At 42.4% G+C, this 144,179-nt stretch overlaps 2 protein-coding genes across 6 annotated transcripts; both read left to right on the top strand.

The window, feature by feature from the left end:
- Positions 1–32,514: 32,514 nt before the first annotated feature.
- On the top strand, positions 32,515–112,218 carry LOC108935568 (E3 ubiquitin-protein ligase HECW1-like). 5 transcript variants are annotated; one of them, XM_018754305.2, is made up of 31 exons: positions 32,515–32,727; positions 33,995–34,084; positions 46,269–46,330; positions 46,721–46,778; positions 51,461–51,761; positions 52,768–52,875; positions 55,745–55,839; positions 63,894–63,969; positions 68,066–68,235; positions 79,358–79,500; positions 81,266–81,366; positions 82,481–83,959; positions 88,658–88,759; positions 91,446–91,596; positions 94,368–94,477; positions 94,978–95,099; positions 95,820–96,005; positions 97,116–97,250; positions 97,571–97,676; positions 98,616–98,712; positions 99,329–99,412; positions 99,985–100,091; positions 101,294–101,408; positions 102,062–102,175; positions 102,546–102,698; positions 106,076–106,174; positions 106,619–106,748; positions 107,038–107,184; positions 107,303–107,417; positions 108,394–108,592; positions 112,000–112,218. In XM_018754305.2, the coding sequence occupies exons 4-31, from the start codon at positions 46,752–46,754 to the stop codon at positions 112,109–112,111; spliced, it is 4,884 nt and encodes a 1,627-aa protein (XP_018609821.2). In that variant the 5' UTR covers positions 32,515–32,727; positions 33,995–34,084; positions 46,269–46,330; positions 46,721–46,751; the 3' UTR covers positions 112,112–112,218. The 5 variants fall into 5 exon arrangements, with proteins under 5 accessions (XP_018609821.2, XP_018609822.2, XP_018609820.2 ...); XM_018754306.2 differs by lacking the exon at positions 33,995–34,084 and having other exon boundaries at positions 94,368–94,474; XM_018754304.2 differs by lacking the exon at positions 33,995–34,084.
- Positions 112,219–116,733: 4,515 nt separating this feature from the next.
- On the top strand, positions 116,734–142,260 carry stk17a (serine/threonine kinase 17a). The gene is made up of 7 exons (XM_018753880.2): positions 116,734–117,247; positions 132,024–132,236; positions 137,681–137,825; positions 138,343–138,469; positions 138,662–138,710; positions 139,918–140,097; positions 141,656–142,260. The coding sequence occupies exons 1-7, from the start codon at positions 117,057–117,059 to the stop codon at positions 141,987–141,989; spliced, it is 1,239 nt and encodes a 412-aa protein (XP_018609396.1). The 5' UTR covers positions 116,734–117,056; the 3' UTR covers positions 141,990–142,260.
- Positions 142,261–144,179: the final 1,919 nt, after the last annotated feature.

Raw genomic sequence — 144,179 nt, 5'->3', positions numbered from 1 at the left:
TTTTTTTGCACAAAGCTGTGATTTCAAATTTGCTTGGATGTGCCCTCTAACATTTTACTTTTCTCAACAAATGTCCCAAGTAAAAGATTCTCCATGCAGCGTAAATACACAAGAGAACAATTACAATCAAACCAGCTGAGTGCTCACAGCATTTCCTGTTTCTAGCTGGAGAGGAAGACAATGGGGATCTCTGCATTTACAGGAGACGAAAGCAATGTAAATTAAAAGAAAGCTGTGGATTAGCAGATCGGTTGACTTTAGTGAGAGGTGGTTTGTGCCATTCATTTGACAGGGGTCTGAGTGATCAATATGTATATTGATCTACGGCAGAAGTCTTAAAGAGACTTCATGTGTCATTTTCAGAGTAATCTCTGGCTTTGGCAAAACTGTCGAGAGTAGATAATTGTTAATGTCATTCACTTACAATGATAACAGCAGCTTGGAAGCATTGTGAATTCCATAAATAAGCACACACAATTATAGCAAAGTTTGCAGACTACTTCTCTCATTAATGCAGAAAAACTAATCGCCTTTATTCAGTTACTTGATGTTTTAAATAATCAACAGCAAACATTAGAGACTTAGGGTTTCCAGTATGTACATTAGTAGTTTAGAACCAATATTTAGCTTGGAATTTTCAGTAATCCTAAAAATAAATTGCACACCCAGTCATGGTGCAGTTTTATGAAACCATCTGAAAAATGAAAATACTAGGAGGCTTAAAGTCCCAAATTGTAATTACTTGGCAGCTTTCTGAAAACTACGCTTACAAAAGTTTGTTAAATTTGAATCCTCAGATGTTTCCTAATTTCTTAAAGTAGTCGGCGGACACTGGACAGTGTTTGCAGCTTAAATTGGAGCGTGCTTAACTGTTATTCTTCCTACTGTCCATGAAAAAGCTCAGTATACTTGCATGGCAGCAGAATTTAGAGTGACACTGTTAAGTCGTTCTGTTTGTCTGTCAGAGAAACATCACCTCCTGGAGAAGATGTTAGGTATGAAAGAGGCATCACTATTTGCTCATACTCATAAATATAGCTGAGTATGCTTGTTGTACTTGTATTATTAGTATTATTATTAAAAACCTTTATACTAGAGCAATTCAGGTGCTCAAGGATGCTATAGCAGGGATTCAAACCGAGGAAACAGCTTTAACCACTGTGCTACCTGCGGTACTGTGTCTGGAGGTTCAAGTGCACAGATGAACTGTAATATAATATGAGCACCAAAGTGAGTAGGTGTGAATATATATTTATAAATGAATACATGCTTCAACAGGTTTTCAACAAGATGAGTACAGATTTACTGACAAGGTAAGCAGATGTTCACTCATACACTGCAGTGACAGTATGTAGAAAAGGAAACTGCATCCACACTCACACCCACTCAGTAATACAGATGAGTCACTGCTAATACATGTGTTGGTTTGCTGCAGAACTCATTTTTGCAAAGAAATATTAGTGCTTTCCTTAAATCAGTTCAGTCCACTCGAAATGGTATGTCAGCCTGTTACATATTTACATTTATTCCTTTAGCAGATGCTAAATGAGAACTAAAGTGACTTAAAATGAACACTAAATAATAATTAGTTAACACTTTTTTTAATCTGAGGTGACTTACAATGCAAGATACACTACAGTACATTACCTACAGTTACTGATTGATCTATACACCAGAGCAGCACACACAACATGGGTAGTTTATGCACACACACAGTCTGAAACCGCTTGTCCCAAGCAGAGGGGTCACGTCAAGCTGAGGGGGGAGGGGACACACCCAGGATGGGATGCCAGTCCATCACAAGGCACCCCAAGCAGGACTCAAACCCCAGACCCACTGGAGAGCAGGCCCTGGCCAAACCCACTATGCCACAACACCCTCCTGTATGGCCAGTTTAGATTCACTCAAATTCACATGTCTTTGGGATGATGGAAAGAAACCCATATAAACACAGGGAAAACATCCAAAGTCCACTCAGACAAAGTGGGGATCAAACCCATATCCTCTTGTCCTGCCCAGCACTGTGCCACCATATACTTTATGTGTTTCAGCCAGTTGAACATAGTTTGCTGGGGTAGTACTCTAGAGAAAAGCACTGTAGGCACTGTGGTGGGAATCGCTGAATAAGCAACGCAGTCTGATCCCGACAGAAAACCAATGGAAAAGTGGAGAAACGTATGCTAATCGACACCTGCTTCGCCCTGATCTACTTGACTTTTCAATAAACAAGCAGTGCTGCTGAATGTAATCAAGTGTTTAGGGAGATGCCGTCTGCAAGACAATTTAAGATTTTTTGATCAATTCCCTACTCACTAATGTCACTCTTTGTTAACATAAATTACAGCCTCAAAATACTACCTTGGCTTACATTGCTGCAGGAAGTTTTGCTTTACAACTATTCTTTACAAAAATGCTACAGGCTACCATAATCCATTTACCACAATCTGGGTGATGTTTTTCCAACAAACTGAGTGATTAAAAATGCCATGGGAGTCAAGTGTTTCTTGTCTGATGTCCAGCTTTACTGTCTTTCTGTGTTTAAAGAATATGGTGTGTTTTTGTTGTTGACATCACGAAGTGAACAATATGAGTGGTACAAACAGGGTGGGAGGCTGTGTAGTGGTTGGCGCTGTTCCCTTACAGTCAGAAGAGCTGGGCCTGAATCCCACTCCTACTATAGTACCCGCTGTAGTATCAAGGTATTTACCTTTAAGTGGTCCAGTATTAACTACCCAGCTGAATAAGTAAGTAAATCATTGTAGGTAGTCCAGTATATAAACCTAATGTTCTAAGTCACTTTGGAGGCAAGTGTTAAATTAATAAACTAATAAACAGTAATCTTTGCTTTTCACAATCCCTCTTTCCCCCTCATTGCTCATCCAATGTGACTCAATTTGCAGCACTTTCCAGAGGTCTATTTTTTTTTTTGTGCAGCAGCTGGGAATGGAATCCGATGGAAGTCCACAGAACAAATTGCTTTCTACAATTGGGAATAAGAGCTTGCAGCATGGTCTAGTTAAGGAATGGACACAGGCATCTGTTAAGCCCAACCCCTAATTTTAACTCTGCGAAAACCCAGGCTGTGTGAGACTATGCGAAATGCACAAGTCTGGCATCCTCCTCCCCAATGACAGAAGCTGAAAGATAACTCATCTGCACCCATAGAGATCCAGGCCTGTTGGCCCCGTTGCCTGTCTCACTCTCTCTTAGGGCTTTGCTGAAATAATACTGTGGGCAAAGTGAGATCTTGCTTGATCTTGCCGAATGTTGTTTGCTGTCGCACAGCACAGCGTTCAAATACCTCTTTCTCTTTGAGTCGCTCATACTGTTGATCAGAGGAAGGGAAAGTAAATCTCACGGTCGAAGGAATGGTGCCATGTTGCTAACTATGTCCATAAACTGCATCCTCATCTCCGGGGTCTCTCTGATGGCTTTAATCTTTTCGGGTCAGCCTCAAAGTCTGCAACGTTGATGAGACAACCCATAGATTGGTTCTGCTTCGCACTGAACCAGCTCTTTTTGTTAAGAGTGACAGTCCTGCTTGCTGCCATCTTCCAGAACTTTCATCACCATAGATTCCTGTAGCAACTTCAATGTCGTCTGCGCTACCAAGGTTGTTAAAAGATGTGATTTTACTTTGGAACCTGTTCCGAGGTTGACGAAAACAGCGAAAAGTAATCTTTGAGAAAAAAAAAATATATATTTACCTGAAGGCATGATTATGGGATAGGTAAGAGAGAATATCTCCGGAGGGCAATCTGCCGGAATCCCACTGTGCCATGCTCGCTAGTTCTGAGCTGGTATTTGATCCACTGAAGGGACCTGGGTCTCTCCTGGCAGACAGTTGCATTAAGATGTGTGAGACTGACATAAACTCTTATTTCATACTTTTTCCATGTTGGAAATAGGACTGTCCCAGTACACCACAGGCTCTGCAACTTGTAACCAGTCCGTCCAATCATCTTCTGTCAAGCCAATAATTATCCTCACTCACCTTTAGTATAAATAACCACACTGGACCTCACAGACTTTGTGAATTACGACTGAATCAGGTTAAGTTTAACTCAGTTTTTTTTTTTTCTCAAAATCTCTGGAACAACCTTTAATGCCTGTGAATCATGATGTGGGTTCAGTAAAACTGGGAAGTGTTTTTTCTGGAGACACCACAGAAGCAGCATCAGTAGGCTGGCTATCACAGAACATATTCAGCTTAACTATTTTGACTTCCTCCTCTGAGGCCTGTGCCTTGGGCTCCACAGGCTTGAAATGTAAGACATTTGTGAACCTCTGGCAGAAATACCAGTCCCTCTTCTACCAGTGTTTTTTCCCCTCTGGATCACTTGTATTTAGGGAATTGCTGGAGTTCGTCACAACAAGAAAACTGTTCCGATTGTCCATCATTACAGGTGCTCCCCGATTTACGATGGGGTTATGTTATGCAATACACACCTCTGCGTGACAGACTGGGAGATGCGGATTGCTGCCGCTGCATAGCATCGCGAGAGAGTGTAGTTCCGGGTATCGCTTGCACGGGAAAAAAATCTAAATTCAAAATCCGAAGTACAGTTTCTACTGAATGTCTATCGCCAGCTCACCATCGTAAATCAGGGACCAGCTGTATATCCTTTTAGGATCGTTGCTCTTGATAGTGCTCAGCAGAGCTGGTGACCAGTTGTGACACCCCCTTCTGTGAGTTGCACTTTGCATACGGCTCATTAATTATATAAATTGTCCCAATATTTGGTGTGCTGTAAAAGTGATAACTTGTATTACCTGTGTAGAAGTTGCCACTTCTTATTCTATTTTGATTTGGAGTTGGTTATAAAAATGCAGCTGGTTTAACATCACTGAAAAAAGCCACAAGCCAAAACTTTTATCTTTTCATCCAATGGTTTAAAAATCCAGTCCCTCTCCCTTTTTATCATATCTTTTTTAGTTAAAATCCTTGATTCACTTTTGGTTTCTCTTATGTGCCTTGACCCAATCATCCCTGCAAAGTGAATTTAAAAGCCATTTAAATAAACTGTGTTACAGGAAATGTCAAATCCATCTGCAAATATTACATCTATTCTGCTTATTAAGAGGAACATGAACTTCTCTGATGCAGCTTTTAAATCTGCACTATATGAGATGTATAAACCGCATAAGTCTACTCTTGTAAATCTCATCTGAAAAAAATCAGATTGTGGCTGATAGCAAAAATAAAGTTCTTTTAGTTTTTTCTTCTAGTGCAGTAGCTTTTAAAGAAAAAAAAAAAGCTGTTGTGTAGTCCAGCATGACAAACTATACAAGTAATATCCAAATCCTCCAAAAATGTGCTTATTTTATTTGTGCAAATATTTTAAGAGTTACAGCTTGAAAGCATTCCTCAGAATTTCTTTTCTCTTTCTTTGTTATTATTTCCTGAAAGTTCATCTAAAATTGTGTTTACTGTAACATAAAATGCATTTGCTCCCGTTCACTAATGTCTCATAGTTACTTGGCAATAATCTCACTAATGAAGGTTTCTAGCATTTAATTTCAAGTAAATTTGCTCTCCCATGCAATGAATTCATCCACCTTTGTGCAGAGGAGTTAATCTCAGTAAAATATAGCTTTTAATTGTAATAATTCAATTTTCACTTTAAAGGGAAACAATCTGTGCTAACAAGCACGTGCCATACATGACAGAAACTACTACTTTGTAGTGTGTAATGCGCAAAGTCCACAATAAATTAAAAACGAAGAAGGAAAATGATAAACACATTTATCGTTTAATGACAACTTTGTGAAGTTTTTCTTCAGCTACAGAGCCAAGTTTTAGTTTAACTGAAAAACCCTCACACAGCTCTGAGAAATAAAATATTCACCTTCCAATTACTTTCTATTTTTAACAGTTCTGTAATAACAGACCTTATTATCAGATCAAACAAACTATATACGTACTGTTTTATTTTTCTGTGCGCTTTATTTCAAAAAACATTATCCATTCTATTTCCTAGCTTTTGTGTAGATGTTTTGCCATATATCTATGGACACAGTGCATGAAATCTGAACGAACGAACGAATGAATGAATGAAACTTCCCTGAGGAAATTCTACATGGCAACAGCAGATAGTGTACCATATACATACAAACAAATGTATGTATATGCAGTGGAAAAAAAACTGACAAAAAGTAGATAAAAAGTTCAATTAAAATGAAAAAGTAAATGAAAAGGTAGGATTAACGAATAAGCAAGTATAAAGAGGGGGTAGGGTGAAGTGATGTGGTGTCAGGTTCACAGAGACAGCACAGAGCAGCTCAGTACCACTCAGTCGTGAAGAGGTCAGTATCCTGGCAGCAAGTATGGCCTTCACCTTCTTTAAAAATGGGAGATTTTGAAACTAGAACCTATTGGCAGTGATGTTTCATTTAGCATCTATCATACTGGAACCTCTCATAAGCAATATATGAATAACGGTACGTTTTAGCTCCCTGAACTGTCTGTAATTGGCCTTAACATTTTACTTAAACTGTTGTAAATTTATACAAAGGCCAGCTTTCAGTGGATGAATGTGCAGTGCTCAGGATGTTAGAGCGTCAAATTTGAAAGTAACGTGCCAGTTTCCTTTAATGGAACATTTTCTGTCTGTCTTAGAATGAATTGTGCTGATGTGAAAGGAGATTTCTAAGGAGACTGGAGTGAAAGCACAGTTAAGTTGCACATGGAAGATGAAGGAATAAGCTCTTTGGAGCTATGCGTCATCTAAATATTTGTACAATTACTTACTGTTGAGGCAGCTGTGATTAGTTCTTCTGCTTTCTTCAAGTAACCTCTGAAACCCTAACCATATGGCAGGCTAAGCAAAATATATTAATTGCACCAACACCCTTTTAAAAAAAAGTCCATGATCTGCATGATGCTAAGACTGACTATGTTTGGCTGTTGTTTAATAAGTTTACGGAACAGAGTTATAAATAAATGAATAAATAAATAAATAAGAAAGAAGTTCCCAGAAGGATTATGGCTCTGATATATCTCTTCTCCAAACTGGAGAGATCCCAATACCAGCCATCTGTGGTTAGAAGGAACAAACCAAAACATACCAGCTGTGTTCACTTGGGTGGTTCAAAGAGCTGGGGTTCTTGCTGCACTCAGGAATACCCAAGATCTGTAGAACTGCCCAAATAGCACTCTCCTCAGAGCGTGTTACGTGACCCGATGAAGCCCGCGGCGTGAAAAGATCGACTGGAGGGGTATACGTATCTCGCGAGGCTGCCGGGCTTCCAGACGAAGACACCAATTTGATGTCAGCGCGCGTCCTTAAGCAGCCAATAGGCTTCACCCTGGGTGGTCCAGGTTCTGGCTCATGGCCCTCTAATAAAGTGGAATGCGTACGTGTCTCGCCCTTAGCAAGCTGCTCTCAGCATATAGTGCTCCGCATTTGCCCCAGACTGGCGCAAAACAGAGCAAAGTATTACATCATTTTGCTCTTTACCTGAGCAACGGGTTCAGCTCTCCTCTGGGCATTTTTCCACTTGCCAAGGAATGCCCTGGGAGCCACGCGGTTATTCATCTTCTCCTACGCCGCAGGCCATGGTTTGGCCTAAGTGGCTCTGGACGAACGGTGAGGCTGGCAATGCTCCCTACTGGGGCTCTGAGTTGCCTGCGGGTGGCTCCCCTCAGGGGCCCTCTTGTGTAACTGCATGTCATTTCTCTCTTCCTCTACATCATGGTCTATCCACCAAGCGCAAAACCCTTCTGGCCATCCTTGCCAGGCCGCTATCCTTTATTGAGATTTCACTCGCTGCTTGTTTTCGCGCGCATCAGCATGGATGCAGTGGGACAGGGGCACCTTTTCTTTTGGATGCTTTTGCCATCACATTGTCTTACTGAATTCTTGCTCTCATTACTCTTACATCATCGCCACAAGGTTGGGCCCTGCTGTCAGTTACATTACTTGAGAAGGACACTTGGAGGCATTCTTAGGCCTTCTTTTCTTTTCCACTGAAAGGTATTGGCAATATCCTTTTTTGAAAACCGATACCATGGTTGCTTTGGCTCCTTTTTGTTCAGAGTCCTGTAATTTCCAGATGCGATCTTCCAAAGTGGAGACAAATTTGTCGTGTCTTGTTTGGAAATCACTTTTGGCAGAGACACTGCACGTAAGCCCTGTCTGTTTGAGCTAAAGCGGTCAAATGACCGTTCTGCATAACTCCCGGCAATAATCTCCCATCAGAGCACCAAGGTGAGGAAAAACTAGAAAGAAGCATTAAGACAATATCATGCGTGTCTAGGTTCTGCAATAAAATATTTCTTTGCCCTAGAGAGCAGTCTTCAGAACTTTTTCATGTTCATTTAATGAAGTCTATTTTTCTGTTTTGATGATATGACTAAGTAGGACACAATTCATGTTTAATTTTCCTTTGAAGATAACTTAAGGAGGTCTGGCTACTGTAGGTAATGCATGAAGTGGACTTTTATCCAGGTAAAAATTTTAAAAGGTGCCTTACTATTATATAATTGTTATATTTCTGAGCAGCACTGTGGCTCAGCAGGTAGCGTTGGTGCTCCACAACTCCTGGGCTCCGGGTTTGAATGTGGGTTTGAGCCGCACTAAGCCTGCATGAGGTTTTTAAATGATTTTCCCACGTTTGCCACATTTGTATGCTGCTGCAAGTCTTTACCCTACTGACCAAAACATTTTTCCTCTTTCAGACCAATAGCTCTTGGCACCTGACATAACTATCAGTATGTGGACTTTGCTTACGGGAGAAAATGGATAATTAATTTATAAGTTTTGTCGACTCCCTCATTCTTATCCCATGGTCACAGGATAATATTATGTCACTGGGGCTAATTCTTTTTATCAAAGTCAGTGCCAATCAGTCCAATCTATGACAAATATGCCAAAAACCTACTATTTATTTTCCAGAACGGAGACATACAGAGCTTCCTGTCTACCAAAAACAGTGATTCATGATTGCACACTGCTGTTGACTGGTATGGATACAGTTTTACTATACACTTAAATACTAACTATAGTGATTTCATGTATTTGTTTAAATAAATTTTAAAGATTTTACTTCGTAGAGTAATGAAAAGAATTTGAAGTGGTCTCCATAGCTTCTCAGAGAAACGAGTACAAATCCTTATCTTCTACATTCGCACAAAGTCAAAATACTAGTTAAACACATAAATAATAAACAGCAAGAAATTCCACAAAATAACAAATCAAACAAAATTTACCAGCACTGTACAACAAAAAAAATCTAAAGGAAAAAAACAACTATTTTCATAACCTGCTTCGATGTGCAGTTTTAACACCATGTACAGTACTTCTCACAAAAATATTATTACAGATGTGCATTTTTACTTAATGGTAATCTTATGCTCTGTAATTCTGAAGATGTATTATCTACAAATTAACAAAATTAGGTAAGACAGGCATCAACACACTTGATAATCTAATTGCAGAATCCCGGGTGTGTATGCCTCAGGCATCCGAACCGAACAATTCCTTGTGATTAGAGTGCAGTTGAGTCTGTCGTTTAAATATATGGGGTCATGAATATTAAAATATGACAAATTCAATAACTGTGAATTACTGCACAGAAACCACAAAACCAATTATTCAGTAGAACACAGATATTGGAGACAAAATTTAAAACAATACATATATATCTTTGATTTATATTTTAATATGTTCCCTTATATGCCAAATTGAAATTATTTTTTTTTATTTTTAAAGCATTTTGCATATCTAAATTACCTTAAAAGTGCAAGAATAACATTTGAATTTATTACAAATCTATAAGATCTAAGACTTCCTATCCTAAATTTTATTTACTAATTTAAAAGGTGCTCGATTTAAGTGAAATTCACTAAAGACAAATTATTTTCAAGATAAATCAAGTAAGTGTGGTGGTGTTCGTGGGAACAATAGATTAACGAAATAAACAGATGGCGATTCCTTTAGAAGGAGATTGGCAAGGTTAATGATGTTGAAGAATGAGTTTGATGGATGTATAATTACAATGATCAATTGAATAAAAGAGTAATAGTGTCTTAATTGCACTGCGTTAATCATGTCTTCTTGATATCAAGCTATTAGGAAACCGAGGCAGCAGGTGAGATGAAAATGTCAGGTAATGTCAGGTAAAGGATGAGAATATCCATCAGAAGGCACATCAGAAATAAGTTTTTTCCTGAGGTTTTTTTCTCTTTGGATGTTTCCATTTCTGTTATGCCCTGTATGCATCTTTGGACTCTTCAGAGAAAATCTCTCTGTTTGTTCATTTTTAAAGTGGTCATTAAAACAGGAAAGTATGCAGCTACTCTTTTACAGCATGAAAAATGCATAGGAGCTCACTGTCTTCATGCTCCTGAACAGTATCTAGATTCTGGAAAACACTCCTGAGATACATCCACTCACTTGTTTGGCTAGTTTTCCTTTCAAAAATAGACACTACATTCTTCATTAATCCAAATTATTCATATGCTGCTTCCATGTCAGTCTCAAGACTGAAAGACTGAACTTGCAGTTACATTCTTCAAAAAGCACAGCACTTGTGAAGGATGCTGTAAATTGAACATTCTGCAGTGAAAGCTGTTTTTACCAAACTTATATCTATCGCAAGTACGTTCCGCCCTTTTTTCCCTCTTTTCTCTTGTGATTTTTTGTGCCTAGGCCTTTGAACAGGCTTCATTCAACTTTCCCATAGGTTGTAGTCAAAAGATAGCATACGTAGAGGACTTTGAGCGCTTCTACCCCTTGTGAATAATTTCCGAGCATGACCGAGGAAGGGAAGGGTAAAGCTCTGACAAATCACCGGCATTTCACTCCTCACTGAAGCATTTAAAAATGTCCTTAGGGCATTTGTCCCTCACCTGAAATCTGAAAGTAACTCGTCAGGGAACATGTCAAAATACACTCAGCTGATGAGAGTAAAAGCAGCCGTCTTGTCAAAATGTGCTGGGCTGGACTCTGCTCATCTACGCCGGTGAGGTCAAAGAACCCGGAGACACAGTTCTGCTCCCTTCACAGGGAAGCTGAAGTGGGCCGATGCCTGGAGAACAATGTTTGCACAGTGCAGGAAACGAGTTGCTGTTACGAAAGGAGCCTCTGCTATGTGGCTGTTTCATTTGGGGGAAAAAAATACAAGCCACTTCTGCTTTCTTAGGTTCCTTAATTCAACCCCAGCATTTCATCACTTTCCTTTGGATTTCCTCCCGCTGCCCTAAGGAATTGTTGCAGGTGCATCGGAGACTCTGAAATTAACCCGAGTGTGTGTCATTACCCTGCGATGGAATAGCCTCCTGCTCAGAGTGTACCGTGCCCCCCACCCTATGCTGCTGGGATAGGCTCAAGACTACCACCTCCCTGCTCTGGAGAAAAAGTTGCTTACAGTATAATACTACTTATAATGCAAAATGTTACTTATAATGCATCTTCAGATTAATATGCAAAATTCATATTCAAATGTATGTGTTCATGTATGTGTACATATATCAGTATTCAAATACGTATTCATATTCAGATATGTAGAGACCTCTCGCTACAGACCGAAAGTATATATGATTTCAAATTCGCAACCGCCATTCAGCTTTCCGACTGCCAACGTAAAAAGACTGTAACGGATAGTCGACGGCATCTTCGAAATTAAAATATCAGAGAACGAACGTAAAACACTTTGATGTCAACCGAACTCTTTTTCCTCAGTGCGAATGTGACAGTGCACTGGTGTGAAAACTGCCAACATCACACGTCTCTTGAAGAAGCTTCTCTTTGCGTCTATTCTGTCTTGATCATCTGTGCACTAATTCCTCCCAACTTCTCAGCCCCTGGTAATGGGGCTCTCCTCCTTCCGTTCTATTGCCTATGACCTAAAACTCTCTCTCTCTCATGCTGCTGAGTTAACGCTCAACCTTTTCTCTACCGGAGTCTCTCAAGGGTCTTTTCTTGAATCCCCCCGTTTGCCTCTGATCTTTTCAGTGCAGGAGTTCTATGTATCCCTGCCCTCTGATGTGCAGGTTCAATCCTGCATCTGCAGCAACAGATTGCTGAGTGGAAGCACAAAAAAAATGACTGCAGTAAACCCACCCAATTGCAGACATTTGTGCAATTGCAGTTATTTAGGGCATGTGCACAAGGCTGAAACTCGCTCTGTGCAATTTTTCCATGCTGTGCAAGACAGGAGAATTTTTGCTACTCGGGTGCCGTGTGCCCAATCTAAGAAAGAGAGCAAGAATTTGTGTGAGTTGCCAGCAGTGTGCTTAAGCACATCATTGTCAATGTAGGGGGCTTCTTAAAGCAGCGTCTTAATGATCGACGATAATCATAAAGATGAATTCGAATGATGCGCTGAATGGCGCAAAAACTGATGTATACAACCAGCGCCTAAATGTGTAAAATAACCTGTAACACCATTATCTCCGAGAAAGCCCTTTTTATAGTACCAGATGCTGCAGCGAACGCACCATCTGCATATGTGGCAAAGAGCAGAGATAATTCAGTGCATTAAGTTGAAAGCAATGGGCCATGCACTCTTCCGTGTGGTGCCTCATGGCATACAAGCTGTTACTAACCCGTATTCCCACTCTGACGGGTCACCCTGCGTTCCGCTCAGGTCCGACGCTTAATTTCTCCCCATCATTTAAAAAGCCGTGTTGACCTCGGCGCTAATCAGGGTAGACCCACACGCCATAATACTTTGATATGGTTTTATCCTAAAAGTTTTATGGGAAATGTCAATTAGTGCTTTCCCATGTGTAAACATTGACTCCAGGCCAAAGCAGGCATGATCCATGCAGGGTCTCTTTACCAGATCAGTGGTCTTTAAAAGGTCATCTGGTGCAGCGCATGCTTCATATGTCCACCTCTTCTCACCCAAACATTAATTATATCATCTGTTTTCAAGCCGCTGCTCAGTATTACCGTAAAACTAAATCGTGCTGTCTTTTTGATGACAGACATGTTTTTTTTTATTATTAACAGAACGGACGTCCTAAGCGGAAACAGTTTTGACAGTCAAGCGTATTTTACATATACAAATGTCCTGGAAGAAACGTAATTTCTCTGCTGCATATTGACCCTGACTGTGAATCGTTTCAATGAGCACTATTTGCTGTTGGGCAAAAGGCATTACCCTATGTAAATGTAAGCAGGTAAATGCAGATGGGGTTGAAAAATAGGCAGCGTTCTCTGAGGGGGAGATTAATCATGTTTGACGGCCCTTACAAACAAGCACCAAGCACAATGCGATGCCTGAAAATGTTTAGAAATGTTCATTACGATGCTCACGCTCATTAAATGCCTAGCACAATGGAGGTTAGCGCTGATGCGCGCGCTATAGGGAGCTGCAAGATAAATGAGTGGATCGTTTAAACTAATGCAAAAGAGCGTTCCAATAACATTTCTCAGAAAGAGTCAGAAGTTTGGGATATACTGCATCAGAGCATAATTAAAATTATCTGAAAAGGAGAAGGGATTTTTATATGCTATCATATATTTATGTAGCTTAAAGCTTTGTCCCAGGCAACCACGCTACATGCTGCTGCTTAAAAATTGCTTGCCTCATTAGTATTTCCCGTATTATTATTTTTTCCTCAATTTTCATTATTTGTTGATGACTCACTTAAAGCACAAAGAATCTGAAAATAACTTTTTCTATTTCAAGCATTGCAAATGTACTGACTCTATCAGAAGCCCCAGCCGAAGATCTGGGGGCTGGTTAGGCCCGACACCTAATAAAGGCAGACTAAACACGGTCATCTATGGTCCACAACTGCCACGGTCCCCCTCACCACACCATCTTTTATCTTTTTGTTTCTGGGGGGTTGGCTGAAAGAAAAAAAAACTTGTCACCTTCCCTACCTTCGTTTACAGGCAATTGTCCTTGAACATAACTGTCCTCAAAATTTAAATTTAATCTCATCACATAAAATCGTGTACCATGAAACAACTATGTTGCTTTTGTGACTATTTTAGGCTGCCTCGTGTACTGCACCCCCAGTTCAAACTTGGCTTTATATAAATGTGCTACGACATTAATGAAAATCCCTCTGTCACTAGCAGAGTAGATTATTTGCAGATGTACTCATTACTCTCAGCTGGAAAGGATGTCATATCTCCCCTGTTAAAGGATGATGTAAAATGTTCCCCTAATGTCTCAGGTACTTTCAAATGTGACTTCAGAATGAATTGTGACACCACGTGAAAGGTGAATTTCCGCAAAATGGTTAAAGTACATTTTCATTCGGATGAGAATGAGAAAACGTCTGTACCAACTCTATTGCAGTCATTAAATGAAGTTTTATTTTTAATTTGTGCTTTTGGGATGCACGGGCTACGACAGACACCGCGTGCGCTCCACTGGCATGTTACCGTGAAGAAGAACAAAGAAGGGAGACATAGCCGAATGTTACCGAAGCCGTCATAAATACGAGTGGTGCCGCTTCGATTTTTTAATGCCTTTGACACTTAAGAACACGCAGACAGATTATCTCAGGAGAGGAAATCTAAATTCCTAAATGGATACATGTGTGGATTGAGCTCCAATTCTCCTGCCAGTGATTTTGCCCCTGAGCTGTACGGCTGTGTGCTGGGTACAACAGCAAGGTGACTGCTGAAGGGGCTCCTTCCTACAATCCCCTACTTAATCACCAGCTGGCACCGCAACGTTCCCCATGATTTCCAAATATGTTCTACTCCATTTGCGGCGATAATTAATCTTAAACCATTCTGTCAGGTTCCTGTGCCCTTCTGCCTGGTTAGGGCCCTGCTCCACTTATTCATTAAAATGTCCACATGGCCCCTAAGGAAAATTAAATCACTGTGCAGTGCAATCAATATTCTGCCAGCCCAGTTTGCAGTTTTCCTATTGTTCGTATAGATTTTCCTTACCTACATTATGGGAATTTGTATCTGCAGATGTGCACGTATACAATGGAATTGTACCTGATGCTGCACGTTTGAGCGGTTTAGAGACTTCTCATCTTTATGATTATTAAAAGACCGTTCCTCCCACTGTATGTTTCGTACAGATTTTGAAGATAACATGCCCAGTCTGCAAATTATTAGAAAAGTCAAGATTATGTGTACTTTATGTACACATGATGTATATCATAAGATTCTATATAGGGTCTTCGGTTATATTTTGACTACTGTTCAAAAATAAAGAAAACAGTCCTTGTGTTTCTCTATGTCTTCTGATAGACTGCTGTCCTTTTTGTGGTGGCATCCTCTAGAACACTCTTTACCACGGTTAGCCCCCAGACCTCTGCAAAGGGAGATGGATAATTGTTTGTTTTTCCACTGTAAGTGATTGGTTCAGTGGCTTTGGCCAGAGGGAATGGCAACCTCATCTGTTCTAAAGACCTTTTCAGCTCATGAATATTCCAATAAAATAGTGTATGGGCAACTTTGCAGCTTTTCTTGTGCCATCACTCTCGTAACCAGTAGTTCAGCAGTCTGGTGTTGTTCTCATCTTGTTCCTGAGAGGACATATATCTGACATCTAATACACACACACGCATTTTCAGAACCGCTCATCCCATACGGGGTCACGGGGGAACCGGAGCCTACCCGGTAACACAGGGCGTAAGGCCGGAGGGGCAGGGGACACACCCAGGACGGGACGCCAGTCCGTCGCAAGGCACCCCAAGCGGGACTCGAACCCCAGACCCACCGGAGAGCAGGACTGCGGTCCAACCCACTGCGCCACCGCACCCCCTTTGACATCTAATAGTTTGAACAAATTCTAAAGTGATAAATTTACACAGCATCCGAATCTCAGACTTAAGGTGAATGTGTGGCTTTACAGACATCTTGACATGACCAGATGAAGAAAACGGATTCTTATGTTCACATACATAGCATATGTACGTATAGGTACAAGGTACAACATATAGGTACTGCCTGCAAACTGAAGTGAATGGTTTTTTCAGCTGAAGCTCGACATTTTGATATGCATGTAAAATTTTAAAACATTAAAAACCTAAAAACAAAACAATTTTAAACTTTGTATTTATTGGTGAACTGGTTCAATGTGAGAAGTACCTTAAGGGTTTAAAACGGCAGGCATACAGCATAAGCTGGGAAATCTTTCAGATGACAAAAAGAATTGCATTCTTGACCGAGTCTCATCTCTTTGCAGCACCTTAAACAGATAACATAATGCAGCATTTGAAAAATCGAATCTGTGCCTAACAAACAAATTTCATTCTTCGACTGCTGAAGGACACCACGTAAATTGGATGGCAGCTAAAAGCCACGAGGAGCTACACTTACATCAGCATCATGTTATTTCTAAGGAAAAGCGTAACTATTGCCAATGATGCTAGCAACAATGGTATACTGAACTAACATAAAAGATAGCTGTGCAGGTCGCAGGTTCAACGTCTAGGGATAACTCTGTTGCAGGCTTCAGAAAAGAGTTTAATAAATACGTTAAAAGGCTATCGACAGTGGGGGGGGGGGGTTCAGTGGCGCAACGGGTTTGGCCTGCGCTTGCTCTCTGGTGAGTCTGGGGTTTGAGTCCCGCTTGGGGTGCCTTGTGGCAGACTGGCGTCCCATCCTGGGTGTGTCCCCTCCCCCTCCAGCCTTGTGCCCTGTGTTGCCAGGTTAGGCTCCGGCTTGCCGCGACCCCATTTAGGACAAGTGGTTTTAGAGCGTGTATTGAAAGTGAACAGCAAGTCATGTTTTCAGTATGACTTGTGATCACTTACAAATTAGTAAATGAGATGCAAAACCAAACCTCGGACAACGGTTTAGCATTTCCTTTGCTTCAGTTTCAGCTTTACCACCGAGCACTTATTTCGACATTCTTGTTACATTTACCTTGCACTAAAATTTTCAGCGATTGGCAACACCAGCCAATGGCAGTGAGGAACAGCGAGGTGAGGTAAAAAACAAATACATGCTCCTGTGGTGAACACACACAACCAACAACGTGTCTGGTGATATTTACATTTATTTTATTTTTATTAATTTAGCAGATGCTTTTCTTCAAAGCAACTTCCAACAGATACTATATAGCATTACCAGCCCACACACCCTATTCACCAAGGTGACTTACACTGCTAGATATATATGCTGTGCTGTAAATATTTAGGCCTACAGAAAATTAAATATTAAAGCACTGCAGAACAGGGGACCAAGTGTTTTCTCAGATAGGTATTACTATAGTAATACAGTTTTTAAGTACTCTGACTCCACGCACGCATTCAGAAGGCAACAACTCGCAAGTTGAAATATAAAATGAAAGGCAGAGATAAAGATAATCCCTTCCCTGAACAGCCCTAATGTACACAATGCAACTGGTTCAGGCGGAGAAAATCCGATTTGTTTACAGAGCCGCTGCGTTTGATGGAGACAGCAAGGATGAAGAACTGCGTTCATGCTCACTGGAGTGTCGTCGCTCGCACGTGCAAACGTAACTCTAAATACGTTTTTTACTAACAGATTGCAACATACAAAGAATATGTATAAGATGCAAATGTTTACAGTTTAAAATGCCATTCTTCTCCCACTGAGAATCTAAGGTGGAGCTCTTTCAGCTCAGGGAGCGGAGTCCCTGCTGCAGGGATGGCTGGTAGCGCAGCGTTAGTGCTGCTGCCTTTAAACCCGAAGGTTATTTGCTCAAATCTCACCTCCTGTTGTAGCCCTCTTAAGCAAGGTGCTTACCCTGAAATTGCTCTGGCAAAGTTACCTGGGTGTCTAAATGGGTAACTTACTGTAGGTGGCTTAAAACTGTAAGTTTCTTTGGAGGAAAGCCTAAGGTCACCTCTGTGTGGAGTGGAATTTACACAGCTTACTTTACAGGAACGGGTGACCATTGGGCCATTTGGACAAATTTCAAGTGATGTTCCATTCCGAGTTTACTTGATCTGAAATGTTGTTAATTATACAGCTCACTAATTTGTCCAGAGCAACTTACAATGTTAGGTTTGTATAGTAGCCCATTTATGATTATTTTTATATTTTTACATAGGGGTCTTTTTTTTTTTTTGGAACCCCTCAAGGTACGAGCCTCATTTACAGTGTAACTGTTCACGCAACATGATTCCATAAGCATCCCAAAATACAACCTTTATTCAGCCACTACTCTGGCATTGTGCTTGCTTATTTGGGTATCTTATAATATTTAAAAAAAAAAAATTGGTGGGAGGGTATCGGGATTTGTCAATCCTGTGTCTTATGCACCTACTTGAATGATGAACCTCAGTGCAGCAAGTGGTAGGGAACAAACTAGGTTTGCTTGAGACTTTCATGTCTGTAGCTATGTCTCCTCTCAATGTAATGCATAACTTGTACTTTTGCCGAGATGTACGTCACTTTGGACAAAAGTGTTTGCTACATGAATAAATGTAAATGATGAATGGCATGACAGGAGGGGGATTTGAACTCATGTCACTCCATTGCAAGAGCACAGTGCACTACCCGTACATGTGGAACAGCGCTGGATGTGGAACTCAGCCGATCTAGTGCCATGCAGTGACTTCAGGTGACTCCAAATTCACAGCTGACCACACATGGCTTCACTTTTCAAAGTTCCCTCAAGTGACACCGCCTTGCAAGGTGATTTCAAGCGGCTTTGTGTTGGAGGGTCACTTCACCTAAGAGACCGGTTGCGTCGCGACCTCAGCGGCGACTCCCGTGATGACCCTCACAGGCCGAGAACGGCCGACACGCCCCGCACGCTCCATTTTCATAGCGAACAAAATTATTCTCGCGGACGAGCGTAAAATGACTCCTCCAGGTGGCCGTGCCCGTGAGCCCGGACAGCAGGATCCGCCGGAGCAGAGAGGACACATTCCGTGACTTTTTAATACGACACTCACGCTGAGGAGGAAATAACCTCTGATCTGTGGGGTGAGCAATATGGCTTGTGCTCGCATGAGGCTTCCCTCCGGTAAAGAGTGCAAGAAGAATCCAGGAGTCATCACCAGCGCGCATTGTGTCCCCCTCAGCAGTCGCACAAAACTGACTATTACCACACTGTTACCGTATTTGTTTGCCATGACCTAGTTATCTGGTTCTGGATTGTCGCAAGGCTTACAGATGCTCTTTTTGAAAAGATCAGGATGAAAAGCCTGTCAAGCTGCATTCGAATCAAGCGACGCGCTCACTGTTTGTGTGTTCTGAAGCACGGTACCGTTTGCCAAACTGCTACATCAAGCGACAAAGGAGCTGCGTTCGGCACGTTACACTAAGCTAGGGGAAAACCTATTAACCGATTAAGAGAAAATGTTGTCTTACTTATTTTAAGAAAACTGTTAGAACCGGTGGCTCTCCCAAATCCGCGCTCTGTGATATTTCAGACATCACGAGATGTAATATTCAATATTCAGTGAGACGTATCCGCTCAGCTATCACGGGATAATTGCGGTATCGTAAAAGTCGGTTGCCTTCACGTGTCTGCGTTTGATGGTAAGTTCCATGTCATAGAATATTTTGGGATCGCTGGAGACGTAAGCGCTGCAGGAAAGAGGGCCGAGTGCTGTCTCATACGCTACATGACTGGTCTGTATTTATGTTTCCTTGGCCCCTGTTATCCCGTCCAAATTGCACTTATTATTCCAAGACCCGGCTCGCTCAGGATGTCTGAGCGAGAAAGCAGGCTGCGCTTGACTTTTCGTAATTAAGTTGCGTGCTCAAAATAAATAAATAAGTCCTCCTGTCTCCGGAGGGCTTGGGCAGTAATTAAAATGTAACTGTCTAGTTTGTGGAATAACATGTCGCTGCGGGGGTGGAAATAGCAGGCTCGGATTGTGAAATACGAGACAGCCGACTCCGAGCGGCTGAGGGAGCCGTCTTCGCCGAGACACAAACGGAGTCGGCGTTCGGAGACCTCTTTGGCCTGACGGAACCGAAGCGAACCGCGCGCTAGACAGCACCACTGTAACCCCTTCGCTTTGGATGAATTCCTGCCTGGAAAGGTGCGTTTAGAGCAGGCCTGCAGTACCTTCTGTAACCGTACCTGTCAAAGCACGAGTGTTTTATCTTCAAAATATCAGACAATGTGTCTTTTAGCAAATCCTGTCTAAAATCAACAGCCCTGTAAATAGGTTAAACAAAAAAAAAAAAAAAAATCTTCTTATAACCTTTCGTTTTGTTCGTAAATATCGAGTGTACCATATTGTTACACAATATATGAGGAGAAAGGTGAAAAAGGTGCTCTGCTTACTGAGAGAAGAGTAAAAGCACTGCCATAGTGCCCCCTAGTGAACACCAGTTCGACTCCTCCAGCGTGCGGTCAGAGGATGGCTGTGAGTCGGCGTGTCAGTCACAGCACATCCGTCAGGACAGGGCGCTTTGCGTACCGTTGCCATGGAAACGGGTCAGCGGCCGGCCCCTCGCAGCTCTATTAGTTATAATTTCTGTAATAGTCCTCTCACCATCATGTCACCCTGGCGCTCTTCATCATTGCTTTGATGAGGTTCTCATTTGAGAAACAAATTACATGGACAAGGGCTCCTTTTCTGACCTCAATTTCACGTGTAACCAATAAAGCACTACCAAGAACAATGGCAAAAAAAAAAGACAATAAAACACTAACATCTGCACGAGGATATTAGCGGGTGCAGCGGGTTTGGCCTGTGCCTGCTCTCTGGTGGGTCTGGGGTTCGAGTCCTGCTCGGGGTGCCTTGTGACGGCCTGGCATCCCGTCCTGGGTGTGTCCCTTCCCCCTCCAGCCCTGCGCCCTGTGTTGTCGGGTTAGGCTCCAGTCCGCCACGACCCCGCTCGGGATGAGCGGTTTCAGTCAATGTGTGTGTGTAATATCTGCACTTGAGTATATTGCTGCAGTTATCAGCATCACTACAGTGAACCATTTCACCCTGAGAATCTGACGTTCTGCCAATACCTACCGTGTGTGGTATCTCCAAGAGGTTTTCAGGTACATGGCTATTGGAATTTAAAACAGCTCTAACTTGGCTCATCCATATTTATATTTCACAGTGGTCTATTTTGTAATATTGCCCTCCGAAGTGTTTAATGCAGAGACAAAGTTTTGTTTCCTTAATTTTTGGCTGCCTTTCCTTACTGTTTAATCCGTATTGGTTTTATTGGCTATTTTAAGATCTCCTCCAACAAATTAAATATACGAACATTTAAACTGATTCAGAATTAGAATCAATTTATTAACAAGAACAGTAAATGCTCCCGAAATTTGCTTTGGTGATTCTACATGCCTTCGCTATACACAAGCACACGTGATGCGACAATTGGCAGTGCATCTACCAGAAGTCGTGCGTTCAGTATATAATTATCATGGGGTACATAATATATAGATTATGCGCAAAATACAGTACTGTGCAAAAGTTTTAGGCACTTGGGTAAGAAAAGCTGTAAAGTCATAATGCTTCCATAAATAATGCTCTTAATTAATACTCTTCCTGCAAAGCTTAGTAACCATCTATTGTCAACAGCTGCTTGTCCCAAGCAGGGTTGCAATGAGCTGGAGCCTAACCTGGCAACACAGGGCATAAAGCTGGAGGGGGAGGGTACACACCCAAGACGGGATATTAGTCTGTCACAAGGCATCCCAAGCAGGACTCGAACCCCAGACCCACCAGAGAGCAGGATTCAGCCAAACCTGCTGCACCCCCACGCCCCTGCGCCCCTGGCACTCACGCAGGAGGCATTAAATAACCATCTAAAACTAATATTTTTGTGAAATATCTAAGTGCCTAAGACTTTCGCACAGTACCATATATGTTTAGGGGAGCAGTGGTGCAGCAGGTTGGGCCGGGTCCTGCTTTCTGGTGGGTCTGGGGTTCAAGTCCTGCTTAGGGTGCCTTGTGATGGACTGGTGTCCTGTCCCGGGTGTGTCCCCTCCCTCTCCAGCCTTGCGCCCCGTTTCGCTGGGTTCGGCTCTGGCTCGCCGCAACCCCGCCTGGGACAAGTGGCTTCGGCCAGTGTGTGCGTGCATGTGTGTGTGTAAACATGTTTAACAGTACAAACACATCGCATAAAATGTTCACCTCATCTGCGTAAGGACATACTGCACACATTAAGTGGTACAGCACAAGGAAGCTGTTTGATAAGAGCTATTGCAAGCAGGAGGACACTTTACAGTCCTGGGGTATTTTCTTCAGGGAACCTTTTAGAATATATGGTGGCCTGGGTGCGAGGAGTCTGCTGCGACCTTCTCTGCTCCCTTAGCGGCTCTAGAGACGTACGGGTCCCGAATGTTAGGCAGGCTACAGCCGGTGATCTTTTCTGCTGATCACATGAGTTTACGACAGTTTTAGGGAAAGCAATATTTACATTTACATTTCTCCATTTAGATATTCCAAGGAGCTTCAGGGAGGACCGTTTAGGGCAAAAAGTTGGTGTAATAATGAGATGTGTTACTAAAAAGTCCTACAGTCGAGTCCTCAGAAAAGAGCAGCTGTTGAATCTGCATTTAGCAGTTTCAGACAATTTAATAGTTGCTGAGGGAAAATAAAACTGCTGTCACATACAGCGCAAAGGAATGTGCGCAATGAAAAACATTTGTGTGTGTTACGAGTACAGATTACAAATGTCCGTTCTGATCGTTCTGTTGCAGTGAGTGAGCATCTAGTTCAGGACACCGGTTCATCACAGGGCAGTCACACACACCATGGGCCATTTAGAGTGAGCAGTCCACCTGAAACACGCCTTTACACTGTGGGAATAAGATGGAGCTTCTGGAGGAAAATAACACAGGGGAGAACGCAAAAACTCCAGCTGACGGAGTTGGATTCAAACCCATGTCCGAACCTACAGCCCAGTAGAGGGAGACTCCAGCACTACCCGGTGCCCCATTTAAAAAAACATCCCATCACAATCTGCACATTACATTTTTCTCCTCTCTCCCAGATCCACATTAATCCTCAGTGAGCCTTATAATCTGCATGGCTCATAACAGTTTTTGTTCCATAAATTCACAAGAGGCTTGATCAAAAGCGAGAAAACAAGAGCTACAACTGAGTTACACCAACCCAGGACAAGAATGAGGTCCACAAACACATATCCTAGAAGTAAGAAAGTATTTTAATCTTTTTATTTATCATGCTCTTTAATATAATACAAAGTCTAAGTGAGACACTGGGTGATGTCAGATTTGCCTTAAATTCAAAAATCGAAGAGCTGTTACATCAACGTACACTTTCGGAAGCACAATGTAAGCACACACACACACACACACATTTTCAGAACTGCTTGTCCCATACAGGGTCACAGGGAACCGGAGCCCAACCCGGTAACACAGGGCGTAAGGCCGGAGGGGGAGGGGACACACCCAGGACGGGACGCCAGTCCGTCGCAAGGCACCCCAAGCGGGACTCGAACCCCAGACCCACTGGAGAGGAGGACTGTGGTCCAACCCACTGCGCCACCGCACCCCCTACAATGTAAGCACATAATTTTAATTAAATAATGTTAAAATGCAACTGTATGTATTATCATGTATGTTTGCTTAACCGGAGGAAAACTGTTTTACTTATTTGATGACTGCAAATATAGTTCACTTACTTTCTTAATACATTTTCTTGCACAAACCTATTTTTGTTAAATCTGCATGTCATGGCACGTTATAAACACAAGATAGAGCTGTTCTACCATCCTGCTGAACCTCTCCACTAATTCTGAGTCCTAGAGCACTGCAGCTATAGCACTGACTTGGCATGACTGATGGTTGCAGTTCTTATTTCTTATGAGTCTGTGATACTGAGTTTGTGGGTTTCGGACTTCTTTTCTGTGTTTTTCAATTACAATTGCTGTTCATTTATATTTTTAAAAAATCCATGCTTCAGTTGTTACCATACCACACATGATTTGAGACATTAACATAACAAAATTGGTTTTGTAATGTGATGCAAATACAAGGAAAAGATGTGAATGGCAAGCAGTACCAAAGTATACCCTCAAATGCACTAGGTTGCCATGGTAACGGGTTTTGATGACACCACCACCACAGTGATGATGATTTGGAGTACAGTAATTTCCTTTTTACATTTATTTAGCAGACGCTTTTCTCCAAAGCAACTTACAATGGATACTATGTAGTGTTACTAGCCCACACACCTTATTCACCATGGTGACTTACACTGCTAGATATACTACTTACACTGGGTCAGTCATCCATACATCAGTGGAACACACACACTCTTTGTCACTCACACACTATGGGGGAACCTGAACAGCATGTCTTTGGACTGTGGGAGGAAACCAGAGCACCCAGAGAAAACCCACACAGACACGGGGAGAACATGCAAATTCCACACAGACTAAGCAGGGATCGAACCCATGTCCTCTCACACCTCCTAGTTGCTGTAAGACAGCAGCACCACTCACTGTGCCACCACGCCACCTACATGCCTCATTTTTGTTCCAAGTTTTTGTCCCTAAATCTCAACCCTAACCCTAACCGCTAGTTGCTTTCTCACCTTTCTCTATAAATATGAAAACTGTTCCTTTAAAATGGATATGTTGTAATGAAATTGTTTATCACTGCATTTATTGTGCCCTGGGTCACACTGGCGCCCCATCCATAATATATCCCAACACGCCCAGCACTCTGTCCCTCTGGGATGGGCTCCAGACCACCCTGACTTGGACAAGCAGTTACTGGCTGTGTGTGCGTGTGTGTTTTTATTGTGGTATAACAATTAGTGGTGTTTAGTAATACTTCAACAGCGAAATATCGAGGCAGTCTGTGTTACAAGATGCTGACAGAGGTCACATCAAGCAGTGCTGTTATACCCTGTTCTCATGGACAGAACTAAAGCAAGAAGCATGAAAATATTTGTACTTTTCTGCATTTTTAATAGTGGTAAGTATCATGTACCATTTAACATCATTTTATCAGTAACACCTTCCCTCATGACCATTTGTGAGAAACAACGTGACTGTAATTCATCACCACGTGCAACGGTGAGAAAGAAACTGCTTTGACCAAAAGACAAACAGTTCTGTTTCCCAGAGACCCCCCATATTGCCACCTTGGGATTGCTTTTGTGACAATCCAGCTGAAAAATGGGGGGAAAATGTATCATTTTAAGCTATTTAGCTGCTGTGTACAAGGCCATTTATCAAAGTATGAACACGTGAGTTTATAAACTATATAAACAGCACACACTGTAATGACTTATGTGTTTTATTATTAATGATACTAATTTCAATGAAATCACCCCGTGTGTAAAATTCCCGTTGTGTGGGCACCAAGTAACCATTATTCCTTATGGGGTGAAAAACAATGTAAAATATTTAATCTAAAATTCATTCCATTCATTAAATTTACAAAATTAAAGGTATTGTCATGCTTTACAATGATAACACTAGAATATAATATTTCTTACAAAAATTAGTTTTGACAGATTTCATTCGATGACGAAGATTGGGAATTTCATAGAGATGAACTAGAGAATATAAAGGTGGTTGAAGGAATATGTGTCTCCATCCAGTGCTTACAATAAAATAGAGGAGTCCAATCTACCCCATTTGAGCTGCAGTAGTGTGTGTGGTTTTTTTTTTTTTTGTACAGGACCCTATTACATAAGGGATGAGCATTTGTAGTGGGCTCGAAATTGGATGCATGAGAGGAAAGAGAGGGCACCCAGAAGCATTTTTGTTTGTCTGTTACAGAAAAGTTCCTAATGGACCGATGCGTGAATGCTGTTCAATACCTACATCCTATAGATGACACTGGCGGCGATAAGGAACCCCTGGTTCTGTCAAAAGGGTCAAGAGTTAAAGAAATAAGTCACCGCCAGAACCGTTTACACACTCATTTGTCTCTGGTCTCCTTATCACTTTTCAAGTTGGTAAAACAGTTTAAAACCTCATAAATGTTGTAAAGTGAGTATGAGGTGACTTATTGAATGTTGTGGCTTACATCTGATGTTTTGGGAAACAATAATTGTTGCTTCAATATACACACACTGCCCTAACCGCTTGTCCCATGTGGGGTCGTGGGGAGCCGGAGCCCATCCCGGCAATACAGGGCGTAAGGCTGGAGGGGAGGGGACACACCCAAGACAGGATGCCAGTCCATCGCAAGGCACCCCAAGGAGGACTCGAACCCCAGACCCACCGGAGAGCAGGACCCAGTCCAACCCACTGCGCTACCACGCCCCCTTGCTTCAATATATTTGTTTTCTAAATTTGTTTAAGCTAATGTTGCTCGTTTAGTAGGCTGATTATAGGCCGGTAGTACATGGGTTGTGATTATCACCCTACAAGTGTGCTGTTATGTTCGAGTTGTACTGAAAACTAGAAATTATCTTGCCTTAGTGGGTAAAAATGGGCTGATTAGAGTAAATTCTCAAAGTATTAATTCAGCTGCACAACTGCACATTGAAGACAGGAGAAAAATGCATTATAAGGAACATGGAGCCTAGATTAAGTAAATGTGGACACGGAGGAAATCGATGACAGTGTGAATATAACACACACGCATCATCTGAAACCGCTTGTCCCGGGCGGGGGGAGCCGGAGCCAAACCCGGCAACACAGGGCATAAGGCTAGAGGAGGGGACACACCCGGAACGGGACGTCAGTCCACCACAACGCACCCCAAACAGGATCTGAACCCCAGACCCACTGGAGAGCAGGACGCAGGCAAACCCACTGCACCACTGTGTGAATATAAGGGAATGCCAATTACATGTGACATATCTAAAGGTGTAGCATAATAATAACGCATGAAAATGTGGTACATGAGTGTTAAGGTGGTCAAGGTTGGTTGTGTTAAATGAAAATGTGGGGTTGATTATTGAACTGATTACTATTTTGTTAGATTTACCTTGTTTATATGGAAATTATAAAAAAGTTGAAAAAAAATAAAAGTCACCGCCAGAACCGTTTACACACTAATTCACGTCCGGTCTCGTTATTACTTTTCAGTTCACTCAAACTCAGGTGTCCTTGTCTGAGAGTGGGGTAACACATATTTAATAATTTATTGCCAGTTTGCAACAACACAGTTATCTCTCATCATAATAATTGTATATCAGCTAAGTAATGAGCAAATTAAGCACATTATGTGTCACAAAGTTTAAATTTAAATTTAACAACCTGTATTACATTTACATTTATTCATTTAGCAGACGCTTTTGTCCAAAGCAACGTCTCAGCAAAAGTACAATTTATGCATTACATAAAGAGGAGACATTGCTGCAGATATGAAAATCTCAAGCAAACCTAGTTTGTTCCCTACCACTTGCTGCACCGAGGTTCATCGTTCGAGTAGGTGCATAAAACACAGGAGAGACAAATCCTGATACCCTCGCACATTTTTTTTTTTTTTTTTTATAAATGTATTGAAAATGAAATAACATGATGAGGTCATTTTTTTTCCTTAAGAGGTTTCTAAGGATATTATTTTGTGGCCAGTCATCAACTCAACAGATTATAAGAGCAATCACTTGTTTTATTAAATTTTCTTCCTCATTGGTTCATTGTTAAACAGTGATTTGTCTTTTCAAGGGAAAAAGGACTTAACATGAAATGGAATAGGTTAAGTACCAATAAAACAAGACGTTTGTTAAATATCACTCCAGAGCTGCTTTTCATCCACTAAATAGCAGTTTTTAAGCTGTCTTACGCACTGTTTTTATATCATGCTAAGTACATTTTACCATGTTTTCAGTTACAGAACTCTTCCAGGACCAGACCTGGGAGCCCATTCAGTATTCTGTTCAGGCCCCATAGAGAACATCTGCCCTTCGTTGCTGTGCAACAACCAAATGTTAAGATGGTTTATGGTCACCCTGGGGCCAGGACTGCAGAGCTCACCGTGAACACATTCACGCACATCAGCTCTTCTGGAGCAGTCAGCCTTTCATGGCATATCATCCGATCTCATTCTATCATTCCATCTGTAAGCCCTAGTTGTGTGGGACAGGTAAATGGCCATCTGCGAAGCAGAACCAAAGCCATCCATTACCCCAGCTCCGACAAACACGTTTACATTTATTCATGTAGCTGACCCTTCTCTCCAAAGAGACTTACGGCAGTTTTGCTCATTTATGCATCTATATGATCTTTAAGTGGATCATTAATGGTAACTTGCTTAAGGGTTGTACGGCAAGAGCTTGAACTCAAACCCGCAACCTTCAAACCCAGAGGCAGCACCTCTAGCCCCTAAACCACATGCTGCGCCAATTTATGCCGAATCTCAGAGAAATTTCCGTAGGTGCCAATGCTTATTTATAGCTACTTAAAGGAAGCAAACGGTAGCACAGTGGTTAGAGTTGTCACCTTGCAATCGGTAGAACCTGCGTTGAAATCCTCACAGCTCCGTTAAGAAACGCACATCTGTGTAAATCAGTGCAAATAGCATATACAAAGCTCACATTGTAAGTCACCATGGACAAAGGTGTCAGCTAAGTGAACAAATGTGATGTAAATGCAGTCAGTATCAAGACTGTAAATACACACGATTGCACAGAAGAGCACCCACGGTCAGTACTGAGACTCTGAATACATGGGCTTGTATAGAAGTGGACCATTCAGCATCCCAACAGTGAAGGCCTGGAGAATCCACACTGCAGCGGTCCTAACATTCAATATCTAGATGGTGGAGACACAAGCTTCCAAAAGCAGGGCTCTTTCTGCAAAAGGAAAAGGAAAAACACTAAGCAGTGATTGTCCTGCCATCACACCATGTATTATAAATGAGCAACACACACACACACAGAGGCACACTGTTAAATACATCATCTGGGTTCTGCCTGGCATTTTTAATTCAGGATCTGATGCTTCTGTGCATTGACTTGCAAGGACAGTTTCTTAAAATTTTGCTGAAAAGTTCAGCTAAGCTTATTCTCAATAGCAAAACAGAGCAAGCGTGTGAAGTTTCCATATACTGTAATTCCAAATATATTACTATGTGTGTGTTCTCACAAAAATATGTTTACATTGGTTTCTCCAGAGATATCCGGTACAGTTTAACTGCGGTCTCAAGATTACATCGTTTGTGTCATGTGTGACTATTGCCCCATCCAAAATGTTGCTCCCGTTTTGTTTCTTGCGTCCTATACTTAGGGGATTGGCTCCAGCTCTTTTTGACCCAAGTCAGGATAAGCAATTCTGAAAATGGATGCAAGGGTATACATCATTTAGTAAGTCCAAAGGCAGATTTCTGTGTAATCAGTGGTAAGCCTTTGTAATTGAAAGATCCTCGATGAACGCTGATACCCTTGTATGACTAATGCTATAAAATACACATTTAAAGAGTATGTCATATTAAAGCCAAATGTCCTATGCTCGGAGACAGCTATGCATTTATTCATGTAGCAGATGCTTTTCTCTAAGATAGTTACACTACACTAGACTACTTACAAGAATCTGCCTGAAACACATCTTTGGGGCTGTGAGAGGAAACCAGAGCATCTAGAGGAAACCCACATGACCAGATGCTTTTCTCTAAGCTAGATACACTACACTAGACTACTTACAAGAATCTGCCTGAAACACATCTTTGGGGCTGTGAGAGGAAACCAGAGCATCTAGAGGAAGCCCACATGAGCACATGCAGATTCAGTACAGCCTGAGTTGGATTCACACCCACTTTCTGGGAACTGTGAAGCACCAGCCCTACCTGATAATTATAGTTAAACTTGTCTTTGAAAAATGATTAAATCATCATAATTTTTACATTATTGTTCTGATTACCCAAAATATAACAAACAAATTCCGTATGATGTTATAATTCCTTTTGTTCAACTCTTTAACACATTCGAGTCTTCAGTCTTTTCACAGAGGGGGCTTAATATAATGTTTTTAATGTGCAAGACGCAAGCATGTTTTCTTTTTGTCTTGTACGCGGACATCCGACATATTCCTCCCATGTTATGTTTTCTTATTAAAGAAACAAATCCATGTGAGACCAGAGAGCTATAAATTAAACATTAGTGGGCTGAGCAGCCCGTTCACCTCTTGCACAACCCTTTTGAAGATGACACAAATTATTCAGAGCCACAGTCGTCCTGCTCGCTTGGTGCTCATTGTACGTCATCACAACATGGAAATCTCATTAATCAACCACACGAGTCTTTGTGCAGAGTAAGTGTCTGACCGGATAAACAGTGGCATTAGAGAGCCGACAGCTGTCGTAGCCCAGCGCTCATGTCTATTGTGTGAGTGTTTAATCCTGAATACCACATTCCCAAATAATGGCAACAAGCTGTGCAAAGACAAAACAAAAAATATTTGCTTCTGATTTCTTTAATCTCTCTTCAAATTAAATACTTTAGAAATGGGAAAAACATTGCAGAAAAAGTGCATTTTCAACAAATGCAATTTTAATAGTGTCATTACTGTCTTGCCAGCTTTTAGTGCCATCATATATCATACTGTTGTGTAGGAAACTGTCACGTCTGATAAGAAATGTTGACTTCAGAATGTAAGTATGCTGAGAAACAGACACAGACTTCACACAGAACTAGGACCAAATTCAAACTCAGTTCCCTGGAAATGTGGAGCACCAACTGTAGTCATACCTACTGAGTCATCAGGCCACCAGTGTCAGAAGCACAACGCAAATATTTAAACAAATGTTATTCTGAGCTATAAAAAAAAACAATCTCACACACACACACACACACACACACACACACACACACACACACATTTTCTGAACCACTTGTCCCATACGGGGTCACGGAGCCTACCCAGCAACACAGGGCGTAAAGGCCAGAGGGGGAGGGGACACACCCAGGACAGGACACCAGTCCATCACAAGGCACTCCAAGCAGGGCTCAAACCTCAGACACGGGAGAGCAGGACCTGGTCCAACCCACTGCGCCACCACACCCCCTATAACAATAGCAAGCAAATGAAAAACAGTTTATTATTTAGAAGAAAACCTTGAGTTTTACTTAATTATGTAACCAAAGCTAGTTCACAAAGACCTTGTGAAACACACACATATAGTCAAGGTCACAGGGTATTTATTTTATTTTATCTATTACTTTTTTATTTTATATATGGATGCTTGAAACAATCTTGGTAGACATGTAAGATTTAATAAGGGTAAAATGTAATACATCTGCATAGGTATGAAAAAACTCTGTGTAGACAAAATAAAGCAATTTTAGATTAAAAGTACATAAACATTGTTTACTTTGCTCTCCAACAAATATGTCAAGATTTCCTATAAGGCCTGTTAATTAAACCTTAACGTTAAGGACAAAGGCCAAAACCCCATCTGTTCTTCTAGCAGGTGTTTTCAGTTTTTCCACCTGCCCCTAGGAGAAAACCCAAGCCTCTACAGTGCTTTTGAAAAGGTTTTTTTTGACAGCTATTCTGCATTTTTCCCCTTTTCTGGCAATATACAGCATAACCCGACAGATGCTGTGAGCCTTCGCTTCCTTCACTTTACTGAAGCCTTTCCAGAATATGAAAAGAAACTTCTTTTGAAGCCATTGTCTAGTTTAATACAAACATACAGCAAATAAACAAAAGATTCCCCTTCTTCAAACAACTATGTTGTGCAGAATACCACTTTCAGATATTCAGCATGTAGTTTTCACAGCAGAAAAAAGAAGATGATGTTTTTTGTGGGGTCAGTTGTAACACTTTGAAAGGATCGTGACGGTAGCACCCATTACATAGTATTTTATACTGGCTTTATACGCACTTTGACAGCAGCTGAGAAAGTTCACAGCTAGGTGCATGAAATATTGCACAGTCTATCAAAAAAAATAGAGGGCAGACAGCGAAAAATATCTGTAACAAATGCTGTATATACAGGCCTTTATTTAACCGAAGCCTTTTTCCAACATGACTTACAGTGTAAGTTCCAAGCCACTTAAAATTATTTACTGTTAATTACAGCAGGGTAATTTTTTTTAGGAGCATTTCAGGCTAAGAGGGGGTGCAGTGGTGCAGCGGGTTTGACAAGGTCCTGCTCTCCAGGGGGTCTGGGGTTCGAGTCCTGCTTGGGGTGCCTTGTGACAGCCTGACGTCCCGTTCTGGGTGTGTCCCCTTCCCCTCCGGCCTTGTGCCCTGTGTTGCCAGGATGGGCTGTGGTTCACTGCAACCCCACTTGGGACAAGCAGTTTAAGACAGTGTGTGTGCGCGCGCATGATTTCCGGCTAAGTACCTTGTTCAGAAGTACCGCAGCAGAGGGCATTCAGAGCAGGACACATTTACACGGCAAGGGCTTACACTGCTATGCTTCCCACTGAGTGTAGATGTGTGTGTGTGTACTGACATCAAAACCCTTTTTTTTTTTGGACAAAAAAATTACTCCCTGCTCTGTCGCTACCACCATGACTTTCCCTTACCAAGTGCACATCTTTCCTGTGAAAGCGAGTTCCACGGATGAATAAAGTCCTGGTTTCCATTTACAGCGCTATTCAGATGGAGAAAAAAAATTGCTGGAGCAAAAATTCACGCACGATGTCATAGTAGCGACTTCGCCGGCTGTGGGAGATCCCTGTGGGACGTCTAAAACGGTCCACTGTGATTTTCTTTTTTTTTTTTTACCTGCAGGTAACGGAGGCGTGATAGGGGGCAGCAGAGAGCCGCTGTGCCAGCGCTGCACGCGCAAAGACAAAGGCTGCTATTGGCTGCGGTTGCGTGTGGTACCCAGCGAGAACCCGGAGGACGGAACGGGCTGTGAGGATGGGGGGCTCTTCCATTTAACGGTGCTTAACAGTGCGCCAAGGATGCGCGCGTCTCCGTACGGCTACTAACACGGGCTCAATGCGAACCGACAGCCACGAGCCGGATGTTTAACGGATAACGGACGAGGAGTATGATGCGCAGACAGGAATCGTCATCCCAGGTAGGTCGACAGAGTCGCCCTGTCTGTCGGTGGTCGCGCGCGCTCAGCCGCACACGCAGCGATGCGCGTGGAACGGGCGCGTGCCGTGCGTGAGGCAGAGCGCGTCCTCTCCATCGCAGTTAGCAGAGCCAGAGGGGGGGACTGCGGCGCAGCGGAGCCGAGCGGGGCGCAGCCGGCTGCAAAACATCCGTCAGCGGGCAGCGTAAAAAAAAAGGAACACATTTACGCGACAGTTCATCATATATGTCACGATGTACGTCACTGTGCGCGCGCGGCTGCTGCTACCGTCCTGCGGGAGGTTCCTTTGTGTGGAAGTCAGTGAGGCGGCCCCGTGTGTGTGTGTGTGTGTGTGAGCGAAAAGGAGGACACCAGGTTAGCAGGCGACAGCAGAGAATCCCTCTAATTACCTTTGGCTGTTGAAATGTTGTTTTTTCTCTCTCTCTCCTCCGTTTGCGGCCGCACTAGTGCAGTTGGGCTGCCGGAATAGATCTGCACTTCATCATCGTCAAGAGGCGGTTTTATAATATCTTCGTCAAAGTGACGACCGCGTCGGATTAACCGCATTAAACGCACTGCGTTTTTTCCTTAAATCGTGTAAAGTGCAGCTTTTCGGGTTTAAAAAGACTTCCTGATTTGAGAGGAAAGCCCTCTGGACTGTTCAAAGTTTTTATCTTAACTATGTTAATTTTAACGTGCCGGATATGCTTTTTTGGCGGTTAGATGGGCACTTGTTGGGTTTAGTTTAGGTTTCTGGTTAAAAAATGACATGAAAGATTTAATTTAATTAAGGAGGTTTTATGTACAAACAGACTTGCTGTCTAGGTCAGGTTATTTTGGTGTAATAATAACACTTGTAGGAATAATACCGGCGTCACCAGTTGCTTTGGAAAACCACGTCAGTATGTGTGACTTCACAGAAACGTCCAGAAACCCGACCTTCCTTCCCATTAAGGAAGTTGTACAGATACTGCGCTCTGTGTTACACTTTTCTTGCTTTAAAACACGGACTCCAGTCATTGTGGATTGACTGAAATAAAGGTGTAAAAACCCAACACTTTTTTATTGTGAGGTTCCATTGAGAGCCCTTTCCTGGAGCCGTTGCCTCCTGGACTCCAGCCACAACTTTTTTACATTTTGTATGCTCAACATTACTTCACTTTGGACTTTGAGGGAATCTAGAATAACTTACATGCATGATAGTTAGCTTGCATATAAACAGTTTGGCAGCACGTCTCCTCCTTAGGGGCTGTTGTCTTACTGTCGGAAGGTTCCAGATTTGGATCCATTCCTGCTGCTGTACCATTGCCCAGTGACCCAGAGTTTCTCCAGTGAGAATGCACAGCAGGTGTATAAATCGGTAAGTGATTGTAAAGTTGATTATCTTATGCTTCGGGTCAGCTGGTAGTATAGTAGCTAGAGCTGCTGCCTTTGGTCCAAAGGTTGTAGGTTTAAATCCCACATGCTGCATCACCTGCCTTTACCCTAAATTCATTAGTAAAAATTGCCTAGCTGTATAAGATAATTGGAGAAAAGCATTGGCTAAGTGAGTGAATGTTTTAGGTTGGTATAGAATAGAATAGAATAGAATAGAATATACTTTATTGTCCCTTTCCAGGGAAATTTGTCTTGGACACCATGACACGGCCAGTGGATAACATTGGACTTACACAAAACAATACACGCCCTAACAGACAATTAAAAAATAAAATTTATTTAACGCATTAGCTAAAAGTTCCAAGTAAAGTTAAAAAAAAAAAAAAGTTTGTTATAGCAAAGCTTATTATAAAAGTGTTTTTTTAAAGTATACTGAAGGATCCCTGTGAGAAACACCTTCAGGCCACAATTCTGCCTGAATTGTGCCAAGATTTTAGCAATGATGCAGTGTAGCATTTTTTTTTTTGCAGAGGGAATTAGTCTCCCATAAAAAACACCATTTGTAACGAGTCAGTAATTTTCAAAGGTTAAGAATGGTTGTTGGTCATTAATCTTGCCTTACTTTGCATTAATTTTTAAGAGGTTATTTCAGTTAATACATTCATATTAATGTCAAATCACCTAGCAAGATTATTTTCAAGATATCATTTTGCTCCTGAATCAGTAAAACATGACATTGTGATGCAGAATGGTGATGCCAGAAACATACATGCTTGCTTGATTTGTAATTTGCAGACTTGCAGTTTATCTCAGTAAGAAATAATGTGTTACTAAATATTTAGCAAATTTCAGTTTTATGTAACTGGTGTAAAAACATAAAAATATTAGATAATTAAATATTAGTACCCTGCACAGCTTAGTAAGTTATCCAGATTTTAAGGGTCCAGTTTACCATATTGCTAACTGAAGAAAATGAGGCAGAAATAACAAGTTGTGAATGGAAAAGGCTTATTTTAAATTTTGTGATTTACGTAATGCTGCGCTGTATCCTATAGTTTTAGCCCTCAGTATAAGTTTCAGTACTAACCAGATTCTGTGTATTTATATCAAATAGAGACTAACTGCAAGGTTATTGACAGCTTTACGTTAAAGGATTGAAGCTGCTGTTCTTTACATTCTCAGCCCTTTTCTGATCCATTGTGGCTTTAAGCTCTTTCTCTGTTATGAAATTAAGTGAGAATGAGTTTGTGATTATCAACATGGAAACTGAGAGGGTTTTTAACAAACGGATGTTCTTGACTTTTTATATTTATATTTTGGGCATTTCAAATATGATCACTTAGTCCTTAAAAATGCTAGTATTTAATTTCATAACAAAGTTAAGGCTTAATTATAACACAAGATTTTTCCATGTTGTAATAGGTAATTTTTTGATTGGAACAAGTAAGTTATATCATATCAGCCTGGTGCTTAAGTTGAAAAAATGATTCTGAATTGCTGAACTGCTACATATAGGGCTAAATAGTAGTATCCTTGGCATTCCAGTAGCCTTGGTACCAGCAGATCTGGTGTAGGTTTCAACCTCAGGGATTTCATTTGACAGAAATAATCATGAAGCAGTGGCCTAGAGCTCTGACAGTAGTCTCACCTGAGACTGCATCTGTGTTTGATATGAATTCACCTATTGGCTCAGTGACTAATGACTCAACTAACCTTCCTCATAGTTAAGCACAATTCACAGAAACAGAATGCACTATTTTTTCTCCAGCGTTTGGAGACCTGTTGGTATTTTAGGACAGATTTGATAAATGCTTTGTGAAATTAGTGGAGGATTATCTTGGTAAAAATGACTAGCTAGATAAAACCATGACCTCTTCTTTTTCATTTGTGTATTTTATATTTATTAATTTAGCCGACACTTTTCTCCAGAGTGACTCAGAATGCATTAATCTACCTACAATTACTTACCCATTTATACAGCTGGGTGATTTTTTATTTTTTTTTTTTTTTACTGGAGCAACTTTAGGGTAAGTACCTTGCTCAAGGGCACTACAGCCAGAGGTATCGTTGAAACCTGCCACCTTTTGGTTCAGAGGTAGCAGCTCTAACCACTACACTACCAGCTGTCCCATTCTGCCACCTCATTATGTACTTATACTGTGTACTACAGTATACTGTCTACTTTACATACCAACTGAATGCTAATCTTCAGTGGATACTGCAGATATTAACATTTAACCTTTATTTTTCAAAAGCTATAATCCATTAAATGCCCTATAATAATGGATATACTGTACTCACTCAGCAGTTTTTCTTGTTAATTATCCTGGATAAGTCATGGCAGTATATGATTTTAAAAATTTCTGAAAAGTTTAAACTGTTAAACTGTGCCCTTATATCCTTTCTCTAAAGAGAAATTGATTATTGCACCGAGTCGCCATTCTTGTTCCATCACCATCATATTACATTGGTGCCATAAATATGAATCACAATGAGGGAGGATGCTTCACTGTCCAGTTTATAGGACTGGGGGTACCAGTGGATTTACTTCAGCTATTGAGACTTGTCTGTGAGCTTGGTTAAGTGAAGGTGTGTAAGCTCCTGGTAAAGAAACTGCCTCAGTGTGAATTTTATTGAGTAAAGCTACCAAAATGTGTGAACTGCATGGAAAGGGGCTATGAAAGTGTGTGGGTTCAAAGTGAGAATACAGTAGTATTTGAACTCCTGGGAATGTAGATAAAGTTTATGAGCTCTTCGGGCATAAGGGTTCCATAAAATGTTTAAAGAAGTTAGTGTTCCACAGGGTTTCGCTCCACAGAGTGACAGTAACATCTTGTGTGAGAACCAGGAAAAGAAGACACTGTAGTGTGAGAGGGCAAGGGAGTGAACATAAACAAATGTTTCTGAGCTCAGGAGACTGAAGATAATACAGGCTGTGACCTCCAGGGTCCATAGTGTACAACTGCTGTGGGAAGACAGTAGTGTACATTCTGTTGTCTCCAGGCAATGACTGTCACGGGCTGTGAGTCTGAAGGAGTTTTGTGTTACAGGGCTTTAATTCAAAGGTGAGAAACTACCATGTGCAAAGATAACATAATGTTTGAGCTCCAGGGAATGCTAGTACTATTATTACTTTCATGAAGTAAAGTGCCCCTAGTGTGCACCAGTTTAAACATGAAAGAGATGGGAGATTTCACTGAGAAGAAGCCTTTGGGCTTGATGGAACACAAGATCAGTGTCTGATTGTTGTGGCAAACTATAAGTCCATCTGAAAAGGAATATGAAAGGCCACTTTCTCCAAGGTGCTTCAGCCTCCATGAAAGTCAGATTTTATGTGTAGGAGGGACTGGCTGATGTCTGGACTGGATGGCAGAGAAAGAACTTGCACAGATTAAATTTCTCTGAGATGTACGTCGCTTTGGAGAGAAGCGTCTGCTAAATGAATAAATGTAAATGTAAAAACTGCTTTCATTTGTAACAGGTCTGAGAGGACAATTTTGGGCAAGCTTTAGAGTAATCACCTTGTCAATAGCAATGGCAGACTGCTGAGTCTCAGTACACCCCACTCCAACATATAACAGTCCCACATAAAAGCGGCAACCAGTTTGTCTGAAAAAACTGAGGAAATTATTAATTTCAGGGTTTCATCTGCCTGCAAGGTTTTGAATAGCACTCCAGAAAATGAAAAGCTACATTCAGCAGCATGTCAACAATGAACATGTACAGCAAATACAAAATTCCTAGGAGCCAATTAATGTGCTTTTCTTTGCTGCAACTTGTTTGAGTAATTAGTTTATCCATATCCATTTAATTTTAATTTTATATTGCTTAAAATACAAGAAATACTTGCAATTTGTAATCTCAGAGCAAGGTGATCAGCGTGTTAACCTAAAGCTCTATAATAATACTAGTTCACAAGGCACATGAATTCCTGTCTTGGGGCCATGATTTTATTGTCTTATTGGAAGTCCGTTTTCTCATGTGTCATTTTGTCCTTTTCTGCACTTGATACAAAATTCTTGACTTCCCGAGGAATGAAAAAGTTATATACTATTTTGAAACCAATATCTAACTCTGGTCAAATGGACATCTTTAATACCCATACATGTTTGGTCTAAATTTATTATTTATAGTTGAATTCACTTTAGTAATTAACTAGTTTTTTGTGTATTTCTTGTATTGAACATATTTAGTAAGAATGTACAACAAAGACCTGAAATCATTTTTACAAAAAATCATGTCAAAATGATTTACTTAGAGAAAAAAACTCAAGTATAATCATATGTTTAATAAATGACATGAAACCTGAAATTAATGCACAGGTAAAATAGATATATTGTTCATGTTTTAAATGGAACTTGTGTTTATTTTTATGTTTAATGCCAGTACAAAACCCAATTTGTCATGAAGCACTGTTTAATAATGTATTTTTAAATGTTTTTTCTACATGTAGCAAAGAAATTTTCTACAATTAATTAGAACAATGTTCTTGTATGTCTCCATAGTTTTCGTTTATATCACTGGTTCTGTTGTGACCAGAGAAAAGAGCAGGCCTCATTGTGGGTGAACATGAGACCTACTGTTCATTGACTGCCCCAGAAACAGAATTTTGAGTTTCAAAGACAGCTTGACAGCTCTTAAATGAGGAGTATACATTTGTGGCCAAGGGAGAGAAATGGGTGTTGATACATTTTGTGCTTGTGGTAGCAAGTTATAGCATTAAATGGCTTAGCCAAACCATGAGCTGTTATTCACTCATACTAAATTAAAATGTGCTGCAGAAGAAATGGTGGCTATTCACAGTTAGTTTTCAAGCTCACGAACAAGGATGCTGAGTGAATTGCTGTTTGAACATTGATATCAGTGGGGCTTAGCACTGAGATGAGCTGTCATGAGTCAACAGTATAGGTGGGGTTGTGAATGGCACAGGTTGGGGACAGTAATTGTGGGGTTAAAGGACAGGGTGATCTCATCACCCCAGTAGAATTGGTTGCTGTCTGTTTAGAATGGGGGGTGAGCACCAACTAATTAGATGTGCAAGTGAGGCTGTGAAGCAAAGAAGGACATAAAACCAGGTGGATTCCAATAGTGGAAGGTGTGGTTGTGCAGAAAAGGTGTAAGAAGTGCTGATTCTTGGTGACCCTGCTGATACACTGAAGTTTAAAATTCCTGGTTGAAAGCATCAAAGCAGATTTACTTTTAGCACTTGGTTTTTTCCAAGGCCTCATTTCATTTAAATCCTGTCATTTGTACGATACACAAAAACACGCTTGAGAAAACTGAAGGATCATCAGTATGGATAACAATAATGATGCCTCTCTGTAAACCAATTTCATGTTCTGGCCATATATCAAATATTTATCCTGAGGCGAAAGAGAATAATGTGAAAACATCTCTCTATGAGGCCATTGACCAATATATTTAGAATTACATCAAGCTGAGAAATTAATTCATTTTATTATAGAGTTTCTACAGGATCAAAGAACATAGCTTGAAAATGGGGTTGCGTCTCAACTTGAAGAAGACGAAGCTGTTCACAGCTAGCTAACTGGAAACCTTCACATTTAATGTAGAAGAAATAGGGATAGTAGATAACTTCGGTCTACAAAGACGACGACGAATTGCTCTAGGCAAAACTGCCATGAAACGGCAGAAGCATGAAGCTTGGGTAAAATTCTCAAGCGCAGGGATGTGACTCTGTGCACAAAAGTCCAACTAGTTCAAGCCATGGTCTTCTCAGTCATATGGATCCGAGAGTTGGGCAGTGAAGAAGATGGACAGGAAGAAAATTGATGCCTTTGAACTATGGTGCTGGAGAAGAGTCCTGCTTTTACCCTGGACGGGCCGGAAAACAAATGCGTGGGTATTGCAGCAGATCAGACCAAAGATGTCACTGGAAGCTCAGACAACACGGCTTTGACTCTCTTACTTCTGATACATCATGTGGAGAGAGCAGTCAATGGAAAAGGACATCATGCTGGGCAAAGTGGAAGGTCAACGTAGAAGAGAAAGACCTGATATGCAGTGGATCGACACAATCACCATAGCCGTGGATGCCCCTCTTTCAAGTCTTAGGCGGTTGACGGAAGACCGTACATTTTCAGGACAGCTATCCATAGTTCAGGATATCAACTCGACGGCACCTAACAACAACACAGAGTTACTTGTTATAAAGCGGAGGACCTTTTCTTTTGATCCATACATTGCCTAGTTCTTGGCCAAAAATCCAAACAAGATATAGAAAACAAGTGCATTTCCTAAACATCCACACAAGATTTTTATATGAATTTAGATGCCAGTTGAATTTTTTGTCTCATTGAGAATGTGAAACTGTACAACATTAGTCTTTTACCGTGTTCAGTGAGTACCTGAAGATGGAAAAGTGGATGGGTCAGTATTGCCTTCCTGAGTTTACATGTCTGTAGCTTTTCTAAGTGTCTATTAGCGTATATGGTGTTCATCTAAATGTCTACAGGATACTGTTTACTATTATTTATTATTTTAGCTAATGCTTTTTTCAAAGCAACTTAAAACGTGAGATTTATACGCTAAAAAGCATCATTTACTCATTTATACAGCCAGATATTTCTAAATACGTATTCACTTTGTCAGTTCAAGTTAAGTGCCTTACTTTAAGGATCTCACAGCAGTTTGGATTTAAACCCAAGTCCATTGATTGCACAGTGGCAGTTCTAACCACTTCACTACCTGCTGGCCCTAATATTACTCTGTGATGTTTATGGGGCTGTTCCTGACAATCATATTTTTTCTTGTCAGATTATTTTTTTATGGAGAACCAATGACAGTCATCTTAAGAGCTGCTGAATTAATTTCTATCTATTCATTTCTGTTCTTTTTATATTATGTCACACCCACATCTATCTGTCACTCATGGCTTTGCCAGATTTTGAGTCATAGCATCACTGACATGAATCAACCATTGTTAATGGCTGGAGTAGCACTCTAAAGGATGGAAATGTATAAAATGGAGGGTTTGGACCTTCAGTCTTTTGGAAGAACCATACAATATGACCTTCCATCCTATAGCTGCATCTCCGCTTTGGTGTTATTAAATTGATGCAAACATACTTTAGAGTGACCATGAAGGTATCTGATTACCTACCAAGAGGAGGTCATGATTCACTCTGAAATCTAATTAGCTCCAGAACCATGCTCCCACTGGAGCAAGCTGCTTTATGTCAGAGGCTTCACTCTGTGCCACTAGCACTCTCTGCCACTCTGTAAGTCTTGGATTATATTTAGTTGAATGACTTGTGATGGGGATTCCAAATCGTGATGTGTCACAGTCTTTCTTTTGTTAAATCTCTATAAATTCATCAGCGTTTAGCTGTGCTGCAGCTACCCTTCATCTCTTGAATCATAAAGGCATGGAACATTCAGCCAAGCAGCAAGCAAACCCTTATTTGCTGTGTGAGTGACAGAAATGGATAGAAACTTCACTTGTTATGACACAGTGTGTTATTAGATTTCAAGATTCGCTGGAGTAACTAAATATTACAGTGAAATGTTGCAGTAAAGTTACAGCGATAAGCACTGGCAATGGTTGCAAATTAACTTTTAACAGAATTTGGCTGTCTTGAAGACTGCATCTGATGTGTTTAAAGGCCATTTAGTCACCCCTGCTAAAAGTGGAAAATTTGCAGCTATAGCTGATTCCCTTACATCCCATCTGCTAACTGTGCTGTACTGTGTGTTTTACATAGGATCACATACGATCACAATATGAAAGAAGTACTCAGATCACTTCACTTTGGATTTCCTCTCAAGGTGAAGCAGAACACAATTCATTTTCAGTTTTACCAGTGAAACGAAAGATATAAAGCATCACAGAATAGTGAACAACTCCTTTGTGATGAATTCCTTATAATTAATCAAGAAGCAGGTGAGGCATCACTGAAGAGTAGGAGGGTAATTTGCTGCATTGCCTCTTCAAACTCTGTGGTATGGCAGAACACGCTGGTTTGGTTATCTTTGAACCCCTGGTGCAGTTGTTTGGTTAATTATACCAATTACTGGCGTAGCGACATGTACCCATTGTGTTTTCTCTGGGAAGTCATATAGGAAACGACATTAGAATTATGCATAAAAGTTGTGGGACCTGAGTAATGAGATGCACAGAGCATTCAATGCATTCCGCATATGTTTACATTTATTCATTTAGCTGACACTTTTCTCAAAAACAGTTTACATTTATACAGTTGGTTAATTTTCCTGAAGCAGTTTCGAGTAAGTACCTTGCTCAGTGGTACTACAGCTGGGAATCAAACCTGTCACCTTTGAGGCCAAAGGCAGCAGTTCTACCCACTCCACTATTATGCCCTCCAAGAACCTACAGTCATGTAGACCAGCACATAAGCACCATTCTTAAGGATCCACCTCAGTTACATTACTTGGGCTGACTAAACCAGCCAACTTCAAGAACCACTTGTGCCAAGCAGGGTCGCAGCGAGCCGGAGCCTATCCCAGAAACATTGGGCACAAGGCTGAAGGGGGGCACGCCCTGGATGGGATGCCAGTCCATCACAGGGCCACAACTAGTTACCCAGTCACATGGCCGGGCAAAGGTACTAGAGCAATTATAGGGCAAGCACCTTGCTCAAGGGCACTGCAGCCAGAGGAGGGGATCAAACCAGCTGCCCTTGGAGCCAAAGGCAGCTGCTCCAATCACAATACCAAGAGCCACCCCTGTGCTGCCTGAAATTTCACTTACAAAGTCCAGAAACATCACTATAGGAAAACAGTCAACTTTGTCCTGAGCCAAGGACAAACATCTTTGTCTGTGATATATGCTGAATCAAATACCTAAAAATATATTTCCAGAAAAATGATGTTCCCTACTGCAAATTTTTTTGCATTCCAACAAATAAATGACCAGGTCAAAGGCATACTGTCTGTCATTGGTATACTGCAGGAGAACATACCACTTCATACAATCAGACCTTGTTTGTACTTAGCGCACGTGATGGTTTGTACTTAGTGCACGGTCTATGTCCCAGAAGCTTACTCTTGGGTAGATAAGGACAGTCATGTTTGGCCTGATTTTGGATACAGAAAAAGTAAAATTGAGAAAACTGCTTTTCCTGACTGCAATATCTGCCTACAATTAATGATGTTACCCTAGTAGGAAACATACTGCTTTGCCATTGGTAATGAGATACTATACATTCTTTAAATGATGTCCTTGTAATCGGAAAAGTTTCATGAAGCCATGTGTTTAGCATTCATATTTGTGTGACTTTTTTTTTTTTTTTTTTTGGTGCTTTTTTTCTGTGCTCAGAATATGCATTTTTGTAAACGCCACTTATTGGTAAGGAAATTAGCTTCATACCTGGCTAACATTCATTCATATTCATGAATATCCATGTTTATTTTGCCTGCTCTTCCCACACAAGACCTGTTAAGTATTTATTTCCTCTGGGTTCATTCCCCTGGCAGGGACAGGTAGAACCTAGAGTTTGGGTTTTTACAAGAAACTGACATGCTCTGAAGCTATGTGAGAGGTTAATGTGATACTTATAAGATATAATTAAGATACAAATGAAATAATTTGATGTCTTGTTATTATGTTTTTTCTTCAAAATGTTTGTCAGTGGAGTATAAGAGAGAGTGAAAGCTTAGCATGAATTTTACTCTAAATATTAAGACTATTTATATTAGTAATAGGGGGGTGCGGTAGTGCAGCAAGTTTGGCTAGGTCCTGCTCTCTGGTGGGTCTGGTGTACGAGTCCTGCTTGGGGTGCCTTGCGACGGACTGGCGTCCCGTCCTGGGTATGTCCCCTCCCCACTCGGCCCTTCACCGAGTGCCGAGTAAGGCTCTGGCTTGCTGCAACCCCGCTTGGGACAAGAGGTTTCAGACAATATGTGTGTGTGTGTGTGTGTGTGTGTGTGTGTGTGTGTGTGTGTGTGTGTGTGTATTAGTAATGGTTCTATTGTCTGAGAGAAAATAATGAGGTTCTTATGTTCAGCATAAAAGAAGACAAAATCTCTAAAGAATATTCAATTGCTTTGGAGAAAAGCATCTGCCAAATGAATTACTGTAAATGTAGAGAGACATTTATAGTTCTGAAGTCTGATTTTTTTTTTTTAACCTGGATTTCCTTTACATGTAATCCATAGAAGGAATTTTTTTTAAATTGTTGCTGTATCTGACATTTCATGAGCCTGAAAATTCTACTGGACAATGGTGCTGAAACACCAGCAAATCCATCTCCAAAGAACATGTCCAAGGCTCCCTGTCTTAACCTGTTAAGTCTGCACTGGGATACTCTGTCCCTCAGATTGTTTTGGAAAGATCAGCTGGTTGTATATACTCTAAAAACTTAAGAATTATAGTATTCTTTCTTATTTAATTTTACTGAAACTAAGTACAATGTAAAAGGATTATGTCTCATTTGTATACCACCCCCAGATGCATTGATTAATTGAATATTGCAAGTACTCATGCCATTAGTTGCAGTTCCTCTATACAGTCCTCAAATGGATTTCTAACATACCTTCATGTTTAATGCCTTTTCTTCCAGTGGTATTAGGACAGCTAAATTGATCCTTAGGAATATGTATTCAATTAACTTATAGACTTCTTCAATTAGACCTTATTAGACTCCATTTGAGTATTCAATGGAAAAAACATTTAGGTAAAGAGCTCTTTCTCAGATATTTCATCTTCAATTATGTGTGCAAATAGTATGTTTAATCAAGTGCATGTTGATGATGAATGTGGACAACAGCAGAACACAAGATTTGTTCTTTGAAGTCCAGAAAGCAAAAGCATAATTAGATGCTCTTGTCCACCAGTCTGTACAGAAGTGTAAGTGCAGCACCATTAGTTTAGGAAAAAGGTGCTCTGCTCTATAATTGGGTAAAGCATCTCCTAAACAAAGAGCAATCACATTTATGCCAGAGGAGTATTGAAAACATTTGCAGAATAGCCTTAGGTGTTTCACATTGCTCGCTGTAACTTCCATTTTTCCGCAGTAATGAGAGGCGAGAGACCTGAGCCTGTGCTCCGTACTTTTCCAATTAGTAGCTTACCAGCTAAATAATAATTAGAACATCAGACAGCTGCTTTGCTGTTCAACGTGCCACTTACAGGGCACCATGCTGGTAATTTAGTGGTGCCAGTGACAGTTTTGCAATAAAATTAAAAATAGAGAGGTGCCATAGTGTAAATATCACTGCAGTTAAGCAACTTATAGAGGCTCACAGATTGGCATTGCCAGTTTTTAATATGTGAACCATGAAGGTTCAAGTGTTAAGGAGCATTCTGCTTCTCCTAACTGGTTTGAGTTCCCATGAGCAGCAAAAGAGCTGTCAAACCCAGAGTCGGTTGGCACCGGTGATGTGCACTAGGAGCCCGTAACTGCACGTGGCACACCGAGTTGTGTCATTTAGTTCTAAAAAAGTTTGCACCAGTTTTACTTTAGTTTTATCGGCTTTTGCAGAAATCAGCTTCTTGAGTTTATGTTCAAAATGCCACCATCAGGTGCATTAGAGAGGGGTCTTTCAGAAGAACAACAGCCGAGCTAGGAGTGCTCATTATGGTCATTATGATCTTTTGTAAGGGCAGTATTTCAGATGCAGACGGCTGTACCTCCTTGTCTGGCTCCATTAGTCTCGATTGTTAGGGAGAGACAGATGCAGACGGGACTGAGCTCCGGTTTACATAAGAGGGCAAAAATGTCCTTAGTCGTTACATAGCGTGAATTACATTGGTAAGCCAGTGAGCCGTGGCACTCATGTGTTTGTCCAGTTAAACAAAGTTCGGAATGACAGGGAGCAGAACGAATGGAGTTGTGAGGTGAAAACATTCACTTGATTGTGAAAATACTTGCTCAGCTCAAAGAAGCTGCCAGAAACACTTGTTTCAGCCATTTATCCTTGATTTGGCTCCTGCTCTTAAACATGATAGGTGATGACTTACATATACCTCTGTGTTAGACACATGAAAAGTCACACCAGGTACAGGCAAATCAAAGACTGTACTACTGACAGGAAGGCAGGGGATGTCATATTGCTAATGAGAGATTGGATGATTTGAGACTGCTTTGCGCTCGTTGGCCCGATGCTTTTTTTTTGATACCTCTGTAAACTATGCTTTACTCTGAACAATGTATTCTTCTCTTGTGCTGTCTCCACTTCTTCTGCAGGGTTTTTGCTTTGGCCACCATGAGACCATCAGCCGATGCACGTGCCCCCTGCCTGTCTCCATGTATGTCTCCTTCTTTTGATATCTTCACGCCTCTGTGTCTCCGATGAAGATACAAATGAAAAATGGCAGCCATACATAGACACATGGGTCCCATAATATTTGTTTATGTAAGGTCACAGTTACAGAAATAATTGCTCAGATGTGTTTTATAGAGGCAATAATTGAAAACAGTGATTTATTATTAGTCAAAATTTTACGTGACAAAAAAAATGCATCGTTTGTTTTTAATACTGAAAATGTATCATTAATGATTCTTTCATAGAATTGATGTAACTGGTCAGTTAGACAAGCTCAGAGGAATGAAAAAAAGGTTGTAAAGAGCAAAATTTCGACAAACTGTTACACGCCGGTCCTAACACTGCTGGAGTAATTCCATTGACTCTTCCTCAGGAATTGATGTGCTTTCACTTGACGGCTCATTATGCTGCTGCACCTGTGTAGTGTTAAGGTCAGTGTCCTTCTTCTGTATCACACCCATCACCCGTCACATTTGCATCAGAGTCATCAGGTTCCGTTCCATTCCATTCACAAGAGTGGTCTGCGAGTAGATGCACTGATGATTTGCTGGCCATCTCTTGATGGTAGGCCCAGACATTTGTTTTCACAGTCCGTGTGTGTGTTTTGTATGCCCCACAGGACATTTTCCATTATGTACAGCTTACAGCAGAGGTCTTCAGCCCTGGCAGAGGTCTTCATTCACAGTGCCAGCAGGTTTTCTTTCTTCTTCAACATTTAAGCTCTTGATTGAACTACTTAGTCCTGTAATTGAAATAATTTAGCGTCCTTGGTACTGCGAGATGAGGAAAACCTGCTAAGACTGTGGCTAGGAATGAAAGATGTTAAGCCCAGGATACTTGAAACCTTGGAGCCTCTTCTGTGTACCTTCATTTTGTTCATTCATTATGTAAGGGGCTTTCAGCTTCAGAGGTAACACATGGGTGTTAAGTGAACCTACATCACTTAATGAAAACAATTATTCCTGCAGTTTGCCAACATAGTTTTAAATCAAATCTAAATTCAAGAAATAAATCATTGAGGCTACGAAACAAAGAGGTTTGAACCCCCTCAGCCCCAGTGACAAAGACAGTTCCCTGTGTGATTAAACTGAAAAGAGAGGCTGGTCAGTAGTATGAAACACAGATGAAAATTGACAGAATGCACAATTCACAACATATCTGGAAGTATCTATATTTTTTTCTTATTGGTAAAAGATCTTTATAACTTAATAGTTTTGTTTTTCTGAAGTCGGGCATTACAATGTGTTTTAGCCATGCGGTCTACTGTATACAGCCCTCTAGTCTACCCTGTTTACTGTTGCTGGGGGTTAGTGTAACCTCTGCAGCTCTAATTGACATGTTTAGTGAGAGATGTGTGTTAAAATGTGTGCGGCTGGTACATTTATTTTAACACAGGAGTCTGCTGTGAAATGTCACTATCTCTGTGGCATTGCAGAGACCCCTTCACTGTTTCTTTTGCCACTGCAACTGTTGCCATTCTTCTCAAATCCCAGCTATTCAGTGTGAGAAGTGGACGTTGATTTGGCGTAGACACATTGCAAACTGGCTGCTGGAGCAAAAAACATGAATATCAACATCAGATAGCTGCACATAGTGTTATCCTTCTCAGAGCAACATTTCCATTTGGACTCATTAAATTTTAAAATGTCATTTTGCCAAAAGTTTTAGAATATGTTGTCTAAATGAGATGAATTGCCTGAAGCAAGCTGTTGCATTTTAATGAATCAACAACTCGTGGCTAGTTTGGCTCAATAAATCAATGTGAATTAGAGGATAAAGTTTTACTGCTGAAGCTGTGGGGACATGTAAACCAGAGGAGGAAAGGATTAGGAGATTCCGATCACTGTCCGGTGATGGTTAAACTCTTGTTTCGTGAAAATAATCTGGGGAGGTGATGTACAAGACACCGAGGCCCATAGCGCTCAGGGATTTCATGATATTGCAGATATTTCCATTGATCTACAGCTGTTTAATGGAGGAGTAGAGGGGCTCATAACAGGCCATTAATGGCACAGAAACAACCGGAAAAGTAATTAAGTGCTAAGCTCAGTAGACTTCGATCCCATGAGAGGGGAACGTTTTCTGTTATCCTCCATTGTGTGTAATTATTTAGATATGTTTTTTATTCTTCATTCAGAATCTCACAAGAACCTGCAAATGCATAGTAAGTACATAGCTGTGGCTTAAAATAAGTTAAATCAGTGAAAGTACAATTATTCTTATTTTTTATCAGTACCTTGCCAATAATCATGTAGAAAAAAATTCAAGATTTCTGCACTCTTCAACGTGCTGACATTGGAAGTGATTGAGAAATATAAAAATCTCTGTTACTACCTAAATGTGCTTCCAGTGAATTAAAAAATAATAACTCAGATTATGTGGAATGCTGTGTGGAATGCTGCCTTCCCCATGAAGTCAATTTTAGTACAGAATAGGATGACATTAATTTGATGAAGAAAAGTAGACAAAGCTGGTGGGCTTTTCAGTCGGTTGTCAGCAGAGAGAGGAGAATGTGAGGTTACTATGGAGACAGTTATATAAACATCCAACCAGCAGGGTTTGTAGCTCTCTGGGGGTCCATTATTACCAAAACGTGCGGCTGGGTGACCCACTTTCACGAATAAGAGTTAGAAATGTGAGCACTCTTCCACATCCACAAAATGCTGCATTGATGAAAAACAATAACATCCTTGATCTATATCGCTTGTGAAAATATTAGACAAAATATCATGAAAATAACGCTTTCCAGTTCCACTGAAATATACTACAGCACACACAAAAGAGGATAAATAAGCCATTTAAGAATGATAATATGGCTTACAGTAATCGACAGTGTTTTGCACGTATTGCTGAAAAAGAATTGCACAACATGCTGGGGTTATGTAGGATTATATTTTCAATACAAAACCTCAGTGAGGTAGAGATGCGGTAGTGCACTTGCACATTGCATACCAAATGTATTGCGGATTGACGGGGTCTGCATTTTTCACTTTATTAGGTATGAGGGCACCTGCAACGCTGCACTCTTCTGTAACCTGTGGGATGGTCTCTTATGAGAACAAACTAATCATATTTATATGCATATCAAGGTGGCGCTGTGTACCTGACGAACAAAGCATGGAGAGCTACAGAGAGCAAAGTGCCGTATAGAGAGGGCAGGGTGAGAGGAAAGAGCAATGAGTTGTGCGTAGCTGTGACCAGCCTCTCGCACAAATGTGTATTGACCAGTGTGCCAGAAATTGTGTGAAATTCCTAATGCTTTTAGTGTTTGAGAACAATAGAGTTGAGCGTCAGTATATTTACTCTCTTCTACTCGCCTGGCCTGGCATGTACAGCTGGCTTTTGTTAACAGGTTTATTTATCTATCTTATTTACATAGAAAATGATTCTTTGGATGGATATGAATGTCTCTGCCTTTAGACGTTATAAGTGATGCGGCAGGGTCTGTGAATAAGAGGTCACTAAACCAGGTACACTCACATGCTCATGGGATTTCTTGACGCTCATTAATAGGAACTATGACAACCTCCTTGACTGGAAACTGTAATTCTCATATCACAAGCAGAAGGAGCACAATGTGTAAGGCTGGGGACAAAGAACAGATCTCGGCAGAGAGAGACCATAGATTTCTGTGCCCATCTGTAGGCAGTCTGGAGCGACTTGGTCAAAGTTAAAGCGTTTCAAAGCCTTGAAAGCAGTCGTTGCTTATTAAATGCTTTCCTGAAGCTTGGTCTAATGCCATATATGAATTGCACACAGACCTCAGACTTGTGCTGGCTGTTTTTACACTAAGTCATCTCAGATGTGGGATGCTGGACAGCTCCAGCTCATCTCAGACCTTGCTTAGGCATGTGCAGCCAGGGGATACCAGGTTTCGGTGTAAATCTTCCACGGTGAAGCAGGTCACAGAAGGGATGGCTCTTTTCGAGTGTACATCCCTGCGGCCTGGAGGGTGGGCCAGTGTAGAACAGAGGAACCTTGGGCAATTTGTTTCTCTGCCTTATGACATGACAGTGCTCAAGTATATTTTGTGAGAATCAAATATGTATCCAGTGTTGAAGTGTAGAATCTGTGCATTGCTTTAAATTTTGCATAAAATGCAAGAAAGAGATGTTGGGAAAACTCAGCATATGGAAAAATTCTACTAATCTGATTTACATTTATTTATTTAGCAGACATTTTTCTCCAAAGCAACTTCTAATGAACTCTATGTAGTGTTATCAACCCACACACCTTATTCACCAAGGTGACTTACACTGCTGGATACACTACTTACAATGGGTCACTCATCCATCAGTGAAACACACACACACACACACACACACACACACACACACACACTCTCTCTCTATCACTCACACACTATGTGGGAACCTGAATAGCATGTTTTTGGACTGTGAGAGGAAACCAGAGTACCTGGAGGAAACCCACGCAGACACAGGTACAACTTGCAAACTCCACACAGACTGAGTGGGGATTAAACCCACATCCTCTTGCACCACCCAGGTGCTGTGAGACAGCAGCGCTACTTGCTGTGCCACTGTGCTGATTTCTCATATATTTCTTTTTGTCGACGTAACCTGCAGAAATTATGCTGATTACCTTTATTAAAAAAAATAATTACATGAAACACTATAATGTAGCATTAAACTTAAGTAAGCAACACAGGATGAATATTTATGAAGGATATGATGGCGATAATCCGAGTTTCTAAGTGAGATTTCAGTTTGTTGCTGTATCATCTGTTACCCCTCTGTCATCTGTTTCGATACGTATTCTACTGGACTGTTATCGCTATGGAAATTATATAATTTCTAAGTCAGGGACCAACTGTATTTTACTGACTGTAACCTAATATTCTGTATTGGAGAATTGTGTGCTTGTCATATGCCCTACATTTTTGTGTCCTGCAAAATCTTTCATCTTCACCATGTTGTATTTTGGTTTATGTTGCTGGATGTGTTTTTAGTCATGATCTGAAGACTGAATCCTCATATAACTGATAGCCATGTTTAGCCTTCAGTTTCACGTCATCAAAAAAGCCCAGATTTTTTTCCCCACCATGACCCCACTTATATGTATTCTTAATTCTGAGTTCTCCTGCTGTTCGCAGAACTTGTACCAAAACAGGTTCCTGGGCCTTGCAGCCATGGCCTCACCGTCGCGGAACTCACAGAACCGGAGGCGCTGCAAGGACTCGGTGCGCTACAGCTACGGGCCTGACCAGTGCCACAATGGGGCCATTGCTGTCGCACGCTCCAACAGTGACACGGACCTGGTAACCTGTGACAGCCGCTCTACACTGACAGTCAGCACCTCCAGCTACTCCATTGGCCAGTCACAGGATATTGTCATCTGCTGGGACATCAAGGAGGAGGTGGATGCTGGTGACTGGATCGGAATGTATCTCATTGGTGAGTCTCAACCTTGAGGCTATGCCTGATGTACCACTAGATCCATCAGCTTGCATTAGATTTGGGTGAGATTACATATTTAATGTGTCACTTTCATGGCTCTATGTTCCTATGACCAGCAGCACTTTCTCAAACCCTAGATATCTTATTTTAAGTTAGAGACAGAATTTTTTCATTTCTTTTCATGGTTCAGAGCAGAAAGACTGATCTTATGTTTTGTAGGAGACCTCATCTCTGGCAGAACTTTGATGTTTACATCAGTATTCAGCTGTATTTCTGTAACTGTGGAACTGAAGTGAGATTTATGTGTAATGAGCATCTTTCTTGGCCCTGTTGCACCACACTGCACTCAAAATGCAGCACAGTATCCCAGTTTTCCATGGGTTTTATAGATTTTTTTAGCATCAAAAACATTTTTTTTTTTCAGCTCAAATGAATTTGATGTCAACTGCAAGTAGTCTTTCTTGTGAAATCTAGGAAGAGGTTGTGGTAGGAAGAGCATAGACAAAACTTGAAGATGTTCTACTAGTCTGTTGTAGTTTTCTGTGCACTTTTATGGTGGGGCAGTGGCATTTCTGCAGGTGATGGCAACTCTTTGAATGAGCTGGTCAAGAAAGTTGACTGGGTCCTGGAAATTAGGTTGGATGTTCGCAAGCTACAGAGAAGGAACCTAAACAAACTCCTAGCTAACATAGACCGTGTGTACACCACCCTGGCTGGAGAGAGAAGAGCCTTGAGCAGCCAACTGCTCCAGTTGTGCTGTTCCAAGGAGCAACACCTGAAGTCACGTCTACGGTCAACTCTACAATGTGTTCCTTTCGTTGTCAGGGTGGTACTGACCTGTCAGCACTATTTTTTATTGATTTGCATAATTTTGAGCTTTTTTCATTGTCAAGTTTATACAGTATGTATGTATGAGATAAAGGTCATAAAAACAGACAGTGTTGTACTTAAATGATGCATTGACAGGAGTTCTGATGTGACATATACTTCTTATGCACTTCAGATGAGGTTTTGTCAGAGAACTTTCTGGACTACAAGAACCGCGGTGTGAATGGATCTCACAAAGGCCAGATCGTATGGAAGATTGACGCCAGTTCCTACTTCGTGGAGCGTAAGTGCTCTCCTTCTGTCAGAGCCATCCTCCTTAAATCTCCCACATTAAGGGAAAACCCTGATACAGGATTCTGAACATTATTGAAAAATACATTCTTGACTGTTTCACTGCTTCATAGCAGAAAACAAAAATGAAAGAGTTGAAAACCCATGGCAGAACACATTAACATGTTTTTTGGGAAGAACTAAATCATAAGCTTCCCTCACATGTTCACATAAAAAGTAATAAAGTTCTTTAGTTATAGTTATGTTGCAATATTCCTTACATGTTGTGTCAGAACCTCAGGTCAGGAGACAAGAGGTAGGACCCAGTTGTTTGAGTGTTTATTGATTTGTTGCAGGACTACACAATACTCACCTTTAAGAACAGGTGAATTTTCAGGAACCGAGGGACGAACATCGTTCTGTGGGCAAATTCAAAGTTGTAATCGAGGTGGGATGCGATGATTGTAACCTAAGGAGTCCGTTCGTGGGGCGAAGAATCAGAGGAGAGGCGAAGAGGCAAGAAACACAGGGCAAAGGTCTAAAAGTGTGCTGGCGAGTGCAGCGTGGACGGGTGTCTCTATGAGATTCCGCAACCTGAGAGCGATGGTCTCGCTGCTTTTATACCCTACTTTGTTGATTCCTGCCAGGTGTGTGTAGTTGGGGTGCAGTCGGACGCGTGACATTTTGCAGACTTTCAAGTACAATCATACTGTGACCTGCTTATAATAACTGTGATGTCTGGTTATTGTTCCAATTATATTGGCATACCAAAGTGTGATATATTGGTTACCTAGATTCTATGAAATAAGGAAACATTTAATCATAACTGGAGTGGATCACAGACATTCTGCTATTATTTGATTATACTCTTAACTGTTCACAAAGAGGTTATTTATTTATTTGGAGTCTATTTTGTTTCACACAGCAGTTTTTCATATTGATAGCTTTTACCACTTCTGTAATAAATTATTTTAGGTACACCTTAAAGCATATTATAGCAAAATCAGTTTTGGAACAAAATTGGCAGGATTTGGTTTTTCAGATAGAGCTGAGACAACAGATTGGATTCCTGTTGTATCGTGCAGTGAGAAGTGGCCAAAATTTCAGGCCAGCAGGTTACCAGTATGGGTAGCCGTCAGGGACTGCTTGAGCCTCTCCATGAGGCTTAAATTTTTTATTTGTATTGTCTTTAAAGCCTGACATAGTTTCTGCAAGTCTGATGCAAGGTTTTGCAGATATGATGCAAGAAAGATAAATTGAGGCTTGAATTCCATTTTCTCTGGGAGTCATTTTACTTCATATCATGCCTGATGTCGGGTAGTGTAGTGAGGAAAGAATGGCTGCTGTGCCTCAGTCTTACGTTCCACAGGAGACACTCTTGGATTGTTTTCATATTTTTTGACTATTAGACATTTTAATGCAACTTGGAGATAAGAATGGAAAGTGCTATGCTAAATAAAGCCAACCTTCCAATGTTTGTCTTTTCAGTGATGATGATGATGAGGATTACAGTTTGTTAAAACAAAACTTTTAGAGGGAATCACAGTTGATGATGTAAATAACAGCTGAATATTTCCAAGTTATAATAATAATAATGCTCTGATACTTTTATTTAAAGCCACATCTGTCTATAATGGTAACCATTTGTTTATGAAACTATTAAGCACTGCTTTCATTGAGAAGTAAATGGTGAACTTAATTTCACCTCGGATCCCAAAGCCCTCTGGGATGATCGCTGTGATTGGCTGTGATTGGCTGTGTTTGGCTGTGTTGTGTTCCTGGAAACACACTGGATCTGTTCAAGGGTACAATAGTTGCCTCATTTGTTTTCTGAAACTACGCCAGATGTGAGTTAATCAGAGATGTGAGTTAATAAGAGGTGGGAAACTGGAGCAGTCAAAACTGCACCATTTCCTTACTCTCCCAGAAGGTTTCCAACTCTATTTTTGTAATTTATGAGTTGTATTTAGCACATGGAATTCACACTGGAATTCACCACCAAAAACACCCTCTTGGTGCTTTAATTTAAGGCACACATTGATTTGTTTTTCTGCAGTTCCTGTGTTGCAGGACTGAACGCTATATTTTAGCACATAGCAAGGCAAATATAACCACCATGCTGCTGTGGTTTATAGTTATTTGGACCAATAGTTATATAGGACTGTATATAACTATTGGTCCATACAGTTCTATAACTAGGACTGTAGCTTATAGTTACTGTATATAGGACCAATATGAGGAATTTATCATTAAGATAAATGAAATAAAAAACATGTCTTGTTAGCATTTCGTAGAACATTTTCACTTAGGTAGAATATTTTTCTCCAGCTCCGGTTTTCCAAGTTGTTATTTCACTATTTTAATTTTCCCAATCCTTAGAAATTGGTTAGAATTAGGGTTAGGTCGTTTTCCAAGCTCCCCACATAATAACAACTAACAGTCTTTGATATAAGGAGAGCAGAAATAATGTACAGCACATCATGACCTCCATTTGATTCTTTCCATGGCTTAATGGGTCCTGCTCTGGAGAGCAGCTCAGGTTGACTATCTCTGCCAAGCATAGCATTTGAGTGAAAAAAAAGTTTTGTGCTATTTGTACATACCAAAGGCTCAAATCATACATAATGATCATTACTGTTCCTTCCATGGGCCTTCTGAAGTGGAATAACTTGTCTTCTGTGCCATAATATATGTAGAAGAACATGCAAGGTGATGTGTCTCCTCCTAACATGGATGTGGTTCCAGTGGAATGGAGTGTCATCAACCCCCAATCAGCATACTACCAGTTTTAGTCCAACCAGAACCACATGTGTCCTTAGCAGGTGCAAAAAAAATACTATTTGTTGATCTTTTCCTTCCTCTTCCTGTTCATTCTCTTGTAGCGGAAACAAAAATCTGCTTTAAGTATTACCACGGTGTGAGCGGAGCCCTCCGAGCAACCACCCCCAGTGTGACGGTGAAGAATTCCAGTGTAGCAGTAAGTACCAGCTCACAGTCTACAGCCAACAGTGGTTCAAATCATAAGACCAGGATGCAGGAATGCACATTTTTCACCCTTCTGAAAGCCATGGATCAGTTCTTCATGACTGGTTGTTCATTACAGTTTTCAAGATTTGCATTTGTACAACTGAAAATGTTACTTTTCAAGTCACTTTCATTTATAATGTACAATTAATTCAGTTGATTGAAATGTTATGTGTGTTTCTAGGAGGGATAGCCATGAAGTCAGTGGCTGGTTATCTCTTAGTGTCTGAGAAATACTTTCAACTTGTCCTCAGTTTAGTAATGAAAGGGATGAAAATGTGCTTGCATTAATGATGGTCATACATTATTTGTGAATTATAGGTTTTACCATGGTTTAACATGTTTGATTCTTGAAGTGTGTTGAAACAAGACACATAGATAAAAGTGAGTTTTTAATTTGTTGCTTTGGATTTAGGAGTTGGTAGAGTTCCCACTTTAGCCCTTCTCCACTTCACTGCAGAATGTGTATTTGGTACTCTTGTAGATGACTCCCTCATTCCTTCCACCAAAATGATTTTCTGACTTTCTTCTGATTTTCTAACATGACGAAGATATATGCTTAACTCAGGAGTCACAGGATCTATAGTACCTGTGTTGATGGCCATTTCTGAGCATTGGTTACTGCTGTCTGGTTGGACTAAATGTTTAACTTAGCAAAAGGGCTATTTGCTGTCAGCTTCTCCTCACTACAATCAAAAGTCATCTTTCTTCCCTAGTCAGAAATCTGCCTTTAATTGGTTTACTCTGGATTCCAGGTGAAGGATGTGACTGTAAAGTAAGGTTGCTGAGAGTACCTGAAAGAGAATAAGTGCGCTTGAGAAATGTGTGGCTTTCGAAACATATTGCTGGTGAGAAGCATCAGGCCATCCTGGAAACTGCGGGCTGCTTATTGACAGCGCTGTCCCACTTCTTCTTTTTTCCTGGCTCTGTGACAGCATGGCTTACAGGGTGACAAGCAGAGCCAGATTACTTTAGACCTATTAATACCACACTTAAGCGGTTGGCTGAGGTTCAGCTCTCTAATTGCTCAAGACCTCTTACTCCAGGTCGCTGACCAGTGCACAGTCCCAAAGCAGAGCTCTGACTGGCTGCTGCTTTCTTCTTCTTAGCCCATGCCAGTGGGACACAATGTATTGGCTATATTAGTCTAATTTATTGACTATGTTAGTCTGAGTTACTGTGCAGGTGTGGACACTACATAGATCATCAATATAATTATTAGGTTCAACAAAAAAATGAAGCATGGCGGTTTAAGAAGACAATCGCCTTGATCAGCATGTGTTGCCTCATTTTCCAAGGGATTCTTCATTTTTGTAGTGGATATGACTTGATTTTAATTAAATTATTTGACACTCCTGTGCTAGTTTCCTGGATCTTTCAGACAATTCAACACAGTGGCTAAGCTTTGGATGCCAGCAAGTCCTTGTATTAATGTGAAATGAACTGCACATGGGAACAGGACTGTCTTGGGATTTCGGTAATGTGGTGGATCAGACAAGATTTGAAAAGGAGAGGGAGAAATTTGTCTTGGGCTGGAATCAGGCTCTCGTCTCTGGGTATCCAACTATCTAGCACGCTTCCACTGTGGGAAGAAGTTTAAATACTGTACTTAGTGCAGATGGTTATTGATCACAAGTATGCAAAGAACTCATGCACATTCCCCACCTGCACTGCCATGAGCTGCACGTGTCACAACCCTACACAGCAGAATTTGTTCAAGAATAACTATGTTTTTTAAATAAGTGTGGTTTGCCTGTGGTAAACGTATGCGTCTTATATTAGGGGAGAAACTCAGGAGTATCCCTTTCGTCAGCATGGCCTGCTTCCAAGAATGAGCGCATTATTTGTGCTTCTCCTTAATTAAAGTGGACAGACGCTGGAGAAACGCAACTGCAGTGCCATGTATCTGTTTAGCAGCTGAGGTCCTGATCCTTTACAAGGTAATGGGACAGCTCCAGTGGCAAGTCACTGCTGGTAAAGACATATGTCATCAGCCTTAAAGCAAACTTGTTGAGGTTACACTGTAAATCCCAGTCTCTAACTGCATACTCACAGTAACACTCTTCTGTAAGGAAACATGTATAGATATTTTAAATTAGATTTATAAACATTTCATAACAGGTTACACTATAACCCTTTGGAGTTTTGTGGTGGTAGTTACTGAACCCTACAAAATGTAGATGCAAATACTTATAGAAGTCACTGGGTATTTTAACATGTACAATAGTTACATGTTATATTTTTACCATGGACCATGTAACTGAATCTTTTGTGGTTACAAGTTGGTCTGCAGGTTGGTTTTGCTTGGCAGAGAATGATGATTTAACATTGCTTAGAAGACCCCTTCCCCAGAAAAGCAGGGGCTTTGGATTTGTTGGTAGATTTGCCGTGGTAGTCCTGAGCGCCTGCTTGGAAATAACAGAGAGCATGTCATTGTTTATAGGTGACATTACATGAAAATGAAACTGGTTTAGTTGACTAGATATTATGTGGACTTTCTGCATTTTCAGCCAGTGTCGTCCTGTCCTATCCATGCGAAAGGGAATATTTAAAGGATTCGCATAAGGTGTTTCGCACAGCGGTTGAGGCCCACAAGTTTGTCCTGGCAGAAGAGCACTTGTGACATTTAACTGGCTCTGAATTCTTTGTGTGTGTTTGCTCTCACACAGATGGCATAATATTTAACTAAACAGTTATGGTGGAGACCCCCTGCTGCTTTTATGAAGAGGCAAAATGTTTTGAGTTGCAGTATGGATCCAGCTTCAGTGGACTCAATATTTTTAACTACAGTGAACACTTTTTTGTTGTTACAGCTGCTTGAGGCCTGTTTGTGAATAAAGGTATTGTACCAATGAGTTTGGCCTGTGACACCAGTCTCAGAGCTTTAAGTACTGTGATCTCTGACTTGTTTTTCATCTTTCTGTGGTTTTACTGATTTTTCACAATGGTTTCCTGAAACTTTTCTCCTTTTACTCATGTGAACGCAAAACACCTCCATGGTACTGGCTAAATCTCAAGAGAGTGAATTGTTTTGAAATCTTTTTAATTTTCAAGTAAATTTTTAAAGAGTTGGGAATCATATGCTTTGTCCAGTATTACCTCTGTAGAAATCTGTGCAAATTATGTTTTTGTCACCTCAGGTGTAAAGACAGTACCTTACTGTTGAGTGTATAGACTGATGGAGCCTCTTCTCCAACCAGGTACATACACAACTACATTGAAATCAGTAATGTTTTTCTTCTTTTTCTCCTCTTCATCAGGCTAAAACTTCCCTCTTTGACAAAGCTCAAGTCATATGGGATATAGCGCCATCAAGGTCAAAATTTTTCTCTAAAAAACATAATTATACGATATTTAAAACTTTACAGTCGATACACTTATTAAGTACAGCAACACAGAGCATACAGTACAGAGTGGTGGGTGTCAATACTGGAAACTTTTATAAGAAAATGTACTTGCATAGACCCGAAGTGCAGTTTTTTTCAGTCTTCCAAAATGGGGCACAGATCACTTGTCTTTATTCACACTAAAGAGATGTACGTCACTTTGGAGAAAAGCATCTGCTAAATGAATAAATGTAAATGTAAAGAGTGTGATCAATAGTCTATATGCTTACATGTCAGTACCTTGACAAAGGTCCTTATCTTCAGTTAGTCTGTTTTTTTCTCTCACAACTGAATGTCATTGTTTATGGAAACAGTGTTTAAATCAGCAGTTTATTAGTGTTCTCAGAAAATGCGTGATTTGCCAACTTATTGTTTCTCCATTCTGCAAAACGAGAACAATTAGGCTCTGGATACAAATTAGTACAAAATATGAATTCAACTCCAAGTCGAAGCAAAAATGCAATTCTCAGTCCGGTTTACGCTAATTCACACAGTTTCACAATACAGTACAGTAAAAAAGTTGTGAGAGAGCATTTGTTCATTTATTTGTTCATTTATTCATTGTTTGTACATTTGTTCATTGCGGACTGTTGTCATGAAAACACTGACCTTTGTGGTGGTTATGAAGGAAGGGAAACTGTAGATCGTGTCTCCCAGTGTTGGCCCACTGAGAGGCGGAAGTGACCTCTCCTAAAATACCATTGACAGTGCAGGCTAAAGGTTGTATTTTCAGTGGGGGCTGTAAAAATGCACGAGGTGGTGGGTTGCAAGGCAGCGATTCTGCAGGAAGCAGCAGGTTTTATACAGAAGATGGACATTGAATTTGGCTGCGGGAAGATTGTCTGTACTGAGACAGATGTCCCGAATTCTCCATCAGCTCATCCGACTTTTCAGTTAAATGAAACCTTCGTGCTACCAGAATAAAATATTGTAAATGATACAGTGATAAAGCTGCGTTTGCTAAATTGAAATTGGTACGCTGAAGTGGATAATGTATAGTATGTACAGGAACTGTAGCCCTAACCCAATTCATGGTGTATTTCCAGAAACTTCCCTTTTCAAATGAATTGGATATTGATGCATGATGTATTTATAGTGGATTTGGGAGTGGAAATTGATTAACAAGAAGGCCATCTCCTGTGTTGTTGCCAATATCTGTATGCTCGCCAAGAGCTTACCAAGTGGTACCAGCATGTCAATGCTGGAAACTGGCAGTAATAAATTATTTCTTGATTCAGATTCAATAATTAAATGTTGAATTGTGTCTTAACATATCAGTGCTGCAGCAGCCAGCTGTAATAAAGTAAACGTAGGTATATTTGTGTATGGCTGTGTTTGTGTATATATATATATATATATATATATATATATATATATGTATGTATATGCCTGTATAGATATATATTATATATATATCTTGCATTTTTGTGTGTCTGCGTATACACTTGCATGTTTGTGTGTGTTTGAATGTGTGTTTGTGTGCTTGCTTGCGCGTGTACCGCTCTAGGCAAAGCTCTGACTCATTTGATGTGGAAGGGTTTCACAGGGGCTCTCAATCCCAGCAGTCAGCAACCGCACTGCAGAGACACATCCAGACTCTTTCTTGTGTTGTGCCTCTTAAGTGCAGCGTGCGGCATTCAGTACTGTTTACAGACCTGTTTTTTTCCAGATTTTTGTCTGTAGCATCAAATCACAAAATGATGGCAACAATTCTGAAAGAGACTCATTTCTCCACTGAATCTAGACTAGGTTTGCCTTTGGTAAGTGATGCTTAAACTGTGCAGGCAATGACCATGGAGCTTTCCTTAAATACTTTGCTTCAATGTGTCTTTTTATTTTAGCATTTGCATAGAAAATATATTCATGAAATGACTCAGTCTTCAAACTCCGGACAAACCGATTATTCTTGCTGATTGGCATTCGAAAGCACGTTGCAGAGAGATCTTTTTGTGTACATGCGAGTGGTGTGGATTCTGATGGAAAGACCTGGAAATGTTGCCGTGACCATAAATGCTGCTGAATCAGCTTCCGTTAAAGACAGCCATAGAGCTTCTGGAACCTACTTCCCCTACAGTAAACCATGGGCATAATTTTGTGCAAAGTGGCTTAGCCTTTAATGGAAATGTAACTGAGTTTCCCATATGCATTACAGATGGCCTCCGACGCACTCATTGTTTTTGCAAAGCAGGCATGAGTTTTCCCTTTACCTATTAATCAGATTTAAGTCTGGTACCACTGTGTGGGTTCTTTATATTCTTACATCCCAAAGGCCTCTTATGCAACAAGCAGCCTGTCATGTAGATCTTACCATGTATACTGGCATGGCTCCGTCTTCTCCTCTTGCTCTTTCAGCTGGTGTTCTGCAGTGCTCAGTGCTTTGCCCCCCACTCTTCTCCATCTACACCTCTTCCATTGCTTCTGTCATTGCCTCTCTCACATTCTCCTATCAATGCTATGCTGACAATACCTGCACCTTCTTCTTTTTTCCCCCTGTAGTTAAAAGCATGTCCTCTCGAATCATCACCTGCCTTTCGAACGTTTCATTGATTGACTGATCACCATCTACAGCTCAACCTCTCCAAAGGCAAAGTCTTTCAGTTCTCAGCTGGTCCATCCACCTATCAAGAACTCACTGTTAAATTGTACATCTTGATTGTTTTACCTGCTTCATCGCTTAAGAGTTTCGGAGTAGCAGTGCACTCACGTCTCTGCCTCTCTCAGCTCATTGATGTCAAAACACAATCCAGCAGATATGTCCTGCATAACGTCCGCAGGATCCACCGTTATCTGACAACAAACTCTACACAGCCTCTGGTCCAAGCCATGGTGATATCCTTCCTGGACTACTGCAGCTCTCTCCTGTCTCATCTATCAAAATTCGCCAGCTAACTGAGAATACTGCTGCACAAGCTTTGTTTGACCTGCTAAAGCATTCCCATGTGTCTCCCCTCCTTGCTTCTTTCCATTGGCTCCCTTTGGCTGCCCATATCAACTTTAAGACTCTGGTTACAGCCTACAAGACCATCAACAGATCTGCTCCCCGATACCTACAAGACCTGATCACCTGTTGGGCCTAATATACTTCTTCATCTCTGGCCATGTCATGACCCACAGGGACAATACCCCTCGTGGCCAGAGGAGAAGCCACTAGCCCAGACCTGTACACCTGTTCACAATCTGGCCATTAGTGAAGCATAAAAGGAAGAAACAGCTGAGGCTGGATCTCGGATTTTTAATCAGCGTTCCATTTGTGTTTTCCTGACAAACTTCCGTTACCTATTTCTCAAGCCTTGTTCCATATGTGTTTCTGTTCCGGTCCCATGTACCTGTCCTGTCTTCTCCTGCCTTTGGTGCTCCTGTCCAGGTCCGGTGTTCCAGTTCGATATTTCATCACATCTCTTTGTTTGAGTCCCACTCACAAATTTGTGGTTCACTTTTCATCTTTGTGAAAACACACTGTGTGTCTCTTTGTCTCTTGTTCATCATTTCACCTCCACACTGTACTTTCCATTTCCAACCCATAATTTACATTGGGTTATTGGTCACAATTACCGCTCTATTGCGTATTGAATTCTGTATGCTACTACTGATGTAATGATGCTATTAATTTTTCTTGTTTTACAATGTTGTAGTCTCTACCAAGTCTATATGCAGCAACTCATGTAATCTATACTGAGTTTATACATTAGTCATGTAATATATACTGAGTTTAAACATCAACATCAGAAAAGCTGATGTCATGTTCTAGTTTATTTCATTATGCCAGTGGGGTTTTGACGATATGGCTGGAAAGCTGTATGATGCCCAAAATTTCTCCCAGTGTCCAGGTTTGGAGAAGCAGGTTGGTAAAGTGATACTTGAAGCTGAATCATCTATAAGTATATGCTGGTCATGTTGGGTCTTGTGAAAACGCAAGCCCAGATTTAAGCAATCAGATTTGTATATTTTCCACTTTGTGTTGGATGTTCAGAAAGTTTGGAAATGACACGATGTCCTTGGTGTGTCACAGAAAAAAGCAGATGTCTTACCGACAACACATTAACATATTACTGTCATTGAAGTGCATCTCTTTAACCGACTGACACGGGCACGTGGAACTACCATATCTGTAGCTCGATAACAGCTAATTAATGAAGAGCTCAATAAAGTGCATGCAAAGTGGTTCACCATAACCGTTATACATATTCAGCAGTGTACGGTGCCGTATTTTGACTTGATTTGCATGTGGTCATTTCAGATGACCTTGATTCATTTGGCCCTGTAAACACTATGGAAGTAGCAGCACATAAACAACACATGGTCACAAAGTTGTTGTCCTTGTCAGAACGGAAGCAGTACGTTTTTGCTTTTCTGAGAAGGCTCCGCCTCCTTATCCTCTTGATCCCCAACTTCCTGGAGAGCAGATCAATGGAGACATAATGACCATGCTCCATTGATCTGGGCATTAGATGGGGCCCTGAATTTAGTGCTTAATGGGTCTAATGGACCTTAAGTGATGGGTCTTGGTATAGAATCCAGAAGAGGACAATGAAGAGGAAGAGGAGTAGGAGGAAGGGAGTCCATCTGATCTCTCTCTCCCCCTCTTTCCCTCTCTCTCACCCTGCACCTTTCTCCCACATAGTTACTGAAGCCTGTGAACAGAGGGGAGGTCACGCCGAGCCAGGGAAACCGAAGACTCATAAGCTTCGCCCTGTCAGGTGAGAATTTCCTGCTAGTACCACTGCCACCACCCAGATCTCCCTGTTAACCTCTGTGTGAGATCTAGCCTATAGGCCTCCTCCAGGGGTATGAGGAGCAAGAGAGGGTAGCTGAAAAGTTCATGCTTTTCTCAACTTGCATGCTTTCCCATGTCCCCATGTTTTTTTTGGTATGCATTGCTGTGGTTTTTCCCTAAAGGGGCTTCTGTGGTTATCTCTGCATCCCAAACAAATATATCTACGCAATAGCGTCATCAATAGCAAGTCAGTCCCTTCTAATAGAGTGGTGCACTCAGCCAGGATGGAATGTGTTACTCATTTTTGTTTGGTAATTACATTAGCTAGTGCACTTTTTTGAGTGTGTATTTTATGTATCTGTGGAACAGAACGAACAACAGGGAGAAGTTTTCATAAAAAATGTTTGTGTTTAACAAGCCGTCTTATATAACCGAATGCCTAAACCCACACATTGTCCGTATTGTGGGAAGTATATGACTGTGCATAGATGGACATTTGAACAGTGTTGGATAATGTTGAGGTCAAACCTTGTACGAAGGCTTTTTCTTTACCTTGAGTAACATTTTCTTTTACTTCCCTGCCTATGTGTCATTGCTTTGTTTTGTGAGTTTCTTCCGTACAGCTCCTGGCCTTCTTCAGTCTGGCTGCACGCTACTTCTTTCCGCCCCCCCGTTCCCACATCAGACAGTATGCTTCCATAAAGTGAACTGTGTGTTTTTTGTCCAAGAGCAGTCTGTTCTCATTTTTTCAAATATTCCACTAAGGGACTAAGAGTTTTCCACATCAAGGTGCTCCTTTGACAGGCCATTGTGACCCATAAAATCTGCTTAGCATCCACTTAGCCTCTCCACTGTGTATTATCCTATTTATGATCACCATCAGTAGTTTAAAAAAAAATTTAAAACGTCATTGTGTTGATCTGTGGGCCCTATCCCACTTCTACAAGGGCAATTAGATCTCCCAATCCACTGTTCATTTTTAGCGCCGCTGTCACAGTGTGCGCTAGCAAATTTGTTTCCTCGCTTTGCTTGGCTTCCTCTGTTTACCCTTTAATAACTGAATCAGTGACGAGGCAACAAGGAGGATCTGTCTCACTGCAGGAAATATGTCTCCCTTCCTTTCCTCATAATTAAATTGAGGCTGCGTGTCGCAGCGTGGTGCATGCCACCTTTCCATCGTGTACACCACCTTTCCATCCATGTGTAGGGGTGCGGCACCAGAGTGCAGCACCTACCTGTGTTTCTGTCCATGCCTCACTTCATCTGTTACGCACTACCACCACTGCTTTGCAGTCCTGCTAGAATGAATTGTTCCCTTTTTTTTACTATGGTCCTGGAGAGGCTGAACACAGCTGGCTTTTCAGCACTCCTTGCATAGAAGAAAGCTCAGAAATGGAAGTAAATGTGTTTAATCAATCCATAGATTTGATTAAGGTGATTCAGTCCCTGGTGGGAACACCCCCCCGGACCAGTCTCTTCAGGACTGAAGCTGAATAGCCTTCATATATGAGGCAGTTCCACCCACATTCCTTTTCCAGGCTGTCTTACCCCCCCCCATACTGATCAGCCTCCCTAGTTCACTCTAATTCATCATCAAATCTGCACAGCTGATTAGTTGAAAGTTGTTCTTGATTCATGCCATCCCTCTAAGGGCTTTGATTTGGCTCAGTTGTCTGGACTTTCCTGTCACGTAGCTCTGACACCACATAATATAATTAATCATATTTTTAAGCATGCTTTTTATGTACAGTTCTTGACAAAGTGGGGTTTAATTACAACAATTATGCCTAGAACAGCAAATGTTACCCTGAATGTTATAACCGCCAAGATTTTCTTCAAGTGATTAATATTGCATAATCCATACTCCCCCATCATTCATAACTGAAAGCTTTAAATCCCTGAATTATTATGAAATACAGCCTGATGGATAAAGCTCTTGTTTTCTGTGTCTGCTGATACATACACACACACTGAAACCGCTTGTCCTAAGCGACGTTACAGCGAACCAGAGCCGAACCCACTAACAGAGGGCGCAAGGCTGGTGAGGGAGGGGATACACCCAGCATGGGATGCCCGTCCATCACAAGGCACCCCAAACAGGGCTCGAACCCCAGACCCTCCAGAGAACAGGACCCACTCAAACCTGCTGTGCCACTGCACCACTGTGCCCCTTTCTTTCTTGATATATTCTAAAGTAAAATATCAAATGAAAAAAACCACACATGATGTGAACCTGTGGATGCATCTTGAAAGCAAGGGCAGTGGGCAACAGGTGGTGAGTGGCACAGTGCCACAGCAAGTAGTGCTGCTGTCTCACAGTACCTGGCTAGTGTGAGAGGACATGGGTTTGATCCCTGCTCAGTCTGTGTGGAGTTTGCATGTTCTCCCCATGTCTGGGTGCTCTGGTTTCCTTCCACACTCCAAAAAAATGCCATTCAGGTTTATCCATAGCATGTGAGTGACAGAGAGAGTGTGTTCCACTGATGTATGGATGAGTGACCCACTGTAAGTAGTGTATCTAGCAGTGTGAGTCACCTTGGTGAATAAGGTGTGTGGGCTCATAACACTCTGTAGAGTTCATTGGAAGTGGCTTTGGAGAAAAGTGTCTGATAAATGAATAATTGTAAGGGCTACTTTGAGCCTTTTTTTGTTAACAGTACTCTGTTTGGCTGTATTTTTCCACACTTGCCTGATTCATTTAAAGACATTCTTTCTTAGCAATAAATATTTTATGTGTGATATGATTCGGTGTAACAGCTCTGGAACCCGTGTGGCGGAGCAAAGTGCTTTTCCTCAAACTTGTACTTGTTAAAGGCAGTAATGTATTTGTAGTCACTGCAGTTTCTGTCAGCTTATACTTGTGCATTTGCACCGTCGATTCCTCTTTGCACTACATTTTTTCATGATTATTTAAAAAACACTGGAAACCAAAATGCATGGCGACACCAAGTGTTCAGGAGCCTGTTTCTTTTCCGGGGTGATAAGATGGAACTGATGTTAGCAGGAGATGTGCAAGAATGCAGTGTTAGACCCTTTTGGCACAGAGGATACAGTTCAGATAATCATATGAAGGAGTAAAGAGCACCTGTACAGAATAGCAGAAGTGTCCTACCCAGTGTTGTTCTCATTGTGAACAACCGCTTGTCCCAAGCGCGGTCACAGCAAGCCAGAGCCTAACCCGGTAACACAGGGTGAAAGGCCAAAGGGGGAGGGGACACACCCAGGACAGTACATCAGTCCGTCACAAGGTACCCCAAGCGAGACCCGCACCCCAGATCCACCAGAGAGCAGGCACTGGTCAAACCCGCTGCACCACCGCACCCCCCCTCATGTATACCCATAATTGCATATTTCTGAGGCTTATTTAGCGACATTGGTTTCTCTCACCCAAGCAGGACTCGAACCACAGACCCACCACACAGCAGGCACTGGCTGACCAGTGCTGTTTCTGTTGTGAAATGTTCAAGGGATAGAACAGAACTTGAGGCTTCGCTGGTTTCTCATACTGCATGCCTTTTAATAACGTGAGAGCCATAGAGCAGCACAGTGATGTCCAGCTTTGGATATGAATCCACTCTCATGTGGCCAGTAGTTACTGATGTTTGTTTTTTTTTTTTCCACACAGCAAAATATTTGTTTTATTATTTTTCCTTTCACATATAGATATTCTTTGTCAGCTTTTCGTTTATGATAATGCTAATAGTTACTGTACCACACATTCCACTTGACATGGTGGTGTTTCTCAGACTGGATTCCACATGGGACAACTTGCACTCCCTCCGGTGTCATCTTTCCAGTTATGATTAAGATGCAGTTTTCATTGTGATGGAGGTGATTTGTGTCCTATGAGATGAGCAGCAGCAGCTTTTTATATTTTGAAAGTAGTAAAGGTCAGTGCTGACTGCTGATGCCGTTGTGGTTTTGTCACTGTGCCAGCGCATCTCACGAAGTCCCTTTGCGCATGCAACAATGCAGCATCGCTCTTTAATTTGGCATACATCAGCAATGTGACATTCCTGCTTACCCTCATGGAGTTTGCTCATACAGACCGGCTTCTCTCTGCTCAAATACCTTTCCAGATTTCCAGGCTGTTGGGCTGAAGAAGGGCATGTTCTTCAACCCTGACCCGTATCTGAAAATCTCCATACAGCCCGGCAAGCACAGCATCTTCCCTGCCCTGCCCCACCATGGCCAAGAGAAGCGCTCGAGCATTGTTTGCAACACAATAAACCCCGTGTGGCAGAGGGAGGTGAGTGTTGCTGTCTGGGGCCATCTTGCTGGAGCTCTTCAGTTCGCAGGCGCTGCTGCACAATAAAATATAGTAGTAGTTAATGCTGGATTCAAATTAGGCTCAGTCTCTGTGTAGTTTGCATATTCTTTCCAGTGTTTGTTGGATTCCCGTCACAATTTGAAGAAACCCAAGGAGGAAAGCAATGATAAACCACTTTTGTGTCCTCTCTAACCAGGAAAGCCTGAATCACTTGAAATTGCTGCCATGTGCACAAGCCAAAGTCATATAAACACCTTTGATGATATGATTACCCTAACATAAAGTCTTAATCTTCTGATCAAATGTAGGTATCTAGCATTCCTCAGTAACCCATAGTGTCCACTTGCTTTTCAGCATGACATAGACAGTGATCTTGGATTTTTCTTGATATCATAAACACACACACACACACACACACATTTTCTGAACCACTTGTCCCAGATGGGGTCGCGGGGAACTGGAGCCTACCCGGCAACACAGGGTGTAAGGCCGGAGGGGGAGAGGACCCACCCAGGACGGGACACCAGTCTGCCACAGGGCACCCCAAGCGGGACTCAAACCCCAGACCCACTAGAGAGCAGGACCCGGTCCAACCCACTGCGCCACCGCACCCCCCTGTATCATAAGCATTCTTCACATAAATTATTGAAATACCCCTGTCTTGCACCCTAGGCAACAGGTAGACAATGGACCGCCACAGTACTGCATTGGACAGGGAGTTATTGATAAAACACAAGTGACTGAAAAGGTAACATTAAAAAGCACAAGCTAAAAACCATATTTTTGTTACATATTCTTTCAAAATACATTGTCATTGTCATGCATAAAGTACACTTTGTTTTGGTAAGAAATAATCGTACAGGCAGTCCCTGGATTATGAACAAGTTCCGTGTCCTCAGTCTGTCTTTAAGTCGGATTTTGATGTAAGTCAGAACAGTTAGGTATGGTGGGTATCAAATGTCAGTTTGTCAAATGTTTGTCTTAGTATAATGTGTACCTTTCTATGCATAAAAAAACATTAAAGTAACACTTCCTGATACACTAAAACATCTTTAATATAAAAATACAATAATAATAATACAGTATAATGATGTAATAACAATAATAATGATACTAATAAACGTAGCTACATTACTTATAACAGAGAGGCATAGAAAGAGATGATAATAAATATTACTACTGTCACGATGAAGAGCACACGGAGGAGACGGGACCCAAGTGCAGGATCATTTATTCAGAATCAAAGGACTAGATGTGTTCTTGCGGTCGGGGACGGATAAGCGGTCGGTCGATTGGCGAACCGAACGGAGGCGAGAATCCGAAATTGCGGTCGAGGGACGAGGCGGGCGGTCGTCATCAAATAGATGCGGAACGGTACTGGGGAACGATGAGGGACAGGACTTGGAAGGAGAGAGGGAGAAAAGAGTGTGTGCGCACGTGTGCAAAATGTTAAAAGAAACCTTAATGTTCACTTTTCCAATGTTCGTTGGCGTTTCACTTTTCGCTGTATTATTTCCACTTTAGTTTCAGTCGTGATCATTTTCCTTTTTTTGGATGAGTCACCATCACATGCGTCACATTTACGCTTTGATGCCATGGTTACAAGGGTAAAAACAAAAAAATTGAAGCCAGATACAGTAACACATGAGACACTGTAAACAGCAACGTGATCCGACTGAAAAGAAGGAAGTGTTTGTCCTACCTCGGGCTCACGCTCGCTGCCCACGAGCCGAAGAACCACTGTAGACGCGCAATGTTTTGATGTGTATTGCAAAGTAGTCCCCGTTTATTATTACAAATCATTGTATGTAACTCAAATTTTTAATATAATAGGCTTCGTTATGAAGTTTTTATTTGATTGTTACTTTAAGGTGATGACAAAATTAACTTCCAGTAAGTAAGGGGGGTGGTTCGTAACTACGGGTTGCACATAATTCGGATGTTCGTAACCCAGAGACTGCCTGTAATTCCATCCTTTCCAAATGGGAACTCCAAAAGGATAATTCCATGGAATGAATTAACCCAATTAAATGAGGAATGAGTGTAGTGTACTACAGTACAGTGTTCATAATTTGCTGTGTCACATACACTGTCTGAAGCCGCTTGTCCCGAGCAGGGTCATGGCGAACTGGAGCCTTACTCGGCAACACAGGGCACAAGCCTGGGGTGGGGGGGGGGGATGCTAGTCCGCCGCAAGGCATCCCAGGCGGGACTCGAACCCCAGCCCCGCCAAAGAGCAGGCCCCAGCCAAACCCGCTGCACCACCTTGCCCCCCTTTCATCACATACACCATTCTATAATTTGTAATAGCAGAACCTGTTGTTTGCTACTTAATCCCTGCTTCTGCTGTCTGCTCACCAATACAGTTATAAATGTGTAGGTGTAGGTGCACCACCTCTTCAGTGCTAAAGTGAAATATATTGTTTTTTTTTTTTTCCCCCCACTGAACAGAAATGCAATTGGATCAGCTCACACACCCACGGAATTCCAGAAAAAAAAAGAGAAACACTTAATAAAATTCTCCTTTCCAGGAGTCAAAGATTGATGTGTTGCATTACTGCACCATCTGTGCCTCTCTGAGAGCGCCACTATCTGTGGAGGAGTCCTATCTGCGTGAGGGAACAAATGTGGCTCAGCATAATTCTTTAATCTGCACTTTAACCAAATTGTGGCATATTCTGAAACACAAAAATCCTTGCTGTCAGCAGAGACCAGGTTTTAGCTGGATGCAGTGTGAGATGTTATAAATGGGAGGAAAGTGTTTATCTGGTCATGGGTGGTCGGGTTGTAATAGGCTCATTGATCCAGGCACCTCCTCCAGTCTTTTCACCAGAACTGGGTTATTGCATACTGTAGGATTCACTGGAAACAGGCATCTCGAGACTTTGATGAATAGACTGATATTCAATGAGTCGTTTCAGTGTGATTTATGTGGGGGGATTTAGTTACCTCCCAGTCAATTTTAATATCGATTGCATGGAATAGAACCAAGAGTTGAATGTTAATAAGCAGAAATTAGAAGAAACTATTGACACTGTTAGTAGTAGTTGTCTTTGATTTTGTGCTGATGCAGCATATTACATTCTTAAATTTTTTTATTTAAAAGCATAGGGTGGTTTGGGGAACAGATAAACATTGGGTTATGGGGTACACATTCACGAAGACCCATGAAAGAAGGTATGCTAAGTATGCAAAATTTTTTATGATAAAACCTGTCCAGATGGAGGGCTAAGTATGTACTTCTAGAATAATTTGTTGTGGAGTGCAATATAGAAATTACTATGCAGTTTGATATATTTTATAAGTTTTAAGTACTAAATACCCTGCTTTTGCACCCTGTGCTTCCAGGACAGGGTTTTTATCATCGTAGTCCTGCACTGGACAAGCGCTGGTAGTGAATGTATGACTGAATGTACTATATACAAAAAACCCTGCTTTAATTCCTGTTTCTTTTTCATTTTTTTTTTTTTTTTGAAATGGGTGCATTTGGCTACCATGTATTATTTATTTTTACATTCGCAGTGTCAGCTGATAGAAAATGGTGTCCGGGCAATGTGCTGAATTCCAACAGAAAACAGAATATCATTTCTCTCAGTTTATGATTTTTCTCATTTTTTGTTCTCACACCTTAAGTTCCTGCTGAGGTCAGTTACGGTTCTCCGTGATGTGTGTCCTTCGAAGACAGCGGCCATCAGGTCTTCCAACTGGCTCTGCTGATACTGCACAGTGTTAATGCATGATAGAGATAGCAGGCTTCAGGATGGCAGGTGCTGTCACCTCCACCTCCCATTTCGCTCACAATCAGACTTCTCTGGGGAAACGGTAATGGGAAGGTGAGGTTTGTGACAGCAGCAACATGGCCATGTGGGTCTCTTGGACCATCACCTTGTTCTCTACAGTCCCACGTGGCAAGCATGTTATTGCACAAAAGAATTTTGTCAGCTGTGGACAGGAACAAGTACAAACAAGACATCGACTTACAGGGTGTGACTGTCAGTCTGTCAGTAGCTGTCAGCAGTGTTCTTTTGAAAACAGGAAAAATGGACCAGCCATTGGTCCCGTAGGTGCATTAGGTGTTTACCTGGAATTCCGATAATATTTAGCTTCTTCCTATCTCTGAATTTTTACCGCTTGAGAACAGCAAAAAAATGTAGTACATACGTAGGCAAATAAACATATTAATTGAAAACTGAAAGACCCCTTCAATAAAATGGTTTAATATGAAAAAATAGAGCAAAAAGCATCAGTTGAAAAGTATAAATTCATAATTTATAAAGTCGTCGTCATAAGCTTTTGCATCACAAGATAATGAAGCTCCTGTATCCTAGAACGCAGGAACAATTGTATATGTGCCAGCAGGTGACATAGTAGTTAGAACTACCACCTTGCACTTAACAGACCTAGGTTCAAATCGCATATCCTGCTCTGGTACCTCTGAACAAAGTACTTACCCTGAACTGCTCTTCTAAAAATTACTCAGTCAGGTAGCTGAGTAATAGCTTACTGTTGTGACTTTCTTTGGGAAACAGTTTAAGGAATACATAATAGCTTGCCTGAACTGTGATTATTTTAATTTTGACTTGTTACCACCACCAAATGCAATAAGAAACCCCTCATTGTGTTTGTGCAGCTCACCAGTTTGATATGTTTCTCAGGCAAGGCATCCCTGGTGACTACTGGAAAGCACATCACTTCACTAGGAGACAAAGAGATAAGGAGGGAAGAACAGGGTTAATTGTACTTTCATCTTTCTCTCCTGTGAGGGGAGGGATTCTTGTGCAGAACTTGCTTGCTTATCCTGCACAAGACTTCAATGAAAAATATTAATGCTTCCCTGCTTGTTAAATCAAAGTAAATCACTTGCCTACCCATATTTACCATATGGACCTCCCTCTATTTGAATGCACCTATTGTGACATTGGCTCCATCAGTAAGGAGCACACAGGTCACTTTAAAAGACCTCAAGTGATATCTGACGGACATCTGTTTCAGTCTGCAGTACACTGTACTTTATTTACTTTATTGTATTTACTTCATAGGGGGGTGCAGTGGCACAGTGGGTTGGACTGGGTCCTGCTTTCCAGTGGGTCTGGGGTTCGAGTCCCGCTTGGGGTGCCTTGCGACGGACTGGCGTCCCGTCCTGGGTGTGTCCCCTCCCCCTCCGGCCTTACGCCCTGTGTTCCCGGGTAGGCTCCGGTTCCCCGTGACCCTGTATGGGAAAAGCGGTTCAGAGTGTGTGTGTGTGTGTGTGTGTGTGTGTGTGTGTGTGTATATCTACTTTGTAGATGCTTTACCTGTGATGTGGTGTTTGTTAGTATGTGGAGCAGCAGTTCACAATGGAGCAACAAACCAATATCCACCATGGTCATTTCTCTGGGTGCAAATCTTTGCAGTAGATTGTGGGTTCTCTGCTTCTTCTTCACCAGAAGTGTATGTCCTTTACAGGCAGTGACAAAAAATCTAGACAGGTGACTGAAGAGTTGTAGGTTGTAACTCCCACTATAAAAGTCCTGTTATGTTTTGTTGAAATATGAATCTGTAAGTATGACAAGCAAATGGAAGTCACTTTGCTTGAAAGGAAGTAAGTAAACCGTATTTTAATGAAACCTACCAGTCACGCAAAGGGACTGGAGCAATAACTGAGGGTAGTTTTGTCTTCTTGGCAATAATAACCAGCCCAGGCTTAATGGCTCAGTAATGCAGAGTAGTGGAAAGTTCAGCTCCCACTCCGCCTCCAGTGTTTCTCCCACGGGGCAATTCAGTGTTACTGTAAGTGCCACTCGGACTACATGCCAACGATCTCAGTGTACAAGACATCAAATGGGGCTCTCTGGACGACACCGTAGTGCTGCTTCATATGCAGAATTGACGCATCCTTCTTGGCCTCCATGCAGTCGTCATAGCAAAGGCGCTAGACTTTGGATGCGTGTGATGGTTATACCCTTAATAAAGACTGTCTAGCAAGAGAAAAACAACTGCCCTTTTCTTCATCAGATGTCCCATGCTCTATAAATACAAATGTTTCTCATTTCATTTATCCATCAAAATATTTCTCATTTTCTTCTCACATTTGAATTTATAATTGAATACTATGGAATGAAAGTTTGATTCTAAAGCTTTGCTATGCCTATATGCTTATGTATTACGCTGTCTAACTAGTGAAGCGGCCTATGCAAGAAAGCACCTAACAGCAGTAATATATAATGATATTTATATGGCAAGAAGGTAGTGGGTAGTGTAGCAATTAATGTTGTTTCATTTCAGTTTCAGTATTCTCGGTTCAAGTCCCCCTTTTTGGTCAATGCACTTACAAACACTATTTCTGTATTAATACCCAGCTGTATAAATGCGTAAATAATTGTATATATGTGTATAATTGTAAATATCTCTTAGGATACACTCCAGATGTTGCTAACTGCAATGGACAAGTGTCATATAAAAAAAAGAACATTACTATGCTGCCTCCCTGAAGATTTTGCTTCTGTAAATCCAAAACCTATATTTTGTACTGTGGTAAACAAACCAGTCGGTGCAGGTGCAGTCCCGTCTATCTCTGAAGGCTGCAGCGGCAGTGGTGGTGACATGAAATGAAGACTGAAAAGGCAATAAATTGTGGAAACTCATGGGTCAGTGGAGAGGAGAGTAATTCTCACTCATGCTTCAACCTATTTATAAGATGTCTCTTCCTTCCCAATGTCCCAGGTGCCACTGTGTCACAGTGTATGGTGGCCTTCTCAGTGTCGACTGGCATTGGTATTACTCTGACCGTCCACCCCGAGGGTCTGGGCTCAGGAACAACCGCTCAGGGTGCACATTTTCCAGCTCTCAGTTCTTTTACAGCTGGGCAGCAGCCAATGCAGGGTGCTGGAGGACAGAAGATGCGGGTGATGATTTCTCCTCATCCACTCATTTCACATAAGTGTCACTGGCAGGATGTCTGCCCTGCGGCCACTTTGTTGCTCGGGCAAGTGTGGTGTTTGTTCCCACCTGCCTTGGTGATGCTATTATGGGTGGCAGTGGCACATTTTAAGGTGAGAGCACAGCAGCTTGAACAAATGACTCAGCTCCTGCCAAAAGGCCCACAAATTTAGCTCATTATTTAATGGTGACCTGCTACCCTGTACACCATGAGCGGAGCAGTGTGCCGTGGGTGGTGGCCCCACTTAAACCAGACTCATCCTACAGGGATGTCAGTGTTGTACTTGACTAACTACACTGCAGACCTCCATATTCTGCCACGGCACTCCAAGGGCTTTCGGCTGTTAAACACATCCGGATCACTGCAGTCCCATGGCACAGGTGGTTTAGCCTGTGCTGCGAAAACTTGGAAAACTGTGGTTCTCTCAGAATCTTCCTTTGTGTGTGCGTGTGTGTGTGTGTGTGTGCGAGCGAGCGAGCGAGCATAGCGCAACTTATGCAACGCTCTGAATATTTAAAACCGGCTTCCCCAAGGTTGTTGGCAATTCCCCTCGCAGAATCCATTTTCTCTCACTCGCCGCCTACTCTCGCTCTTCCACGGCTTCACTTTGAACGTGGCAGCACTGCACAACTTGTAAAACAATTCTGATAAAATGTGCACCGCGAGGGGCGACCTTCCCGCTGCCTAGCGAGGGGAGAAGCATGAGAAGGGGGACAGCGTGTGGTAAATGAACACTTTGACTGTAGCCCTTTTATGCGTAGGTGAGTGTGAGTCGGGACCCTCCCGCTGGTGACTCGATGAAATTCATTACCCCACGATCCTTCAGAAATGTACCCCATGGCTGATTCTCCGCCGGTCGCTGGTCGACTCCTACAGCTTCGCACTAAGCAGCTGCATTCCTTTTAACGTTCCTTCATCTGAAGTTGGATTTATGGTTTTTCATTAAATTTCAGTGCGATATTTGCTCACACAGATTTACAGATGGAAGCTTATTCTGTGACTGAAGTAGATGATTGAAGAGACTGGACACCCCACTGGAAAAGAACGGACTGTTATAGTCCGTTGGTGCAGTAGCAGGGAGTTGCACTGCAGTAACTACCCAAGTAAATGTTGTCCTCTATGCGTAACGCAGTGCTTGGCAATGCTGCCTCACAGCACCTGGGCTGTTTGGATGTAGGTTCGACTCCGGTTCAGTCCGTGTGGAGTTTGTGTGTTCTCCCCGTGTCTGTGTGAGTTTCCTCTGGGTGCTCTGATTGCCTCCCACAGTCCAAAGACACGCTTCAGGTGAACTGGAGAATCTAAATTGCCGACTGTGTTCGTGAGTGAATGCGAATGTGGTTACCCTGTGATGATCTAGTGTTCACTACCTAGCCTAGTGCACTGTGCCTTGGGAAGAGGGTCTTGGACCACCATGACCCTGACTTGGACAAGTGATTGGCAAAGGTGAGTAAGTGTATTGTCCTCTATCAACAGTTTATAATATGATGAGCAATAGGTCTAGATTTTGAGACTAAGTCTTCAAACTGCTTATAGTTTCTCTGGAGAAATGTGTTGCATTTTGAATGAAACCACTACTTCTTTCCTGGTTAAGGAAGGTAGCAGAAATATTGAAATATTGGATACTCTTTAAGATATTTTTTAATCAAGATTCTGTCTGTAGGCTGTTTGTTCTGCTCAGTCTGAACATATTTTCACGGTTTGGATGTTTCACAGTTTACTGCAACCAGTGTGAGAGTGTGTGTGTGTGTGTTCTTTAGTCTGTTTGGCTAAACTGAAGTCAGACCATTTAAATAGAACCTTAGGCTTGTCTTACTTGTGATGGTAATATTAATGTCATAATGGCTCTGATCCTGCATGTGAGCCTTAGACTGTCAGTTCATTACAGTCTGATATCCTGTCGCATTTGCATCCAGAACTTCTAGTTCCCTACAAAGGTCCAGTTTACTGTAGGCCAACAGAATACTTTGTGTACAGGGGTGTCATATGAAGAAACATAAATGGTCAAATATTTCTGCATAATTCAATAAGAACAGATGCTGGGCAGCACTGTTGCAACTATATACTACACATATTATAGTTCCATTCTTGTATGTCTTTTTTTCTTTCTTTTTTTTACAAAAGATAAGTAGGATTATTTAAGTACAGAACAGATCTGTAAATGAAAACTGTCTGGATTGAACGTAAGAAAAGAACGTTAAATTGGCTAAGGAGCTGTGAGCTACTGATGTGGCCCTGTTTTGAATGGCTCTGGGCACTGCATGTGGTGTTATCCGGAAATCTCTAACCGTGCTGAGGGAGAAACGGAAACCAGTGGGAATCAGAGAAACAATAGATCACCAAGTGCCTCTTGGTGTCTTTCAGATAGCATATAATTTCCAGTGGGAATAGCGGACTCCCTAATCGAGTCTAACGGGGAGATTAAATCTGCTGCCCTCACTGCAGTCTGGCCAGTGCATCGTGGTTAATACTGCAATTTACATATGATGCATAACATGTCTCAATTTAGGAAAGAGTAATATGAATGCCATTAGAGCAATTCTGGAATCTGTGAACTTTGATCTGTTTATGTCATGCATCGTGTGTTTGGAGTAATGTTCTAGTGAGGTGGTTTAAGGGTAGGCTATGTACTGTACCTTTGAGTCAAAGTCTCATGGTTTCCAAGGTAAGGGAGGCTAAAGAAGTGCTTTACCCTTTCCATCTTCATGCATGTCATGGGACGTGAGGAGAGCATGCACGCTCCATGCAGGCTGCGTGACGGTCAAACCCCAAATCCAAAAGTACAGTCCAGCAGCTGCTGGACTGGCACCAGCATTGTGTACCACACCATTAAGGTTATATTAGCAGATACTGCTTTTATCGCACAAATGACATTGTGCTAACTGAGGACGTTAGTGATTTTCATCATTCTGCTTATGTTTAATTTAAAATTGTTCTTATATTTTGGGCTTCTTTTTCAGTTATGCATCTTTTTGATTTGTTGGACATTTTAGTTAAGCGAGTCATAAGGCTGAGATACACCAGCACTGTCAGTATGATGAGCTGATGCTGCCACTTTTGAACCCGTGCTGAGATTTTGTGACATTGCTGTGCAGTATCCCTAGTGATCAGTTTTTAGAACCACTATGTATTACATATTCCATATGTTTATGTATTACTTTATCAACAAAATGTTGTTGCGTTGTTGGATTTTGAGTCAAACGATTGTTACTGTCAGAAATTGTACCGTCAGCAGAGCATTGCAAATAGTTCCCATGCAGGCAGTAATTTGTTAAGCTAAGCACACGTATTTTTGCATGAAAGTGGGGACCGCACTGTAATTCTCCTTTAAATCTGACTGCCAAGGACGGCAGAGCTTCGGGCCACAACAAGGGGAATGGCTTGCGAATGGCTGAGATCACATTCTGCTCACGCGCACGGGCGTTTAACAGGGAGTGGAGGAGACGGAGACGGAGGCAGGGATGGGGACAGAAAATGGAGGAGGGCTTTTCGGAGCTACCTCGCATGTAGCGTTTCCCCATCATTTGTGCACGACACATATCATCTTCGTATGACGCAGGCGGAGGTAGCTGTATAGCCCACAATGGCACAAATTAAGGTGAAAGCATTCTCTGCTGTTCTGATCCACTCAGTAAATTGAATTTAATCCCCTTTTCTTACTGCTGACTGTGAAAGCGACTTTGTGAAAAATATTTTTTACAACTGTGTCAATGTAGAGGAGTTCATATTTGACAAACTGTCACGAGCATGGCAAGGTTCAGATTTCGAAGAAAAGCTTCAGAAAGTAGGAAAGCTTCTGAAAGTGGAAGGTTTACTGCCACAGTCCTGGTTACTTCTCCTCTGTGGAAAGACTGTGTCAGCGAGTGGCGCGTTTTCTCTGAGGCTGGTCCTGCTGCGGTCCTGCTCCTCTCGAGGGAGTTTGTCTCTTTTACCTGCCGCTGAAGGCAGGGGATCTTTAAGCACCTTGGACAGCTCTTCACTGCAGCCTGCCAACCAGATGCTTGCAGAACCGCGGACAGCGACCTTCGGCGTCTTTAGAGGGAAGTGCAGCGTCATAGCCGGAAAACGGGATCCTGGAAGGAGTCCTTAACCGCTTCATGTCCTTTCCAGTCCCCGCTTCTTGGCAGAGGAAGTAATTTCCTAAGTTGCTCTTGCTGGGAAATGATCTCTGCCTTCTTATTGCAGCGCTTCAACTTTGTGTCGCTGCCCACGGATGTGCTGGAGATTGAGGTGAAGGACAAGTTCTCCAAGAGTCGGCCCATCATCAAGCGCTTCCTTGGCAAGCTGTCCATGCCGGTACAGAGGCTGCTGGAGAAGCACGCAATTGGGTAGGTGTGTTTGCATGGTTGGAAGGCACACGCATGGCTGCAGTGATCACAGCATTTTTTTTTTTTTTTTTTTTTTTTTTTTGAACGTGGAACTTCATTTGCTGGAAATACGGTTCTGTTCACAAGACATTCAGCTGACAAGTTTGATCAGGGAATGAGCCAGCATGTCTCCACAGCTCTTCTGCATCAGTTCCCAGACATGTTGGGATGCCTGAGGGCTGCTTTGCTTTCACTCTGCTCTGCAGGCTGTCCCATGCAAGTCTAGCCCAGGTGTCATTCAGATTTTTAACCGTTACAGTATACAGACATGCATCGCTTAACAACGGGGATACGTTCTGAGAAATGTGTCGTTAGGCGATTTCATTGCGCGAACTTCATAGTGTGTACTTACAGTATACAAACCTAGATGGTATAGTCTCGATGCAAGAGACGCGGTAAACGCAAGGTTTATGACGTTGCTGCTGGTGTAACGCAGCATACTGTTTTACAGTAAACTTTTTTTATAAGTACAAAGTACACTCTAAAATAACAATTAAAAAGTAAAACATAAAACAGTAACATAGGTGTTTTTTATTATTATTATCAAGTATTATGTACTGTACATAATTGTATGTGCAATACTGCATATATACGACTGGCAGCACAGTAGGTTTGTTGAGAACAGCACCACCACGAACACGTAACACGTTGTGCTACGACGTCGCTAGTCGATAAGTTTTCATTCCATTATCATCTTATGGGACCACGGTTGTATATGCGGTCGGTCGTTAAGTGGCGCATGACAGTAAATAATTAAAAAAATACATATGCAACTAATACAAAATACATTGCAGAAAACGATGGCACTGTAACTCATAGTTCCCAGACCACCACAACACGGCATTGGGCACTGCTTTAGAGAAAATTAAAAACCTCTTTTGTAAACTCTGTTAAATCAGCTGTATTTGGGGGTTTTTCTAACCAAATGGCCCGTGTTTACAAACACCATTTCGGCGTGAGCCGTGACAGTTTTTTTCTGCATTATGGAGGTGAAGAAATGCTGCTTTCACTGCATATCTGAGGGTGTTAATATGAGCCCCCGTCAACTGTGGCTCCCTGCAGATGCACAGTACCCAGCCACACCAGTCAAAACAGTGTAATATGGTAATTAATCAGAGTTCCTGTAGAATTTCCAGCATTGTTTCTTATTCTTATTACAGCAGCAAGCACAAGAAATTTCTGGCTCTTTTTCATGCCTGTATATTCAAATGAAACTGTGTGTTTGATTGTGAAAGGTAGCAGCTCCACGCTCACATAAATGCGCACGTTCTCTTCCGTTGCGGCTCTGCAAACTTGTTTATCGTTGCATGCAGGTGTAACAGTCTTTCTTCATGAAGTACACTAGGTTCCTATTCCGTTCTTACGGTAATTTCATACTGTTAATTACCAGCTACTAGCCGACTGTTTCATCACATTTTATTTATGTTGCGGAACGCAGTGTAATTCTTCTTATCGCTACTTTGCATATTTGCGCGGATCACACATCCAGTCACAACCATGTTATCTCGTAACACTTTCCTGTTATTGTTTACACGGCGTTAACATCCATTACTGTCTTGTCAAATACATGCTGCTCTCAAACTGTACGAATGAAGATTTAGCGTTTTCAATAGTTCTACATGAATGTTGAAGCTGATTATCTCTCTCTCTGTCTCTCTCTCTCTCTCTCTCTCTCTCTCTCTCTCTCTCTCTCTCTCTCTCTCTCGGTCTCCGTCCCTCTCGGCAGGGATCGCGTTGTTAGCTATACGCTGGGCCGGCGACTCCCGACGGACCATGTCAGCGGGCAGCTGCAGTTCCGCTTTGAGATAACCTCCTCCATTCATCCAGGTCTTTCATCATGTCCCTGTCACTCCTCTGTTGTTCACCCTCTTCCATTGAAAAAGACATCCGAAGCGGTTAGTTCTCACCCCCCCCGGCCCAGCTGCTCTGAAGCTCGGGTTCGTGGGAGCCGTGTGAATCCTTATCAGGAAGTATGTGACACGCATTTTTTGGAGCAAGAGTTTATTGAGCCTGTGAAGGATGCGACGTCACCATTAGCAGGAGATATGTCGCTCCTCACGCTGAGACCACTGGCAGTTCAGTCTCAGACATTACCTTAGGCTGTATCCTTCTCTTATTATTCACCGTGAGCAGGGTCAAAAGAAACCTTTCCGACATTGAGCACCATCTCATTGGTCTCATGTCTGCTTTATGCAGTAAAATCCTTTCCCAGGCCCAGATCACAAGATTTGCTGCTAGTCAGATTTGCAGGCAGTTTGCATTCAGGCAACTGGAAAAACAAGAAGGCCATATTGCAATTAATTGATCCAATTTTTCCTCTCGTAATCTTATTTTATATAATTGTTTAAAGGTCAGATTCAGATGGAGACCCAAACATTTATGCCCCTACTACAATAAATGGCTAATCCAAATCCAATAAAACCAAAAATATCATTAGTGTAATTAGACTTTCAGCCCAGTCACAGATGGTACCGTACTGTACTGTTTTGGGACTGAAAGTACATTATATACCGGACCAGTCAAAAGTTTGAGTATGCTTGCAGGAAACGCCTTTTTGTTCACAAGACATTTAGCTACAGCTTTTGATCAGGAAACTCCGCTCTTCTGCAGCAGTTGTCAAAAATGTAGGACTCTTGTAGGTTTCTTTGAATATCCAGTTCACCCGCTACAGGTGTTGCCCACATTTACTCAGTTCTTTTTATTGGTGCTTCTCCTTAAAAATTATGCATAAAATGTATAAATGACAATCCATTAATGGTTTTGTCACACAGCTCAAAATATTTCAATCATTCGTTTATCACGCAGTTGCAGTGAATTATTGCGTCTGTGTGATGAAGAGTGATGTGTAGAGTGATATGCATTAAATGTGTGCTGTTGTGTTCACGTCCAGTCGGTTGCTGAGAAGACTGTGAAAAAGTAAAAGTCTCTCTTCTTCCGATAGATGATGAGGAGGCCTCTCTCTGCACGGAGCCAGATTGTGAGCAGGTGGAGAACCCGGAGGCGAACCATCCCTGCGAGCCGTACCCCGATGACGCTGACACTCTGAGCTTGGGCCCGGAGATGCCAGAACTGCCAGCGGATGGAGTCACGGTGGACACTGAAGCAGACAGTGTGCCCCCTGCCCCCTCGCCAACTGAGCTGAGCCCAGCTGAGCCTGGAGGTTCGGAATCTTTCTGGGCAGAGACTGGAGGGGTGGAGCCTGTCGGGACAGAGCCTGGGGGGGTGGAGTCTGTCGGGACAGAGCCTGGGGGGGTGGAGTCTGTCGGGACAGAGCCTGAAGGGGCGGAGTTTGCTGGGGCAGAGTCTGGAGAGGTGGGGCCTCTAGAGGCGAAGTGTCAAAATGTAGAACCTGAAGGGGAGGAGTCTGTAGACATGGAGTCTGGTGACGCTCAGTCTCTCGATTGTCCACTGGAGAATTTACCTGAGCAATTGCTTCCAGAGGAAGTCAACGTGGAGACAAATGTAGTCGCCTCCTTCGATCCTTCACCCGAGATAGAAGATCAGGGACCCAGTGAACGTGCTGACCCTGACGACGGTGTCGCTGAGGACGAGGAGACAGAGACAGTTGCAGACCCCACCTCTGAGATGGACACAGTAGGAACCCTGACCCTCAGGGAGGATGACGGGGATGAGGAATGCAGCTCCCCCTGTTTGAGGAATTTCCCCAAGCGCAGAAGCCGACCTTGCTCCCTGCCTGTGTCCGAGCTGGAGACAGTCATCGCTTCGGTTTGCGGAGAGCCCGAGACGCCGCGGACCCACTACATCCGCATTCACCATCTCCTGCACAGCCTGCCCTCCGCACAGCACAGTCAGGACACTGACCCAGACCCCGACTCAGAGGAAATGACACTCAGGCCCAGTGAAGACAAGGAGAATGGTGAGCAGGAGGAGGAAGATGAGGGGGCCTCCGAAGGCCAGGATGGTCCAGGTCCCTGCTGTCGGAGAACACTGCCTCGCAGCCTGTCCATCGAACGCCTGTCTGACCTTAACCAGCTCCTGGAAAGTGAGCCTCCCTGTCTGGACAGCGAGAGCGAGACAGGTGGCCAAAGGCAGCCGAGGGACAGCGAGTGTGACCTGTGTGACACTTCCTGCTACAGCACCTCCTGCTACAGCACCTCTTGCTACAGCACCTCCTGCTACAGCACCTCAGGCCATGAGGGGCGCAACCGTTTCTGCAGCCACACACGCTTCTCCTCCGTGGACAGTGCCCGTCTGTCGGAGAGCAACGTTTTCTCCTCGCAGGAGGAGGAGGAGGAGAGCAGCGCCTTTGAATCGGTGGCGGACTCCATGCAGGGCCTTGAAGTCAGGGACCCCGGCAGTGCACCCTGGCAGGAAGAGCAAGCTTTGGGGGAGGGAAGTCCTGGAAGCACCGAGGGAAGCAGGGGTTCCCCCATGGCTGGACCCAGTGAGAGGACTGAAGGTGAGCGATAGTGTTACAGTGCGTGCAGCATTGGGTTGTTTTTTTTTTTTTTGCCTGCTTTATTACCTGAAGCGTCGGGGGCGCGGTGACGCAGTGGGTTGGACCGGGTCCTGCTCTCCGGTGGGTCTGGGGTTCGAGTCCCACTTGGGGTGCCTTGCGACGGACTGGCGTCCCGTCCTGGGTGTGTCCCCTCCCCCTCCGGCCCTCCACCCTGAGTTGCCGGGTTAGGCTCCGGTTCCCCACGACCCCGTATGGGACAAGCGGTTCAGAAAGTGTGTGTGTGTGTGTGTGTGTGTGTGTGTGTGTGTGTGTGTGTGTGTGTGTGTGTATTACCTGCAGCACATGGGTTATAATTTGACAGTCAGCTTCCCTGACTTTCTGTGCACTAAATGTTTTCTCATTTCTCGTTTTCCGTGCATAACCATTTTTTTTAACCTGAATATAGTTATCGTTTCAGTCATTGAATTATGTCTAAAGACACTTATCAGAGTGAGCAGTAACGTACGTTATCATTGCTGGTACCCAGACCCTGTGTTCTGCTGGTCCAGATAAAAACCAATTAGTTTGTGTTCTCGCGGGTTGGCATTCCATAGGTTCGAAGCTTGCAATCTTTCCCTGGCACTGATTAAATCCTTGAACTCCTTGACCCATTTTGACAGAACTGAACAAAAAAAAAAGCACAAAGCAGTGTAATTAATATTTTCTCTTTGAAAGGGCCATCTGCTATATCGGCAGAGCGAGGAACCGCGCCGCCTCACCACCATCTCCTTTCTCTGCATCCCATAGTCTGCCAGCCGCCAGCCGCTGTTGGTGTACACATCCAGCCTGCTGATTTAGGATGGCTTTGGTACTGTGGAGGAGAACCAGCTGGGGTTTTACTGTACCTGCTCCTACCAACCAGCTTGTTACGGCTCAGTTTTTTCGGCGCTGGTGCCAATACCGAATGGTTTGCTGCATGCAAGGGCGAAAGCTGTCGTATCAGTTTCACTCGAGATTGAGTTATGTTATGTTATTGCTCTTTATTTCTTCAGTCAAACACACCGTAGACCCAACGTAATGGGGGATTGTTTTAAACGCTTCAGTGGTTGGACCCAATCAGTCAACACTGCAGGCAGCTATAAACAGATAAATGGGACATGATGCGGACTCAACATGGTCAAATATCCTGGAGCCCAACATTCACTTAGATCAGGTCTGCAGAATATAAACAATGTCAAGTTGCATTACTAAATTAACCTAAGTTAAAATCACATCCGTAAACCGTGAGGCTTGAAAGGGTGGTATCTCGTCTCTGGGGTATTTCTTTCTCCCCTCATTTGCATATTGACAGCAGTGGAGATGGTTGTGAGAGCGGAGTGGCATCCCCTACCTTGACACAATGTGTGACTAAGAAAAGAAACATTATATATAACAAATAGTCATAAAACTAGAAACTCACAGGTGAATCGGCTGGGTTTGGGTCCAGCTGAGTTTGTGTTTTGTTACCCTCAACTAAGCTGCTGGTTAAATGAGTTGCTGCAAACTGAGCTCTATAATTCATTTGTCATTTTAAACAAAACTTTTGTTAGTGTATTTATGTCTAAATATTATGTCTGTGTGTCTATTTTCATCAAAATATCTGTTCATCCTTCAAATTATAGAAAACTTATAGAAATAATAGAAAACTGGAGCAAGAGTGTTTTTGTGCTAATACAACACATTGTCATTTGTAAATGATGGTACTTTTGAACTTAGATTACATTCTGAGTATAATACTGAATTGTTCAGTAATAGTAAAAGTGAATAAATTATATTATAAAACTATAATAATAATATCATTTAACTGTAACTATAATAAGCTCAGGGGGCGTGGTGGCGCAGTGGGTTGGACCGGGTCCTGCTTTCCAGTAGGTCGGGGGTTCTAGTCCCGCTTGGGGTGCCTTGCGACGGGCCGGCGTCCCGTCCTGGGTGTGTCCCCTCCCCCTCCGGCCTTACGCCCTGTGTTGCCGGGTAGGCTCTGGTTCCCCGCGACCCTGTGTAGGACAAGCGGTTCAGAAAATGTGTGTGCTTATGATAAGCTGAACTGTAGCAGTAAGGTGAAATTTAAATTAGCAGTTCAATGATCAATTCTTAATTAGGGCTGATCAATTAGAGACTTTGGTCAAAAACCAGCTGACACTGGGGTTATGAGGTAAATATCAGGAAGATCAGCATTTTTCAAAATGTTCATAATTTTAGCTAAAATGATTCCTTTTGCCCAAGAATGCTCTTCCACCAGCATCATCTGTACAAGAGGCTGTCACTGAGTTTTTGTGTGATGCTCCTATTGGTAAAAGTTGTTTGCAGTCAAAAACGAATCTTTCCGGCTCAATGTTTATGCCACGATCTTTGATAGTTCACTGAATTTAACGTTATCTGACTTAAAGGACCTGACTTTGTTGCATTTTTAAGCCTTAACATTTAATTTTAGAAAAGCAGCTCCACACTTTGTAGTGTCTCACTATCAACTTCTGTCGGATGGCAGCATCTCACTTCGTTTTGTGGAAAACATAGTGGGGAAAAAACTATATAAAAAGCCAGGTCTGCCAATCTGGAAGCATCAGTTACTGAGGTTCACCAGCTCAAAGACATCAGTGAGTTTAGTGCACTACAATAAAGAGACATATACCAAGAGCTGGCCCTGAAATCGTCATTATAACAAAAAACCTGAAAGTGTCAGATCTGGTTCTCACCCCTAATCCTGAATGCACAATAGTTTGTTATGCTTTTTCACTCCTTTGTTACTTTGTTCACACCTTGTCCTTTTAATTGTTTATTTATTCATGAATTTGCCAGAGGATTAAAAGATTGGGGAAGGAAACACAAAGGAAGTTTTTGCACTAAGGTTATATATGACCATATAGTGTCAGAGTATAGCTGCTGTATTTCATAAATACATTCTATATCGACCTACATTAGGTTACGCTACCGCTCATTTCCACGAACAGTTATTGAACAAAAAAACATACTTTTTGCACTATCCTCTGTAAAATCTGTTTACATTTCTATTTATTGAACTGAACATATTACTTCACTTCATCCCGGAGTGTTTTTGGTTTTGTAGCTTGTATTATTGTAACATTTTGTAGTAGTAATAGTATATGTTGTCCTCTGTGTTCACACCGTGGTCCAGGAGAAATGCTATTTCACTCCTAGGTATGTCCTAAACATATTGTGGGAGTGACAGTAAAGTTGACATTGACTTTGACCAGCCTGTTCAGCAGTTCAGTTTGTGGCTGGGGAAGATCCAGTGGTAGCTCGCAGGGATCCAAGGTACTGTAGTGTTAATGAACTTTATATGGATGATTTTGAATGTTTGAGGTGCTGCTCAACAAGGACAAATGGCTTCGCCTTCATCGATGTAATAGATTAAACTGAATCTAAACTGAAAAGCAATCGGATTTTGTTTGTTCTCAAAGTGACGCATAAATTGTACGTAGTCAGTGCATTTTGGGTAATGTGATTCATGTTGACATTTTAGTACCTCACCAATAATATAATCATATAGCTTTAAAGTCTATTAAAAGACATGCACTCAAGGTAAACAACTACTAATGCAGTCATGAGTCGCTTAACATCTGGGATACGTTCTGTCCAATAGGATGTTAGGCAATTTGGACGTTGTGCCAACATCATATACACTATACAAGTGCCACAGGTGCCTATATCTTATATCGAGCAATTGTTAATGACGTGGACTCAAGACCAGACCCAGAAGTGTACCCCCTCAGCACCATGATGTTCACGTGTTTTGACCAACATAGATGTTTAATATCGCTATCGAGAATTATGTATAGATGTGTACTGTACCATTATACACCCGGCAGCACAATCGCTTTCTTTACATAGGATACACACGTTGCAGGAAGATGCACTACAGCCGCTTACGTCTGCTAGGTCCCGTCATTAGCCGATCGAGTTTTCTCAACTCTCTTATAACCTTATGGGACGTCGGACGTCGTGCGGAAGGACTTCAAGTGACGCATACCTGTATTGCCAATTTTTCACCACGTTGGACAAGTTATTGCACCACACAGACCTGTGCGACCCAGGCACCACTGTGAAATCCAGCGAAAGACCAAGCTGCTGAAGCTAAGGTCTGGGCAGTGGTCCCAGCACTGAGCCAAATCCTGATCCAAGTACTGGTACATAATCCACTAAAGCAGGTGCTGTTTTCCTGATATTTAACAAGGAAGCCCACCTTTTAGTGACCTCCGCACCTCCCCACTGTCCGCTAAACTCCCCAATCCTGTCAGTCACAGCCATAGCTCGTTTAGAGCTCGCCTGCAGAAGGAGACAGGCTTCTGGGGTTACCGATGGTAATTCCATAATGAACGCTGATTAATTCTTGCGTAGTCAAGAGACTTTTCAGAGTCAAAGCGTTGCTATTAAAATTGTTGCACAGCCATCATTCTGCAAAGGAAACTGTTGTTCTGGCTGTTTATTAATCTGGAAGTGTGAGATTGTACTGCAGAGGTAACGCTATGACCAAACTGACCGAAAAATGGCAGGGCATGAGTCATAGACTAGCCTTTTTTTAGTTTGTTTACAATTCCCAAGCATCATGATTATTATTTACCCTATTTTTTGGGTCGCTTTGATTTTCTCAGTTCCCATTTTCCTTTTATCCGTTTCTTCTTTTTGGCTGACCAGACCGTTGTGTTCTTCTCGTCTTTGTAGGTAGTTGCCCCTTGCCTTGCAGTCATCCTGCAGTCAGCCAGCCTCCTGCTTTGCGACCTGACCCTCACCATTACCCCACGGTTGATGAACCGTTGCCACCAAGTAAGCGCTCTCGTGTCACGTCCACCTCCGTTCAGCATTCTTCCCCACTGCAGCTGGTGCTCATCTGGGGGTGCCATGTCATCCAACCATGTAATACTTATGTTTTCCATCTTGTACCTTCATCTCTGCCACATGGGATCCATCAAAGATGAAAAGCAGTTTTGCATGGCATTCCACAGGGTGGCTAGTGATGATGGAATCCAAATCATGGATTGCATGGATTTCGCACCTGTGAATCTGGAATTTTTTTTTTTAGTCCTGTGACTCGGTGTGACAAAGATTGGTCATGGTCAGGTAGTGCCCCATAAAGGTAAACGACTTGGCGGTCTCTAGCGATCCAGCCTGTACTTTTCTTTTTTTTTACTATACTCTTGTCACAGTTACAGAACAATCACTTTTGAACTGGAGTCCTTAGAGTGGAGTCTGGCTGTCCCTATTACATTAGGCAAAATGACCTCTCTGTAGTCCTCCTGCCAACCACTCCCATCATTGGGGCCCACGCTCTGGAGTCGCTTCACTCTGGATGAGTTGGACTTGGCCTATCTCTCACATCTGGGACCTGGGCTCTCAGTTTCCATGGTGACAGGCGGTTGGGAGGCAGAACAGGGACTGCAGTCTAAATATATACCAAGTGGGCTCAGGAACGGTCCCGGTGCTGAGTGCGAGCAGGAAGTGCACACCCCCGCCCTACTCCGGCATCCAATACCGAGCCTCTACATCAGCCACTGGATATGGGACCTCTCGTGTTTTCGGAGGTTAAGCTCCCCCTTTCAGAAATAAAGTGGCTTAAAAATGAGGAGTCTTAAGAGTCGATGCTAGAGTGATAAAAAGCAAAATATCCTTCCATGGGGGTCCTTCATGCAGATTTTCAATTAACATAACAGAACCCTACTGAAGCCTTACATTTGTTGTCCATCTTCCTGTTATTCCTGCATAGAGAATCTCCGCATCTCCTTCATGTTCTGAATGCTTCTGCATGTGATGCAGTTCCCATAGTGTCATTGGTGCGATGTCACATGAGCAGCAGACCTGCTGATCTTGGGCTTCACTATAGAGCCGCAATTCAGTCAAAAGCGCTAAAAATAGACCGAAACAATCAGCTCAGCGAGGGGATCCTGGAGGGCGCTGACAGCTGCAGAAACCCCACCGCTGGCACGACACATGCTCCCAGGCATCTGGGATCAGCTGTCAGAAAGACATTCACGATGGGGCTCTCGAGAGGGCAGGTTTTTGTATCTGCACAGTAACCCTTTCAAAAAGAGAAAGGGATTCCTTCCGGATGTTAATTTATCTTGTCGTCTATTGCTGGTTAGATTTAGATTATGGCTCGATGAGCTGTGCATTGTCACCTGGGTCTGAATCAGTCATTGTGGTGTTTGCGTGCCCTCCCCCTTTTTACTTGGGTCTCCTCGGACAGGACAAAGACATGTATTTAAGGTGAAGCGGTCACTCTGAATTGCCAGTACTGCGTGTATGTCCATAATGTGTGTATGCCGCATTGCTCTGGTGTAGAGATGTGTGAATGTTTACAGGGAGTTTACTGCGGTGTGTCTAGCATTGTAAGTTACCTTTAATAAAGGTATCAGCTGAATGGTAATTAACAAGCATCGCACATAACTTTGGAGAAAAGCACCTGCTAAATGAATAAATGTAAGTGTATTTTGTAGACATAGTTAGGTACTATCCATTTGTACCTCCAAGTAATCCGTCTTGAAATTGTCTTTGTATTTCTTGTCTGATTCTGAGCTTCTCAATAATGAGGCCTTTTTGACCTTATGCTTCACACTCTTTATTCTGTATTGAGTTGGAAAAATACTGCAACGCACAAATTCTTACGAAAGTTTTCCGAATCACTCATGAATCATACTGTGATTTTGAGCCTCTGTGTCGAGAGTCCCAGCCTAAGTACATCAAATTGCAGACTCCCCACCAAACAAATAACCAGTATAGTGAGAAGGGACTTTTTTCACTTGCATTTTGATGCTACTGACATAATGTCTGTTTTCCCAAATATTAACTTGCGGCAACTGCGTTTCTAAGGTTGCATCACCTGTCGCATCAAGTAACAACTTCTAAAGTGATATTCAGCTCAGACACATAGTTGATAGGAACCCTTTATTGGAAGAGCAGCAAGAAAGGCAGTAAATGGGATTTTCTTTCCTTCTTCGTGTATTAATCAAATCAACTTTCCAGTTGTAACGATGTCAACTCGTTGTGGTCTTAATAGGACCTAACCTACTTAATCCAGCAAAAAAAACAGTTAAGAAACTCAGGATCCCCCTACTTTGTGTTTAACAGGCTTGATCATACTTTGGTGCTTCTCTATAAATTATTTAGGGCTGGAACCTTTGTACGTATTTACAGGCTTCGGTCAGTAGGTGTTGCGGTAGTTAAGGAGCTGGATTTGCAACCTCGGTGTTCTTAGTTTCACACTGGAGGAAAGTGTATTGCTATATTGTAAAAGCTGTACTTAAAAGTTGAAAAAATAACATCTATTTGGGGAAAAGGAGGAGAAAATTAAAACTGCAAGTTGTGTAAACCGGATAAAACAATCTGGTAATCGTTTAAATAGTCTTGCACTACTGTCTCTCCATCTCTGGTCTATTGTTCTGGGAGGTTCGACGCATTTTTTGAGATGCTTTGGGGCACTTACTTTTCCTTCTTTCCCCCACCTCTTGCCCTGCAGACTGGGAGGCCCGTATCGATAGCCATGGACGTGTGTTCTACGTGGACCACGTTAACCGCACGACTACGTGGCAGCATCCCTGCACTGCCGGTCTGGCAAACGGCATCCACAGGTCCGGCTCCATACAGCAGATGGAGCAGCTCAATAGGAGGTGAGAAGGGGGCGGAGACAAAGGGGGGCTTGACGTAGGGCTTTTTATTGATGCGTCCATGGGGATGGTAACCAGGATGTTGCCAGGGGAATCGGTATACACGACATTAGACAATTCTTTCATTACTCTGAAAAAATCTGCTTCATTGTATGACTGTAATGTGATTATCGTGTTTATGTTCAATGTAAGTCTTTAACGTAAACACAAGTATGGATATTCACATGATATTACGTCGATGGCCGAAAAACAAGCAAAAACCTGCAAAGCTCTCAATGTCCATCTAATGTAGAAGCTCTGTGAACAGTCTGCTGACAGTGGAATACAAATGTTTGGTATTATACTGCCACCTAGAGTTTGACATGATGAGAATCACTGAAAATTCTCTGAACCATTTTTTAATTTTTCTGCTGATCCTTGTCAATGTGACTCACAGTGTCAGGTTTGCACACTAAGCTACATTTAATTATCAATTATTTAAATATTAATTATGTTACAGAGTTATACAGATGGGGCAGTGGCACAGCAGGCTTGGCTGGTCCTGCTCTCTGGTGGGTCTGGGGTTCAAGTCCTGCTTGGGGTACCTTGTGACAGACTGGTGTCCCGTCCTGGGTGTGTCCCCTCCTCCTCCAGCCCCATGCCCTGTGTTTCTGGGTTAGGTTCTGGCTCGCCGCAACTCCGCTTAGGACAAATGGCTTCAGCAAATGTATGTGAGTTATACAGGGTGTTTCTTATGTTGTTCCACAGTACTACATGTTTGTAGCCTTCGCAAGCCTAGCTTTGTCCTCCCCTTCAAGCACAGTGCTAACTGATTCTCAACTGGCTTTCTGACAATGAACTACTGTATGGTGGTTGGTGTTTCCTAACCCAGCTCCAGCTGCAACGCATCTATCTCTACTGGAATGTCATTTGTTGTAGTTAGGGTTAGGGCTACTGTCTTTGGCTGCCAAGATTGCAGGATTGATTCCCACCCCCAGCTGTAGTACCCCTGAGCAAGGTATTTACCCTAAATTGCTCCAGTGAAATTACTTACAGTAATTGTATAAATGGGTAAGTAAGTAACGCAAAGTTGCAGCTGAATGAGTATCTGTATATTCGTGTCAGCGTTTCTACATGTTTTGTATGGTGTCACAGGGCTGAATTAAGTACAGCAGATATAATGGGATTTTGTCTCACAACAATTCAAATAAAATTAACTTGTTTATTACTTTGGGGAGTCTTCTGCAACTTTCATGTGTTTGTATGCTATTCCTGAGGATGGCACAATAAAGACTTTAGTTAATAGGTGCCAACACCTTGTTGTAAAGTATTAGTCTACATTTTGTTTTAATTTCAATTAGATGGTGCATATTTCAGGCTTCTTGGGCTTCGCTGAATACTTTGAGGTCAGCAGCGTGAAAGAAAGGACGTGAGAATTTGTCCTTGTCAGATGGAGCCCTTCCGCTCTCTCCGCTCAGCCCTGGTTCTAGCAGTAACTCTTTCACCACAATTCCCACGGGTCGTGGCTTTTTTTCTCGGCCCGCTGTGAGCTGACCTTGAAGAAGGCGCTGGCGTGTAAATGTGCTGTGACACCTACCCCTGTCACTGTGCCCCACTGAATTGCCCAGGGGGCTTTTCCGATACTGACTGCAATATTTAAGCCAAAAAAACTGCAGCGAGGTGCAGCACAGCTTACTTTGGAGCAACCTCTGTGCTCCTTGGTGTGTGTTCCTCACTTCTTGTCCTGTGGGTTAAGAGGCTCAGAGTGGGAGTTTGGCAACTGCTGGTAGTGTAGTGGTTAGAGCTGCTGCCTTTGGCTCTAAAGGTTGCAGGTTTGAGCCCCACCTCTGGCTGTAGTACCCTTGAGCAAGGTACTTACCCTAAATTACTCTATTATATAAATGTAAATAATTTGACATTGTCAGTCACTTTAGAGAAAAGTGTGAGCTAAATGAGTGAATGTAAAAGTATTCTAGACAGCTTTTAAATATAAAGTATGTTTAATGAGCTCAGTAGTGCTTCCAGAAAACATACTTCATCAGAAATAGTGGTATGAAGAGTCTCTATGTTGTTACAGTAGTCTTAGAAAAAGAGTTTATTTTAGCAACTTTCTGTCACTGCTAAAGACGTGTTTAAACATAGGTGACTATGAGGGTCTGATTTTCAGTTTCTTTGAACAGTATACATCAGATTACATGTCAGTGTACACAGTAGGACATTTTAGCTGCTTTGTTTTTCATGTTTCCGTAAAAAGAGGTTGTCACAGTTGTCTTGAGACAACGTTAAATGCAAGAGCGACATATTTTTTGTCTGGGAGCTGATTATTTATTTTCCACAAAAATACTGACAGTTTGAGGTCCACACAGCAGGATTTGCCTAACGGTGTGTTGATGTAACACCTCCCCATCCAGAATGACAGCAGCCACTCTAAAAACCTTCCTTAATACATTCTATACTATATTCTATGTTCTCAAAAAATTTTGTGATGCCGTGTTTTTATTTATTTATTGTTATATTTATTTCTTATTAGAATGAACATATCATTGCACTTGATATGTGTATGTGTTGTCCTCTATGTTGTCCTCTATGTATATGTTGTTCTCTGTGTTCACACCATGGTTCAGGAGAAACGCTATTTCACTCCCATGTATGTCCTAGACATTGTGGGAATGGCAATAAAGTTGACTTTGACATGGAACAAATTAACCCCAGTGTGTGAAGGTTGGATGGTTTTATAAAGGGGAACATGTGTAGCATAAGCAGCCCAGATAGGTGTCACTTGCCTTCCTCCACAGGTACCAGAATATCCAAAGGACCATGGCAACAGAGGATGAATCCAACGGACGGCGGAGTGAGCGAATCAACAGTACCGATGCCGAGATGGACTCTCCTCCACCAGCCGGTGGTACATTACCACCATCTCACCTCATGTGCATAACAGCACACAGCCCCCCCCTCAAGTGTACCAAAAGTTGCAGGAGTTAGCAGAAGTTAACACACATTAGCTGCCAACAGAATTCAGTCAGACACAAAACCCAAACGTGATTGTGGCAAATGGTGAGATGCACATTTATGGAGCTTTTAGGGGAACAGGAGAGAAGCAGGTATGAGGTTTTAGAAACTAAGTATTAGTGGCTGATTGACATCGGACACATGACGTATGGGGTGATGGTCTTACTGCTCGATTTCAGCATAGCAGCTAAAAACAGCGGCTGAGCAAAAATATATGTTTTGTGTGCTGTGCTTTTTGAGGAGCAGAATTAAATCTCCTTGTTAAGGAAATGAAATTTTAGCATTAACAGTCAAAAAGGTTTTATGTGGCCCATTGCCCAAAGTAGAATAGAGCTAGAATTTTTGTGATGATGTTCAACGATTCTAATTGTTCCTTCAACTCATTGCTTGTAGAGCTTAGAAGAGAGAGTCCATCATCCCCCATCAACAGCCAGAAGATGGGCTTGTTGCTGCAGTGCCCAGCAGTCAAGTTCATTGCGCATCCAGAGTTTTTCACTGTTCTTCATGCCAACTATGTGAGTATATGTACATAGCACGTCAAGCAGACATAGAAAAGTGACAAAATACAGATTGAATCTTCTAGGCTTTCAGTTCTGCAAGCTTCCCCATCAGGATGGAATACAAAATGTCTCTGTAAGAAGTTCACTGGGCCAGTCATCTGTAACAGCTGCCCACCTCAGCAGCATCTTCTCACCTTGGTAGACTGCTGTTTCAATAGCTTTCTCACACCCCCTAGTGGTAAGAAGGCCCTTGAATCCACTGCCTCCAGACCCTGATTCAGTTGTCCAGACCAGAGCAGATGGTTGTGTGGGGGACTGAGGAAACCTGCTTTGTGTGCTATAATCTTAAATCCATGGATACAAAGCATCCTCTTATGGCATCAGTTTCCACTCAATTTATCTGTAAGCAGTATATGCTGTCTGCTTTCATGGACACTAGTATAAAAATTCAACCTTTATTTGTTACTTTTCTCCAAAATCAGTTATAGTACTTACAGTGATTTGCCCATTTATATGGCACGGTCATTTTTACTGACTCAACTCAGGATTGCTGAAGGGTACTACAGTAGGAGGTGGGATTCAAACCTTGGCCTTTCACTACTACCTGCTGTCGTGTTTATCCAAATTTCTCAAAGGTACAAAAGCAGAGCACCATCAGGTGGCTTGAAACAATACAATGTTTTCCTTCAACCACCCAGCTAACAGCTAACCTATTGTCCTCACCATCTGCAACAGGGTGCCTACCGCATGTTCACCAACAGCACGTGCCTAAAGCACATGATCCTGAAGATCCGGCGGGACGCGCGCAACTTTGAGCGCTACCAGCACAACCGTGACCTGGTCGCCTTCCTCAATAAGTTTGCCGACACGCAGCTGGAGCTGCCGCGCGGCTGGGAGATCAAGAGCGACCAGCAGGGCAAGGTAGCCGTCCTTCTCTGTCAAGAACCTGGGATTGGGGGACGGGAGAGTCGAGGAGTGATGCAGTAGCTCGTGTTCATTTTTTAGCATGCTTTTTAAAGAGTGGAATTTAGGTGGACCCAGTGAAAGACAAATGCCAAGCGTAGCAGTTTAGGAGCTATGAGTTGAGCCTTAATCCAAACTTGTGCGGTGTACAGCTGTTGTGCAAAATGTTTTCTACTGGGTTTTGTTGTAATATAAACAGCACGGGGGGCCCAAATCAACGTGTGGCAAAGAAAGAAGAGACAGTTGTGTAGGGGTTAGCATAGGCAAATGACCTTGTATCATAACATACACACACACACACACACACACACACACACACATTTTCAGAACCGCTTGTCCCATACGGGGTCACGGGGAACCGGAGCCAACCCGGTAACACAGGGCGTAAGGCCGGAGGGGGAGGGGACACACCCAGGACGGGACGCCAGTCCGTCGCAAGGCACCCCAAGCGGGACTCGAACCCTAGACCCACCGGAGAGCAGGACTGTGGTCCAACCCACTGCGCCACCGCACCCCCCAGTTCATAACATACATTAGATAGTAAATAAAGTGGGTGTAAGCATTCCAAAAAACCGATACTGTTTATTAGTTAAGCTGACACTTTTTCTAAAGTGGCTTATATCCAGCTAATAATTATTATTTATATATTACAAAATAGTGTGTGAGTGACAGAGAGAGTGTGTTTCACTGATGTATGGATGAGCAACCCAGTGTAAGTAGTGTATCTAGCAGTGTGAGTCACCACGGTGAATAAGGTGTGTGGGTTGATAACACTACATAGAGTTCGTTGGAAGTTGCTTTGGGGGAAAGTGTCTGTTAAATATGTAACTGTAAAATTGGCTACAGGTACTAGAGTAAGTCAGGACAAGTATCTTGATCAAGGGTACTCCAGCAGGAGGTGGGAAGCTAACGTGATTCAAACATGGGTCTTTTCATACACATCTAACTCTGCAGCACCTAGGTTAAAACAATGCAGATGTATCATCAAATCCTTTCCCACTTGAATTACAATGTGGCTGGGTGTGTCAGGTCTCGGCTTGGCCAGACAAGCTTCTGTATCTTTTCCAGTTCTTTTTCGTGGACCACAACAGCCGGGCGACGACCTTCATTGACCCCAGGATCCCACTTCAGAATGGACGGCTGCCCAACCACCTCACCCACAGGCAGCACCTACAGCGCCTGCGCAGCTACAGTGCTGGGGAGGTGAGCAGAGCAGCTCTCGCTGAACCCCAGTAGCTGACATTGGACTGCACTTTATACTTCAAGTGGCAGCCTGTGGTTACTTGGCAAACGATGATAATGTATACTTCACACACAATTTAGCCTTAAATGCTTCCCATTGCCTTTGCCATCCTGTGTGCTTTGGAGTTTGTATACACAATGCCTTTCAATGCTGGAACCACCCAGCCTGAAGGGAGGTGGGGAGAAGCAGTAGAAAGCACCAGGAGACTTTGAGCCCTCACATTTGGCTGCCCACCCCCACCCCCCCAAGTCTGAATATTTGCCCCAACTATGGTTTCCAGGCCTCAGAGGTGTCCCGGAGTCGGGGAGCATCCCTGCTGGCAAGGCCTGGGAACAGCCTGGTGGCCGCCATCCGGAGCCAGCATCACCAGGACCCGATGCCACTGGGTGTGTCCAAGCTCCAGAGCAAGTCCCTCTTCGTGCTTTCTCTCTCTCTGTGTTCTCTGTCAGGGAGTTAGTCATTTAATAATTTTAATGTTTCTCCATCCCTCTTGTGTATGAATTTAAGCTGTACTGCACCATCTTACCTGCCTTTGCTCACCATCTATCATGGGGGGCGTTGCAGCCACGTCCCCCAAACGCACCCTCCTGCTGGGCTGCCTTCACCGCTCCATCTGTGCACTGCCCCGGCACACGGAATCCCCATGACCCAGGGGGGATGTGCGTGACTGCAGACCGAAACCTACAGGGATTGGCCTTCAAGGAGGGGGATCGTGTAATTACACTGACAGCTGAGTGTGGAATGGCCAGCCCACCGTAGGAGGCTTATCCCCCCCGGGCTTTGTGCTCATGGGGCAAGCTCTTCTCAGCAATCCCATTGCCCATCCCGCCAGACCAGCTCTAATTGTATGGGACAGAGCAGACAGAGGGCCTGCCTGTTCGCCAACAGGCTCAGCTGATGCACTGAAGGGCTCTTAACATCAAACTTCAGCTCCTGATTATGTATGAATTCACTGGAGTGAAGTCATATGTATTTGGGTGCAAATTCAGATGTAGGCAGTGCAGACATATAATTTACTATGTGAGCAGGATGACACTAAAGCTGTAGTTCTACTCGTCTGAGGAGGCCCATGTCTGCTGTAAAAACCACAGTTAACCCCACAACAGAAGAACACTGTGCTTGTTATCATTATTTCTTACTAAGTGCAATTTCAGTCACGTATGGTTTTTCAATGCCATTTTAAAGTAATGTCTGCACCACATTACGTATTACTGTAAGTCTGTACTGCTTTGGAGATGCTTGTGAGTTAAACTATGTTTTGTCTTTAGTTTTCGCACTGTTGCGGGTGCAGAATGCAAAGTTAAGTCAGTCTTGTCTTCCCACAGCGTACAATGACAAGATCGTAGCATTCCTTCGCCAGCCCCACATCTTTGACATGCTCCAGGAGCGACAGCCCAGTCTGGCCAGGAACCATGCGCTGAGGTATGAACTAGATTTGCCCATACCCTCACACCTCCCCGGGTATATATGAAGAGCCTCTGCACCATGATTGCACTTGAGCATGTCTGCTGGCTTAACTGGGGCAGCAGGTGGCATAGTGGTTAAAGGTGCTGTCATGCACTCAGATGCCCCAGGTTCAAAGTCTACCCCTTACTCCAGTACCCTTGAGCAATGTACTTACCCTGAATTGCTCCTGTAAAAACTGCCCAACCGTATAAGGGGCAAAATTGTCTTAAGTGGCTTTGAGAAAAGCATCAGCTCTTCAAGAAATTGGGTCATATATTGTTTTACCAACAGTGAAGGGAGCAAGATATGCAGTGCGGTTGTGCGTTTGTGAATCACAGAATCAACGAAGCGATGCAGTTTATATTCAGAGTATAACTCCACTATTCTGGAGTCTGATTTGCTTAGCAATTTTCACCGTGAATTCTACGCTGGCAGGAGAGGGGGCCTGATCCATTTAGGTCAAGTGCACGATGGTTTACGTTCTAGTGCTTTTTCAACAAGTGCTACATGTCAGAGATAAGACTCTGACAGATGGAGCTGCACAAAGGTGTAATTGCCCCAGACAAACCAATCTCATTCCGTGGGCCTTCAGAGAGAAGATCCACTACATCCGGACAGAAGGCACGCAAGGTGTCGAGAAGCTGTCGTGTGATGCGGACCTGGTCATCCTGTTAAGGTACGAGCATTCAAAGGGCCATCCTTATGCTGCTGCCACGGCTGCTGAATGACCCTGTGTGAAATAGCCCCACGGCTGGGTCAGCATGAGTGTATGGTGCTCGAGTGTGCAGGTGGAATCAGTAAAAAGAAAAAAAATTCTTACCACAGTATTGTTTAAGAGCAGGTCATCAGCAGCATTGTCCACCAAGGGCAGCCAAAGTGTGGCAAATTCCATTTTTCAGTCAGGCAGTGATACCAAACAAGAAATCTAATTTAGTTTTATGCGGTTGCACAGGCTAAGGCCAGCAGGTGACGTAGTGGTTAGAGATGGCATCTTGCACTTAAAGGACCCCGGTTTGAATTCTACCTCCTGCTGTAGTACCTTGAGCATGGTAGTTACCTTGTATTGAGACAATACAAATAAATGTACTATATAGTGTAAATGGATAAATACATAGTGTGATAGAATAAATAAATATTCAGTGCTGTAAAAGCACTATAGTTAATATTGATGTAGTACGGTTTTAATTCTGTGTCAGTGATAATTTTATTTCTAATCAACTACTATGATTTTTATATCCATTTCCGCAGCCTGTTCGAAGAGGATATCATGTCCTACATCCCGCCACATTCCTTCCATCCTGGGTATGGCTTTTCACCTCGCTGCTCACCTGGATCCTCCCCCCAAAACTCCCCAGGTGAGGTTCAGACAGTTGCGACCAGAGTCCCTACACCCATAACAAACACGTTTCATCAGCAGTTAGAGGGAGTTTAACAGTCCTTTCTTCCTGGAAATGTCCCTCTGGGGCTCCCATCCTCTCCCACCACCTCCTCCGGTGGAACAAATTCCCAGAAATTAATTTTTTGCCACTGTGGCTGTGTGGGTCACATTGGATCACAGTGCCTTTACAGTATGAAAAGTCAATGCAAATGTGAGGAGCAGACTTTAAAATAGCCCCTGTGTGTGTGTTCACCCTCCCATCGTGGCAGCCACAGCAGTGGTAGTACGTCCTGTACATGTTGTCTTTTTAAAACATAGCTTTACCCCATGCTGCTTTCTGGATTATTTTTAAAGGGATCAAAAGAAATTAAATGCTTCCAACATTTAATCCATTTTCATAACAATAAAAAAAACAAAAAAAATGTAGAATTGGAATAATAAAAAGCAAAGATGAGATTTATATTTATTTGTTGCTATAATTATTGAATAAATAATAAATGAATAAATGTAAATAATATTTGCATCTGTTTGTACTGAGTTGTATGTTACTTTAGAGAAAAGCATGTGCCTAATGCATAAAGGTAATGTAACAGATATGAATATTTACTTCTATTTTATAGTACTAAAATTAGGACAAATTGCAAGTGCTTGGAATACAGCCATTCTAGACCTTTATTACAAAGGAATTAGGCTTTTACTCTGTCATAGCTTTTTATACTGACATTGACAACCTCCAAAATGTTACATTGAAGCTGCATGGCGTTTGAGAGGTTGCAGTTTTGTAGAGAACAGTGAAAAACCGCAAAAGAGATCTGATGAAATTTTATGATTAAATATGAAAGAGTAAGCAAAAGAGCTAAAAATGTTGCCCCAGCAGGGGACTGGTAATTGCTCCATATTATTTTCTTTCAGGATCAGTTTGACCTAAAAACAGCGTGCGCATGCTGTCCTGCTTATTTCTGCCTATTCGACAGAGGTTAATGGGTTTGGGTTTCATTGCTGCTCCTGCTGCTGCACATCTGTCAGCCACTCCCACAATGCTTTGGGGTGTGGCGGTTGTGGCTTACATTCAGCCGTGTCCGTCCACGCCCCTGGAAGCGAGCCACGTTGAATTTGACAGGGGGCCGGGCCTCCCGCGTCTTGGAAACCATAACGATGCCCGTGCGCTTGTCTTGGCAGGCCTACAGAGAGCGCGGGCTCCCGCCCCCTACCGCCGGGACTTTGAGGCCAAGCTACGAAACTTCTACAGGAAGCTGGAGGCCAAGGGCTATGGACAGGGGCCAGGGAAGATCAAGTAAGTGTGGGCCACAGATGTTGTGGGAGAAGAAGCCAGCCAGTAAACCTGCATGGTCTGTCTGCAAATGAGTCATATTAAAATAACTTTTATTGTTTTAATTCATGTCTTGCTTTTTGGCTCATGGCACCTGGAGAAGCTGGCTGCAGCTTTGCAGATTAACCCTACGTTTGGGAGCTTTCCATTCAAGCAAATTAGATGTTTCTCATTAAGATCATGCCGGATGCGGACGTCGGCATGGTGGCACAGCGGGTAACACGAGAGCTGTGGAATGTTGGTTTAAATCTGGCTCAGCCTATGCGGAATTTGCATGTTCTTCTAGGGGGTTTGTGTGGGTTTCCTCTGGACTCTCTGGTTTCCTTCATCAGTCCAAATGCATGTCTTTCAGGTGGATCGGTGACTCTGAGTTGCCCTTCGTCTATGAATGAGTGTATGTGATTGCCCTGCAATGGACTGGCCTCCAGTTGAGGCTGTAACCTACCCCATACCTTATGTTTCCAGAATAGTCTCCAGAGCTTTACTGACAAGCTGTTGAGATAATGAATGGATGGATGGATGCATCCTGAAGTTAAGCAGCAGCCTGGTCTCCATCAACTGTTACTTTGGCCCTGTGCAGCTATCGTTCATTGTGCTCTGACACATGTGTGCCGCAGGCTGCTCGTGAGAAGAGACCACCTGCTGGAGGGCACCTTCAATCAGGTGATGGCCTACTCCCGCAAGGAGCTGCAAAGGAACAAGCTCTATGTCACGTTCGTGGGAGAGGAAGGGTATGATCCCGCTCCAGTCTTCAGATCTCAAAACACCACACTGACAAAAGTTAATTTGACTGAGGCATACTCAAAGAGCAAAGCTATCACTTATTCTTTTTACTCCATAATTTGCAAGTTAATATAATATTGGGACAACGGTATGAGAACCAGGGCATTGAGAGCAGCATCCATGAGCAACTAACCAGCATTGACCTCCTCTTTTCCTTTAGTCTAGAGTTAAGATATTTAAAGAAGTAGAGAATGTGCAGAAATTAATAAAAAGAGGCATCAGAAAACTGGTTAGTGATTCATTTCCATGCACCAGCTGACACACTAGCAGAGTGTTTCAGGTACCATATGTTGACTTTGACCATTCTGACCTTTCCAGTCTTGACTACAGTGGCCCCTCGCGGGAGTTCTTCTTCCTGCTCTCTCAGGAGTTGTTTAACCCCTACTACGGTCTCTTCGAGTACTCCGCCAACGACACGTACATGGTGCAGATCAGTCCTATGTCAGCCTTCGTAGAGAACCATCTGGAATGGTGAGGTCTTTTTGCAGTCGCTTCGTCACTCCTACCTGTGCTTGTTATTTGCTTCTTAGCTTTTATTTTATTTAGTGCACACCTTTGTCAAAGGTAACTTGAAATGTTAGGATTGTACACTAAGCTACTTATCCAAACGGCAGCAAAATATACCGTATCAATACAGGATAGATACCTTGATCAAGGGTACCGTGGTAGGAGCAGGCATTTGAACCCAGGTCTTTTGAGTGCATGGCTGTGGCTCTAACCACTAGCACACCTATTGCACATGTAAAACCATGATCGGCAGGTTCTGAACCTGATCCTTCCTCTTGCAAGACAGCACCTCTAACCACTACAGTTCCTCCAAGAAGTTCTGAATCATTCACTCTTTTTCACAAGCAGCTGGGCTGAAGTCCCAGCAAGCAGTGCAGACCCACACTGTTTGGAAGACATAAAATTCTGAGGGTGCGCTCGCTCTCCAAGCCGGAAAACATGTATTCTTTATCTACCTCTCCCCATGTCCGTATCCTTATTAGCAAAGTGGGCGCAGTCTCCTCCGTCCGTATCAGCAGACAGTGTAACTGCAAGGTGCCTTTCACCTCCTCAGTGTTTGATGCTCCCAGTTTTTTTTTTTTTTTTTGCAAAAGGACAGAGTATTCTGACTCTGTCCACAGCCCAGTGTCACACTTGTCCATTGTCACTCAGTTCACTGTGAAAGATACATTTTTTATTCTTCATTGTGAGAAGGTGGCTTATGCACATAATTCCATTTGACTCTGTGTGCTTCAAAAAGACACGTCAGTAAAATGCAGAACTAGATGAAGTATAATTATTAGTGTATTCATCTTCTACATTTTAGCTGTTTTGTTTATTCCTCTCCACAGTTTATACAGAATGTGTTCTGTAATGTATTATAAAACTGAACAAAATTTAGTGGTTTGCACTTTCACCTGAAATGAATCAGATTAACATAGTTAACCACTAACCTACTGTTTAATCACATAAAATATCACACACACACACACACACACATTTTCAGAACCGCTTGTCCCTTACGGGGTCACGGGGAACCGGAGCCTACCCGGCAACACAGGGCGTAAGGCCAGAGGGGGAAGGGGACGCACCCAGGACGGGACGCCAGTCCGTCACAAGGCACCCCAAGCGGGATTCGAACCCCAGACCCACCGGAGAGTAGGACTGCGGTCCAACCCACTGCGCCACCGCACCCCCCGCACATAAAATATCAGTCCTTTTAAAATTATATTTGTCTACCACAGTAGCATTGGTATTTTATTAACATTAAAAACAACTTTTTTGAATTAAAAACTCTCTGTTTACATGTTGCAATTGAATGGTTGCATATTATTTCCATATAAATATTGATATTGAATTGAACTGAAACTGAATATGTACAGTAACTAAGAGCACAACATCTGATACAAATGTAGAACTTGTATCCAGATTTCGTATTGTGGCAATGAGTATTTCAACCAGGTTGCAATTTGTTTCCGTGGTAAACTGCAGTACTATTTAAGTTCATTCTGCTGAATATCTATGAAGAATATACAAACTGTTTGGAGAAGCATAAAATGAATAAAATGCAGAATTTTTCCATCAGAACATAACCTGCAGCAGTAACATGTTTTGCTTGTATATTAAGTGTATGTAGTGATAGTAAGAGATTCAAACCAGTTGACCTTCCTCCAGTGATCAGGAGTAAAAAAAGTTCACCACAATAAAAATTCTTTAGTGACGTGAAATGGTAACCATAGATCCATAGAGGGCCTGCCTCGGACAGCTGGGAACCGAGCAGCGAGGTTAAAGCCAAGGGCTTCGCCGCTCTCTTGCTAATTAGAGGGCTCCACCATGAAAGCAAATGAGAATGATCCCAGCTAATCTTGTTGTTTTTACAGCTCCGGGAATTGATGTCCGCTGTTACAACCAGTGTTTTTCAGCTGCCGGGAACTTTTTTCTCTCCTTTGAATAGTTTTTATGCAAGAATACAAAACCACATACAGCGAATTGCTTTTTTTATTTCACAAAAGCCTCTCCATTCAATCACAATGTGAAAAACAAAAGCATCAGCAGTGATTTCTGAAGAATTCTCTATATTGAAAGCAGGGTCTAATTTACTTGGAGGGGGGAGTGTTCTGGTATGGTGGGAGGCAGTGGTGGAGAGTGATTGAGAAGCTGCGCATGTGAACGGAAGTACTTGGGTTCACTTCCCAAGGGGCTCGTTTCTGTTTGACCCTTGATAGGAATGTATAAATATAAAAAAAAGTGGCCTGAGCTGTGGCTGTTTAAAGAGAGGACGTTTATGTGGACACATGGAAGAGGCAGTGAATGGGGAAGCTCAGGTGAGCGCCATCTGGAGCACAGGGTTCAGCTAGGATCTGTCTTCTGTACGTTTTTCCCGGTTGTTGTCATTATTCCCGCGCTTACTGAGCCTGTGTGAGTGTACACCATAACAACACGGGTGCCCTCTGAAAGGATGCCAGGAGTCCAGCTTGTTCACTTATCTGACGCTCATTAGCTCAGCAAGTTAATCATATCCCTTTGCTGGGAAGTTATGCAGATGGCACCTGCTGAGGACACGGGTTCCTTTTCCTTCTGTGGTGAGGCTAAACCTGTTACATCAGTGTGGAGTTTTAGCCGTGGAGGGAGATCTGTGAGAAGGCCAACTCTCCCTGAACCATGGCAGCGCACCGCCTCTGCTCTGCATTGACCTGTGAGGAGGTAGATGAGGAATCTGAGGAAATGAGAGGGGCCGTCACCTTTACCAGCGCTTCCCTGCAAGTTTTTAAGAAGAACATGTAACGACTTGCATGTCGTATCGCTTCTTACTCTTGACATGTGCTACACAGCAAATACCTGGGCAGGTCTTCAGACAAACCGTATAGAGTCCCAAGGTCTAGACTCAATTGGTTTCAGACTTATTTTATTCCTCAATCAATCATTCTTCTCTACCAAGACAGCAGATCACTCAGGCGTAGTTATAGTCCTGTGTGCAACAGCGATTGTGCAGGACAGGACAGGAGGTGAAATAGTTGTGCCGCATTCTTTGTGCAAAAGTCACGGTGTGCAAAATTCCTGCCAGTACAGTATGCATATCGTGATGTCTTGTGTTAATGTGTATGTTCATTAGGAAAGCACTGTGCTTTATCTGTTTATTAATCTTCTTATTTATTGTCTCTGTTGCATCTTTCTGTGTTTGCCCTTGACATGTCATATATCGTTGCCCTTGAAGAAGAGCTGCTCTGATGCAGAATAAATTTCAGAGAAATATGACAAAGTTCAGTCATTTTGTATCTCATCCAAGAAAAGTGCTGAGGCTTTGTTTTTTGGTAGAGCCGCGAGTGAGCTGCTGTGTCCCTGCGATCTCCGATCTCTTCCAGGTTTCGCTTCAGCGGTCGCATCCTGGGCCTGGCACTGATCCACCAGTATCTGCTGGACGCCTTCTTCACCCGGCCCTTCTATAAGGCTCTCCTGAGGCTGTGAGTGAGCTCACCGCTCAGAGCGCTCCCCAATGGGAATTCCTAGCGAGTGCAGAAGGCACATTGGCTGAGCATGACTATTGGAAGAGGCTTGTTGGAATTGACTTAGTGGAATTGCCCAGCACTGACAGTAATGAAAAAGGAACCTGTGTTTGCATCTCATTTGTTAATGGCATGACATGAGCTTCAAAATTTAACCACAATGTCAATAATTTGTGCACTTTATATAGTATTGTACATGTTAAATTGCACATTCCCTGCTAAAAAGGTTTAGCTGAAGAGCCCTGCCTTTTATTGCTGAACTTGATTCATAAAAACTTTTTCAAAGATTTTTCTTTACTTAACGGCTTGTTTAATGATCAAATAACATGTCTGAGTTTCAGCTGTAAGAATTATAAGTAAGTTTGAATTAAAGGAAGCTTACAGGAAAGGAACATATTGCAGGCCGACTGACCTGAGCGATCTGGAGTATCTGGATGAGGAGTTCCACCAGAGCTTGCAGTGGATGAAGGACAATGACATCACTGACATTCTGGATTTGACTTTCACTGTGAATGAAGAAGTCTTCGGTCAGGTATGATGTCGGAATTACATTACATTCCGTTTCTGCAGGTTTCTCTTCCCCGCAATTCAGAAGATCCCAAAGAAATAAAAATCCACCAAATGATATGTCAACCATGTATCTGTTCCTCAGTGTGGGAGTGCATATGCTAAAAGCGAACATTTACACTGCATTGATTACCCTTGCAAGATGTATTACACTAAATATAACTGGGAGGATTGTTATAATCAGACAGTTCACATGGGAAAGAAACGGTCAATTGACATCACGGTACTGAGCCTTCATCCAATTCCTGTGGCAGGTCACAGAGAGGGAGCTGAAGTCAGGTGGGGCCAACATCCAGGTGACGGAGAAAAACAAGAAGGAGTACATGGAGCGGTTGGTGAAGTGGAGGGTAGAACGAGGAGTGGTACAGCAGACTGAAGCGCTTGTGCGAGGCTTCTACGAGGTACTGAAGAGCACATTGTCCTTTTCCATTGTTCATCACTTTTTTCTGGTTTTGATTTTATTGATATAAATGGTTGCTGTGCCATCGCTCTCCAACCAGTTCCTTCTTCATGGTTTAGGTGGTGGACTCCAGATTGGTGTCAGTGTTCGATGCCAGGGAGCTGGAGCTTGTCATTGCTGGAACAGCAGAGATTGACCTGAATGACTGGAGGAATAACACAGAGTACAGAGGAGGTGGGAAGAGCACAGAAACAGATTCTCTGGATCAAATCCGAGAGATCAAAATAATCTTCTAGTGAGCACAGTGCTCTAACCACTACATCCTAGTAAATCTGCAGCTGCCTAGCATGTTGCTGAATGTGATGGGAGCACTTTTGTATCTCACAATCTATCAGTGTGGCTGGAAGACATATCACAATGATAAGGTTGCGAAAAAATCTTAATCTCTCTATGATGTATGATCACAAAGGAACTAAGAATCATTATTTTCTCATTTAAAAGTGTCAGTTTAATTACATTTGCATCACCATGTTTGTCCTCTTATTAACCTGTGCATGCCAGTAGCATGCCTGAGGTAATAAAGACAATTATATTTATTTTCCTAACTGAAAAGGCATCTGTAGTCCCACCATGTTTCCCCCAAAAAGTATATAAAAACAGACATGTTTTTAAATCATTAGCTACCCAATAGCTATTTGCAAGGTCTCATCTGATTTTTGTTAAAGTCTAATGGACCGGCTCGTTTGAAATAATTGCACAATTGTAATGGTTTAACCCCTGTCCCAAAACCTTAAGCTGCAGATCATCGAGCCTCTAGCAGAAATTTCATGCCTTTTCTCCACTGCCCCGAAAAACAAACCCCAATTTGTCTAAATGAAAAAAAGTATTTAAACTGCTAACCATGCATGGATATTTTCAGTTTGCTTCTAGCAATGGTTCTTAGAATTAATGTTTTTATGGTTATATTTTTAGTGTTTTAAACTTTTCAATGCTTCCTTTGTTCAGAATATCTGAATAATTATGAGGCAGAGCAACAGAGTTGTTCTAAAATACTGAACCATGACCTTACTGTTTTCAGGAAAGGTAAGTAATGGTTATAGTCACATATGGGAAAAGAGCGCTAATGGATAGGCCGATAAGCGCACCTTATGCACACCTTGACTGGGATGCCTAATGACACCCTGTTCTGGGTTTTATTGTGTCACTCCAGGGTATCATGATGGGCACATCGTGATCCGCTGGTTCTGGGGTGCAGTCGAGCGTTTCAACAATGAGCAGAGGCTGCGGCTTCTGCAATTCGTCACGGGCACCTCCAGCGTGCCGTATGAGGGCTTTGCCGCGCTGCGAGGGAGCAACGGTCTGCGCAGGTTCTGCATCGAGAAGTGGGGCAAGATTTCTTCCCTGCCCAGGTGAGGGTCGGCAGCACCGCTGCCATGGGCTCAATGGGGGGCATAGACTAAAGCAGGGCTGCTAAAATGGAATTAAGAGCAGGAGATATTAGGCCATATTCTTTGGGTCAATATGTTTTTTAAAAACATACCAGGAAACTCACAAGTTGTGAGTTGTTCCATATGTATACATACACTGAGTACTGAAAGGGGCATACACCACACATTCATTTGTATTGGGCACTGTATATGTAGTGGTTGGGCTGTCTGTGCAGGCATCTCAGATGTGCTCTACAGCAAACTACCTCCGTGTGTTGCAGGCCTCTGAAGTCCTCCAAATGGATGGGTTAGGCATGTGAAGATGTCATTAAGCGCTAGTCCCTGCTCGGGTCAGCCATGTGACCGGCTTAATCTGGTCGGCAGGCTTTGCCTCAACTCCGGAGCTTTATAGCTGCAAGAAAGGCTATGTGCATGGCAATTTAGCACCGATGTCTGCAGTGTTTGAATATGTTTGAAGCAAGATTGTAATCAGTGCTACTGTAAGGTGTCTTTTAATTACACAGATTGGATATAATGGGGTGAATAAATAAAGGAAAACATACTGTCTGAAACCGCTTGTCCTGAGCGGGGTTGCAGCGAACCGGAGCCTAACCTGGCAACACAAGGCGTAATGCTGGAGGGGGAGGGGACACACCCAGGACAGGATGCCAGGCCATCGGAGAGGAAAACAATTTTGCATAACTTTTGAAAATGCAATTTGAGAATGATTCAATTCAAACTTGTACTGCACATTTTTTCTGCTTAGTGTTTAATTTTTCTCTACTGTACAGTTAAATGTGATTAGCCAAAGTAAAACTGTAAAAACACTTTTGGATGGTCACTGTGTTGGAACAGCAGTAGTTGCAGTGTGTGAGTGAGAGAGAGAGTGTGTTACAATGATGTACGGATGTGACCCATCCTAAGTAGTGTATCTAGCAGTGTAAGTCACCTTGGTGAATAAGGTGTGCGGGCTCATAATACTACATAGTATCCATTCGCAGACGCTTTGGAGAAAAGTGTCTGCTACGTAAATGTGTGTGTCCCAAACTGAGTATTCCTTTATTATGGTTGTGAGCATTATTTTATTTACACTAGATGTTTTTGGTAAGTTTAGCATTGTCCAGTTTTGGGTATGCTATGACTTTTAGGTGGTTTTGATGAGTGTTTAAGTGTGCTTTCACTGTTTTTCCCCCTTTAAACTTATTTTTATTATGCAAACTGGTATAATGTGGTTTAACATTTAAAAAAAAAAAAAAAAAAAAAACACACACAAATATGGCATTACAGCAGAACTGACTTTACTATCAGATTTTGGAGGAACAACTGAGTCTATTATGGTCCTCAAACAGAAGTCCAGTTCTTCTCCAGAGGGTTCATAGGAATATGCCAACTTAGTCAACATGTGTTTTGTGGACTTGGAAAAGCTGCGTAAAACCATATCCCTCAACATGTGCTAGAAGAGGTACTGTAGGAATTTGGGGTACCATACTGCCCGATCCCTGTATTACATTATGTTAATTCATTTAGCTGTCGCGTTTCTCCAAAGCAGCTTACAATGTTAATTACAAATATTTATACAGTTGGGTAATTTAACTGGACCAATTTAGGGTAAGTACCGTGCCAGAGGTGAGATTCAAACCTAGAGTCCAAAGGCGGCAGCTCTGATCACGACACTACCAGCTGTATGAGTCCAGTGTGAGCTGAGTCCACATTCTCAACATTGAGTCCATTGGGTTTAGGTATCAGAATCCCCCAAGGCCATGTTTTGTCTCACTCTTGTTTGTAGTTGTTATTGACAGAATATCAAGAGATGGCTGAAGTTTGGAGGGTGTTTGGTTAAGAGGAACTAAATGTGGCATTTGTTAGTTTTGCTGATTATGTTGTTCTCTTAGCCTTATCTCAATGGGACCTTAAGCACACTGATGGTTTCACTGCTGAATATAATCAGCTGGTATGAAAATCACTGCCTCCTAATCCAAAGTCACCTCCCGCTTGTTGAAAAGAGTAGGTTGCTCTCTTCTGGTGAAGGGGGAACAGCTGCTCCTCTGAATTGAGAGAAACCAGCTGAGGTGGTCCAGGGATGTTAAACACCTGCTGGCTGGCTTCCACTGGAGTTATACCAGGCACGTCCCACTGGGAGAAGGCATGTTGGAGAGATTATATCTCTTGGCTCCCCTGGGAATGCTTGTGTATTCCCTGAGAGCAGCTGGAGGCTGTGGCTGGGGAAAAAAAAGCTTTGTGTTTACCTGCTCCCACTGCTACCTTCACCAGGACAAGCATATAGAAACTGAACTGAGGGATTTGTTTTTCAGTTAATAAATGTAAATGTTTTTTTCACTGTATGTGCTTTTTTTTTCCTATGGCAAAATTTTTCATCTTTACATTCAGTTTTTTAAAGATGCACTAGGGTGCAACAGTTTGGAATCACTCAGCTGTATCAGTTCTTTCAAAAACAAACTTTTTATCGAGGTACCATTAAAGTGATTTAAATATATAGTCAAAACATTACTAATGTTCCAGTGGGTATTACTGCTTGAGAAGACAGATGTATTAAGGTGAATGTCTGGGTGAATCAAAACTTTTGAATGCTGGTGTACATTTTCATACTGCTGTCAGACTTAATGCAACCTCAATATATTATGTGAGGCCATTCTTAGTTCTAAATTAATTTCCTTATGTATGGCAATCCACATGGCATGAAATCTCACATTTTATTAATTTAAGACGCTTTTCTCCAACGCAGCATACATCCGAGAGGAAAGAGTGCCTTAAATCAACAAGGGGAGAGATTTGGATACAGACATGTGATTTGTTAGCTTTTTGGATTGTGGAATCTCATTTTTCAATGACTGTCAACAAAAACAAACAATAAGCATTTGCCTACTGAAGATGTTTGCTGCTGTGCCAGTGGACTAGTAGTCTGTGACAGCAAAGTGAGAAACGAGCAAGACCAAACTGTTCTGACTTTAAACCAGGAGTTATGCATGCTACAAATACACACTATATACACAATACAAACACCTGTGAAACTACCAAGCCTGCACATGACACTCTCAAACTGCACACCAGCATGCTTTGGGGTGGCTGTAAAAGGCACATCGCACACAAAAATCATAATACAGGAACAAAAGAATCAGAGTTCACTCAACACATTCCACTCTGTCAATGTCATTTCATGCAGCATTTCAGTCATAGCCAGATGTCAAATATGTTGGCATTCACTCCATGTTTGAAGCAAGTAACTATTTTCATGGGTTTCTTTTATCAGGTTCCAATAAAATGAGTAGAGTGTCGCTATTAGGGAATCACTTCAGTCTGAATGGCCAGGCACCCTGCTTATACTGCCTCTGAATATGCTGATCTAATTTCCTCATTCAAATATGTTGCAGGGCACATACCTGCTTTAACCGTCTGGACCTCCCTGCGTACCCCTCCTACACAATGCTGTATGAGAAGTTGCTCATCGCTGTGGAAGAAACCAGCACCTTTGGCCTAGAATGAAAATTTCTCACTGCGTACACGGGGAATAAAAATTCTTCCTTTTTTCCTAAAAGTAATGCGACTTTCAATGGAAATTATGCCTTTTTTTCTTTTATACTTTTTTTTTTTTTTTTGAAACATCATTCAGCAAATAAGAGGAGAAATGTCTGCATGTGAGTTCACCTAGTGTGATGTATTTTCTGTGGGAGCTTCAGCAAACCAAGATGTATGCATTGTCAACAGCAAATGAATGCCAGGTTCTAGCCTGTTCAGCACCCTGATGTGATACCATTGGCCCCAAATGTCCATATACTACAGAGTGGACCATTTTACTCTCGAGCCAATGTGATGACACCACATCCACAGCCAGCCACCACATTGTCACAAACTCATGTCAATGGAGGCCCCTCTCTGTCCTTTGTCTGCGGGGTCCTCTCTCCTTAACCATACAAGAGCATTTCCTAAAGTTGCTGTGAAGAAATTTTCAGTGACTACAGACAAAACCAGGCTTAATTCTTGGTTTCTGAATTTTTGTAAATAATATCGATGGCTTTCTTTGTTAAATGATTGTAACATGGTTCATGTTTTTCAGCAGCTTTACATCACATACATATGGTCTACTGACAATGGAGCTACTTCAAGGCAACGTATGTAGCATTGGATCATGCAGTAATTGCACCCAGTGTCCTATAGCATACGTTTGGCGGGGAGGACACCCTGCAAGGCCTGCAAAGGCTTTGTAAGCGTTTTTCTGCAAAACACTGCCTTTTGGCCTACGGAGCATCCTGACCAACACTGCTCCTCTCCGCATTGCTGCAAATTCCAGAAATAGAAGCACTGTTTACTCTGCCAGGGGAAGAACTATGTGATTGTGTTTGTGTCTTTGCATATAATGCCAGTTTGCAGGTGGAGTCTGAGGTTTGTCAGGTGTTTGGAGTAACTTTGTGCAGTGGCCAGGTTAGAGATAAATCACCGTAAATTTCATTCATTTATTTCATTTACATGCATAAATATATTTACATAGCAAGAAAACAAACTTTTGCATTTGAAACAAATAAAAAACTAGAAGAAGGGTTTGAAAAACAGTACTTAGTTCTACTATTGAAAGTCTTTGTTGAGATTCTGGTCTTTGACTGTACATGTGAGAAGCTTCATCCATCATGTTTCAGTGGCACAACAAAATAGTCCCTCTTCATTCTGATACTGGTTTTTCTTTTTCTTTTTTTTTTTTTTTTTTTGCAAAGGGGCAGAGACCTGGAAATGATTTTAAACTGTACGTGTTTCACTTTCGGCTTTCCTACCACAAACAATGGTGTGGTACAGGAAACTTAAGCTACTGGCAATACATTCACTTATGTCTTATGGGCTTCTGTTTATGCGACATGTTTACATTTATACTGTCTTACAGTTACAAATATCGCTGAAGAAAGTGAAACAGTGCAAAATTAACAAAAAGAACAAATAAACATATTTAAGCAATCCTTTGCATGGGAAGTTGTACAAAAAAAAGTGCTAAATAAGCAATCCCCTTTCCTGTTTATTAATAAACACAAAAATGATTACTTTTTATAAACATATTTAATGTAACTGTAAATGTTTACATTTTTCCTATTTTCTATAACTTTTTGATGTTAAAGGTAATGTAATAAGGTTTCTTATTTTTAAAAACATTCAAAACAAAATAATTTGAACCTTTGATTTTGTAAAGTTTGCTTTGTTTTTTTATATAACTGTGTATTGTATATAGTGTAACTTTGGAAGGGAAGGATTGTGTTTATTTTTATCATTATAATGGGACAAGTTGTGGATCTTTGTGGAAATGCACGAGTAGAACTATTTTTGCCATTACTCCATAATCACTGTCTCAAGCATTCAAAAAAGAAAATATAAATATGTAAGTAATATCACACACAATATCTTAAGTCTAATAATACTGTAACTTGCATTAATCTGTTGCTTTCATGTTACATGTACTTGTGTGTATTGTTTCTTTCTGAAGGAACATTCACATTATGGCATACTGTGTTTTTTGGTTTCATGTGCAGGTGCATGGATTGGAGCTTACAATATGACTGTACTTTTCACATTACATGTATGGCTTTTTTTTACCTCTACTGAAGTGTTCCGCAGCAAAAGAACTACTGACATTGTTTCTGGTACAGTGGTAATTCAGCCTGGTCCTATAAAGCTAAATATTAAAGTCACTATACTCTGAAATTCCCTCACCTTCCGGGTTGGGATGTTTCAGTAATATCAGCGCATGCCCAAGCTCACGTAAAACCTAACTGTTTTTGTGTTTTAGACTTGTGTTTGAATGCCGTGTTATTGTTTCTGTTAAAATTAACTAATTTTTTAAGTCTTGCGTTTGCCTGTTTGTTCTCTGTGCTGTTGTGTACACATCATGACTGTACTGAATTTTTTTTTTTTTATTTGACTGGAATAAGGCACTAAGTTTAAGAGTAAAGGCACTCAAACTGCATCAGCTGAAAAAATGTTTACATATAACTAAAGACAAATTTTTTCTTTTATTTAAAGAATTATTAAAATCTTTTACTTAGATCGGTGTTTAAGGCCTGCAGCCTCTCCTCATTAACAGTTTATCAGTAATCTATGAATAAAACTGAAGTGCATTTATAGCTATGTAGTTATTGGATGACATTTTAATCAGTGTTTTTGTAAATGTATACACCAAGAATTCAAAATCATGACATCAAATATGCAATAATTTGTCAAGATATATCTCTGTGCTTAATAGAATGATTTTTTTAAATGTTTATTTTAATTGTTTTTTTTATATATGTACAAACCAAATTCTTTAGCTGTGTATATAGTATCTAAAAATAGAAATAATTTGTTTTGGTCATCAGTATCTGAATGAAACTTTATTTTGACAGAACTGAGGATTTCTTTCAAACGATACCCCGTTCAACATGAAAGTGAAGAAAAGAAACTCATGAAAATATAATGAAAGATTCTTCTGTTAAATAATTCTTTCCCAAGGGGCTTGGCTTTTGTCATCTTTTTGTCTTATTTTATACTCTGAGCTTTCTGCTAAAATGTCTAATTTTGTCAAAGATGTTTTCATATACAGGCTGATTTGCTTCAATGACAGGTCACTTAATTCTCAGGCTGTGCTTTCTATCTATGTAATAATCACTGTAGATGAATGTTAATAAATGATCACTTTGTAATGCACTGCTTCTTCATTCACTCTGTTGCTGAGCTAGATTTTGATCTTTATCACTATGTCAAGTGATGGTCTCTTTGAAAAAAAAATAATAATAATGAAAAGCCAAATAGCTACATTAGTTGCAGTAGATCCGATTCTTTAGTCCAAACCAACGAGTCCACAGTTACCACAAACAGTCATTGGAACACAGCGATAGGCCATTCCAGCGACTATCGTGACGACCACGACCTCGATTACTGTCGTGGCTATCGCAACTATCGCGATTGACTATCGTGCAACTGTTGCAGCCACTATCGCAACTATCACAATCGCAAACAAAACTGTCGCGACTATCGCGATCGCCGCGACAGTTGATAGTTTTTTTCAGTGCACAGGTAAGTAGAAGTAGAAAACAGTGTAAGTAAACAAAAGTAGACAGAAATAAATCCAAGGATTGGATTGGTTTTGTGCAAACCCTCATGGACAGCACGGTAGCATTTTTCCTTCATGTGATCCACCCTGAGCTGTACAGCCAATATGAAGACACATCCCGCACTTAAGTATCAGGACTCAGTGAGGATTGAGGATCATGTGCCATCCATCACTTTGCCATATTTCATCATAGGTCTTATAAATTACATTTAGAAGAGAAAGTAGTTACCTTATTTAGAATTACTGTCAGCTGCTCAGTGTAACGGGGGGTGGGGGTATTATGCAGTCTGCCAGTGGCGTTTTGTTGTAGTGCTGCTGAAATACGACATTGTAGGAGACATTGCCCTGATAAGAGCCCTCGGCCCTGGCTCCATGCAGCGTTATCCCTGCCTGTGGGACAGAAGATAAGACATTTGTAACTTGTCACGCGACTTCTCCCTAAAATGCTATATTTTTAAAGAATTTGCAATGTAATTGTGACAACCTTTACTGCTGAGTTTGAACAGTGTGAAAATTAGGTACAGTAAATGGTTTACCCAATGAGCTCACCAGCAACAGAGGGCAGAATGGGTACTTCTGCTCAGTGTAAAACAGAGTCTGTACATAATAAAATCATATTTTTAACTCTTTGAAAAAAACACTGCTGTAGGTCATTCTAGGCCAGAACTGAGCTCCCGAAATCACAGAAAATAATACATTTATGTTAACTAGAACAGACTTTATCCACAAGCAGTCCTTAAACTTGTCCTTAACCAGTCCCAGAACATAATCTCATCTGGACGTAAAAATTTCCACCTAAATCTTTGTTTACGTCCAACACTTAGGTTAAGGCAGTCTAATCTAACTGTAGTAAATTCAGTAATAAGCTTTACTCGGGCCGTCTGTCACGGCAAGGGTTTCGACCACGAGTTACGCGCTTTGAGGCTCCGCCCTCTTCGGTGGACCTGCCTGTCAATCAACGGGTTGCCACGGCGACGGAGGGCCGAGTTTGAAACCGGCCGCTCGCAGGGACGACCTTGCGCTCAGTGTGATAAAGCGCGTGGAAGTTGAATGGGAGTCGAGCTGGATGTTCGGATCGGAGCGGTTCGATTTGTTTCTCGGTCGAGCTAAGGAATTATTAACCACATAAGCAGCAAATGATGGTGAAAAGTGCAGTTCGGTCCCATAAAGTTGATTAGAAATGTGTCTTCGATTAGAAAGTGCCGGATTTCTAGCCGAGCGTTAATAAATGCGATCTGTTCGGTGGGTTTCCGTCTCGTGGTGCCGCCGATACAATTAAACGCGGTGAAAAGATCGGCTCCTCGTCACCTTTTTCGCCGCTGGGAACAAACAGCCGAAGTCCGACTCGCGTCCTGGACCGACGTGATGATCCCCGGGTGTCCCCGGAGCGCCGAGAGTCGACGCCGGAATGAGTGCTGCGGCAAGACCGCGGAACTGAGCCGCAGTGGGAGCGGGAGCCAAAGCCGGCTGGGGCTGCTGTCCGAGATCCAGACGCCGGTGAAGACGGAGCCGTTCAGTGAACGTTACAGCCTGGTGCCCGGCAAAGAACTCGGGAGGTAAATCATCATGCGGCCGTTGGGCGAGCGCGCGCGCAGCACGGCTGCTCGCGGGTTAACCGACAGACACATGCACTTCTACTACTAGCCGTTACCAGCTTATCGGGCTTTCACGGACGTGTTTGTCCCCCCCTCCAGCTTTAACATGCTTCAAATAACTTACGAAATATTTTGTGCTGTGGCTCTGTTTGAATAACCCTGATTCAGGAATGCAACTACTACTGCTTTTTTTGGAGGCGCTGACACGTTTCCTTCACACAAACTCAGGTTTTCACACAGCCTGTGGTAAACACAAATAAACCGCCTCAGAGCAAAACCACCGCGATTAACTGTAAATGAGCGAACGTAAGAAACGCGGTTAACTTTCGGTTAAAATTTCCGTTGCCTCAGTCTGTTTTCGGAGATGGGGCTATAGTCACTAGTCTATAGTGTTAGTAACAGTACGGTCCTGACGTGTTCTGTCGGACTCGGCTGCCTGCCTCTCGGCTCTTCTTCACGTTGACGCATTTTGTCCCGGTCAAAGTTGTGTGAATCAAGTGGAAGAACAAATAGCATAAAACATGCTCGAAAAAGAGTAATATTGAAGCAGAAGGCAGCGTATTGCGGAGCCGTTGGCCGCCGCTTGGTGCGCGTTCGTGTTCCGTAACGTACGCGGTCGGACAGCTCTTGATAAACTACTCATGTCTGATGTATTTAAATAAATGAAATGAATTCGATAATTTCCCCAAGTTTGAAGCTACATGATGGATTTGACTCATCGTTTTGATTTCACTCGGCGCATCAAGAAACGGGTCCTAGTTTCTGAATCGTATGAGAGTCTCATTTTTGAAATGTTAGAGGTCACGATGCCGCGATGGTTCAAGTTCATTTCTTTTTAAGGTTGTAACCTGTATCAACACCTTTCTGATTGTCAGAAACATATTTTTTCCTAACTGCGCCCAAGAAATATAGAAATCTTTCTGCAGAGGATTCATCTAGTTTTATGTAATAAACAAAGTTATCAGCCTTCCTGTGTTTTGTTTGCTTTTGACCACAGAATGAATAAGTACAGATGTATCCATCCATGTTGTAACTTCAACTTGTACAGCGTTAGAAATGCAATATTCACATCCACCCCTTTGTCTTTTTGAACTTTCCTGTTGCAAACATCTATACTGTCTCTCACGTACTGATAGTTGTATATATGATTCAGTTCAGGTTCTTTTTCAGTAGGTACTTTCTGAAGGGATTTTTCATGGATTTCAGAAATACTTGTTTCTGCTTCATCACACAGAAGTGGAAAATTATAATGACATCTTGATAGATGTGTCATTTTGGTGTGTGCTTTTTACTTTGGGCATATCAGGGGCAACAAATCTGTTTTTGGCACAAACAACATAGTGACAAGTGTCTGAATGGATTTTATCCATGAAAACAACAGTGTCTTCAATACTATGTTGGGTTGAGCCAGTCATGCCATCTGTACGTTCTTTTGTGTGCAGTGTTAAATGTATATGCATTTTGTCAGAGTTTTTTAAGGTGTGTGATTGTCCTCAAAAGGACTGGCATCCTGTCCAGGGTGTAAGTGCCTCCTGCCCTATACTGCTGGGATAGGCTCTGGACCACCCATCGCTTGGTGATACTGAGTGAATGATGGTGATTGTTGGTTGCGTTTTCCGCTCAGTTTAGTCACTTGTCGTTATTTTGACAAATATGATGAATAGTCATTCTGCAGTGATTTACCCTGGATATTTCCTCTCTTCGTCAAGGAGATTGTAACTACGGGGCCTGGTTGGACAATTTAGCAGTTACTGAGGAACTAGGCACACCCTTGGCAAATAATTAATCAGATTTGAACTGCTCACTGATCTGCTTTGTCAGTTTGAATGATTTTCATACTCCAGCGGGTAGCGTAGAGGTTAGAACTGCTGCCTTTGGACCCAAAGGTTACAGGTTTGAGCCTCACCTCCAGCTGTGGCACCGCTGAGTAATGTACTTACCCTACATTGCTCCAGTAATATTACCCAGCTGTATAAATGGGTTACTAGTTATAAGTACCTTAACACTGTAAGATGCTTTTGAGAAGATCATCAGGTAAATGTAATAATTTTGGTCTTTAGGAGTCAGCCCCTAGAGAAGAGAGCAGCAGTCAGTCTAAAGTTAGCTGAACCATTTTAGTAATTGAAGCATTTCTTCTTCCTTCCTTGTACATCATTATTATATTATTGATAATTTTTTGTTTCAGATTGCTCAGTCTTTCACTTTAGGTTATAAAACACCTTTATACTTGGAACTAATTACTGTTTTATGTTCAGCTGTCACAGCCTCTTAAGTATCAAAGGCTTTTTGTGTATTCTTTTGAAATTTGGTTTCATGGTTATATATTGTAGAATTTTCAATGGAAAAGTAGCTTTCAGTTGCTTAGATGATCCAACAGTAAAATTGGCTGCTGCTGTTAGCAACATTCATGTTGTGAATTTTCCAATACACAAACATTTTCCAGTTTATTTAAACTATTTAGCTTTTAGTTTTCAAAAATTTGTTTTGCTCCAAAGCAATTTACAATTTGCCAGAGATGGGTAACTGGCCATAAAATGCAGTTAAGTGGGATAGGAGTGTCGGAGTAGTTCACTTCCTCAGGGTTTACAGCTGGTGTCTAGTGTCCCTGAGTTTTGGTGGTGAGCAGAAAATTACTAATTCATCCCATAAATTTGCAGCACTGGTCAACATTGATCAGGAATTTGTAGAGAAAGTATTTTTAGTCTTATTTTAATGTAACTCAATGTTAAATCAGTCTTGCTGCATATTATAGCTTATATCTTATTACTGCATGTTACTATATCTTTTTCAATAACCTAACCCATAACTAGACCGGTGGAATGGTGACATGGCAAGAAGCACTGTTGTCTCACAGCACAGCACTCCACTCTCTGTGTGGAGTTTGCATGTTATCCCTGTGCTTTTGTGGCTTTCCTGGGGGTGCCCTGGTTTCCTCCCACACTCAAGACATGCAAGACAAGTTAATTGTGGACCCTAAAATGCCCATAGTGTATATGTGTCTGAGAATGTGTTTCACTGCTGTGTAGATGAGTGACTCATTGTAAGTCCCCTTTGGTGAAAAGGTGTTGGTTGGTACTACTATATAGCGTTCGTTGGAAGTCTCTTTGGAGAACAGCATCTGCTAATTGAATAAATGTGAATGCATCGATGGAGGTCTGTTCTATTATGCTTATGTTGACTCTGCAGATAAATTGGAAGTGGGTGAATACAAACGCACCTGAGACCGGAAGTGTTAGTTGAAGATCAAGTGTATACCATATGTGGCATTTGAGGATGGTGTTTTCTATCTAACCGTCTTTATTGTCAGCATGGTTAATCCATTCACCCATTAGCATTATTAAAAATAAGGCCTGTTTTGCTTGTTATAATTGTAGATCTTTTGTGCCAGTGTTTACTCCTGAAGGGCTTAATCACAGATTCTTGGTAGTGTATCTGTAAAGTAAGCACCACTGAAAATGGCAGGTGTAATAAGTAGCCATGGGATGCCTCTGCTTTGGTGTGTAACGTATGAAGCCAGCAGCTCATCGTTTTGCTTTTTATGCTTTAAAATTACAATTCAAACAGTCCAGTTTTAAACTGAGAAAAGTGTGCTTGTTGTAGAAGTTTGAGGTGACTGAATACTGTGCATGGATGTTAAGTAATTTGGACGAACTGTACCAAGAAACAGTTGTACATTGATATAGTTCGGTGTTCATGTGACTCGATCACTGCAGAGTAAAGCTGTGCTCACATGTCTGTGTGGCTTTAATACGTTACTAAATAATACCTAAATGTCTACTGAAATGTATCATGTGTTACCATCTGCTGGACATTTTATCATTTAGCCCTAGAGGACAAGATATATAGAGAACACTTGTTACATCACTTACTCTTAACGTCTTGAATATTGATGCTTGATCAGTTTTGAATGTTTCTCACCTGAAACAACGTGCAAATTTGGTTTGCTGAGTGTATTTCCGGGGAGTGGACATTTTCCGACCTTGTCATTTTATCTGTTCCGTTAAGTCGAGTCGTTTGAAGTGTCAGCTGAGACCTGTTTGCACAGTATTGCATAACCGCCTTTGCTTTGTAATCGCAGCCGTCGGCCAACGATGTAGAGCCGAGCGAAAGGTTAACGCCATGGGAACGTTTCCCACAACGTTCCCTGTAAGCAGGGTTTACGTTGTAGTCACTAAAGACGCGGTATAGATGCCTGAGTAGTTCCAGGACATCGTCAGCCTTGTGCAGTCATAGGCACCTAACATTGCAGCAATAAAGTACTCACTTGTTTTAACCTTTGTTTGCATGATTTCAGTGATCTTGTGTTCCCTGTAACCTCTATAATGTGCTGTTTGATTAAGAGAAGTAATTAAGCGCAGCCTGTATAAGGGGACACTGTAAAGGGCTGCGATGTTGAGCTAGTATGGAACGGTCCATTACACTGTCAGTTCCACTGGAAGAACAGCTGGGATGTGTCATGTTCTTTGGACCCATAAAAACTGTGCTGTGACGGAGGGGGGAAAACGGTTGTCTCGGTTAGAGCCGTGGTAGTCCGGATCCTACCCTGGTATCGCAAGGTATCAGGCTGGGGGAGGTGCACGCTGGACAAGACACCAGTCCATTGCAGGATAGCTACACACCCGCTCACTCGTTCATGTGCTAGAGGCGATTCGGTATCGCCGGTTCACCTGAAGCGCATGCCTTTCGACTGCTGGAGTAAACTCGCATAGATGTGGGAGGAACATGCAACGTCCACGCCCACTGAGATGGGTTCAAACTTATACCCAAACAGCCCAGGCGCTATGAGGCGGCAGCACTACCTGCCACCCTACGTATTTTTAATGCAGTAAAATATTGTTTTGTTTAATGTAAAATGACTAATAATCATTTGTGGGTTGTTTTTTGAGACTGAGATAATGGATGGATGAATTTTACACTCATTATCAATAACTGCTTGTCCAGTGCAGGATCATGGAGGTCTGGAGCCTATACCAGAAGTCTAACAATAGCCAGTATAGCTGACATGGCACTGTGGGGAAAAAATTGTGACTCTCTGTTGACTTGTTTGTCAAATGTTCCAGCTGGGTTATGCTGCTGAAAAAGTTATGTTTCATCATGTGGAATTAAGTTTTTAACAGGATCTTTACATCTGTAAGCAGCAATTAATATTATGCCTTTGAAGTTACTGCCTTAAAATCGACTCGACAGCAGTGTCGAGCGTTTATCCACTGTATAGAAACTGGCAAAATTGTGTTCCCGCTTAATGTCTGCTACCCATGTTTCTGATTAAATCTGTTCAGCTGAATGGTAAAATTTAGTAAAGCACTTTAAACTGCTAGTCGGTGAGTAGGGGGGCGGGGGACTATCCTGGGGGCCTCCTACATAAATCTGTCGTGCTTTTTTTTTTTTTTTTCCTCTTTTTTTGGCGGGGCATGTGGCAGGGCTGCGGTTTGGAATCGGTGTATCAAGGCCCCTTGGCTAAAAATGCATAACCTGGATTGTAAAATGTATTGTTGGGTGGTCTCTACTGTCATTGTACAGATAGGTTTATGTTTAGAGGAATCCGTGACGTACCTTCAGCTCACTCTGGTACTAAGTGCAAAGTACTGTGGTCATATGGGATGGAGTTGGACGCGACACGCTGCCTCTGAGGGTTGTTCTGCATGGATGTGTAACAGCTAAGGATTACGAAGCCATGTGCTTGGTTCTGTCACGTTGTTCCCATATTTCAGAATGATAAAAGCAGCATGCTGACTGTAAAACGGATTGAAGAGCGGTTTCATGATCGCTGTCAATGACCTGACCGCTTTTGGTACATGGTTTCACGATGGCTCTTGAACTCACTGCGGTAAATGCGCTGCAATGCTGTACGGAAGTGTATGATAAACACAGGGAAGAACAGGAAGGTGTAGAAACGGCTGAATATCCTTTGGCACGTGCACGTATGCAGCAAGTGGTAATCGGAGGATTATTCATTCTGCTGTAATGTTTAACTTCAAGCAAGTATACAAACAAAACTTATATGATTTGTGTAAACATGCTACTATGGTCCAAAAATTCACATTTATGGATTTATTGTAAGAGACTCTTGTCCGAAGCCACTTTTACAACATAGCGCATGCAGCCTAGAGAGAAACGAAAATGAAGTTTCCCTATTTAATGTGTTGTTGACGTGTTTTGAATGAAGGCCTTGGATCACACTGAATCTGTTCTGCTAGAATAGAAGTACTTATAAGGACTGCCTGGCTTGTAAGTACTTTTATGAAGTGTACGACAAACATGAAACCAATCCATACAAACTCTGTAAAACTATTTAATTTTAAGCTGTTACAATTAAAACAAATTTTTCTACAGATGCATAGTTCCTACAAATCAATACCTGTTGCTGACTGATTTATCCCATAAGTTTATTGATCCGTCCCATAACTGTCTGCACTTTAGTCTCTATGGTAGTGACAGAGTTTCGTATTGGGCTTCCAGGGTCATCAACACTCAAAAACCAGATGTGAGCTGTAAATGATGTGAATTGTGGCAGTCCCCATCGCCCACCCCGGTGCACCTTGGGGTGCACTTTACTGCGATCTTAGATCGGCAGGTAAGCGCAGGCTGCGTTTGTTCCACTGCAGACTGAAATTATAGGAAATGGCAACGTTATGAAAATATGTGCAATTCATAGTTGTCAGCGGCTTATGTGCTGATTCAGCAGTATTCAAGCGAAAATTTACGGGACTCTTGCCACATCTCGTTCCCTCAAACTCCTTGTAGAGGGAACTCGTGAAGCGTAAATATTTTTGGTTTGCTTTTTATACTGTATTCATTGGACAGTTGACCATTGCAGTTCCCGTTTGACTCTTCTTATGATCAGTAAATGCAGAACTTGCTTTTCTGAACTTTCCCGTCAGAAATTGTTGAATATTTTCAGTTTTTCTTTTTTTTTTTTACTTCTGTGATAGAATGTGACTGTAATGATGATTTAATGTGAATATTTTGGGCTGTACCAAATTTCCCAATATCTTAAATGGCTGATCTGGGACCGTACTGTATATTTGAACATTTTCCCCGCAAGAAGTTTTGCTTACAGTATCCAAATAAGTCTGTGTTCAAATACATTTTCCACATAACCGAAATGTCCAGCGTGTGGGGAATCGGCACACAATTTCAGTGAACTTTTTTTTAAAGAAAAAGCTGTTTATAACCTTTGTGCACTTTTTAAAATATTTTCTAAATAGAAAACCTAGTACATTTGTATTCAGCTGTAAATAGTCTGTGTCTTGACTACAGTATTGTTTTGAGGATTAATACCAAATAACAATATTCTTATACTTAACTAAGAAGGTGGCTTTTAACTATTTTGCCATGGCAAAAATATATATATATGTTACAGCGTTTGCTTTTTAAACTTTTTTTTTTTAATTTTTTTTTTAAAAAAAAAAAAAAAGGAAGAAAAAAAAAAAAACTGCACTCCACCGGTTGGCACAGCTTGCGCTGCCTTTTGACTGAAAGAGCCATTATTTATAATTAAGGCTGTGTGTCAGGACCATGTGAGGCCCGAGCAGTTCCCCTGGGCTATATTTACTGCATCTAAGGAAGAGCATTCTTTGGTGGTACCTCATAATGAAATTCATCAGCTTAAAATTTCTCACCCTACTTAGAGCGCGGGATGGGCAGTGTGTGCCTGTCGGATGTGCTGTATGGCCCCTTTCAGTCAACCCCCGGTGATCTTCGTTCCCACAGAAAGGACCCCTGTGTTTTGCATTCGGCCACGAAACCATGACATCACTGCTCCACTTTTGACTTTGTTTGTGTCTGTGCCCAGACCGGTGGTAACATCTGCTACGTGTGGGGTTTGAGATCGCGATTCTCCTCAATGCACTTGGCCTTCTTGTCAGGGGCTCCGGTTACAGCCCCAGGACGCTGAGATAATGTGCTTCCTCCCTCTGGCTTTCATGTAGGATGACATTAACTCAGTATAATAATTTTTTTATTATTATTTATTAAATTTTACTAAATTAACATAATGGCTCTTTGATTTTACATATACATCAGTTTAAATTTTGAAAAACTGAATATATTAACTTACTGTAAATGTATTACCGATATACCTGTTTTTAACCTCTGACAGTGTAAATTTAAAATGAGAATTGCTAGCATATACATTTATTTCAAGTAAGTTGGCATAGTAATAAACACGAGCTAATGGAGTTCCTTACAAACAGGTACTGCACTTCCTAAATATAATATGTTCAGCGAAAAGGAAGGCATGAGGACTGAGGCTCTACCAGTCTATTTTTCCCTGGACATATTGGGGCAAAATTCTGCATTCCTGGCTGTTTGAAAGAATGGCCTTGAGAGTCACACGCTGGAACTCATTATTCCCCAATGTCACAGATGTGTAAACAAGTCTGTCATTTCGTTCCCAAAGCTGTTAAATGCCTTGGAGCTTAAAGAGCCCGTCTGCCTGGATCAGGGCTTATCTTCATTTTCCTGTCTTTGCTGGAGATTCTTCTCGCCTTGTTACGCAGTGATGGAACCATTTGTAACAGATTTGTCTTTAATTTTGGAAAGCTTGCCTCTTTTTAAAGAAACTCCTAGGAAAGTTTCTTCGCCAAAAATGAGACTGGTACTTAAAGCTTTATGAACAGCCTTAATCCTGGGACACCAGTATGAGCCGTCTTAGTTATTTGGCAATGTGTCATCACAATATGAATGAGCAATAACAAGTAATAAAGTCAAATTCTGCAACAAATACAATACAGCTGTGCTGCTCCTTTACTTTTCACCTTTTGTTTTTGCAGAACTTTTCTTCAGGATGTTTTCTTGGTCATAATTTCTTTATCGGCAACAACACATTTCCCTTGTGTGAAACTCTGAAAGGACAGATAAATCATATGAGTTTATTATTTCCATGGGAGACCAACACTTGAGAGATCACGTTCCAGCACTGAAAATGCTGTTTGACTGACTGTAAACCTGTTTGCCACATTTTGATGCTTGAACAGCATCTTGTCTCGTGACTCTAAGTTTGACCTATGAATTGACCCTGTAGAATGTGCTGGATCGGTGGGTATAGACTTCTCTTTAAAATTTGCTCTATAATTCCAATGTTCTGTGCCACTTGTTAATGAAAACTCCCATGAACTACTGGAAATCACCTCTGTAGTCTAATATGTTGAGAATCTTTATTTTTTTATATAAGTTGTCTAGTCTCAAATCAGTGAGAGCTATAGTTGAATAACCCTCTTGCCATCTTTGTCATCCTATAAGATTACTTGGGCTGTAGTTTCAAGGTTCTTCCTGTTCCAGTGAAATGTGAATGGAGTCATAAACTACAAATGGCATGACATGAATGTGTCCAGTTTGGCTAGGAGATACTAATGAGTTCACATGGTTGAGTCAGTCAGCGTGGCGAAGACGTCTGCTATGTGGCATCTCGGACCCTGCTGCAACTCTAGACTAGTCTGCTGCTCTTCATTCGTCTATTTAATTCAAGTACGTCATTGACTGCCTGCTCGCTTACGCTGTTACTCCTGTTTCTTAGGAATAATCTGCACAAACTGGAATATTCACAGAGAGAATGCTGAAAAACGGCATTGAGTTTCACTTTTTTCATGAGTTGTCCTCTGGTTGTAGGATTTGGAGAATCGGGAAGAAGGGCCAGCACATTCGATGGATATTGCCACATGTTTTAATAAGGTTTTCTGCTTGGCATCCTCCAAAATAGGCAGTGCTTTCTTTCCCTTTACTTTAGATGACTATACTGACGCTAAAACGCTTGGTCCTCAACTTGCGAACTCCGTTGAGACCATAAGGCTGCTCATAATTCCAAAGTCACTTTTATTCCAGTAGTTATTCTTCCCGCACTGTACCAAAATAATGCATTCCTCAAAAATCCTTTTATAAGTGGGAGTTCTCATAAATCAAATTGCCATTGGTTCCATCAGAACACACACACACATTTTCAGAACCGCTTGTCCCATATGGGGGTCGCGGGGAACCGGAGCCTAACCCGGCAACTCGGAGCATGAGGGGGAGGGGACACACCCAGGACGGGATGCCAGTCCGTCACAAGGCACCCCAAGTGGGACTCGAACCCCAGACCCAGCGGAGAGCAGGACCCTGTCCAACCCACTGCGCCACCACGCCCCCCTCCACCAGAACAATAAGGACAAAATAAATCAATGGAAACAATGCAGATGAATTCACACTCGCCAAACAAGCTGACATTGTTTAGTTAGTCCAGACATGGGTCATGACTACTGTGGTAATAGGTGATACTAGCAAAGTGGAACTGCGAAGACCGCATGCTTGTGCTGGTTTTTGCTTTGGCTGGCATGGTGGTGCAGGGGGTAGCGCTGCTTTCTCGCAGTGTTAGGGCTCTGATTTCGGCATGAGTTCAATCTCCCTTCCACCTATATGGAGTTTGCTAGTTCTCCGTATGGGTGCCCTGGTTTCTTCCCATAGTCCAAAGGTGCGTTTCACGTGAATTGGAGTGCATGTGTGTTACGTTGCTCTGCTCTGTAGGTGGGGAAGATGACTGTAGGGAATTTAGTGTATCGGGTATTGTAAGTCAACTTGATTAAATGTGTTAACTATACACTACATGATGACTATTGAACGTTGCTGTGGAGAACAGAACTAAATTAAATGCAAATGACTAACCATTCAGCTTTTGGAAGGCATGCAGAATCTAAGCTCTGCCCTCATAAATAGAAAGAAATTGCTTGTAGACTGAAGTAGGGGTAGCTCCTCAAAGTGGTCGTGTCTTGGGGTATGGCTAGTTAAAGCTTTTCAATACAGTTCTGTAAAAACCGTAGATGTAACTATAATGAAGAAATTCCAGTGGTACATTTAAATAGAAGTTGAAATGATACTGAAACTAATATAAAATTACTGAACTTTGTTTTATTCAGCGTAGATTGACTGACTAAATCTTCACATGCATGTGCAATTTTTTTTTCCCCTCTCCATTTTGGTCTCTTTGATGGTATTTATTTATTCAGTGAGCTGATGATTTTCTCCAAATCAACTTAGTGTTAGGCCGTTTACAATTATTTATACAGCTGGGTAATTTTACTGGAGTAATTTTTGGGTAAGTACCTTGCTCAAGGGTCCTACAGCTGGAGGTGCGATTTGAACCTGCACCCCTTGGAGCTCCAACCACTACGCTACCGGCTGTCCCGCTAGCGGCGTTGCTTTTCTCACTCGCACAACTAAAATCCGAAGAGTCATTAACGCGACACAAAAGCTGTAAAAAGTGCAAGTGAGTTGAAGGCACTCGCACGCTCCTGTTTGAGCGCTCTTTACTGGTGTGCGTCGGCTCTAACTCCGATACTTTGACTGGTCGTAACCTGAAGAGCCCTGTAGTGACGTGGCGTTCCACAACGATCCGAAGTAAAATTGTGCTGCTGCCTACATTTATGCGGCCCGAGAGCTGCTTTGTGTGACGCGGGTTGAGTTTGAGAATGACGGACTTGCGATACGTCGCTTTACAGCCCACTTGTTGCGTTGCACAGAAAGATACTGCTGCCTGGCTTTGACTGTGCAGTCCTAACCCTGAAACTGAACTTGAGCGTTACGGTTGTTTTTACTGCCTAGGTGTAAAGGTCTTGCGGTTTACTGAAAAATGGCGGGCAAGAAACTGTTGTAAAAGCATGTTAAAGTGTGCTTTGTCCTTACGTGCAAGGTATACACAAGGGAATTGAAGGAAAACGATGTGTAAACAAAACTGGTGTCTGGACCAGATGGTTCTCTGGAAGTTCCACATTAATGGGGCTGTCATGAGATATTGCACTAAATGAGTTTTACACTAATGAAATTTTCCACATTCTCTTCTCGGAGTGTGTGCTTAGTGCGTCCTGGCATTCGCAAAGGCTGGGGGCGGTGTTAATGGCGCTCCGGTGCGTCTTGGGAGGGTCCCGTTTCAGCGGACTTGCCCTGCTCGACAGCTGGGAGCCGCTGGTAGCCTAGTGGTTAGAGCTGCTGCCTTTGGACCCAAGGGTTGCAGGTTCAGATCCCACCTCCAGCTGTAGTGCCCTTGAGCAAGGTACTTACCCTAAATTGCTCCAGTAAAATCAGCCTGCTGTATAAATGGGTAAATAATTCTAAGTAGCTTAACATTATAATTCACTTTGGAGAACAGTGTCAACTAAATGAGTAAACTTAGAAATATTTACTTCAAATGTCATCCGGTTGGGTATAGTGAGACCATATGAGTGGATGTGGAGTTTGATGGGACCCTGAGAGTTATGTCCCATGTTTCCTTTCCTCTTTGCACTGAACTAGACTTACTTCTGCCCTGGTCCTTCACTCCCACAGTTTCCACCAGGGCTAAATCCTCCACTCTGCAACTTTTGAATATAGTTTTTAAAATCTCCTCTACAATATGAGGTTTAGTTTATTCCCTTGATTCCTTATTCTCTGCCTCCTTCACATCCAAGGACATAGACCAGAGTCCTCCCCCCCCCCCCCCCGTTTTAAAACGCTTTTCCCCTCCCCCGTTGCTGTGGCACAAATCACATACTTTCCATAGGAGTCACCAGGGTACCATCCTGTGCCTTTTTTTTTTTTTTTTTTTTAAATGTACCTGGGGCAGATGGTAGCATAGTGGTTATTGCCATGGGCTTTCAATCTAACAAAATCCCATCCCACCTCCTGCTATCATACATAATAACTTTGCTTAATGGCTGATATAGAACCCATACCTAGTGCACAATTGTCGGTGTGTATTAGCCTTTTTATACAGGGCAGTAACTCCCTGAGCATTCGGTGTATGTGCCTTTGTGAACTAGTTCAACATAGTTATTTCAGTCAGACAGGAGAGCCATTGCAATATAGTCAGGCTTATAGATCCCACACACCCCCCCAAAAAAAAAAAAAAAATCTCCCTACATGCCTCTGCACTTGGCACTTGTGTGCCTGTGCTTTTCTGTTTGATTGACAGGGGTCAACAAAGATGTGCCCCGTGCCAGGCAGCGTCCACCGGGCCCCTCATCTGTGGAGAAAAATGGGGACGTGAGGTGGGGGCTGCTACACCGTGGGCCATGAACCAGAATTAGTGTTGGTTTTTTATTTTTATTTTAAATTAAGCTTAATGTAAAATTTTCTCAGCACCTGAACATTGGAGTTACATGAGGATCTGCCATAGCAGTTCTCGTGTAGTCTATTATTTTTCTTAAACGGCTGTTTCGGTGATGTTGGTATTAACTAATCCAGTGTGGTGTAGTTGGTAAATTTGCTTGAGGAAAAGAAGAAAAATGGGGAAAAGTGCATGTGTGATGTTGTTGTGCGTTGGGAATCGATCATTGAGACACCGGTAGTTCCAGGGTACGGGTGGCTGGTTGGCAAAGCAGAAGTACATCTACGTCGAGCATAGCTTATAGATGGTGTGTGTGTGTGTGTGTGTGTGTGTGTGTGTGTGTGTGTGTGTGTGTGTGTGTGTTTGCTTGTTTGCTTTGGGCTGGGAGGAATTGCTCACGACGACGGTATGAAACGAACGTTAATGCAGCACTTTCCTCAAGAGAAGGAGCCCCGAGGACAGCGCTCTCCTCACACCGCTGCCCGCCTGCCAGACGAAGCCATGGCCCTTGCAGCCAGCGAAGTGGGTCATCACACAAAGCAGGCACTTGTGTGGGCCTGGAGGCTGGCTTGGTCTGGGGATGACTTCACCCGGCAGAAATGCGGGTGGACAAAGGGATGCTCGGCTCCCATGGTGGCAAGTGTGCCAGCTCCTCCCTCCCTTTTCCTGCGCTCAGCCCTGAGTTCAAGTCCCGCTCTCTGAAAAGTGAATGAACACCCTGGGCTGTGTGTGTGTGTGTGTGTGTGTGTGTGTGTGTGTGTGTGTGTGTGTGTGTGTGTGTGTGTGTGTGTGTGTTTGCCTGTCTGGGTCTGTAGCAGACAGAGGGGTGGGGTGGACTGGGGGGCTTCGGTGCAGCTCCCAGCCTCTGTCTCTTCGGTAGTCTTTCACACACTCCTTGCTGAATGAAGTGTGTTTCTGTAGTCTGATCATTGTATTTGACTTGGTTCTGTGTGTCTGTTTTTGTATTTATGCAGATCATAATTAATGCACTTTATTTTTGCAATTTTTTTATATGACATTTTAAAACAAAATATACTGTCATTTTAATTTGTGGATAAGCATGCATGTTCTTGTGTTGCTCTTAATGTGAATAGTAGTATGTTTACGTTTATTAGTCTAGTAGATGCTCTTCTCGAGACTTACAATGATTACTATAGTATTTACAGCTTTTTATCAGTTGTTTACAGTATGAGATGCACTACCTACAGCCACTCACTCATCTGTACACCAGAGCAACACTTGCTTTCTTTTACCTTCTCACACATACACAAAGAGCAATTTAGAGTCACTAATTCGCGTCAAACACGTCTTTGAACTGTGGGAGGAAACGAGAGCCTCCAGAGGAAATCCACATGAATTTGGACTGAAAACTGAATAGTTCTGAGTCTAATAGGGGATGGCAGTTCCAGTCTTCAAGAGCCGCAGTCCAAAAATTTCAGCTTACGTTGATCGTCACCCCATGCACCGCTTTTTATTTGTGCTTCAGAAAGCATCCGCAGTAACATTTAAACTCATTCCCTTGTATATTAATTGAATCAGCAGAAGTGAAATGGAAACAAGCCCAGAATGCATCTTCCAAATACAGTAGTTTCTGTATCATGTCTAAAGACTTTTTTTTTTTTTTTAAATCAATTTTCCCTAAGTTTGGAGAAAGATAAGGTTTTTTTGCTTTTGGTTCTGCAGGGGGAAGTTTGCTGTGGTGAGGAAGTACGTGGAGAAATGCACGGGAAAGGTGTACGCCGCCAAGTTCATGAGGAAGAGGAGGAAGGGCCAGGATTGCCGCCTGGAGATCATCCATGAGATCGCCGTGCTGGAACTGGCCACCACCTGCCCCTGGGTGATCAACCTGCACGAGGTGTACGAGACGCCCAGCGAGATGATTCTGGTGCTGGAGTAGTAAGTACAGGCAGCATGCCTCCACGCTCTGCAGTCGCTGCACATCATATCAATGTCCTGCTTTTTTTTTTTTTTTTTTTTTTTTTTTCCAAAGTCCAAATTCAAAATCATCTTAGTAGAAGCCAGTTACAGGGCTTAAAAATGTGATAATTTTGGTTGTATGTGTGACAAAACCTGTTTAGCGTAATCACATGTGACACTGGAAGTTGCTTTGGTGTAACTAGTTTAAGATGACAGTAAACACTGCAGTGACTGGCTTCTATTGATTGATTGGCTGGATTTTGGAAAATTCAGATGTGATCGTTTTGTGAAGGCTATTCAAGTCAGATAAAGCTGAACCAGCCTGGACCAGGTTATTTCAGTTCTGTTGGTTAACCGGTTGCGTCTCCTGCTCAAAGTGCAACACGTCAGCTCTGGAAGGGGGAACGACAGGCACACACCTCCTCCAATGTGGATGCTGTGAGCAGCCAGGCTGCAGGCTTCATTCAGTGACGTGACACAGTCTAAGGGGAGTTAACACAGTTCTTCCTGCTGTGAGCAACCAGGGAGAGACTGCTCCGGCTCGCCTTACTCACCGAAAGGAACTTGGGCAAGTTGGGGTTCCTCCGCACCGCAGATGCACAGTGTGTCAAAATGAGGGTTGAAACCAGGATCCCTGCAGTAGGTTGCAGTGCGAGTTCCCTGAGCACCACAGTGGAGAGGTTCGAGGGTTTGTATGACAGACTGGTGCACCAAAGCTGCTCACTAGAAAATTTTAAGCAAGAATTTACTGTTTTTTTAATATTCATTTCAGTGTGGACTTCAGTTTTGGGTAGTTGAGGTAGGATGTAGCTTTTTGAAGTCCTAGGTTTAATAATGAAGTATGGTGTACATGTAACCATGTAAGTTTGAATAATGAAATCTGTCCTCTCTTGTACCTCCTAAGTATGTAGCAGCAATAATCCAGCTGTAAAACTGTTTACATTTATTTAGCTGATGCTTTTATGCAAAGCAACTTTATTTCCCCACTTACACAGCTGGGTAACTTTACTGGAGCAATTTAGGGTAAGATCCTTGCTCAAGGGATTGAACCTGTGACCTTTGGATCCAAAGGCAGTAGCTCTCACCTCTACACGAACAGCTGTCCCTAATGTTGAAATCTGGACACTTTGAACAGGGCTTAGGTGAACAAGTTGAGGTTCTTCATAGCCATGTACGTTCACAGTTTACACTAGTGTTCACCCGAGGTTTCTGCACTGTGGTGCACTGTTGAATTCTGCAGTGTGGTACTTGCACAAACCAGCTCTATGACCCTCATCAGTGTTTGCTCATGCAGAAATTCAGAATCCATCGGTTTTCTATCACTGTGCTCCAGTTAGCCAGTTCTGGACTTCTGGCTATCGCCAATTAATTTGGATGTGCTCGGTGTTCCAGTTCCTCCCGAAGCCTGGTTATTCGAAACATCCATTGAGTTTCAATGAGCAGATTGTATTTCTTCTATACAGGGTGATTCCTAAAGCAGAGCTCATTAGTTTATCCTAATAATTCATCAACTTTGCTGGCTTTGCAGTTTTTACTTTCTTAGTAGTCCAGTGTCCATCGGTTCGGTGGAAGGACTTACCAGACTTACTGAGCTGCTTTGACGAGACTTGGTGCCTACCGGGCCACCGAAGCGGTGTGGAATTTCCATGTGGAGAAGCGAGGCACTCAGAAATGTGGTTGCAGGGGTGTGGTTGGAGAGGGAGATCCTTCCCGTGGCACAGCCTCCGAAAACCAGGTCCGTGGACGGAGATTATTTCCTGCCGCGTGCGTGCGTGCGTGTGTGCACGCTTCTGGTTTTCGGGCTTGCCCGAGACTGAATGTGGGGACAGGTCCTACACAGCTCAATCAGTCTGCCTCTCTGGTCTGGTGCAGTATCTACACACCAGTTACAGGGGAACAGGACACACGTTAAATCAGTGGGCCCAATATCACCGTGACTCCTATACTCCAGTGCTTCTGCAGTGTGTCTGAAAGTCAACGGGATTTGTGCTACGCTGTATAAATCTAGTGCAGGCAGGCGGCTTTGCAAAATCTGTTGCTGAGGCCTGGCTCGGCGGCAGGCTTTTAAATCTAGGCACAGAATCAAAAAAGACCAAAAACTTCTCAATTACTTCATGTGCTGTTCAGACAGTTGGCTCATCCAAAAAAGTGACTCTAAATTGACTATCTTTTCAACTGATGATAAATCTGATTTATACGGAATATCTGCACTTTGTCTACATGTCAGTTTATATGTAGAATTGCAGATATCTATTAACTTGATTGAAATGACTGAAGGAAAAAAGACTGACGGCCACATCAAAGCGAAATTAAGAATTTACACATTTGAATTGGAAGTTGTCCTTTCAAGTCTGAGAATAAACAAATTATCCCAATTATTAAGGACAATATACAAAGTGTAGATTTTTAGTTACTGCTATCTGAATCTGTATAATTATTAATTTAACTGATTTTTCTCCAAAGCAAGTTACGATGTTGTAATGATGTAACAGCAATTTCTCAATTTATACAGCTGGGTACTTCTTCCAGACAAAGTAAAGGTAATTATATTGATCAAGGGTACTACAGCAGAAGTACAGTTTGACCCTGGGTCCTTCAATTACAAGGCAGTAGCTCCACCCACAATGCCACTTGCTGCCTGTTGCACAGCGGCATTGTACTTGAAGAAAATGTACTCTTTTGGAGGGAATTTTTGCATATAATTAAACAGATTATTAGTTACCGGAGTCAGGAGCAAGGCCACTTCCCTGGGTTCTGTCGTCATGCGGTCACGGTAACGAAGGCGCATCTTTCATATTGAATATATCACATTTCACAGGGGTGCCGTAGCGTATTTTTGACAAAATGAGTTTGGGGTTAGTAATCTGAATAATGCCTTCTGATTGTATCAATGAAAGTAATCATCAGATTTGGTCACCTGGAAGAAAAGTGTAAAATACTTTTGTTATTGTGTCTTTATGCTATTGATTTGTACGAATCCCCCTGTCCAGAGAGGTCTTTGCTGACATGCTAAGAGGAAGAGGACTTGTTGGGTCCAAGAGAGACGGTCTCCGCCCTGCTTTGTCAGCTGCGTTTCGGAGCACACAGAGCAGCAGTTTTGTCTCGGTCGAAAGTGGAATGAAACGCATTTTCCACCGGGGGGATGGGGGAGTACAGGGCTCTGTCCGGTGCACTCCTAGGTTGCCTGTAGCAGCATAAATGGAGGGTGTGGGCCGGAGCATCGATGGCGAGGCGAGCCAGCGCGTACCGCTTTTCCGCGTGACGGGACCCGAGGCCGTGACCTAGTCGCGCTGGAGATCGCGCTAGGAGCTCATTGTGTCAGCGTGGTTCTGTGACGGCACGTGAGGCCTGGATCCGTGGCAGCTGGCCCATTAGGCCAGAGGGGCAGGGAGGAAGGGGAAGCGGCGTGGGGGAGGGGAGGGGAGGGGGAGTGCGTGCGGCGCATACGTGGTTCCAAGCGTCTCGTCGCCACGTTGGCCGCGAGGATCAAATCTCAAAACGCGGTTCCCTTTTTTTACGCGGGGACATTGCTTCGCGCGGAAGCGTTTTCAAAGAACGCCTGAAATACGGTCATAATGGATCCGCGAGCACGTTTCCGGGAGAGGTCTGGATTCCGACATTTTCTGAGCTGTGGGCGAGAAATTGTCCGTGAACTTCTCATCACAGCAGTGCACCCTCTAAGCTAACCTCTGGATTTTCTTTTTTTCCTCTCTCTCCCCCAAAATTCAGTTTCTGGTTTGAGATGTAAAAATCTGGCAGCACTGTACTGTAATTACATTGCAAAAAAAATTCAGCATTTCCTGTGTCGGGACAGCGCAGAGGACAAGGTGGCTCTGACAGGCCGCCTGCTCCCTCGCAGCCTTTTCCGCTACTGGCATCTGCCATCAAAGACGCCCGTGCCGTAGAACGTTGCTTTTAGCCGTGGCACATCAGCAGCACAGCTCTCAACACAGGCCAGTGGGTCCACATCTGAATTCTGGACTCAGTATGTTACTATATAGTGGACATAAACTTAAGACAACTAAAGACCACCTTAGAATAAATATAGTTCTGGATGAAATAAAAAGAAGGCAAACAAAACTGTAAACATCTGCTAAACATTTGCTCCCCCCCCCCCGCAATCCTCAATGTGCTTATTCTCCCCATGTAATTAGCGCTCCGCCACACACACCGTCCCACGCAAGTGGAAGCCTGTGGAATTCAGAAGTTTCCGTTTGGGAGATCCCACAGAGATCTCCTCCAGACAGGCACGACTGTCCTTGATTGACGCCCCATGCTTATAAGGGGGAACTCCGGGGGTTTCCTGGCCGTGCAAGTGGAGGAAGTGGGCAGTGAAATAGAGAACCTCTTTGTATCTGCCCTCTGCAGCGACACCCTCCGTTCCATTGGCGGTTCCAGTCTCCCTGGCGTCTGCATACCGGGTTTTGCTAGTGTGTGGTCCTCTGGCCCTGTTCGCTTCTCCACCTCTTGACAAGTAACGCACTGTGAAGCATAATGTGTTCTTAGTCAGGGTGTACGAGCAGCCTAAGTGTGTCTGTTTTGGACGTAGAAGACATTAGGGTTAGGGTGGGCTTGACCGTTCGGCTCTCGTTCACGTGCCGTTGCAAGATTGGCCGTCGGTGCGACTGTCATCGGAGGGTTGGCTGAGGACAGTCCTGCCTGATAGGATGGGGACTTGGATTCTGGCTGGACAGAAGAGGAACTGCTGACCCTGGCTTGCATGATGTCTAATCCTCATCTCAACTCCAGCTAACAGTAATTGATTTTTAGATCTATATGTGGGCTTGGGTTCTGATGAGGTTTACTTGTGACTTTTTTTGTATTGAGGGAAAAGATAGTTGACATTATGCTTTTAGAATCCTTGGTAGAATATTGAAAACATTTTTTTTTCCTTCCCTTTTTTTCCCAGAAGCTTCCTATAAGCACAAACATGTGTGAATACCTCTATGTGGAAGGATGGGATTGAAGCTAGTTGAGAGAAAACACTAATGTTCTTTCACTCTGAAGCCACATCCAAGCTGAAAAACACTAAAGGGTTAATACCGCTGTGCTGAGAGGTGGAGGTTTTAGAGAAGAGAGAACATGCGCATGGCATCTTAGATCTGACAGCACGTAACTCAACAGCCAGTAGTTTGCAGCATGAGGCATGTGAGGAGGTCCGGGCTGTCATCGGGTCTTTGGGACGAGACCTTCTGTACCACTTCTTCAGAAATTTGGCGTTCTGAACCGCGCCGTGATTCCCGAACCTGGTCCAACGTTATGATTCCCGCTGCAGTAACAAAGCATTAAAAATATTGTCCTCAGCACTAGATTTGTTTGCGATGTGAGACAGTAAAGCAGTTTGGTGTTCTGGGGGAACCAGTGGGCTCCCTCATCACTGTAATGACGTGTGTGTTTTATTTTTATTTACCCCCGCCCCACAGCGCAGCCGGTGGGGAGATATTTAACCAGTGTGTGGCAGAGCAGGACGAGGCCTTCAAGCAGGAAGATGTCAAGAGGCTGATGAGGCAGATTTTGGAGGGTGTTTCCTTCCTCCACAAGAACAGCGTGGTGCATCTGGACCTCAAGGTCAGTGAGCGAGGCTCTTTCTGGATTAGATCTATTGCAAGAGCACAAGTGATCTATCTGATCAGCTTGTTCTCCACGTGTTTGTTTGGCTTTCATCTGGATACTCCCAAAGACGTGTTGAGGAGAACTTTGTGTGTGTGTGTGTGTGTGTGTGTGTGTGTGTGTGTGTGTGTGTGTGTGTGTGTGTGTGAGAGAGAGAGATTGCCCTGTGATGGACTGGCATCCTGTCCACTCCGTACTCTGTCTCACAAGCAACTTTCTTCTGGATCGACTCCAGGCCACTGCAGTCCTACCCCAAGTAGTTATTGATGAGGGATGGATGCATAAACTAACCTTGTTAAATTTATGAAGCTGCAAGTTAAAATCTTATGTAATAAACGTTAGCATAATAATATACGATGTAACTGGGTGTTTCGTGAAGAGCGTCTGCTCAATGAATAAATGTTTAATGTACACAACAAAACAACACTACTGGAGAGCTGAGGTAATGGCAACTCAATTTCTTACCCTTCTCCAGCCTCAGAATATACTTCTGACCAGTAATTCTCCTCTCGGAGATATAAAGATCGTGGACTTTGGGCTGTCGCGCATGATGAGCAGTAAACAGGAGCTGAGGGAGATCATGGGGACCCCAGAGTATGTGGGTGAGTGATTTTGCTCAGTTCGCACCGACTGTTGCATCTTATGAGGCCCGGTAAACAACCTTGGTGAACACGGCGCTTAACCAGCATGATGCATAGTAAAATTTCCATCGCAGTGGGTTTCAGCGGCACGCGCTCCCGTGTTAGTGTTTTGGTGTACTGCATTTTGAGCGTTAACGGCTTTTTGTTTTCCAGCTCCAGAAGTTCTGAATTACGAGCCTATAAGTACAGCAACAGACATGTGGTAAGGAATCTTAAGTTACATCTTTGTTGTTCATGTGCCGCACAGTAGTGAAATCCTTCTGATGACTGAAGCAGACGTTATGATTAGAACCAAAACATTATTTTAAAATTGTTCCATTTTCATTTGGGGAAACTTAATTCCTCTTTGTTAGAATCACGTCATTTCCACACAACACACGGACATTTAAACTTGCACTGTTACATACACTATATATAAATATGCTTATCCATCACCAATGGAGTCCCATATAATGTGAAATCGCTACAGGGGACTATGAAAATATACCCTTTTCATACAGCAGGCTTACAGTTGACCACAACAGCATTTTTACCAGCTACAAAGTCGTTCTACTACATTTGTCCTTTGTGTGATCTTGACAAAGACACAACAGGCAGTATAACGACACGCATGGAGTCAATCCCCCCCCCCATGGTGATTCCTGGCAACACAACTCCTGCCCCAGTTATCGGTTTAGTGCAATCATTCAGCACAACAGTAACAAGGTAAACATGGAAGAAACACTCATGGGAACATTTTAGAAAATTACAGAATTCAAATTTATTTAACTAGATATACAAGTTTAATTATGCATAACAATGCAATATGGGAGAAATAATTCTTTTTTAAAAAAAAAAAAAAAGTATCCTTACAGTAGCATGAATAAAACCTGAATCTCTCCATCAGTGAAGTTTATCCTAAGTTAAGCACTTGTTGGTAAGACTACATGGTCCCTGAACAGCATGATTTCTGTGTGCTTTGCAGAGCAAAAGACATAGGGAAGTATCTTGGGAACTTAATATTTTCAAGTGATAACTAATTCATTCATGCTCAGTTTTCATTTAGCTGGTGTTTTTTTTTTTTTTTCTCTCCCCCAAAGCAACTTAGTTTTAAGCTACTTACCCACCTATATAAATGGGTAAATAATTGTAATTTTACTGGAGCAATTTAGGGTCAGGACCTTGCTCAAGGGTAATACAGCAATAGGTGAGATTTGAACTGGTACCCTTTGGATCCAAAGGCAGCAGCTCTAACCACTACTCTGAGCTGTCTGACCAAATGACAGAAATGAAACTTTAACATAAAAGGACAAGGTAGAAATAGTTACAAATATTTAAAAAAAAAATTTGTGTTTATTTTTTTTTCCTTTAATGCATAAAAATTCCTTTTGGTATTTGAGTTACCTTTCTGCACATGTTCTCTTTTCCAGGAGTATTGGTGTTCTGGCCTATGTGATGTTGACGGGTACTTCTCCATTCCTGGGCGACGACAAGCAGGAGACGTTTCTCAACATCTCCCAGATCAACATCAGCTACTCGGAGCAGGAACTGGAAGGGCTTGAGCAGCCGGCAATCGGCTTCATGAAGTCACTGCTCATTAAAGAGCCACAGTAAGCGCACCTCTTCAGCACGATACATAACATCATTACACTATCTTGGATGATCTAATTTATTAATGCATTTATACCTTTTGTCTTAGTTTTGGCACAACTGTCATCACAGCTAAGCAAACTGACTTTCTTTGGATTATATGTTACAAATCTGTAAAACTATAGAGCAGGGCTGTCAGATTCGTTTCATACAGCAGGTCGACCAGGATTTGTGGCACCTGCCGCAGGCTGATTTTGTACATCCTATTGGTGTAACAGCAAAGATGAGGACTATCTGCGTGGATAACTTACTTTGCCTACGGACAGTGCTTACCACGTTCCTTTGTTAGGGCCTACGTACCTTTTGTACAAATGCTGTTGAACTACAGACGCAGTGCATCATGGGCAATGCATATGTTTGTACTTCTGGCTTTATGAATATGGCAGTAAGTAACATAGCGGTAAGAGCTGCCATCTCTGGACATAGAGATCACAGGTTTGAATCCGTCCTCCTGTAGTACCCCAAGGCACGATACTTGGCCTGAATTTTTCTAGCAAATAGTACCTAGCTGTGTAAAATGGGGAAATCATCATAAGGAGGGTAACAACATAAGGCGCTTTGGCGAAAAGCATCAGGTAAGTGAATAAATGTAAATGTGCACTAGTGTGGTAACCTTTGAGGGGAATTGTGCTGTCACCAACTCCCCAACGGTTCTGAGTCTTCCGGAGCTTCGGTCAGTGTGTCCGAGAGGCATTTTGTCATACTTTGCTGCTGAGGTATAATAAGGCTCAATAAAGTACATGTTCTCAGAGTCCTATCGAGAGCCCTTCATTAGTAACCAACAGTGTGGTCCAGGTGGGATCTTAGAATACTGAGCCTGTGGGTAAGGTACCGTCGACTGTTTGACAGTATGGCTGTCTGATAGATGGATTTACTTACTATGTAATTTTCATGGGGAAATTGACTGTAATCATTTGTGTTTTTTAGTACTAGATCACGTAGCTCATAATTATAGTACTTAGTCTGGCCCAAGTCCCTCCCCGGTCATCCTGTAGCCGCTATGTTTGATACTCCTGCTCTAGAGCATTTACTCTGGCTCGCAGAGTGCTGCACAGTGTGTTCAATAGGGATGTAGAGTTTTTAAAATAAAGGTTGAGCAATCAGCACTGTTAGTCTGCCAAATAGACTAAAGTAAAAAAGATTTGACTTCGTGTCAGGTAGGATTTGTTAGAATATTGTCAGTATTTTGTATTGTTCTTGATGGCCAGTTAGTAGTGTAGTGTTTGAAGCTACTGCCTTTAGACCCCCAAGGGTGCTGGTTCGAATCCCATCTCCAGCTGAAGTACCCTTGAGCAAGGAACTTAGCCTAAATTGCTCCAGTGACATTACCCAGCTCCATAGATGGATAAATAACTGTAGGTAGCTTAAGAGTGTAAGTAGCTTTGGAGAAACGCATCAGCTAAATGAGTAAATGTAAAAACGGCACCTCTGATTAGAGAGCTCTGAGCTCCCCCTGCAGTGATGGAGCAGCCCCAGCACTGCCTCCGTCACAGACTGATTCTGTAATGCTCCCCGCAGGCGTCGGGCCACGGCAGAGGACTGCTTGAGGCACCCTTGGCTGGAGAAGCCCGCACCCCTAAGGGAAGGAGAGGATGTTTGCGAGGCATCCCTGGGGCGGCCCGTTTCCATGACGCCCGATGCAGCGGAGCAGGTGCAGGGCGAGTGTGATGCCGAGGGCGCCGAAGGCCGGGTGACGGAGGAGCTCATCGTCATGGCAGCCTACACGTTGGGCCAGTGCCGACAGTCAGAGAAGGAGAGCCTGACCCCTGACCCCAAGGTCATCTCCAAGCGCTTCAAGTTCGAAGAGCCCTTCAGCGCACTGCAGGAGGTCCCTGGGGAGTTCATCTACTAAAGCCAGGGACACCAGATCCTGCTTTTAAACCCACCTCATGGTCTGAACTCAAACGCCAAACCGTCTTTTTTTTTTTTTTTTTTTTTTCCCTTCCTTTTTGTACTTGTGCTGCTTTAATTTTTCCTGGGTAAGTTAAAAGACTGAGCCTTGCGGTGATTTGTTTTTAAGTCCGTTTCCTGTTTGGTGCCATGCTTGAAATTTTAGACGTCACTGTGTGGACCACTTTTTTTTTTTTTTGTCTGTATTCTCTTAAATTTGCCATCCATTTCTAAAAGTGAATTTTTTTTTTTTTTTTTTTTTTTTCTTTTTGTTCATGTTTACGAGTATGGATTTGTTTAAGGGGACACGGGAGGTAAATATGTATATAAAACAAAGCTAATATTGTTTTAATAGTATGTTTAAATAAAACACTTTAGAGAACTATTGCACAAGTTAGACCCTAAACTTGTAGGTCCTTGTTTATGGTCAGCCCTTGGGTTTAAACTTGTTTAAATTTGTGACGCAATAATTGCATTTGCCATATTCCCTTTTTGCTTATATATGCAGAGTAAATCTTTTAACACCCCTGAAGACTTGTTTTGTGTTAATCCAAGTTGGTCTCCGTGTTGTTACTAGGTCTTTTTTAATGGACAAAAATTGAACATGAATATCTTTGAATCTACAAATAAATCCTCATCTGATAAACCCATGTATGTGTTTGAGATGTGATGGCAGAAGACAGACTTGTAGAAGTCTAGCAGCAGGAAATATAGCTGTGAAGTTGATGACCTGGTAAAAGGAATGTTTTTGGTTTTGAACTCTGCTCCCTGAAGCTACAAGATGTGTTCAAGGTAAGCAAGGTACTGCTGCATAAATATAAATGGGTCAAATACCTGCTTAGGACATGTTAAATGAGGAAAAATTAATAACAAAATGACTTTTAAAGGGGCTTAAGGGTAAGTTCAGTCCATTCTTGTGTTCCCTGTCTAGGTGAGTTTGTTGGATTCATTTTCAGGTCCTGGAAAATAAAGTTAATTTTAAGGTTTAATACACTGCATGACACTCCCCCCCCCCCCCCCCCCCCCTTAAAGTACTGAGAGCTGCTTCTGTAACACAGAGCTGGCTGTTCATGCTGGTCTCGCATCTAAAATCCATACTCGGTGAAACAATAGCCGCAGTATGTGCTCTGAACATGTCCTTGCCGTTGGGCATCTGTGACAGCGTCCAAAACCGGCACGGAGGCAGCTGCGTCAGCGGGTGACTGTTGCAGGTTCTGTGCCAACAAGTCCCAGATAAAGTAACAGCAGCAAGAGGACTGTGTTCCCCAGCGTCCTTCCACATCTGTGTTCCTGCCTGGCCTCATACTATACAAGCACAAGGTGAAGAGAATTCTGGGAAATCGTAAACATCCACAAAAGCAGTGTTCTGCTTTGGGGAAATTTTCACGGGTATATGAATCGGCAGCTAGCGCAGTCACTAAGGATTCAGACTTGTAGCCGTAAGGTTGCTAGTTCAGTTGACGCACAGCTCTCATGTACTTGATCAATGTTCTCAATGTGCATTTCTCTACCTTTTACAATATATTCCATTGGCCACTAATTTCTTTTTATCAAGCGTTTTGTGTTTTGCTGTTAAAATAAACTATGTAACATACTTCATAAATCATATCCAACATTGTTGCTCAGACCAATTTTGATGTATTTGAATGTTATGTTAATTTATACTCTACCTGTATTGAAAGCCACATTTATAACAAATCTGCTGTAGAATTTCCACTCTTCCAGTGCAGGATCCCCATTGTGTGGAGCCTGTTGCAGAAGCATAGTGGATGAGGCAGGGTCCACCCTTGATGGGGATCCAGTCCATTTTAATGCCATCTCACACACACACACACACACACACACACACACACACACACACACACACACACACACACACACACAGAGTGTCACCAGCTCACGTGGAGTACAAAGTTGAGCTGATGAGGAAAGCCACGTGAACTTGGAGAATGTACTAAGTGCCCAGAATTACATTTGAACCCAAAGCCCAGGAGCTGTGAGGCTCTAGTGCTGCCGGCTGTATCACCCTAAATACACTGAAATAACATTTTTTTAAATGGTCATGTGGACAATTTTAATTTGGCATTTCTGAAGGCTTATTTGTGTTACGGTGCCATCAGCTGAGCCCCCTGAAGGAGCTGGAATTGTGACA

This window comes from Scleropages formosus, chromosome 9, assembly GCF_900964775.1.
Source record: "Scleropages formosus chromosome 9, fSclFor1.1, whole genome shotgun sequence".
Classification (NCBI taxonomy): Eukaryota; Metazoa; Chordata; class Actinopteri; order Osteoglossiformes; family Osteoglossidae; genus Scleropages; species Scleropages formosus.
The sequence above is the reverse complement of the archived record's forward strand: the minus strand, read 5'-3'. Positions and strand labels throughout refer to the sequence as shown.

Coding starts and splice junctions, on each gene's coding strand:
- LOC108935568 (XM_018754304.2), top strand. CDS start 46,752: ATGCTGCTGCACCTGTGTAGTGTTAAG. Junction 102,176..102,545: donor ACGTTCGTGGGAGAGGAAGG/GTATGATCCCGC, acceptor TGACCTTTCCAG/TCTTGACTACAGTGGCCCCT. Junction 107,418..108,393: donor TAACACAGAGTACAGAGGAG/GTGGGAAGAGCA, acceptor GTGTCACTCCAG/GGTATCATGATGGGCACATC.
- stk17a (XM_018753880.2), top strand. CDS start 117,057: ATGATCCCCGGGTGTCCCCGGAGCGCCGAGAGTCGACGCCGGAATGAG. Junction 132,237..137,680: donor ATGATTCTGGTGCTGGAGTA/GTAAGTACAGGC, acceptor CCCGCCCCACAG/CGCAGCCGGTGGGGAGATAT. Junction 140,098..141,655: donor CTGCTCATTAAAGAGCCACA/GTAAGCGCACCT, acceptor TGCTCCCCGCAG/GCGTCGGGCCACGGCAGAGG.